We start from the raw sequence: 136,044 nt of genomic DNA, 5'->3' as shown, positions 1-136,044 counted from the left end.
CTCTGGACCACAGTGGAATGTGCACAGGACACCACAAAAATCTCATCATTTATAATCATCCCAGTCAAAGAATTTACTTTCCTCAAAGAAAATTGCTGCATCTTGTTAAGAAGAAAAATTTCTCCAAAGAATATGAAAATGGGAGAACCATCTAAATTGGAATAAGTCAGCCTCTCATATAAAAATTTTGAAAATTTTTCCTTCTTATTCTTGAATTTTTAGTCATTAAGAAGGTTTATTTGTAGAAAACAAATATCAAGGCATGTCATACAGTTCAGCTGGCATTCTCATGGATATATACCCAAAATGATGCTAAGGAATTTGACCAAAACCATTTAATTGTGCCACATTCAGAGGTTCCCTCACTTCTCTTTGGAATAAATAAATGCAACTGAACATTTTACCCTAATAGTGGATAGAAGTATTTTAACTATCTAGATCTAATTTAATTTTTAAGTGACACATTAGAACTTTAACTGTTTATTCAACTTTCTTTCTTTGAGGTTCCAATACATTTTATTTTATATTGTTTTAATGTATTCTAAAGGGTTTTTAAACAGGTCTTATTTGTGGATGAGCCTTTTTTTTAACTCATCATATTTTCATTCATTTCTTAAATACATTAGTTGTGTTTCAACAAAGACAGGTTAATAACAATTAACTGCCTTAATTACATTTTTCCTCTTTTTTGGTGATTTTAATATGCAAAATGAGTTAAATAATAAGCTAACCATGAAACTTAGACCTCAAAATGAGAATACTGTCAATTAGAGGTCACGTAAGATACAGGAACAACAGAGGAACCATTTAAGATGATATAAGTATATACCCAATTATGGGGTTTATTTTTAAAAGGAAGGACCTTGGTAGAAAAAAAAACTAGAAGCTCTCATCAGACCTCAAGTAAATTAGACAACTGTAAAAAGCAGTAATTGGAGCAAAAGTTAAGCATTTTGCTTTCCAAAATATTAATTTCATAGTAAGTGATAACTTCATTGCTCTCTGATTATTGGCAAAGGCAAGATGTGCATGTTCTCCTTTTGAACACTGTATTAATGAAATTGAAGGTTGTGTGCTTTATGCAATGTATGTTCTGCAACATTTTGAAAGCTTAGCTGGGAATCCCTGTGGTGCTGACTGAAGGAAAAAAGGAAGCAAAGTCTTCTCCAGTTTTTAAAAACCAGAAGTATTTTTCAGAAGTCATGTATGAAATAAACTGCTTATGAGAAAATGACTGTAATGCTGCCTCAGTTTTCAGTGATAGAGGGATCTGTTTAAAACACTCTGACATAAAAAATAAATCAGCTTTAACTTCAATTATTAAGTGCTAAAGTAGCATTCTTTGATAGAAAGGGGTGGGTTTCTGGCATTTCAATGATAAATATGTATGAAAAGAGTTGTGTCACCATGGAAACTGAAATCTCACCATATTTTTTTAGACAAGGCAAATAGTATAATAGAAACTAGGGACCTCTAAAAACAATGTTGAAGACCAATCACCATTAGGTTTGTTTTTGTATTCTTAAGTTTTAGCATTCCTTAGTTTTTAGCATTCATTTAAAGTTCTGAGGAATACTTTGGGATTTTCATCAAGTCAGTTTTGAAATTTCAAGCATTTTAATGAATATTTCTAAATAAGCATTCAGGCAACTGTCTACATGGTTGCATTATTAACTAATGTGTTTTACGAACTTTGAACATCCCTCTGAAGAAATCAAATGTATATTTCTTCAGCGTAACACAGCCTCTTTTGTAGGCATTTAGGCAGATACCTTTTATATTTCTCCTTCCTATGAGGAATATAAATTTTGTTTCCTATGAGTGAATTCTGGACTAGAAGTGAAGATTAATATCTGAATCCAGTGATTTTTTCTTAACATCTTTATTGGAGTATAATTGCTTTACATTCTTGTGTTAGCTGACACAAGAGGGAGGGGACATGGGGATATATGTATATGTATAGCTGATTCACCCTGTCACACAGCATCCAGGATATTCTTAAGTGAAACTGGCCATGCAGTTTGTCATCCAGTGATGTTTTTCCTGTGACACGTTTTACAAATACTTTCTGGAGTTTCTGATAGAGTGCCCCCTGGCTCTTTTAGTCGGGACTACCTCCTGCTAGGAGCCAATACATTTCATATTTCCTCTTTCCCTAAAATTACAGAGTTCAATTATTTTTAATGACTTAATGTTAAGTATATGTATATTTAAATGAAGGCTATGGTAAGCAATTCAAATATACCTTCTGATGTATGAGGCAATATTTTTAACAGAAAAGAGCACTGGTTCAAGATATCTCAATGTCTAAACCCAGTTCAATTTTTTAAATAGCAGTTTGGCCTTGGAATAGCCATCTCATCTCTCTGAGCCCTCATTTCCATGTTTATAAAATGGGACTCATTATATATTCACAAGATCATGATTATTTTGAGAATCATTGTTTATTTGAAAAATCTTTAAAAAACAGTGAATTATATTTCAAGTATAAAGTGAAATTAGGTTTTATTGCAGATAAAAAAGCACCTGGGCTAAATCTTGCATATATGATAAAGTAAGTTAAGTTTATAGTTCATAAAGTAAACATAGGCTGTGCTTATGCAACACCAAAATATCTGGCTCGAAAGTGAAAATTCATGTAAGATACATTTTCAAATAAAATTTTACCTGCTTACTTGTTTTCCGTATTTATTTTGTCAGCCATCAGAATTATTAGCGATTATGTAGTTACCAATGAGTAGTTCAGTAGATACCTTCAAAATTAAAATCACTGTGGTAACCTCTTACCACAAGAGACATCATCAACTTTTGTTATGTTTATGTTTACCTAACCAATAACTATGTTACTTCAATGAGCAAGGAGAAATATTTGACATAGCAGGACAATGGATTTTTCAAACACATAAGTGAAATGTATACACACGATAATGAACAACAAAGAATATTCCAATCTTGCAGAGCATGACTCTACCAATGGGTTTCTTCTATAGAGGTTCCCACCTCTTCCACAACATTCTTCTCCTTCTCTAAAATTCCATAGTCCAGGGCTGCTGCAGAGGCAACAACCTTGCCATGGCCCCTAGAGTTGATACCACATACTTGGTGTCATGGCTGGCGTTGCTTTGTAGGAGTTACCTAACTGCTCCTATGAGGATGTAAAACCTCTCCAACTTTGGGTGAGCCCTATAGTCAGGAGGCCCATGGCCTGGCTTTCTGCACACCCCACAGTGCACTGGAATGCTGTCACACTTCCACACTTAAAGGCACATTAAAACACAGACAATACATTGTTTATTATAGCAACTGGGGTTTTTTTTCTGCATAAGGAACTTTTTTTTCTTACATAGAATTCAAAATAATTCTCTTATTATCTTAGTGCCAAGTCTGAGTACTTGAAAAGCCTCAGAGTTTTAACATGGTTAAGGACTAATTAGGTCTGATTCACAATCTCATTCACAATCTCTCAAGGTCTGATTCACAATCTCAGTGACCACTAAAAAAATGTTTATGGGACAGACCGTGACAAGAAACATGCCCATCTCCAAATGGAATAACTAATCTTACTACATTCATTTTTTATTTACTCTTATTTATTTCAATGGGGAGTATATATTTAGTAATTTCCTTTTACTGGACAAATTTATGTTTTTAAGTTCTTTACATCTTTAAATAAGTAACAAAGTGTCTGGCTTCATAGATATTCTTATATATTTTCTGAAAAATGAACATTTATTTTCAAAATAAATTTTCTTCTGTTTTCTAGTATCAGAACCTATTTTAAACAACTCTGTGGATTATGAGGAATACTTGCGAACAAGAACTGCTAGAGCAGCTTTCTATTGAATGAACACTTGAGTTATAAAACTTTGTACCTATAACTCTCCTTTTATATCTTTAAATATTGTCCTTATTTATTATAAAAATTTAAATCTCTGCCACTTTTAATGGCAAAAAATAAGGAGCTGTTTGGGCACATTCATCCATTTTTACTATAATCGACTGGAATATTATGGTCAATGTATACATAGAAGTAAGCATTTAGACAAAACAAAAACAAATCAGAATTATTCCCAAATCCAGATTATTCCCTACACAATGACTAACATCTTGAAATGTCTAATTATCTAAAACTATTTGTTTTACTAATACCATCAAATATTATACAGACACAGCAGTCACTTAGATAGTAAGATTCTACAAAGAGCGTCACTATCCAATATTGCTGCCAGCACTTCTAAAAGTTAATTTCTTACTGACAACAAAGAGGTCTATTTCTGCTTTTTTCCCCTACAAGTACATACTTTAAGGCTTTATTTAAAAGTTACATAAAATCTTTGGAATCTTATTTTCTTGTGGACAAAAAAAGCGCTAACTTTTCTCATCAAGTTTGATCAATGCCATGTTTTCAAGCTAAGTTCTAATGATGATTCTCGTAGTGATTTGGCGGCATGAATTTAAGAAAAGATATTAGGTTTTAACAGATTGAAATATCATAAGGTAAGAAAGGGTTAACAGCCAATGTAAGTTTAAAGAAATTCACATAGACTTATTTACTGACTAATTTTAGGTGATAATTAAGTAGTGTGAGACATAAAATAGCAAGCCTTTTTCAAAAGAGACACTGTTTTAGATATGCTATTGTTAAACTAAAAAGAAATCCTCATGTACATATAACTAATAACCAATAACCTATTTACCACAAAATGCTTTCATCCCTACCTCTTCTATCTAGCTGTGTCTCGTGTGTGAACAATTTATCACGAGGTGAAAAATAAGACAGTGAAAATCTTTTCTTCTAAGAAGAAGAGACACTCAAAATATACTACAACATTTTGATATCTACATATGCCAGCTACCTTTAGACACTAATAGGAGAAAAAGTGACTTGAACTGTGATTATGAAATTATTACCTGTTTATCAGTTATTAGCCACTTCTTTCAAAGTTGCATTTTAAAAATACCATACTATTTATCATGGTTACTGATTATTTAATAAACATAGAATTAAACTACTCAAATAGAGATCTAGCTTTTTATATTGTATTGAAAATACATATATGTATGCAAAGTGAGCTCAAACAGGCTAATATATGGGTAAATAATCTGTGGTGTGAATTTAGGGACAGGAAGTAGGTAAAATTTTTCTGAAATGTCAAAGACACATTTTTATCCCATTTTATTTAACAATTTAATGGCCATTAAAATGCTTTGAAAACAGTGTGAAAATAGTGAGTGGGGTCAGTAAAAATTATGTAAAGAAGGAAAGAAAGCATAAGAATGCTTAGGGCTTGAAGTTGAGAGAAGGGTATAGAAGAGGACTCCGAGGTCCTTAAAAATAAATTTTGCTCATTCCAAGCTCTTCTTAAACTTGACTGTCTCCTTCCTTCTCTTTCAAGAATCCATATATGCCCTTCTTAATATTGCACGTGTTATTTTACCTTCAACAAGCAAGGTTTACCTCAACCTGCATGGAATATACAACCACAGGCATATTCTTTTATATGACTAAGTTGTCAACCAATCATGCTTTGGCATTTTGAGTTGAGAATTAGAAAACAGAAAACTAACCAAAAAGATATTTTTTCTGAGGCCAGATCCACAAGGAACCAGGAGTAGAGGATCAGTATAAAAAAACAATACAAACAAGAAATTTTAATGAAAACTTTTTTTGATTGGAATTGAGCTATAAAACTTCAGCTGTTTGATAGCATCTATTGAATAAAAAGCTCAAAAATTTTTTATTCATTCTTTAAGTTGTATATTTGAAACTTACATGTTTCTTTCCAATTTTTTTTCAGATATCTTTTTCTTCATTTATGAAAATGTCCAGGACACAAACTGCAACTTGTAAATAATTCTGGCTTGGCAAGTCCTCATATGTACTTGCAGATTACATACTGTTCTGATTAGGCACACCAAACATGCTACTCAGTATGTAGATGTGTTTCAGCTCACTATGACAGCTGATGTCTGATTCACTATGCTGACTGCTCAAGGCATTTGTACTAGTTCAATATTCTTATTTATTTATGTCAAAATTTTGCTGTAAACAAAGCAATTGAAATGATGTATCAGATGGCTACTGACAAAGAGTTTTTTAAAAACTACTCACTTGTACTTTAAAGGAAAGAGAAATCACATAAATATGTCAAAGTCCTATGAAAATAAAGTAGCTCCTTTTAAAAGTAAAATAAAGCCAGTGACATTCCATCATTATTTGTTTCCTGTAACATTTTAGTTACCTGCCAGACTGAAAGAACTGTCAATAAGATGGTTTGAAACATGTGCTTCAGAAAAATAATTTCTCCATTAAGAAAAAGTCCTTTAAAGAAAAAAAAGACAAATTCTCCTTTTAAGTTCACCCAAGTCAGAGCTAAATCCAAGTGCCTGTTGCTCTTCCCTACACAAACTTCTGCATGATTTAATCAGAGAAAAATCATTGGGCAGGCAGGATAATATGCTATTTTACCTTAACAACCAGCTGTAAATCACGCCATCAAGTGAAACACTTGTTAAAAGCTTAATGGGCAGAGAAAAAAAAACCTTGCAAATTTCCAAAACAAGAACCTATTCCTGGGTTTTTCTAATAAATTGCACCCACACCCTGATTGGCCACACAGCAAGAAGGCTCAACTTATTGCCTAGGCAATAAACCCAGTTTTCTCAGTGGAGGGAACACACTGTTGAACCATATCTTCCTGGCATTTTTATCTCCGTTCAGGGATTACTACAGTGTATAATTTAATACTGGGAGGGAGTACCTGAATAGTTCTATTCCCGTGGTAGACAAAAAAGGAGAAAAAATCTATATATACACATGAATTAAGAAGTACATCCTTTAAAAATCACCAAAATGAATTTACGTTGTCTTCCAAATGGTTTTCATTGACCTCATGAAACTCATCTAGGATTTAAAATGGAAGTGGGAACAAAAGTTAAGCAAATAACTTTCTAAAATATCACAGGAGAATGAAAGAGAAAGGGATTAAAGAAGGATTAAAAGATAGAGGGAGAAATAATGAAAAAGGAGGAAGAAATGAGAAAAGCATTTGAGGGGGGCGGTTCTAGGTTGTTTTTCCCTCACTCCAAAACATATTAAAAGTAAAGCCTTCTAATTATTAAGATTGCATTGAAGTCTGAACCAATCTAATTCAAACCAATTGCATTCCTTTATAATTCCCTGGTAACTAATAGAATAAACACATTATTTTTACCTAAAGGGCTACTAAGAAAAAAATGTAATGTGACTTTTTAAAGTTTGGAAATTGCTTATAATATTTTTCTTCCATAATATGTTCAACATCAGAATCTCAATAATTTGTCTGAATAAAAGTGACTTGACAAACACACAGAAATATAGTTGTCAACTACCCTGCTTAGGTAGATTTGTGGAAAAAAGATCTCATAAAGATGCAATATCATATTTTTCAAAGAAAGAGCCTGGTTTGTTCCTTCACTTCTAATTTCTATGGTAGAGATTTTCTGCTTCCGTATATTAATGACAATTTATTTTATCATTCCTTTTTTAAAGTTTTGCTTTGAAATGCACAAGTTTGACTATGGACTAAATTCAATGACAAACTGGCTTAGAAAGAGAAAAAGAAAAAAGAAAAAAAAAAGAAAGAAAGAAAAAACAACCACTTAAATAGAATGCTTCTTCATTGTTCTAATTTGGATCATTTTGTTGTTAGTTCTATTGGGTGTGGATGACTAGGTCAATCTATCTGCTTATTAATTAGAATTTTCTGAATTAAATAAAAAATAAAGAAGATCTGCCTGAAACCAGAGATAATAGTTCATAAGTTAAGAACAGAAACATGAAGGAAACATACCTTTAGGGGCATAGTGTCCTCTGATAGATAAAAAACCCTCCTGCATTGAATGCCTATCCTGAAAAGCCATCTTTCTTAAAGATAGTGCTTATTTTATATTCTGCTAAAATGAGCCAATTAATATTCAAAAATAAGTTTTTCCATAATAAGATGCTATTAACATGTCCTTAACTCTCAAAGCTTTTAGAATCTGTATTTCTCTGTGGTGAAACCATACTCTTTGTCTATGATGCTACCAAGCTGCTGTTTATTTGTTTTTCAAAAAATTAGGTCTTTTTCTCAACTACCAGAATAATCCAGTCATATAAGGGTCCAACAGTAGTCACTTAACCGATCTGAACAGTCTCTTCAAATGTAAAATAAAAATTTGGTCTCTAAGACTCCTTCCTGTTTGTCATGCCTATGCTATTATTTCAGCCATCTGAACAGCTCAAACTGATCACCAGCATGTGCTTTTTTTGGGGGGGGGGGGGGGAGGGGGAGGGGGGGGGCTGTCACTAACACAAAGAGACCAAAACTTTGTAAAAATATCTGTTCAATCTAGTCACTCAAGTTGAAAAATGTGCCAACCTTATATTTAATTTCACCATTTTTTTGTTATTAATTGACCAGTAATTCAGTTATAAAATACATTGATATGTCTGAACTGGTGTTGAAAGAAAATATGTACTTAAACTGGTTAATAAATCACAACTGGAGGAAGGGGTATCAGGTAAACTCTTTGGGTAGCAGAATAAAATTTCAATAATGTAAATAGCACATTATCTATTTTCTGCTTCTGTTATAGTATAGTTTCTGATTCTCCAAACTGTTGTCTGACAGGTCTGTGTTCTCCCGGCCAGGTGGTGGTACATTTTTCAGCTTGTCAAATTTCCCCATGCCCTTTTTCATTATACAGCATTGCTCTGTGCTTAGCCACTGTATCCGTGCATGCAGACACACTCTACCTTCAGTGTAACACTAAAATTGATTTGCTAGGCTTTCCTTTGCTTCTTCACATTTCACATCTTCCCATTGAATTTCTTGTGTCAGGAGCACAGCACTATCTTTCTACTTCCATCCTCAGAAATCTGAACACTCTTTGGGTTTTCTGAATATTTAAGTGGTTTTGTGACTGATGTCAGTGTGATTCATTCTATAGTACTGTGTTCAATACAATTTTGTATTAATCTTTGAGAGTAGTCAGTGCTCATTTTCATTTCTGATTCTTTCTGTTTCAATGTTGTTGAATCTTATTGGTCTTTTTGTCTGAATTAATGACAGAAGAATTTTTTGAGTAAAAAACAAAGTTCTTAATTAGTATTTCCCCCAGAAAACATACATTAAAAACAAAAAACCCCTTCATAATATAATATAGATCTGTTTGAATAGTTTATTTTCTATAAAAGGGATATACAAGGAAATGGCAAAAACTAAATACCCCTACACAAATGAGAAAATATGCTTTCTTTTCTTGCAAAAGTGGAAGAAATGAATGTAAAAAGATTCAGGCTTGCAATTATATGATCTAAGTTGGCACCAAATCATGGATGTTCTCTGAAGAATTCAAAGCCTGACCATTTAGTGCTCGTTGATAAGGCATATTTATTGTAGTACATTGTTTTAACTGGTCAAATTTCGAGACTTTTGGAAGCGTAGGTGAAAATTCAAACTTCTTTACTAAAGTATAGCCATTGTGTAATAAAATACCCAAGGTGATTCATTCAGTCAACCTGATATCTACTCATCAAGGAAGAGAACAAGCTGAGAAGGTATTATATCTTTCTCTAGCATAACATGTTAAGTGCAGCATTCCAATCTAAAAGGTAGAATTGTTCCTTTGAGTAAAATAATTAATGAGCCCAGCAAAAGGAAAGCTGTTACGAGAGAGACCTCTAGTGGAAAAAAATGCAAGTGCCTTGGAAAGGGGTTTTATTGTTTATGCTTCATCTGAGAAACGGAACTTGCATACACTATTTTAAGACAGCGTCCACAAGACAGCAAACTAAACTCCTCTTTCATCCTGAGTACGTGCGATTTGTTTAGGCAAATAATGATTTTCCGAACGGAGCCAACAAAGTGCTTGAGGGAGACAACTTCTTAGACATTAGATTTTGGAAAACATGTTACAGGTGTCTAAGAAGAAAGACAAGATTTGTAAAAGAGGGAAACCAGAATTTGGAGGCATTCCATAAGCTAGGAACTATAGCCTTATTTGTTTGTTGAATTATACTTTAATTGTAGGTAATTGTTTTACATATAAAATATCAAAGCAATTTTCTATGGGTGGAGGGTAGAAGCAGGGATTGGGGATTTTCCATTTTTTCATGAACCATAACTTTTAATAATAAAATATTAATTCAATGTTATTTTTTTTTTTTTTTTTTTTTTTTTTAAATATCTCAGGAATTTTTTTTTTTTTTTTTTTTTTTTATAGCTACTTTATTTATTTATTTTATTTTATTTTTGGCTGTGTTGGGTGCTCGGTTCATGCGAGGGCTTTCTCTAGTTGAGGCAAGCGGGGGCCACTCTTCATCGCGGTGCGGGGACCGCTCTTCATCGCGGTGCGCGGGCCTTTCACCATCGCGGCCCCTCCCGTCGCGGGGCACAGGCTCCAGACGCGCAGGCTCAGCAGTTGTGGCTCACGGGCCCAGCTGCTCCGCGGCATGTGGGATCTTCCCAGACCAGGGCTCGAACCCGTGTCCCCTGCATTAGCAGGCAGACTCTCAACCACTGCGCCACCAGGGAAGCCCCAATGTTATTTTTAAAGAGAAACAGCAAAGGCTGGCAAATGCAGTGTAAGAAGGCACCCAAGTACAGGTTATTTAGAGAAAATAGTTGCCTCTGGATTAGAGTGTCTCATTCAACTGGTGCTCCTTAGTTTTAAGATTAGTTTTCCTCTGTCCTTCATACAATTGCATTTAATTCTCCCTCTGATGTATAACTAATTTTAATCACTTATTACAGTTTTCTACTTTAAACAATGGTAATGGTAAATATGATAATTAGGATATGTTTTCTGGCTAGAGATATAGCAGTAAATCCCAGAGAAATCTGGGTCTGCTAACTGTGTTTATGAACTAGGTAATAAGTTCTAATTTAAATTAGGACATCCACTTGAGTTCAGAGAAACACGGTGACCCAGAGCTACATAATTTTTGAAAGTGCTCCAGGCATAAGGAAGAAAGTGAAAGAAGTTGATAATCCAAAGGTGTAGTATTAACTCAGCACTGAAATATGGTCACAATTTTTAAGAAAAGTATTATAGCTGTGGGAACCAGTTGCTTACAGTAACAATTTCTGAAATTTGCTTCTATAATAATGACAACTGTTACATACACTTTTAAAAATTTAACCACAATAGAGCTTTAGGTTTTGTTATTGTTCAGATGTTCATCCAAATTTAGGAAAGGAGTATTTTGTGAGGCTATTTTTTACTTTCAGTGTAGTCCCTAGTTTTCTTATCCATTTTTAATTCTTCCTATTGTCTTTAATAAAACTCTCTTCAATTTCTCCTTAGGACAATGAAATTTTAGAGCCTATTTGCAAGGCAGGTTATTAACAGCCCTTATATTCCTCATACTAATATATCTCAGTTAATGCTGAAGAGGATCTATCTTTCCATTCTTACCAAAGTCTGAACATCCCGTAAAACAGGACATCATAATTCCGAGGAAGCGTGCTTCATGAATCTTTTCAAATTTGGGCTGGCGGCTGGCAGCCAGTTAAATGAGAATTGGTAGTGGGGGGGTAGGGGTTACTGGAGAGTGTCACTCAAATTTTATTTCCCTGACTTTGTTTCCAGTTTAGAATGGCATTTCTTCAGAGAAAAAAATAGCTTCAAATTTTAAAGGCTTTGAATGAGATTTTTTATATTTAAAAATAATTATAATGGCTAACAGAAAGTGTCCGAAGGTAGAAGAACATAAAGCAACATATTTGTCTGTCCTCCTTTCTGGTTCTTTCTTCTTTAAAATAAAGCTATTCACATTCCTAGCTTGCTGTGTGTTCTTCAAATGAAACTGCACATTTCAGTTTATAACTATTTCCCCTAACAATGTTGAACCCTGTCTCTATCGGCATGTACACCTCGTGAATAGTTTCCTTGCACTCTTTCTGATCTTAATAGATCTCACCATTCATGTTCCACAAAAAGACTAATTTCCACAAGCACCGTAGTACGCGAGAAAGAGTGAAAGTGAAAACAAAAGCCTCTGAGTTTGCCAGAATTCTCACTGGAAAAGGAAAAGTCACAATCGGGTCTGGCTAAAGGGGGTAAATGCAAACCATTCTTCACTTACTACCTTATGCCTTGCTTGAGGGCCTCATTCATACACACACACACACACACACACACACACACACACACACACACACACACATACTGGCAACAGGAAAGAACTCTGCAAATACAATTTCATTCTTATTTTAGGTTTGTTGCAGACCCTTGTCTTAATTATTAATTTTTATACACCTACTATTGCCCTTTATGCTTCTCTTTTGGGTGCATACAAGGGGGGAATAAAGAAAGAAAAGAAGGAAGGAAGAGAATCAGAGTCCTTTCTGCCATAAACATGGGCAATATTTTTCATTTCACTTTTTAGTTTGGGGCTGTGTTTTCATACACTTTTTTCAGGCTGCAATAAACTGATTCAGAATTTATCATTTCCCACCATTCAATGTCATCCTCACCCTTATTCCCATTCTAACCGCAGGGACCACCAAGTAGGCACCAGATGTGCTGTTACAGAAAAGCATTCTAGCGAAAAACAAACACCCTTGGAATGGCACTCAGTCGACCCAACTTCTCATTTCTGCAGCGTTGGATTATTGTCACTGCTCTGTCACTAAACAGGTCACCTTAGGAGGTCCCTAACTCCTCTGTGTTTTGGTTTCTCTATCCTCAACATATCCTCAACATATAAAGATATCACTATTTGCCCTATTGCCTATGGAATGTTGATATAAAGGTGAAATGCTTGGAAGAAATACAAATACAAGGTAACATTATGCATCTGAAAATGAAGACAGCAGCTGTCGGATGCTGTTAGAATTCCTCTGCTTAATAGAATTGATGGCTGTACTTGAAATCCTCCAGCTTAAATCCTTTGCCCATTGCTTTGGGACCTTGCTAGAGCCACACAAATGACTGACGCTGAACTGTGGGTGAGACTAAGCCAAACTTTGAAGTGACCTGTGTTTTCTTCCCTTTGCCAATAAAGCAGCTGTGGCCAATTAGTGTTCAACACCATCTTCCAGCTGAGAAGCAATTTCAGGTTCCAGATGCAAACTGCATCAAAGAGGGCTAGAGTGTCTAATCCCTGATTGTTCTAGGCTTTTCATCCTCAAGGAATTTCAGAGGAAAGAAGGACCTAAGAGGTTATCTGGTTCATTCATACAACAGGAATTATTTAAGCACCTACTAAGTAAGCAGAGCTTTCTCTGGTTTGTGAACAAGAACATTTCTGGTAGGAAATATCCTTGAGATGTAAGTTATTATACCCGACATCTTAATCAATTCAAGATTTTTTCACTAGAGTTAAACATTACGCTTACTTTCCCTTTATCATGAGAAATCACAAAGGTCAGTCAGTATAGATTTTCTGGAAGACCATTGTTCCTACATCAAATTTAGGGAAATAGTAAATGGGGGTTGTTCACCTATCTTCTTTAAAAGAACGTGCACATAATATGGGCTTGCTTTCCTCACTAGATATGTTATCTAAAGTATCTCTTCCAACTCTAAAACCTTTGATTTTATTTTTCTTTGTTCATATGGTAAAATTCATAGTAATTTGAAAATAGCACATATCAGCGTGAGCTTCAATTTGTGTTTGCATATTGTTCTGCAGATGTTTGCACACAGAAAAGAATAGAGAAATTACCAGATAGTGATTAACATAACACTGCTGAGGTTGTGCAGGTGTAATTTTAAATTGTGTTATAGTATACTGTACATATATCCACCTCCTTTATTAGACTATGAGTTTTCTGAGGGCAAGGATCATAGGAATCTTCGTAGCTCTAATATCCTGAATTTATTCATTTGTGCATTCATTCTGCATTTATTGAGCACCTGCTACATGCCAGGAATATTGTTAAGTGTAGAAATTTTTATGAAAATGAATACATGATCCTAGCCTTAAAAGAGCTCACAGTCTAATGGAAATAAAATAATATTATATTACATGATTTTAGCAACCGTACAGTTTGAAAAGCACATTTACTTCCATGATATCCTTTGAACCTTAACAACCATTTGAGGTTGGTATAATTAGCTCCATTTTTACAGATGAGGAAAGTGAGTTTCTCAGAGGTTAATTATGTTGCTTCAGGTCACTCAGCTAATCAATGGCAGATCACAGGCTCTAGGCTTCTTACTCCAAATCCTGTGGGTGCTTAACGAATACTAATCCAACAATACAAGATCGTTGTTGGATTATTAGTATTTTTGGATTATTAGTTGTCTTCTTCTTCTGATCAATTGAAAATATTTATAAAACATCTTCCTAAACATCTGTCTTAAATCCATTCCATAAGTAAATTACATGGAATAAAAATGAAACTCCTGATCTGACCAGATGAATTGTGAAAACAGAATCTTTCAAAATAAATAAAAATATTCACATACCCTAAAAAATTTAGTAACACAAATCTGATTCAGTGCATTTCAACTGTCAAAAAAACTGCTTTTGTGCATAAGACATTGCATGCAATAGAAGGATACGTTAGTACTTGCCCTCATGGTTCCAGTTCAAAGAATTACTGTGCCAGAAGTTGTTTCCTCTGTTACCGGTCCAGGAAAATCTGATTCTTGTTAGTATCACTTCCTATACATGGGAAAAGCAGGAGAATAGTGCTTTGATTCAATCCAGTCTATACATAGCACTGTGCCTGCCAGGCTGGATTTGTATTAAAAAGAGAAAAAAGAATATGTTACCCAAAAAGCTTCTGTGTTGCAACCAGAGGGGTGGTGACGCAGTGGGCTAGGGCGACGAAGACATCCTGTGTATACAGGAGAAATATTATAAAGAATCATTTAAGACAATCAGACCATATGACACTCATGTTAATTAGAATAAACAGTAGATCAAATGAGATACAAACTGCATAAGGAAATATTAACTGAGGAATCATTTAAAGAGCGTTAAATGTTCTAAACGTCAATATGACATATCTTGATTGGAATAAACGTAGAAAGTTCTGGGGATCTCATCCTGATTTTGAGTCTATTTTATTCTCAAGTATAGCTAAGCTACACAATAAGCAGTGGCACTTCTGTCCCATATTTGAATCATGAGCTTCCCCTTCTGCTTTTTCTTTTAAATTTCCCCAAACCAAGGTTTGGAATAAAAGAATGTTTAAGATTATTGGCAATACTGTGCCATGGGGATGTTTGAGCATCTCAGACTGAACACTAGCAAGCTGCAGATCACAAAGCAAGTATAATTGTGCTGTTATGTATCCTGTTCATTCATTCATTCATTCATCCACTCATTCACTCATTCATTCTATACATTTTTATTGACCATTTACTCTGGAGTTATAAAAATGATGAAGCATAGTTCTTTCCCAGCAGAAATCCACAGCTTAGTGAGGTAAGAAAGACAAATGCAATTGTCTCTTTCAGTGAAAACATATCAGTTAATATTGAAGATGAGAGTCAAAATGAAGAAGAAGAAGGCCAAGTCACTTGATGAGGGTATAATGCCAAGGTAATGATTAGGTCTTTAAAGAAGGAGGCACTGCATTGTTCATCTTTATCCCCGCGGTGCCTGGAAGCTTTGCTGATACGTGGAAGACAGTGAATGAGTGAATAAACATTGCACTCAAAGAACCCCAGAAGAGTCAGTTTCCTTGGCTCTGGTGAGTAAATAAATGTTAAGCTAAGGGTGAATGAAAGATATACTGCAGGCCTGGTGCTCAAAATATCTAGAAATGGCAAGTTTTCTTGCATGAGTAGCTTGACCTCACACTGCACTGTATTTTTCACCCAACAACTTAATCATTTCATAAGATGGACTAAGTGAGAAAGGAGAATAAGTTGACCATGTGATAGGTAAGTCACACCCTGGTTTCCATAGGGACCTAGCCTACTCTGTACAGTCCATACAGCCTCAGTATAATATCTTGGTTTTAGGGCTCCTAGTGAGTCCTGAGGGTTTTTTTACCCACATACTGAAAACAATCTGTTTTTATGTTCTGCATGTGACATCACTCTGACATATTGTAAATGTGATAGCGTATTTTATGGCACTGGAAAAATAAGCAAGGAAAGGAAATATCCTTCCTCCATGCTTTGGTCAAATATATTTTGCAGTTAACTAAACTTAGCACACATGGGGTTTCCAGAAATGTTCAGAAATGAACTTCCTACTTTGAGTAAAGTTGAGCTAATGAATGCAACTATTCACAGCAAAACTTAGAGATTCCTTGGAAATGTATTATTTCCTGTTTCCAAAGATGTATTAGCTCCTCTACAAAAAAGTCTTTACTATAATTCTAGTTCTAGGTCACTAATATTGAAAGGCTTATGGCTCACTTTCAAGCTCTCAGCATGCAAATAAAGGACTAATATTTGAAGGTTTCGATGGATTTAAAGTTGTTTTTTCCCCCCATATCTAGCAGAATCACAACTATGGGCTTGGTCTCATTTTTATTGAACAGTCATTAGGCAGAGGAGAAGAGAGAATAAAATGGAAGGAGTTAAATTCAAGTAGAGGACATATGGAGAAAAAAGGGATAGGAAGCAAACAGAACCAAAGCATTGAAAATGGGTCAGCCATGAGCTTCCTCTCCAGCAGAAGGTCACTTTGGATCCAAGCTCTTTGCACTTTCCTGATGCTTTCAGAGGCAGGTCTTATACTTGCTATTTGCAAGTGCAACAGGGCAAGAGGCTTATCATGTAGGTTTTTGAAGATTACACAGAAAAAAGTAGTATTTAGTCATTTCTTCAAGTATTATTCAAAATCTCAGGTTATAGCATCTCAGGTTATATGCCTCAAATTATTTCCTGACTTTCAGTCTCCCTGAAAACAGGCAGTTGAAAATATCCATTAGTGTGTATTGCTTAAATAGATTGCCCCAACTTACCCTGTTAATGTAAGTCATCTCAGCAGTAAAGATTAAGTATGAAAATTATTTTTCATTAGGTTTTAATTTGTGACTTATCTTAGATATGTCAATAGGATAAGGCATTTGGTTGATTCGTTTTTAAAAAGTTAAGGAAAAAAGAATATATAATTAAGTTCAACTTGTCCAGTGTTCCTTAAAGATTTAAAAAATCAAGTTCATATGCTGACATGTAAAAAATGACATGAGAGAAAAAAAATTATACTGCCTAGAAAAAAAAGCATAACTGGTTTGCTATCTGTCTTCCAGCTGACCCACACAGAGGAATTTTATTCCATTATTTTGAAGTAAACTGCTACTTGTAAAATTATAAGCATAAGTTTTTTGTTGCTGTTGTTGTTCTAGCATTTACTAGGGATGTTTAAAATAATCTTGAGTTACTTAGGCAGCTATTTATTGATGCATTTTATGCCTTTTGTTAGCTATAATCTCAGTCATTTTAGCACACAGAGCCCTAATCTTCAAGTCTGTCAGTCCCATTTTGCATTACAAATCATTTGTAGTTTTGTAACTGTCATTTCCAAGGACATCTGGAAAAGATGGATTTATGAAAGGTTACCATGCATTCTAAGAAGGCCGAGAATTAGCATGACTTTGTAAAGGTTCTTATAAATTGAGCAGCAGCCATCACTGACAATAAGGTGTTTTCTGCTTTTGTCAAGTATCTTTATTTAAATATTAAGGGAGAGATATGACCTTTGACTTTGGAGATCTCTGTGACATGGCAATGGCCCAGTGTATTAGCTGTCAATGGAGTGCTATGGCCTGACTCTCTCAAGACCCCTATTTGTGGACAATGTTATAATAACCCTTCCATTAGGCATCCCCAAGGCAAATAACCTCAGCTTTAACAGAGTCAGTTTAAAATTCCTTAGAGTAACATTAAGAGACTATCTGGTTTGTGTCAGTTTAAGATCAACTACTCCTTGCATAGGTTCAATTCTGTAAATTTTAAGTAGCCACAGTTATTTAAGAATTATTTCATAGATGCCTGCGGGTAAATATTAGACACATAGAATATAGAAAAAACCCCATCTACTTCTTTGATTTCTTAACCAGCCTCTTTAGAGACTAACTGAATCCAAATGGGCTTGAGGATCTATTTTTTTAAATGACTCTTTCTATCTGTATACATATCTTTTGTTCATGGAAATTTCATAGAGTTGCTGCTTATGGTATGCACAGGATTTGAAGACATCAAATCACAATTGGAAGAGAGAAGATAATATTCATTAGGAAGCAGCATACCTCCCTATGTGTGCACCAGGGCTAAGTAATGGTTACAAGACCAATGGTTTTGCTCAGATGAGATGCTTGCATTTGAATCACAAATTATTATTGCCCTCATTTATAACTACTTATTACTAGGCTCAGACTTTGTGAGGAAATCTGAAGTCAAAAGACACATTTATTCTGTGAAAAATCAAGGTCAAGCTGTCCTAAAATGCTTTAAAAAATCGTAGTTGTCTTCTTAAGTCTTAAAATAAATCATTGAATTTGATGTGAACACTTCAAATACTTGGCCATGAAACAAATTGAGTGTCTCCTCTGAATCCAACTTTTGTGTTTGGGTGTCTGTGACATCGAAAATGTTATTAAGTGTTATTAAAACATTTAATCAAAATTAAAAAATAACAAATTCATTGGTGACTATAGATGGCTTCTCAAGTGCAAACTTCACTGTTTTATATCCTTAGTTAAATACAAATTAATAAATTGGTTTAATTTGGAAATTTTATTTTTAAAACTAAGGGGAAAGTCAACAAATGTTTATAGAGTGCCTACAATGTATACATGACATTGGGATTAAGTATACACATCTTTCAATATTCTTTTTATTCTTACAGTAAAAATGCAGCCAATTTTTAAAATAACAGACTAATTTTAGGGAAATAAATTATATGTTTAGTACTTGCCTTTTGCTTATTGATACCAAAGATGTTAAAGGGTAAATAATTATTGATTGGATTAAGTTTGTCCCACATCAGGTTAACTGCTATAAGGAAAAAAAAAAAGTGAAATGATACCATGAGCTAAAACCCCAGTGCTCATAAACAACATTTAGCTTTTGATTTACAGTGAAATCACAATTCTTCATTTCCTGTTCCCTCTGTCTCTGACATTGCATGAGAGACCATAGGGCAATACATGCCCTACGACATAATATAGGATATAATTTAAAGGGTTCTATTGATGCTGTAAATCACAAGGAGTTCTGCTGAAGCAGTTTATGAATGACAGTAAAACACTAAGACTGGATTATATCATTAGAATTATGTACCATGTGCAGTTATTATTATTTGTAATTGGGGATAAAGTTTTACAAAACACATATATGGGAATGTCATTTTTCTTGGTATTTACAGGCTTCTTTTATGCAAGAAGATGTGTTTTTGGATAAAATAAGAAATCCAGGGTTGTAGAATATCTGTCATTCTGGAGAAAGTATTTGTGTGCTCTGAGAGTAAACCATAATAGTTAGAACATATTCTGACCGGTCATACAAAACCTAATTGCTAGAAGTACAAAAGACTATCTGCATATGTGTTACCAGCAAATTTAATAAGTTTTCTTAGTACACAAAAGGACATAACACCACAGTGACTATGATAGTATGATGTTCTAAAAACTAGCTGAAGAGTGTAAAATATCAACCACCTTGTTAGTGCTCTCTACAAGAAATTTACAATTATGATGGAATTAATTTTCCACTGAACGGACTGGTTTTTGTTGACATATAGCCATTCTGAAACTCTGAAATAATGTATTTCCAGTTTCTTTTCTGGGAAGATAAAATGACAATGGTAGTTCTTCAACTATTCTGGGCGTATCTTTGATGATGAAGAGGAATTCCAGTCTTCTAGCTCGTTTAGTTATATTTTTCTGTTTTGAGTAAACTGTCCTAGTGGATGTGTCTATGCGACTAAGCCAGATGGCCTGGATTGTAGCCAAACAATTCTTCCATCTGTTATTTTAATTTTTTTCTCAAAGAAACTAAGATAACATATAGCAGGATATCACAAGTAATTTCAGAATATTCTAGGTTGGCTCTTCAGATTAATTACCCCAAATGAAGTCAATCTCCCAGGAATATTCTAAAATAAGTTAAGACTTGAGCATCTCCTACTTTTCTCTCTCAGGCATTGAACAGCAATGTCCATCAATCCCAAGCTTACCTCTAGTTTCCCAAGAATCAGATACGGCACTCCAGAATTATCCTCCTGGATTGTCACCTGTCAGAGCCATGTCCTATCATTTTTGTTTGTTGCTGCCATATTTCCCTTTCCACAGAAACAACTTTGTTCTAGTTTTATTCCTGCAGGAGAAGGATAATAATTAGCTGTCTAATAAACTATCTGCATTTATTTGCAAAGGCATCGATTACTATACGGAGAGCATTTTCAAGACACTTTCTGGTAATAACTCTAGAGTTAATTAATTCAAAGATTAAACATGAAGGCAAATCGAATGGGCAGTTGATACTGTGGCAAGCTAGTGTTAGCACTTAATTTGAATTGTTTGGGCATTGAATTCCATTCATCATGAAAAAATACATATATATTTATACACACACCCTATATATACACACACATATACATATAAATATAAATAAATATAAATATGTATATATATGTAATTCATCCCCAAACCTTAGCTCCACTCAGAAGAAAAATTTTTCATAGCCACTGATTTGCAGAGGCATTCAACATTTCAGAAGATGCAAGAAAAACTTATAACACTGTAATATGTCTAAGAGCAAGATTTCAAAAATAAGACTACCTGGGTTACAATTCTTACTAGCTGTGTGACTTTGGTCAAGTTACTTAACTTCTCCATGCCTAAATTTCTTCATAGAGTAATACAGAAGATTTAGTACTTTAATTTATATAGAGTACCCACATCAATGACTAATAAGTGAAAATCATCATATATATGTTTGTCATTAAGAGAGTAAATTGTTGCCTAAGAAAGAGCTTAATTAGCCAATATTCTGAAATACGAACACACATTTTTACAAAGTAAATTCTGGATTATTGAATTATTGACTTTGATTGTTAAATTCTGGATTATTGAATTATTGATTTTGATTGTTATCTATAGTTTCATAAATTTATTCATTCAACAGCTTTTTTAAACACACATGCTATGCACTAAGCTAGATGCTATGAAATACACAAAAAAAGTTTTAAAAGATCCTTTTTCTCAATGAACTTAAATTCTATTATACATTGAATCATAAGATATACATAAATAGTTATAATCCAAGATAGAAAGTGATAAGGCCATAAAGAAGGTAGAGATAATGTGCTATGACAGTTTAGACATGGTAAAAATGACTTCCAGCCAGAAGTCCTATGGAAAGCTTCTTGGAGGAGATGAAATTTGAACTGATTTATGAAGATTAATTAGCATGCAGAGATAAGAGGGATGCCCATTCTGGAGGAGCTTAGGGCACAAGGGCAAGAAAGTGGGAATTTCTGAGTGTGTGAAAGAGAGGATAAGACACTCTATATTATCACTATTGGAAGGAGATACAGAAGCATGTATAAAAGAAAATAATAGGGGGATACTGGCAAGATGGCGGAAGAGTAAGACACAGAGATCACCTTCCTTCCCACAGATACAGTAGAAATACATCCACACGTGGATCTGCTCCTACAGAACACCCACAGAACGCTGGCAGAAGACGTCAGACCTCCCAAAAGGCATGAAAATCCCCACGTACTTGGGTAGGGCAAAAGAAAAAAGAAATAACAGAGACAAAAGAATAGGGACGGTACCTGCACCAGTGGGAGGGAGCCGTGAAGGAGAAAAGGTTTCCACACACTAGGAGCCCCTTCGCGGGTGGACACTGCGGGTGGCGGAGGGGGGGAGCTTCGGAGCCACGGAGGATAGCACAGCAACAGGGGTGCGGAGGGCAAAGCGGAGAGATTCCCGCACAGAGGCTCGGCGCCGAGCAGCACTCACCAGCCTGAGAGGTTTGTCTGCTCAGCCGCCGGGGCGGGCGGGGCTGGGAGCTGAGGCTCGGGCTTCGGTGCTAGCCGGGAAGGAGTCCGGGATAAAGTCTGCAGCTGCCGAAGAGGCAAGAGACTCTTTCTTGCCTCTTTGTTTCACAGCGCGCAAGGAGAGGGGATTCAGAGCGCTGCCTAAACGAACTCCAGAGACGGGCACGAGCCGCAGCTATCAGCGCGGATCCCACAGCCACAGGGGCGCAGAGAGAAAAACGGAGAGATTCCCGCACGGAGGCTCGGCGCCGAGCAGCGCTCACCAGCCCGAGATGCTTGTCTGCTCCCCCGCCGGGGCGGGCGGGGGCTGGGAGCTGAGGCTCGGGCTTCGGTGCTAGCCGGGAGGGAGTCCGGGAAAAAGTCTGCAGCTGCCGAAGAGGCAAGAGACTATTTCTTGCCTCTTTGTTTCACAGCGCGCAAGGAGAGGGGATTCAGAGCGCCGCCTAAACGAGCTCCAGAGACGGGCGCGAGCCGCAGCTAACAGCGCGGACCCCAGAGGTGGGCGTGAGCCGTGGTTGTCAGCGCGGACCCCAGAGACAGGCAGGAGACGCTAAGGCTGCTGCTGCTGCTGCTGCCGCCACCAAGAAGCCTGTGTGCGAGCACAGGTCACTCGCCACACCGCCCCTCCCGGGAGCCTGTGCAGCCGCCACTGCCAGGGTCCCGTGATCCGGGGACAACTTTCCCGGGAGAACGCATGGCGCGACTCGGGCTGGAGCAACGTCACGACGCCTCTGACGCCGCAGGCTCGTCCCGCCTCCTCCGTACCGCTCCCTCCCCACAACCTGAGTGAGCCAGAGCCCCCGAAGCAGCTGCTCCTTTAACCCCGTTCTGTCTGGGCGGGGAACGGACGCCCTCAGGCGACGTACATGCAGAGGCGGGTCCAAATCCAAAGCTGAACGCTGGGAGCTGTACGAACAAAGAGAAAGGGAAATCTCCCCCAGCAGCCTCAAGAGCAGCGGATTAAAACTCCACAAACAACTTGATGTGCCTGCATCTGTTGAATACCTGAATAGACAACGAATCATCCCAAATTCAAGAGGTGGACTTTGGGAGCAGGATATATTAATTTTTCCCCTTTTCCTTTTTTTGTGACTGTATATGTGTATGCTTCTGGGTGAGATTTTGTCTGTATAGCTTTGCTTTCACCATTAGCCCTAGGGTTAGGTCCGTCCATGTTTTTTTTTTTTTTTTTTTACTTAAAAAAAATTATTTTTCCTAATAAATGTTTTCTTAATAATTTTTTCCTTATTTTCTATTTTTAGAAATTAAAAAAAAATTTTTAGTAAGTTTTTTCATATTTTTTATTTTAAAAAATTAAAAAAATTTTTTTCTTAATAGTTTTTTTTCTTATTTTTTACTATAAAAATTAATAAATCTATTTTTAAAAATTAAAAAAAAATTTTTTCTGAATACATTTATTCTTAATAATTTTTTTTCTGATTTTTTATTATAATAGCTTTATTTTATTTTATTTTGTCCTCTTTCTTTCTTTCTTTCTTTCTTTCTATTTTTTTCACCATTTTATTCTGAGCCGAGTGGATGAAAGGCTCTTGGTGCTCCAGCCAGGCATCAGGGCTGTGCCTCTGAGGTGGGAGAACCAACTTCAGAACACTGGTCCACAAGAGACCTCCCAGCTCCACGTAATACCAAATGGTGAAAATCTCTCAGAGATCTCCATCTCAACATCTATTCCCAGCTTCACTCAACGACCAGCAAGCTACAGTGCTGGACACCCTATGCCAAACAACTACCAAGACAGGAACACAGCCCCATCCATTAGCAGAGACGCTGCCTAAAATCATAATAAGGCCACAGACACCCCAAAACACACCACCAGACGTGGACGTGCCCACCAGAAAGAAAAGATCCAACCTCATCCACCAGAACACAGGCACTAGTCCCCTCCACCAGGAAGCCTACACAACCCACAGAACCAACCTTAGCCACTGGGGACAGATACCAAAAACAACGGGAACTACAAACCTGCAGCCTGTGAAAAGGAGACCCCAAACACAGTAAAATAAGCAAAATGAGAAGACAAAAAACCACACAGCAGGTGAAGGACCAGGGTCAAAACACACCAGACCTAACAAATGAAGAGGAAATAGGCAGTCTACCTGAAAAAGAATTCAGAATAATGATAGTAAAGATGATCCAAAATCTTGGAAATAGAATAGACAAAATGCAAGAAACACTTAACAAGGATGTAGAAGAACTAAAGAGGAACCAAGCAGTGATGAAAAACACAATAAATGAAATTAAAAATACTCTAAACGGGATCAATAGCAGAATGACTGAGGCAGAAGAACGGATAAGTGACCTGGAAGATAAAATAGTGGAAATAACTACTGCAGAGCAGAATAAAGAAAAAAGAATGAAAAGAACTAAGGACAGTCTCAGAGACCTCTGGGACAACATTAAACACACCAACATTCGAATTATAGGGGTCCCAGAAGAAGAAGAGAAAAAGAAAGGGACTGAGAAAATATTTGAAGAGATTATAGTTGAAAACTTCCCTAATATGGGAAAGGAAATAGTTAATCAAGTCCTGGAAGCACAGAGACTCCCATCCAGGATAAATCCAAGAAGAAACACGCCAAGACACATATTAATCAAACTATCAAAAATTAAATATAAAGAAAACATTTTAAAAGCAGCAAGGGAAAAACAACAAATAACACACAAGGGAATCCCCATAAGGTTAACAGCTGATCTTTCAGCAGAAACTCTGCAAGCCAGAAGGGAGTGGCAGGATATACTTAAAGTCATGAAGGAGAAAAACCTACAACCATGGTTACTCTACCCAGCAAGGATCTCATTCAGATTTGATGAAGAAATTAAAACCTTTACAGACAAGCAAAAGCTGAGAGAGTTCAGCACCATCAAACCAGCTTTACAACAAATGCTAAAGGAACTTCTCTAGGCAAGAAACACAAGAGAAGGAAAAGACCTACAATAACAAACCCAAAATATTTAAGAAAATGGGAATAGGAACATACATATCGATAATTACCTTAAATGTAAATGGATTAAATGCTCCCACCAAAAGACACAGACTGGCTGAATGGATACAAAAGCAAGATCCATATATATGCTGTCTACAAGAGACCCACTTCAGACCTAGAGACACATACAGACTGAAAGTGAGGGGATGGAAAAAGATATTCCATGCAAATGGAAATCAAAAGAAAGCTGGAGTAGCAATTCTCATATCAGACAAAATAGACTTTAAAATAAAGACTATTACAAGAGACAAAGAAGGACACTATATAATGATCAGGGGATCGATCCAAGAGGAAAGTATAACAATTGTAAATATTTATGCACCCAACATAGGAGCACCTCAATACATAAGGCAAATACTAACAGCCATAAAAGGGGAAATCGACAGCAACACAATCATAGTAGGGGACTTTAACACCCCACTTTCACCAATGGACAGATCATCCAAAATGAAAATAAATAAGGAAACACAAGCTTTAAATGATACATTAAACAAGATGGACTTAATTGATATTTATAGGACATTCCACCCAAAAACAACAGAATACACATTTTTCTCAAGTGCTCATGGAACATTCTCCAGGATAGATCATATCTTGGGTCACAAATCAAGCCTTGGTAAATTTAAGAAAATTGAAATCGTATCAAGTATCTTTTCCGACCACAATGCTATGAGACTAGATATCAATTACAGGAAAAGATCTGTAAAAAATAAAACACATGGAGGCTACACAATACACTACTTAATAACGAAGTGATCACTGAAGAAATCAAAGGGGAAATTAAAAAATACCTAGAAACAAATGACAATGGAGACACGACGACCCAAAACCTATGGGACGCAGCAAAAGCAGTGCTAAGAGGGAAGTTTATAGCAATACAAGCCTACATCAAGAAACAGGAAACATCTCGAATAAACAACCTGACCTTGCACCTAAAGCAATTAGAGAAAGAAGAGCAAAAAAACCCCAAAGCTAGCAGAAGGAAAGAAATCATAAAGATCAGATCAGAAATAAATGAAAAAGAAATGAAGGAAACAATGGCAAAAATCAATGAAACTAAAAGCTGGTTCTTCGAGAAGATAAACAAAATTGATAAACCATTAGCCAGACTCATCAAGAGAAAAAGGGAGAAGACTCAAATTAATAGAATTAGAAATGAAAAAGGAGAAGTAACCACTGACACTGCAGAAATACAAACGATCATGAGAGATTACTACAAGCAACTCTATGCCAATAAAATGGACAAACTGGAAGAAATGGACAGATTCTTAGAAATGCACAACCTACCGAGACTGAACCAGGAAGAAATAGAAAATATGAACAGACCAATCACAAGCACTGAAATTGAAACTGTGATTAAAAACCTTCCAACAAACAAAAGCCCAGGACCAGATGGCTTCACAGGCGAATTCTATCAAACATTTAGAGAAGAACTAACACCTATCCTTCTCAAACTCTTCCAAAATATTGCAGAGGGAGGAAAACTCCCCAACTCATTCTACGAGGCCACCATCACCCTGATACCAAAACCAGACAAAGATGTCACAAAGAAAGAAAACTACAGGCCAATATCACTGATGAACATAGATGCAAAAATCCTCAACAAAATACTAGCAAACAGAATCCAACAGCACATTAAAAGGATCATACACCATGATCAAGTGGGGTTTATTCCAGGAATGCAAGGATTCTTCAATATATGCAAATCAATCAACGTGATACATCATATTAACAAATTGAAGGAGAAAAACCATATGATCATCTCAATAGATGCAGAGAAAGCTTTTGACAAAATTCAACACCCATTTATGTTAAAAGCCCTGCAGAAAGTAGGCATAGAGGGAACTTTAACATAATAAAAGCCAACATAATAAAACCTCAACATAATAAAAGCCATATATGACAAACCCACAGCCAACATTGTCCTCAATGGTGAAAAACTGAAACCATTTCCACTAAGATCAGGAACAAGACAAGGTGGCCCACTCTCACCACTATTATTCAACATAGTTTTGGAAGTGTTAGCCACAGCAATCAGAGAAGAAAAAGAAATAAAAGGAATCCAAATTGGAAAAGAAGAAGTAAAGCTGTCACTGTTTGCAGATGACATGATACTATACATAGAGAATCCTAAAACTGCCACCAGAAAACTACTAGAGCTAATCAATGAATTTGGTAAAGTAGCAGGATACAAAATTAATGCACAGAAATCTCTTGCATTCCTATATACTAATGATGAAAAATCTGAAAGTGAAATTAAGAAAACACTCCCGTTTACCATTGCAACAAAAAGAATAAAATATCTAAGAATAAACCTACCTAAGGAGACAAAAGACCTGTATGCAGAAAATTATAGGACACTGATGAAAGAAATTAAAGATGATACAAATAGATGGAGAGATATACCATGTTCTTGGATTGGAAGAATCAACATTGTGCAAATGACTGTACTACCCAAAGCAATCTACAGATTCAATGCAATCCCTATCAAACTACCACTGGCATTTTTCACAGAACTAGAACAAAAAATTGCACAATTTATATGGAGACACAAAAGACCCCGAATAGCCAAAGCAATCTTGAGAAAGAAAAACGGAGCTGGAGGAATCAGGCTCCCTGACTTCAGACTATATTACAAAGCTACAGTAATCAAGACAGTTTGGTACTGGCACAAAAACAGAAATATAGATCAATGGAACAGGATAGAAAGCCCAGAGATAAACTCATGCACATATGGTCACCTTATCTTTGATAAAGGAGGCAAGAATATACAGTGGAGAAAAGACAGCCTCTTCAATAAGTGGTGCTGGGAAAATTGGACAGGTACATGTAAAAGTATGAAATTAGAACACTCCCTGACACCATACACAAAAATAAACTCAAAATGGATTAAAGACCTAAGTGTAAAATCAGACACTATCAAACTCTTAGAGGAAAACATAGGCAGAACACTCTATGACATAAATCATAGCAAGATCCTTTTTGACCCAGCTCCTAGAGAAATGGAAATAAAAACACAAATAAACAAATGGGACCTAATGAAACTTAAAAGCTTTTGCACAGCAAAGGAAACCATAAACAAGACCAAAAGACAACCATCAGAATGGGAGAAAATATTTGCAAATGAAGCAACTGACAAAGGATTAATCTCCAAGATTTACAAGCAGCTCATGCAGCTCAATAACAAAAAAACAAACAACCCAATCCAAAAATGGGCAGAAGACCTAAATAGACATTTCTCCAAAGAAGATATACAGATGGCCAACAGACACATGAAAGAATGCTCAACATCATTAATCATTAGAGAAATGCAAATCAAAACTACAATGAGGTATCATCTCACACCTTTCAGAATGGCCATCATCAAAAAATCTACAAACAATAAATGCTGGAGAGGGTGTGGAGAAAAGGGAACACTCTTGCACTGTTGGTGGGAATGTAAATTGATACAGCCACTATGGAGAACAGTATGGAGGTTCCTTAAAAAACTAAAAATTGAACTACCATACGACCCAGCAATCCCACTACTGGGCATATATCCTGAGAAAACCATAATTCAAAAAGAGTCATGTACCAAAATGTTCATTGCAGCTCTATTTACCATAGCCAGGACATGGAAGCAACCTAAGTGTCCATCATCGGATGAATGGATAAAGAAGATGTGGCACATATATACAATGGAATATTACTCAGCCATAAAAAGAAATGAAATGGAGGTATTTGTAATGAGGTGGATGGACCTAGAGTCTGTCATACAGAGTGGAGTAAGTCAGAAAGATTAAAACAAATATCATATGCTAACACATATATATGGAATCTAAGGGAAAAAAAAAAAAAGGTCATGAAGAACCTAGTGGCAAGATGGGAATAAAGACAGAGACCTACTAAAGAATGGACTTGAGGATATGGGGAGGGGGAGGGGTGAGATGTTACAGGGTGAGAGAGTGTCATGGACATATATACACTACCAAATGTAAAATAGATAGCTAGTGGGAAGCAGCTGCATAGCACAGGGAGATCAGCTCGGTGATTTGTGACCGCCTGGGTGGGTGGGATGGGGAGGGTGGGAGGGAGGGAGATGCGGGAGGGAGGAGATCTGGGAACGTGTGTATATGTGTAGCTGATTCACTTTGTTATAAAGCAGAAACTAACACACCATTGTGAAGCAATTATACTTCAATAAAGATGGTTAAAAAAAAAAGAAAAAAAAAGAAAATAATAACTTTGAATTATAGTCTTGCAGCTAAAAATGATCAATATTAATGTTGCTCTACATTTTTCTAGTTGTTTCATGTATATAATTTTATTTAAATAATTGAGAATGTACTATATATATATGATTATATACATATATGCATATGTGTATATATGTATGTCATATACATTTATATTATTTATTTTAAGTAACTAAATGAATATTTTAAATGACTGCTCTTACTTTTTCTTAATAAGGATGAACAATTAATTAATCATTCAACTTTATACGAAATGTATGTGCTCATCACATTTTGCTATTGTTAATAAGGTTAGAATAAACAAACTTACATATATATCTTTGCCTGCAATTAACATTGTTTTCTTGTGATATATTTTGAGAAATGAACTTAGTGTCAAAAATGTTAAAGACTTTAAGGTTTCCGATATATAATGCCATGTTGCTGAGTATATACAATTTAAACCCTTTAAGTAGTAATAGAATTTCATCTTAATAATTATTTTCATCTTTCTCAATTTGATAGGCATAACATTGTATTTTATTTATCTTTAAGTTTGCAATTTCAACAAGGATAATGCATTATTAAACTTTATTTATGATGTTTCTCCTTTTTATTTTCTTACACTGGTCTCTTTCCTACTTTTACAAGGCCATTCATTTACCTATGAGAATATGAGAATTGTTACCACAGAAGTAGAAAGAGAAACAAAGGTATTTAATTAGTTTCTAAATCCAAAATAAAATTTTTTGCAGAAGTAAAAATATTTGAAAAGTTAAGTTATTTTTGAAGTCATGTTCTGCTAAATCCAATATCAGGATCATCCCTGGATTTGCTCCTATTGACTTAAAAAATAATTCTTGTTTATCAGTAACATTTTCCTTCTTCACAGGTCTAGTGATAGCAAATTATATTCCCAAAGTTGTAAAAGTTATAGTAGAAAAACTCTGGATTATGTTATTTTCCTCTGTAGAATGTAAATTTTTCTTTTGGCAAAATGTTACATTATTGGAGGTGAATTACAGCTATCAAGACTTGTTTTTAGGCTTTGTTAAAATGAGTATGATTCAGCTTTGCTATTACTCCAAAGGCAGATCCATTACTCTTAGGGCTGATTAAGAGGCAACTTAGTCAGGCATCCTGGCTCCTGGGGCATAAACTTTCTCAAATAAAAGCCTGAGATATTTAGTGAGGACTCTGTGACTGAGTCTGAACTTTAATTTCTTTATATCACTCTTTGCTTTCTGAAGCAAATTGAAAAAATTTCTTCATAGGGTTTGCATACAGTACTTAGGAAGGTCTTGCCTCAATGGGGAATATTTAGCCCTAGATTGAGCACTGCTCCAGACTCCCAAAAACTCATAAAGTAAGACTCAAAAGTATCAAACTTTTCTCCAAGTAACTCAACTACAGTTCAGAACAAACATCCATGTGAGTGAGCCAGGAAGTGGCTCTTTCCCAGATGAACATTGAAATGACTGCAGCCTTGCAGAGGCTCAGAATCAAAGGATACATCTAAGTTATGTCTGGATTCCTGACCCACAGAAACTGTGGCATAATAAATATTGTTTTAAACCATTAAATTTTGGTGTAATTATTTATGTAGCAAACGATAACTAATACAGAAGGAAACTTCCACAACCTGACAAAGGGCATTGATGAAACACATACACCAAACATATTTAATGGTGAAACAATGAATATTTTCTACCCAAAAGATCAGAAACATATAAGGAGTTATGCTCTCACCACTATTGTTCAATTTCTACTGTGGGTTTAGCCAATGAAACAGTCAGGCAAGAAAAAACAATAAAAGGAATCCACATTGAGAAAGGATAAGTAAAACTGTCTTTATTCACAGACAACATGTAGAAAATCTGATGGACTCTACAAAATTCAGGGGTCAGAATGCTCCATTTTGTTAAGAAGCTATTTCTTCCAAAATTGATTTATAGATTCAAAATAATCCCAATCAAAAATTCAGCTGTCTATTTGCAAAATTTGACAAGCTGATTCTAAAATTCATATGGAAAAGTAAAGGATATTGAAAAAGAAGAAAAAAGTTCTTAAACCTACACTATGTGCTTTCAAGACAAGTTATAAAGGTACAGTAATCCAGACAGTGTGGTATTGACATAAATTAGTCAAAGAGGTCGATAGAACAGAATAGATAGTCCAGAAATACACCTACAAATACATGGACAATTGATTTTCAACAAAGGTACAAACACAATTCAATGGAAGAAGAGTAATATTTTCGACAAATGGTAATTGAAAATTGGATATCCATATGCGTAAAATATAAAGACAGAAAAAAACTAAAGTAAACTAAAGTAAAAAAAAAAAAAAAAAAGAGAGACAAATACCCCTCCCCCGCCACATATATGAACAGATTGAACCTCCCTAGATTGATAAAAACAATTTACTAAAAATTTACAGCAAGTTTCATGTTTATTGTTAAAAAATGTAAAAATGTTTTCATTGCCAAAGCATAGTTTTAAAAAGTTAAAACATAACCTTCATATAAACATAAAATAAACTTGTATTAAAATCAATTGCATGACTACCAGACAAAATTCCTTTGCACTGCTATGGACAAGGATCATTTGCTTTTCTCTAATACAAGAATAATTTACATCACAATCAATTTTCTGCCAGTTCAGGTCTACCCCTTCAGAGTTGTAAAATCATTTAGTCATTTAAAAAGTCAATCAAAGTTACAAGCACGGGAAAAGCATCCAGTATTCTCTTTTACATTTTTCCAATTTTGAATACTTTTTTCATGAAAGGGTAATTTTCATTGACACTGCTAAAGTCAAGAAGCCCAAATCATTGTTAATTTAACACTCTACTGTTGATAGAAGTCAATAAACTGATACTTATAAAAGAACTAAAAGATATAAGCATTACAAAGGAAGAAAAAGAATTTCAGAGACTGTCAACATAGAAAATTCAAGAACATCTACAAATGTATTATTATAACTAACAACAACAAAAAAAAACCCAGCAAGATTCTTTTGATTAAATGTCAACATACAAGGATCACTGGCTTAGACTGACCAAGAAAAAAAAGAAATTTGAGTAAAAGACTCAAATTACTAAAATCAGGAATAAAAGAGAGAAGTTCACTACTAATCTTACAAAAATAAAATGGATTATAAAGAAATACTGTGAATACCTGTGTGCTAACAAATTAGAAAACTCAGATGAAATGGACAAGTTCCTAGAAATACAAAAATCTATAGCTTTCCTCTACCCCAAATGTAAGCATAGAAAAATTTTAATGTAAAAAATTTGCATCTTGATGGAAGAAAAAATTTTAAAACAGAGGTATAAACCTAATAAAAAATGTGGAAGATCTTAGAAAAAAATTACAGAACACTGTTAGCCACATGAAACTTGCCATAGAGGGAAAGGCTTGACACAATAAAGGTGTAAATTTCCCTGAGTTAATCTTTAAATTAAATGTAATTTTAATAAAAATATGTACATGATTTGCAAAAATAGACAACTATTTTTCATACTCACATGAAGACAAAAAGACAGTTTTGAAGGAAAGAACTAGGAACCTATTCTATTATTAAGGCTTATTATAAAACTGCAGCAGAAAAGCAGTGTGATACTGGCAAAATTATATTTAACAGAAAAACTAAAAGGATAAGAGAACACAGAAAATTGCCCAAGTATATACCATGACATAGTACAATACAATCATTTTAGAAAGGAGAGATTACTGAACAAATGATATTGAAATAAGTTGGAATAAAAGAAAATTTGATTGCTGCCTTACAATATATACAAGAATAAACTCCAGAAGATTTTGATTCATATGTGTAAAATAAAAATTTTAAACTATCAAAAGGTATTATATGGAATATCTTCAATCAACAAGAGTACAAAAAAATTCCTAGATAAGATATAAGAAATACATCTCAGAAAGAATGATTGAAAAATTTGACTACATCGGAGATTAAAATTTCTTTTTAAAAAGACATATCACCAACAAAGTTAAAAAAAAAAAAGCCACAGACTAGCAAAACATACCTACAAAGGTACAACCAACAAAGAATTGCCACCCAGAATATATTTTAAATCCTTATAATCAATTAAAAATAGTTTCAGACAACAAACAATAAAACAGCCAAAGGAGGCAAAGGATAGAAAGAGAATACTCACAAAAGAAACCCAAATGTTTAAAATATGGCTAAATATGAAATTTTATATATAATAGTTCAAACTTCTAAAATATATACAACTGATTTATTAGTAAAAATAAATACAAAAAAATTTAGATACAACAAAATACAATAAAATACAACAAAGTTTAAATACTCACCAAAGAAACCCAAATTTTTTAAAATATTTTAAAAATTTAGTCCTAGAGTAGTCAGTGAAATGTAAAATAAGGCAAAACAGTAACATTTTATCCCATTAAATTGATAAAAATAAAACAGAAGACAAAACTAAGCATTGCTGAGTTGTGGCCACAGAGAATGATCAAATGCTTCAACTAGGGATACAAAATAATACTCCTACTTTGAAGGATATTACCCCATATTCTAGCTATTAATTGTCTAGATATGTGCCCTAGAGAAAAAGTTCTACATGTATACTAGGAGACACACTTATGAAGCCATTAAAACAATGTAGATTATTCCATGACAAAAAAGATATCCCTAACACAATAAGTGAAAAAAGTAAAATGTAATATGATCTTATTTTTGCAAAAACAAATCTTATACATGTTATGTACACTGAATCACATATTCACACACAGGCACAAACACATATAACAGATAAAATATCAGTAGAAATCTTTCTTTACATAGTGGGAATATGAGTATTCATATCTAAATTTTGTTGTATTTATTTTTACTAATAAATCAGTTGTATATATTTTAGAAGTTTGAACTATTATATATAATTTCATATTTATCTTTTTATATATCATATTGTTCATATTATTTTATATATTTGGGTTATTTAGCTATTAACTCTTTCTTTTACAAATCATAAATACTAGTTTACTTTAAAAAAAATGAAAGAAATAATTTACTAAAAATTATAAGAAATCTGCTTACCATGACTTGGAATAGCGGCATTCACCATACACTCAGGGAATAAGCCACTTCCTTCAGGAATCCTCTCCTGACCCCCGTAAGTCTGGGTTACTGGGTCCTCCTATGTGATCCTGTGTGTAATCGTGGGTATATTGGTTCCTCTCCTCCACCAATGAGTTCCTTAAGGATGGGAACTAAGGAAACATTATCACTGTTAACCACTGATAGAATGTAAAACATAGGACACCGGGCAGGAAATCAAGAGATGTTTGATAAATAGATAAATGAGTGAATGGGAGAAGCTACAGTTTCACAGTGATCCTGTCCATTTTGTGTTCAGAATTACTTGCATTCTGTGACTATCAAGAGAACAACTTTTTAAATGATATAAATTATTTTCACCAATAGGAGAAATAATCTAGGAACGGTAAGGGGGGGGGGGGGATGCAAAAAAGAATTGTGACCAAGTTTTGCTGCATTTGAAAAGGAAAAAGAAGTGTTTCTCTGACATCCTAAATTTCCTCATGCACATATCTCAAGCTTAGAGGGACTTATCATATTGGACACATGTCCCTAAGACAAAGAAATGGGGGTTTCAGTATGAGATCTACTTTATGATGCTTGCAAAGAGCTCAGATGGAGAATCTCTCAATCCCCTGTTCCCGTCTTAAACATCAACACATGGGAGTAGCACCTGCTGCTCTGCAAGTGACCATGTCTCACACACAAGGCCAAGTCTGTCAGAAGATTAGGCAATGGCCCCTTAGTCCTGGTGTATCTATTACTATGTTTTCATTTGCCAGTAACAGAAATTCCCACCTAAACTGGCTGAAATATTAAAGAATTTTTTTAAACCACAGAACTTAAAAAGACATGTGATAAGGTAGGCTTTAGGTGGGAGTCAATGAGTGTTCCCGCCATGTTTCTCTGGAATTCTCAAAGCTCCTTCGTTCCCACATATATCAGCTTTGTTCTTGGGCTGACTTTCCTCCATATGATGGGATGGCCACCAGCATTAACTGGTCCCACATGCTGCTCTGTTCACAAACATGGAGAGACAGCAAGCAAATCACTTTTCGAAGTGATTAAATGAGAGTTTTGAGCTTCCTGAACTTTACTACCAATTATGTTGCCAAGGAAAAGCCATGAGCTGATTGTTGTAAGCCTGAGTTACCTGAACCAACCCCTATTGCAAGAACACATACTCAAAACTCAGGGTGGAATCTGTTCTGCCAAAGTGACATAGCTTCTTCCCAAGGGGGAAGGGCTGGAATGATGATCTATGTCATTTCCATACTGTTGAAGAAAGCCCTGAATGCTTTTGCCAACATTCAAATGTTTTAGAGTAGACTTTTGACGTATTTGCAGTAAATGCCTTCTAATACTCATGAGTCATCTCTATCTGCAAGGTATTTGGCAGAGAAACACATTCAATACTATAAATGACTGACAAGAAATATCCTAGACAACAGTGTGCTAACCACACTACTTTAATTAGTACTGTAAAGGAGAAGTTGTAATAAATAACTTGCTTATATCCTAACGGGTAATAATCTAGTCATGGTAAAATTGGGGAATAAACAGCTTAATATTACCAGACACGTATGGCCATAATTTTAGCCCACTAGCAAATCCAGACTGTCCTATTATGAGATCCATTTGGAAGATTATGCTGTAGCAGGAAGGTATGGAGTTGATACCTGCAGAACTAGAAGACTCTATCTGTCTCTATACCCACATTTCCTAATATATTCTTCCTCTTTCTCTACAATATAGCACATTGGCCTTTCTATTCCTCAGGCAGGCCAAGTTGTTTCCACAGTGAGCCCTTTTCACATTTGCTCTCTCTTCTACCTGGCTTGGTCCTTTGTGCAACTTGTACACTCATAGCTTTGTGATCTTTATTCAAATGCCACCTAACCTATGGTACTCTCCCTGATTATGTGTTCAAAGCATATATCTCTATTCTCATCACAGTCTATAATATTATCATCCTTTATATTCTTCATAGGACTAATAGTACTTCAGAGTGTTATATAATTTTTACTAAATTTTACTGTTTTCTATTTTTTAATTTGTTAATTGCCTATATTCCCTATTTAAATCTAAGTTAAATGCAGGCAGCATCTTGGTCTTATTTACTACAATGTCTCTATATCTGTAATAATGTCCAACAAAGCACAAACACCATTTCTGTGGTGAAAAGTGCAAATAGTTTAGAGTGAGAAGCTGTGATCTGGGTTATGTGATCTAAGGCCTGTCATTCATCATTTTTATGCTGAGATTTTGAATATTTATGATGTATAAATGAACTATTGTATAGGGAATCTCCTTGAAAATTATAAAAATTCTATGCACTTCAAATTCTTTCTGTAATAATCAAGTTTTTTGATGGATGGACAGATGGCTAGATAGACAGACAGAAAGACATGGCTGAATATGTTAACAGAAACTATGATAATAGCATGCCACCAAATAGCTTACCTAAAAATTAAATAAATAAAAATTTGTTAGGAAATAGCAAATAGTTGATAATAGTTGCCATAGCTATTATTTACTGGGTGCTAACTAAACATATGCAGGGGATTGTGCTAAATTCTTTATGCAATTTCTCTCTTTTAATCCTCACTAACAACTTAATATGTTGCCAATTTACACATTGATGCACAGAGAGATTAAGTGAATCCTCGAGGTCACACAGACCTTAAATTGTAGTGCAGGGACTTGAACCAACTTTGTCTGACTACAAACACTGTGGGGCTCTCAAATTATTACAGACATCTCAGATATTACATGCTGTCTCAGCATGTGATCTGAAAGTCTCCAAGAACCTTCACATTTTCTTGTCCACTAAATGAATGTGATCTCTCTGGAAAAATACCTAAAGTGATTGGTGTTACTCAAAAGAGTTGCTGAAAGCAATAAGATCTAGAGTGGAGAATAAAAATTGAAAAGCAAAAGGTCATTCAAAGACTCAACCTTCTTCCTTTCCTTTTATGAGTAATTTAAAAGAAAACAGATAGGCTTTTTTTCATTGAAATGATACATCTTCATCTCCTCCTCTTCTTCATCATTGTCCTCCTTGTCTTCCACTCCCCCTTTCCCCTTCTCTTTTGCCTTCCCTCTTCTTCTTTCTTCCTCCTCTTTACTCTATTTTACTCTTAGCCCCTCCATCCTTCTTTTTCTCTTTTGCCTTTTTCTGAGACCCCACTCATACTCATAGATTTGAACATCAAGTCTACTATGAGCAGTCTCCATCTCCTTGATGCTCTCTTCAGTGATCTACAAAAACCATAGTTATTCCACCATACTCGCTAATAAACTATCCATACTACTTACACCACTCTAAATTGGATGCTTTTAAAGCCCAGTCTACACAAGTATTATGATTTTCCTCATTTTTAAGGTGTAAAATCTTGAACTAATTCTTTTCTGTGTACGTCTTCATCTGCTGACAAATTCCAACTCCTATTCATCCAGTAAACCTTTATTGAAGAAGTAATTGTATTGCAAGCACAATATCAGTTGCTCCTGTAGCTAGACTGGGATCCTACAATCTGGGTAATAGCACATTGGTCTGAAACCAATTGATCTGGGATTCTAACCCTAGGTTTAGTTCTGTGATGGTGACTGGTGACACAACTTCTCCTATCTCAGTTGAATACTGTTTGTCAAGACAATGATGAAGTCTCATCTCCTTCTGACCATAGCTAGGAAAGGTTCTCTGGCTTTAAGGATCCATATAACTAGATTGGGCTCACTTAGAAATTAATCTACCATTTTAAGATCCTTAATTTAATCATATCTGCAAAGTCCCATTTGTCATTAATGTACTCACAAGCTCCAAGAATTGGAATGTGGACTCTGCGGTGGGGGGAGGGGGGGCGCGCGATTTATTCTGCCTGCTACAGGAGTCTTAAAGCTAATGTTTATATCAGGGTGGAGATCTAGTTACTGCTGAGAATCCACCCACAAAATAAATATAAATACTCTACTTCTGTTTTGCTTCATCTGCCTTTCTTGTCTTTAAACAAGAAAGTAAGGACTGTCACTGGCCAAAGGGATTTGAAAACCAAGATTGCCGAAAGTACTATGGGTGAATAAAGAGAATGGAAATGGAGACACCTGGGTCAATAAACCATTAATATAAACATACCATGCATCTTAAATTGCCTTTGACTAAATACATTTATATGCTTCAAAAATTAGAAAAAGTAATAAAAAGATATGCAGTGAAAATATTCCCTCATCTGCTTCCCCTTTAACACAGATATTAGGTTCTTGTACATCCTTCAACAGCTTATTTTTGCATATATACAAATATAAATACATATTCTTATCTTTCTCTTTATTACACTAAAGAGAACATTTCTATGCATGCCATATATATGTATATATATATATATATATATATATATATATATATATATATATATAAGTAAAAAACTGTTTATAGGGACTTTTCATACCAGAACACAGAGTGTTTTTTTCCCTTCATTTCTCATTACAGGGACATAGTATTCCATTTCATGGATGTACCTTAATTCTCATATAGGTGGGCATGTGGTTTAATACCAACACCATTTATAGAATAGTGTCTTCTTTATTGATTCCCAATGCTTCCTTTATATTTAATTCCAATATGTACTTAAGCTTATTTCTGTCCTTTGGACTGTCTGTTTACCCATGTCCCAGACCACAGAGCTGGCAATTGAAAGAACTGACAAAGAGAGACTGGAAGAGATTCATTTCAATGAATGGTCACAGCCTTGAGTGAGCACCATTTCATTATCTGAAGAATCTTACACTTGCACACTTCCCTCACCTATAATTAACAATCACTTAATCATTTATTAATAAAATAGCATGTTAAGCAAGACACTGTATTAAATAATGTGAGATATAGAGAAAGCTAATTTTTGCTTCCAATGCTCATCCATCTACTGAAGAAGGTAATATATGCATGGCTATGAAAAACAGCAATACAAAGATAGATTTTAAGTAGCAGCTAGCTGCTATAGCCATCAAGGACCATGACAATGATAACCGTTGACTGGGGTAGTGAGAAAAACCCTCAAAGTTGGAAAATCTTAAAGTGGCCTTAGATTAAAGAACAGAAGGCCAGACTAGGATGGAAGTTGGAAGAACTATCTTTATTGATTTGAGGACCTAGGTAGAAAAGGTGACTCATCTATTCAATAAAAAAAATTTTTTAAAGAAAAGGTAATTCATCTATATCTGAAACCTACTTTTTATATTTACCAATGAATAAATAGAAATTTAATGTCAGAATAAATAAAGTCTCAGGGATCCCCTCTTCCTGTCCTTAGAAATATTACAATGGGTTTTATACAACTACATTCTGCTTCTAACATAGAGTGATTTTAAAGTCTTGAAGGACTTAGAAACCTACTTGTTCTATGTAATTATATGAAATAAGTATTTTTGGAGAGATAACCATATAACTCAAACACTATTTTTCTCCACAGAAACACACAGCATCACCTTTCACTTGTGTAAGCAAATAAATTATAATCTTGACTACGGTATTGTTTGCAGCAATTTAATTTTTTCTGAACATAGCTCTTATTCTATTATAATGCTTGAATGATTCACATGCAATGTTTCCAATCTACTTTTCTTGGCTTGTGAAACTTTTTAACAAAATGTTAGCATTTGCAGGCACCAGATGTTTTGACATAAGGAGAAGCAAAATGTAAATTTTAATCCATGCTAGGAACAATAGCCTGCAGGCACCTTTTTCTTATTACATGAATTATATACTTAACCACATTGTGGTCAGTCCTATCAAAATCATCACCATCTAGAATGCTGTACTCTTGTCTTATGGTTGCCAACTAATGAAACTGATATATATTTAACATCATGGGTATCCAGTCCTTAACCCATAAACCTTATTGTATTTTACCACTTAACCACCCCACAGCTAGAACTCTGCAGGTGATAATAATAATAACAATTTTTTAGGTGGGTTTCAATATTCCTTTTGGTGGTCAATAAAATCAATGTTTGTAATATATTTAAAAGGTTTATAGCTGCAAATATCACTTATTTTAACAAAAACATTAAAACTTGTTACAACTTTCTTCATCTTTTCCATCTTTTTGACTCAACTCAGAGTAAGGGGTGTGTGTGTGTGTGCGTGTGTGTGTGTGTGTGTGTGTGTGTTTCTAGCAGAAGGGATTTGCTGATAGCTTCAAATGTTGCCTACATGTAGGTTCCAATAAAAAAATAACATAAAAATAGCATATTCTTACATGTGGAGTCTTTCCTAGCATCAAGAGATTAGAAGACTTTTTTATAAGCTCCCACATAGGCAGACATGTATCTGTACCCAAATACACCACATATGTACTTACACATACAATAAACAATCAAGTATAGAACCCATTCAGTCATCCTTTTTTCAGTCTATACAGTGTCAGAAAATCATCCTGACTTACCTTTACCTTATTAGAGTGGTTATTTCTTTCTACACAGAAATTATTGTATTGATCAGTATTTTTGGCATTGATAATTCATTAAGAAAAAAATTTATCTGATATAACATTTTTTAAAAATCAATGAACCTATATTTGAACACAGAATAGCATCTTTTTATAGTCAACTCAGAGCCGTCCTTTTTATTATTTCTGAGGCAGGTGTGTAGAAAAAAATTCACAAACATGGTATTAAATATTAGAAAGTCTTAACATTTAACTGAAATTCTTATTAATTTCATTATCAAGGGATAGTTCTAGTCAATACCAATTAGCAGCTTTAAAATGTTTTACATATTAAAATACAGTATTCTGTTTATCCTAGATTGTCTGGGGACTATCTAGTATATTAAAAGATTTTGCAGAGTTTCTTAGTGATTTCATTGCTACAAGTATGCCTGTTAGCAATTTTGCAACATTTTGATGAACATTTTCCATAAATCAAAATCATAACAGCTTAAGAAGCAGATGGCAGGAGACTATACTTTAAAATGTAACAATTACTTTCATTAATAAGGAAATACTGGATTACTGTTTTCAGCATGGACTATGAAGTAAGCAGTTGTCAGTTGTGAAGTCTCATGGCTGTTAAGTATCCTTTCAGATGATTAACCCACATTCTATATTTTCCAGTGCAATCTATATACAAAGGCAGAACAAAAAGTATATTAAAGCATTTAATGATTCTATGCTTTCATTTTATACATATGCAAAGAAAATTTTGGTACATTTTTTAAAAGTATGTGTACAAGCATTCATTTATGTGTTAGAGAACACCATTGCTCTCTATTTTCTTAGAAAATACGACACATTACTTTGCTATTAAAAATGAAAAATAGCAATAGTTATAAATTCTACAGTCTTATTATACTAACAATGTTTTCTTGATCTAACCAATGCTAGATTAAAATTATAGGAATATTACTTCAGCTATTCATATATATAAAATGTTATTAAAGTCAAAGATTTTTAACTACGTTGTTATTATTAAGATTAAATAGCTGAATTAATTGTAGCCTTGTATGCCATAAGCAACTGCAGTGCCTTTAGATAAGATCCTTGAATTTAGTTAGCTTTTAAACTTCAGTAGCCATGTAGTAAAGAATAACATAATATGTAACTTCCTGATTGCATATAATTTTTTCAGCATATTTTGCATACTTTCTATTTTGTTTGTTATATATAATCACCAGCTTTAAACAATGTACAAATAAAATTTATTTCTGTGGCAAAAGCAAAGTTGAAAATACAGAACTTTTGAAATAAAATGGTAGTGCAGGAATAGGAGAGGTAGAATTGGAAACACAAAAGTCTTTAACTTTATTCTTGAAGCATGTTGGATAAATGTAGGAAAAAAGATATATTACTGAAGATTTCATCAGTAGAAAACACAATAGAAATCATTTGGATATGTAGAAATACATACACAGATCCCTTTACAAGAAAAAGATAAAAAGTTCCCTTTTATGTAAAAAGCAGCAGATAGCAGTATTTCATCATTAAATTGGTTGAATCCAGTGGGAGGTTTTTTTAATCAAAATAATTATTTTCTGATGATCTCCTATATACTAAAATTCTCTATGACTCTCACAGAAAACAAATGTAGCACGGAAAAATTTTAAGAAAACTATTTTTATCATTTTGAATACTTTGTTTACAAATTAGAAATCATACAAATGACAAGATATTGGTGTATACAATGAATAATGATTACAGAAAGGTCATAAGATGCATTAGATCAGCAACACTCTAAATGTGTTAAGTATTTATTAAGTAAATGATATGAAATCTCTGTATATGTAACTTACACTAACTCAAATTGACATCTTGTATTTATCAACAAGCAGGGCACCAGAAGGGCAAAGGATGTAATTCCATGTAGCAGATATAGGCTGTGCCATTATCAAAACTGAAGCAAAATTCAATCCTTCAGGTATTTTCAAGAAACCCAGATGGTTGATCTAGTGTTGATAACATAGCAAAAGATTAATTGATTCCAGTTTTCCTCTACATCTTAGATATTATAAGGTCGGTAACTATCAGCCTAGAGATATTGTAAAAACATTGGAACATTTAGTTATGCCATTTATTTAAATATCAAAATTCCACAATACCAGAGCAGCAAAAAATATTTTCATGATACTTTGAAGTATAAGAAAATTCAAGCATGGCTCAATCTATCAAAACAAAGAAAAAAATAAATTCTTTTTTACCTTGTGTAATCTAACTTCTCCCCTGACAATGAAGGTAAATGAGCATACCAATCAAGAAACTCGTTGTGTCTATTTTTTTTAAAGTAAGAGCTATTAAATATTTTATTTACAGTCATATGAGTGGAAAAGAATGAGTTAAAAAAGGAAGAGAAAGGCTATTTCTCAATGTCCCCAGCTCATCTGGCTATTTATTATTTAGAGCTTTTGTACCCACATCTAGAAAGCTATAGTCACTGACTTCACATCTGTAAACTGAGAAAATATGATCTTTATATATATTCTCCAGTTATGGGGAAAATTCAATAAGAAAGGACACTAAGAAGAAAAAAATATGAAAAGCTACATCTACTCGTAAGAGGCCCTTGTTATTTTAAGATAACTGGGAGTTGGAAAGGTTGTTTAATGTGAGTCCATGAAAAGGAAGCCAATATTTTAGAGAAAAAAGATTGCATGGGACCTTATCTTGAAAAGATAACTAAAAATAATTTTTAAATTGTTTTATTTCATTTTTAACAAAGTTTTTATTATGATAGAAATTATGTAATAATTATTTGAATGAACAAGGCTTGGTTAATTGTGTATTAATAGTTCAGTGGTAGCTGATATTTTCTGTGACAAAATTATTTGGTAAACAATATGCCTCGTTTACTGTTGTAAGTCTCATTTCTGCAAACATATTCTAGGCATCAATTTTCCCAAGGATCACTCTTGATTCTTAGATATTCAAATAATTTGCCTGTGAATTTACATTATTTCTACTTTTATATATATATATATATATATAAAGTTATATATATATATATATATATATATAAAACTTTAAAATGTTATTGTCAGATAGTTACAACATCTATGTATCATAGAGAAACTGACCCATAAATGTATAAGCATATAACAGAGGCATATATATAACAGGGGATGTTAGAAAGGGGCTACTTTATAAGTGAAAAACTTCTTTAGTGAATAGTTTAGTGTTTGGTACACTTTCACTTACCTATGCAACCTTATCATTTCTGGGGCTGGGATAATGTTATTCAGATAACTAGGGCTCCCTCCTCCATCATTACATATGACATTAACTGTACACTTAGCTCTTGATAGATACACAGCTACAATGCTATCAACTGAGTAACAGACCTGATGTGGGAATTCTTCATCTGGGATCCAAGGAGATATTCAGGAGATCCCTCACACCTCTTAACACATACAAATTTGGGGCTGTATATATAAATTCTGTATTTTTCCAGGGAGAAAGTCTATAACTTTCAATAGATTCTCAAGGCCTTAAAAAGTTAAGAACTACTGACTAAAATTAATTTTTTAATCTACTTCAGTTGACTGTGACACAACACTACTCTTCACTCTGTCTTTAAAAATCCATTACCTGTTTTACAATCCCCTGATAGTTATTATAATCTGTAAGTAGTAGCAAATATTATTATCCTTTCCAGATCTCTTTCATCCAGACTCTACCATCCTGTGTCAAGCCATTCACTAGCTAAGATTATGAGAAATGGCTTTCAAGGCTGAGTAGTAGTGTTTTAGCAGAATGGAAAATGATGACAGAGTAAAGAAATCCTCAGTGTAAGTTTTCTCAGAATATGAAGAAATTAGAATAATGTATAAAATGAGAACAGAAATTAGCCTCTATCTAGAATGATGTGTTTTCCATTGACTTCAAGATATATTCCTTCCCTATGATTTGCAATGTTAACTTATCAACTCGGATAATACAGTGGAATTTTGTCATAAAGTATATAATGTTCTCTTGAAAATTCTTGAGGAAATGTATCTTATGGCTCTCTTTCACATGATCTATTTCAGATGAATTTATCTATCTGGCTTTGACAACTATTCCTATAAATTAAGAGTTTTTTCATGTCAAAAAATGAAAATTATTTTAATTCTCCAAACTCTGAGCTAATGCTGTAAGCTAAGCCTGAGATAATAAACATACCATAAAGATTTAATATTTTCCACTTTCATTAGCATTAAAATCTCAAATTTTGTGATGACGTATTTTTCATGTGAGTAATACCTGAAGCACCCTTTCAAAAGTTTATCCCAAAATTAATATTCATGAAAGATTACATGTCAATCACATTAGTAATATACAGTAGCATTTTAATTTTTAGGCTTCTTCCTCTTAGTAAAAAAATCTATTCCTGCTACATCATTTCATCTTGGTTTTCAAGGGCTTTCATAACTTGTTGCCAGTATTTTTCAGGACTTCGAACAGGCGTCTTCTAGGGTGGTCAGATCTTTCTAATGAATGTGTCATGAAGACACTTCCCCAACTTATTCTCGCTTTTATGATTTGGTTGATATTATTCACCTGTATAGCCTCCCCTCCACCAAATGTATGCTTTTTAAAAGAAGTTAAATTCTGCTGTTCCCACATATTTTTGTGATTCTCCAATCTTCATTTTTAGTTTTTCTGACCTCCTGTATTTGCAGCTTATGCTGCACCATGTAGGCTTTAATTTTAAATGTCTTCTATCTTTTGTTGTGGTTTCTCATGCAGTCATTTTAACTCCCTGAGGAGTAAGACCATATCTTGCTCATCTGTTCTATATTTTCACAGAACTTACTGCAGTTTTGAGTATCCCTCCATAAATACTCATTGATCAGATGATCATTCATGTAGGTCTAGCACAGAGTAACATCCTTGGTAAGTCAATTCCCAATGCTTTGAAGAAGCTCAAGAGAGAAAAATTTGAGTGAAGCACCATAGATATAAATAATAAATGCTAACAAGGCTAACAGAGATCGTAGGGTACTCTAAGTACTCACAGGAATAGGACTTTATCCTCCACTCAGAGCTGAATATAATAAGAAAGATTTTCTGTTTTACTAATTATTTTGCCAGTTGGCAATCCAGTTTTCAGCATTTCATCAATTTGGAGCAAAACTGTATCAACTAATTAATTTAAATCCAATTTTGGAAACAGTGATAAGTTTTATTTAACAAATTAACAAATTGTCCTAGTAGGGGGACTTTCGATATTTTATTTGCTGAAACTGATTATCCAATATCTCTTCTTGATAAAGTAAAAAGGATTTGGAGTGTAATTTCAGATGCTGATTAGAAAATCAGAAGAATGAAGGGAAAAAAAGAACATTTATTAACTGCATTGTGTACCTGTTTGGGGGAGCGGTGGGTATGCTTGTGTGAAGCGATAACAATTATAGCCAGTATTCTTGAGGACAGTATTCAATGTGTTCTTTTTCTGAACTGAGCATGTCTCCATAAATATGCAAAGATGCTTTTAGAGTTAGCGTGATTGAACTGACCAAGGGAATTAGAGTCTAATTTTAGAATCCTAAGTTTTTATAAATTTTCTGTATTTTATTGTGGAAAATTCTAATGTTTATTGTAGATTCACTTTTCAATTAGAAGTGGTAGATAATCTATCTTTTAATTAGTTCCCCTATAAGGCTTGAACTTTAGACAACTATCCCCCAGACAGTGGAAAAAAGGCAATGAACAACCAGATCTGTCGATCTTGATTCTTGAAAATTAACGTTGTCAGAGCTGAATAGGAAGGAGACGGAAGTAAGAAAATGTATATTTCAGAAGGTTTATTCTTTGCAGTCTGTTAGTTCCAATAGTACACCACCAAGTCACTACTTTTAAAATATCAGTAGAGAGCTATTTCTTATGTTGTGCCTCTTTCCAGGAAAACAAAATTTAAGTAGATTTGGACTCAGTAGTCAAAGAGAAAAAAAATCTTTTTTGCTCTTAATAATTCTTCAACACTGTGCTTCTTCTTCCTGTGAATTCTGTCGTTTCTAACCAATCAGTTTTTCATGAACAATATATTCCTTTCAGAAAAATTGAGCCAAAGCAATATATGAAACACAGAACTTAATTGCATAGCACCAGCATAGAATTGATTCCCAGTTGATGAATTGAGCCTGTTTATTTTTTATAACTCATCACCATCATCTGAGCTAAAGCTACTTCTCCTACTGCTCTCTTTGGAAACTGCAGGGGAAGTGGCAGATAGCAGAGGATCTGTTCCAAACGGAGATATTGTGTCATCCAGTAGCATGTCATCCAATCTTTGTTCCTCTTTCAAAGCCGCACTAAATGATAAATCTGTGAAGTGTGACAAAGGATCAGAGAAGGCCATAGCTTGATCACAGAGCTCAGGGCTTGTCCCCTGAGACAGAACCAATTGTTGGCAATAGTCTACTGAATTCTGCTCAAGATGGGCCTGTTGTTTGGTGATGTGAGCACCTAAATCAACTGTGCCAAGTGAAGCCAGGGTTGGCAGACCATGAGCACGAGCCTGTATTTCTAGTTCCTGCAATTTCAAACAAGAATAATTAAATAATGACTTTGAAAGTAAAATAAACTCTAGAGAATAAGCCACAAATAGATTTAAAATATAAACAAGCACTCAAAATGAAGAGTAATACATATTATAAATATTCTTTGCAAATAACAGAGTGTGGTATATTTCTAATGCCTGAAAAATAACCCTGAGGAAAATACTCAGATTTTTAAAAAATACTCAGATTGTTTGTTAAAGGAATACATGACATATAATGGTCCCATAGTGGCTCAGGCTACAGTACAACTATTTGGAGATAGTGGAAATCTTCCAGTCATTCTTTCTGATTAATTTCTCTCTATAGGTCCATTTCATGGAAACAGGAGTGTTTTACCTGGCAGTAAGCTTGCTCACATATTAAAGAAAAAATCTTGAGGCTTATGAAAACCTATATTTTGAGATTTTGTGTCACATGAACAGATGAGGAGTGACAATATAAACTGGCAAAATATGCCTTAAGGCAATGAAATCCTTAGCAATGTTACTATAGAAATAAAAGGGGGAGAGGAGAATTTAATGTCCAATATTATCCAGAGAAACAAAGGTTCTGCTTATTATTATTTTTTGACTGGGATAATATTTGTGTGTTTATAAAATTGGTTCTATTTTCTGCATCTTGCAATCAGTTATCATTCATTATATAATTTTAAAGCCAACTTGATCCTAGATTTCTAATCAAAACCTAATTGAATCAATCTAATTCATGAACTTCTAAAAGGCAATAAAATTATCCTTGGGAAGAAAAAATAATTGTTAATGAGAAAAAAATAAATGAGACCAATGAATAAAACTGATGATGGATGTCATATGTAAGCTACATGGTTCATGGCAACGTTCTTATAAAAACCTGAATCCGGAGTAGAAGGCGCCTGTTAGCCTGCTCTAATTTCTTCTGTCTGTGTTCTAATTCTCGAGCTCTCTGTTGTTCTTTTTGTAGCCACTTGATGTACTCCACTGATGCTTTTAGAATGGTTCCTTTGTTCCAGCGCATATCACTGTAGAAAGGAGAGATAACCTTTTCACAATTGTGCATGTCAGCAGAATTCATAAGAACTTACAAAATCTTTCACATTAATATGAAATAATGATTTACATGACTATTATTCACTCTTAGATATTATTGCTTCTGAATAGAAATTTTAATAGAATAGTTAAGAAGCCCTTATATAGTAAAATTAATCCCAGAATGAAAATAAGTGTCAAAAGAAAGTAATAAAGTGACTTTTTGTGGGAGAGCTAAATGCAATATCATGATTCTACATTACAGTTTTTATATTTTTAGTGAAAATTGCTTTTATTATTAACTCCGAGATTAAAATCTATGTGCGGTATTTCTGCATTAATGAATGAGGAAATGTACATTACTGAGGACTTAAGCCTAAATTTTTTAAGATCATTTCAAATGTACCAATCTTTTAACCTACTTTCTATAAGGTTGCTTTTATGCTTCTAGGAAAAAAATAAAATAAAGTCCCTCCTGAATGGTGATCCTGAGTAATTGTGAAACAAATCGGAGTTTGGCAACATCACTTTATGCAATAGAGCAAAACTTTCTAGAATCATTAGGCAAATTTTTCTGCACAAAAAGCATCAACATTTTTTTTTAAAGCTGGATATCTACTTTTAAGTAAGTGTACAATAAGTAAATACAGTTGAACATTGCCAATAATCTTCAGACTGTAGCATAGAAAAAATATTTTATTAAAACTTATTTTTAGACAGGAGAGATGATAAATCTGGAATTACAGAACAGGCTACTGAGTTTAATATCTAAAAACATACATCAATAAATTTAATACTATCTGACAATTCATAATATGTATGGAGAATAGGGCCAAACTGATTGCTAAAAGTTAATCAGAGCTGTTGAAAAATTTGGATGAATTTTCCATTTAGAATCATGAGATTTCTTTTAATACAACAGAAAGTAAACTTGTAGGGAAAATTTTAAAAGATATTACACTGCATGTATTTTTGGTTTAAGTGATCTACACGAAATTCATGGAACTTAATATGTATTTATTAAGTGTTCAGAAGTGGGAAAATGTAGTTTATGAAAAACCTGACTGGCATGTGCCTCATTGGAAGTTCAGGTTAGACGACAATTCCATTAGCTGTAACAAATTAAAGGAAGATACATTATTCTATCACAGGTGAAAATGCTTATTAGGTGAGCATGCTGGAATAAGCCATCTTCTACTGAAAAGCACCAAACCATTGCCACGTCTGTCTCAAGCTTGAAACTGCTTTGTCAGTTCTCTGGGGCCATACAGCTGTTGTTATCTTTCCAAGCACAGTGATTTATCTAGTGGTGGGAAGGGTAGAGGGAAAAGAGGCTACTTTTGTCATTAAACCAAGAAGTTATCTGTCACTTAAAAGTGTAGTGAACTCCTGAGTTAAAACTCTAAGCAGCAACAGGAGCCTAAAGGCCTTAATTTTGTTTTATTTCTTCTCATGGGAAGAAAAACTTGAGGGACAGAAGGAATAGGATGAAAACAATCACCCTAGTCAACTTTGAAGTTTAAGGTACTGTTTATTTAGGTCTAAAATAAACCTTCAAAGTTGTGGTAGATCCATCCACCTCACTACAAATAACTCAATTTCATTTCTTTTTATGGCTGAGTAATATTCCATTGTATATATGTGCCACATCTTCTTTATCCATTCATCTGTTGATGGATACTTAGGTTGCTTCCATGTCCTGGCTACTGTAAATAGAGCTGCAATGAACATTGTGGTACATGACTCTTTTTGAATTATGGTTTTCTCATACAGAATGAAGTCAGTCAGAAAAAGAAAAACAAATACCGTATGCTAACACATATATATGGAATCTAAAAAAAAAAAAATGGTTCTGAAGAACTTCGGGCAGGACAGGAATAAAGACGCAGACGTAGAGAATGGATTTGAGGACACTGGGAGGGGAAGGGTAAGCCGGGATGAAGTGAGAGAGTAGCATTGACATATATACACTACCAAATGTAAAATAGATAGCTAGTGGGAAGCAGCCGCATAGCACAGGGAGATCAGCTCAGTGCTTTGTGCCCACCTAGAGGGGTGGGATAGGGAGGGTGGGAGGGAGACGCAAGAGGGAGGAGATATGGGGACATATGTATATGTATAGTTGATGCACTTTGTTATAAAACAGAGACTAACACACCATTGTAGAGCAATTATACTCCAATAAAGATGTTAAAAAAAAAATTGTGATAGAAAACACACAAGGGGTTTTGCTACAATATCTACTTGATGTCATTTCACTAAATGTTTAAGAGTTCACTCTATTTAAAGCCATTTTAATATATGAGGTTTCTTCTTAAAATATTTCAAGTTTTCCAAATATATTAAAGAGATGTTTACCTCTCTCCCAAGATAATTTCATGCAGTTAGGCATTAAAAAACATTATATATGACATTATACTATAAATACTAACACATACAAAGACATACCTAAGGAGTGAATGTTGATACTGGCTTTTCATTTTCTACAAAATAATTTTCTTTGAAGAACTTATATCTTTGAGAAAGTTAAAAGTTTGAATGTATATAGGGCTAAAGCAGGTAACAGAAATATGTAAGTTGGAGTAAGAATGCTGCCAGGCAAAACTATGGAAAATGTACAATCTGTTGTCATCTTAGGAGTGCACATCCACTTAGAAGCATTAAAAAAATAAAAAAGAAAGAAAACACCATGACAGGTCTGATTCTTCTTGCTTTGATCAACATTTTATAACTTCTGATTTAGAAAGTCTTGTTAGGTATCATTTACTACCTCAACTGCCATTCTTACACAAAAGCCGGAGAAAGTTCTGACTGTAGAAGATAAAAAAATCAATACAAAAAAACCTTAATTTTATATATAAAAAAGTAGAAAGAAAAGAATAATTTGATAGCACAACTAGAATAATTCATACTCTGTTGGCATTTTTATATCTACAAATATGATTTTTTTGTATATATGATTAATTAAAAGCACATATGAAGTAAATCACTACCACACGTCTGTAGAAATGCTTCACTTTTTGTATTTGCTAGTTTTGTTTGGTTTTATTTTTCACTGACAGTTAAGAGACTGTGTGTTTTTCATTTCATTTTCTCAACATATATACCTCAACGATAGCTCTTTACTATATTTTTTCCCTTCTGACCATACTATTTTGACCCAGCAAAGAAGAAAGAAGTACAAATTTCTGAATGTTTTTCATACACAAAAATGGCAACTTCATAGAATTCAATACGCTTCCAGGTATTAGCTTTCATTTGCTAAGCCACGCCCTAAGTTTATTCTAGCCATGAGCTGGAAAGGTCCTCAGAGCCTTTTTATAACCAAAGCTTCAGAGTTCCTGCTACTTGCCCAAGAGCATGCGGTGTTTAGAAGATGAGTCCTAGGTCTCCTCTCTCAGTTCAGTGCTGTATCTGCAAATCTGTGGCTTTCCCACTTTTTCAAATGCATCTGCCATAAGAAATGTGTTTTCTGTTGTGATCCAGTGCGCTCTTTGTACATATAACAGCAACAAACGTTTCATGAGGTATTACTATCCTTCTAACGTGTAATATGTAATATTCTGATATTTTCAGTGCCTACATATAATATAATAGAATTAAAACAATTGATACTTCCCCTTTCTGAAATCTACAAAGAGAAAGTCCCTTAAGAACACTTAAAATGAAGCTTTCCCAATTATGGTCCCTTTCAGATGTGATTCTGTGATAAATTGATTTTCCATATTCTAGATCAGGGGTAGACAAACTATAGCCTGCATCCTGTTTTTGTCAATAAAGTTTCATTGGATGCAGTCGTGCTCTTTCATATACATATTGTCTATGTCTGCTTTCATGCTACAATGGCAGAGTTGAATAATTGTGAGAGACTTTATGCTCACAAAGCTTGAAATAATTACTATCTGGCCCTTTAGAGGATAAGTTTTCCATCCCCTGTTCTAGACAATGAATTAGAACCAGAAAGGAGCCATTTTACAACCAAAGCTTCTATAAAAATGTAGAGTAATAATTATCCCTCACACAAGCTTTATAATTTTTAAGGTATTCTCATACATATTACTTGATTTTATTTTTATAAAAACCCAGCCATATAATTGGTGCTTTACAGGCATGGTGACATCTAAAGATGTTCAGTCAGGCTTCAGTGTCCAATTTTATAGTCTCATCTGTTTTCTGCATATAACCTGGGCCTGGCACTGTGGGTTAGCTCTACCAGTTACAAGGGAAGCTCTCTTAACTGACCTTTACCTAATCACTTTCAGGATTAATTAATGTTCTCCATTCCCTTCGTGATACTCACTGACTGTTGACAGAACAAAGTAGACACTAGGCTACCTTCTAAGACACACAGGTACTTCTGTTATCCTTGTGGTAACATGTACTTACTGACAGGCTGTTAAATGAATGCCCATTGTACTTATTATTGTGATAGTATAATTAAATTATATGTATGTTAACTAATGAAATACAAATGCAAAAGAAGAAAGAGCATTTATAAAAATAGCTATTGTTCTTAGGAAAAGTATATTAAAAGCTTTGGAAAAACTCAAGTAAAATGTCAGTAGAGATGGGTTGCTAAAAAATATGCTGTAACAAATTAGAGTGCAAACATTAAAAAAAAATCCATCTATATTTAGGTGGTCGGCACTTAGGTTTTTGTTTTATCTTTAAGAAATTGAAATAGACTATACATTTTTGTGCAGTTTACGTAAGGAAGAAAAATTGAAACACATTCAAACTAAAAGGTCTTGGTCTTACATCAAATGTTTGGTGAATAAATGTGCATTTATATTTTAAGTGTTAAAAAATGTCTTATCTCCGGGCTTCCCTGGTGGCACAGTGGTTGAGAATCTGCCTGCCAATGCAGGGAACACGGGTTCGAGCCCTGGTCTGGGAAGATCCCACATGCCGCGGAGCGACTAAGCCCGTGAGCCACAATTGCTGAGCCTGCGCGTCTGGAGCCTGTGCTCCGCAACGGGAGAGGCCACGATAGTGAGAGGCCTGCGCACCGCGATGAAGAGTGGCCCCCACTTGCCGCAACTAGAGAAAGCCCTCACACAGAAACGAAGACCCAACACAGCCATAAATAAATAAAATTAAAAAAAAAAAAAAAGTCTTATCTGGAAAATGGATGTTTCCTTCTGCTAACAGAAAGAGTTGCATGCTTAGAGACTTCAAAAGATTTGAAAAATTATTGGTAGGACCTACACCAAGATTGAGCTCTTCAGACTTTCTGTCCAGTGCTCTTTCTGCCATTCTACTGGAGATGCCTTCACTATCTACTATGCCCATAAGAGTAAATATGGCATTCCCTTCTATTATAAATGGATGAGTTGTCCAAGTGAATTAGCACATTTATATTTAGGGAAAGAATACTTTCAAATTTCACAGATCCCACTTTATCAAACATCATCATTTCTGAATAATGGATTTTTGCCAGTATTTGGAGAGTCCAGTTCTCAGTCTGAACAAAACATTTTTTTCTAGTCATTATTAATGCTACAATGTTTTCATGTTTTTAGAGAAACACTTAACATGCTAAATTGATATTTTGTTTTATCAACTATTTCTTGAAATTTACAACCTCAAACATCTTGTTTAACTGACTTTGTGACTGTATGACACCATAACCTAGCTGAAAATTTAATTGCAATAACCGATTATTGACTGGCATCAATCAGCCTGTTTTTACAATTCTATTTTTTCTGCTTGCATATCGCCAGAATTTTGGAACCTCTGAAAATTCAACATTCCAATTTTCATGTACACATAAATCTTAAATTGGAAGGAGTGCCATAATCATAAATTGAGGATGCCAGTCAGTATCATGAAAGCATTTGGTACTACCACTAAATTTGCAAATATTGGTGCCATACAGAAAAATCCACTAAATACTGAGAAGAAATAATTTACTTATTTCCTATAGCTCAATAGGACAAGTGTTAGTAACAACGTTGATGCTTAATAACTATCAGCCTTGAATAGATATTAAAAAGTGAGACCAGCAGTAGGCTTATCTTTACCACAGCTGCTTAGTTTCCTAGTCTTTGGTTCTCCCCTCCCCCTCTCCCTCTCACCCATTTTGCGGGGGGGATTGAAACCATAACATTATTAAGAAATGATTGTTGAACTCACGGATCATTAGACTTTGGAATAAGAGTGCCAAGCTCCTTGATGCGGTAATTAATATTATACCTTCTTCTTCTTTCAACTATTAAAAAAGAAATATTATTGATTATTCTCATTAAAGTACAATTCATTTTTGGTCAGCTGTAAACTTTCTTAACAATCTTTGAAAAACAATGAGCAAAAAAGTTTCATTTAGTGAAAAGGGTACTTCTCAAAAATAAAAAATTCAAACACATTTTATTCTAAAAGTAAAAATAACAATATTAGAATTGTGAGTCTATTATTCACAATTATTTTAAAACATTTTCTCTCAAAAACAACATTTCTATCATTCTTTGAAATGCAATAATATTCACTCATACAGATATATATGTATTTATATACTCTCCTTTCTCATACACTCCACTGAAAGGCTAACACAAAGTTTGGTACATAGTAGGTATGTGTGCCCAAATAGACTATGACCTCTTTGAGGGCAGGGACCATTTCTTTTGTATCTCCAGAGGCCTTGGCATGTAAAAGGTGCTAAATAAATGTACGCTGATTAGACTATAAATATAGTTTTCTAATTTAACAACTTTCAATAATACATAGAGCAGTGATTCTTAAACTCTGGCATGCATCAGACACACCTGGAGGGATAGTTAAAGTAAATTTGTACCCCGCACCTAGAGATTCTGATTTTAGTAGGACTGGGTTGGGACCCAAGAATTTGCATTTCTAGCAAGTTCCCAGGTGATGCCGATGCTGCTTGTCTAGGGACCACACTTTGAGAACTACTGATACAGGTTTTTATTCAGAGACTGTTTTCTCTGTTTGCATTTCTATGCATCCATTGCTTATGGAAATTTTGTGCATCTAGTAAATGTTCAATAAATGTCAAATAAACAAATAAGTAGAGTTTTCTATATTGACCCTTACCTAAGAGCAGTCTTATAGAGCACAGAGTAGTCCTATATTCCCAGTACTCTATATTCCCAGTATCAGGAACCACAACTTATGCATAATATTGTTTAAGTAGATAACATTTTTAAAGCATTTTAGGGAAATGAAGGAAGTAAAATGTCATGAAGAAGAAGAAAACTATATGTCAAAAACATTAAACCATACGTGCTTCAAAAATAAGATCTGCTACTGGAAATAAGGAAAGTCATGAAAAAAATATCAATTGTCTTGGTGAACCTACTCTACAAAACAATTTACCATGAATGAACTCGACCTTCAAAAATAATACATTGGGATTCCTCTGAAATTAGGATATAATTGATTCTTGGGAGAGTTTATTTTCCCTCTTTACCAATCCTGTTTTCCTATGCATGTGATTCAAAAAACTGACGCCAAATAAAAAACTGAAAAGAAAATAAACAAAGATAATGCTGATAGGAATACATTTATATTTTACAGTGAGAATTTATTAGTAAGTCTATGTTCACACATACTCACTCCTATATTATAAAACAGACTTTTAAATATAAGATGGAGAGCAGCTAGGAAGGATGTTCACAGTTTTATCTCAAAATAGGAGACTGGTTTAGTCCTATAATGTTTTTTCAAAATCTATTATTTAGATGCACCTTACGTAAAATATCAGAAATTCCTACCCAGCTCTTCTTAGATTGTGCCCAGTAAAACTTTTAATGGCTAATTATGATGAGAAGTTTGGTTCCTCAATGTTTTCATCTCCAGTACTAGTTGTCTGTAAAGGAGTCAAGTTTTAAGAAATTACTAAACTATTTCATGCTACATGTGATTTCACTCTTTACAAAGTTTTTGATATATTCACTCATTCCTGTCCTTACATCCAAGCAAAAGGGGCCTCTCTTCCCAGACCCCCTACTGATGAGGAGCCCCCTTTGCCTTTTCTTACCATACCCATCCACACGGAGCAAGGCAGCCACAGGACAAAGGGATCCCCCTTCTAAACTACATTCTGGGTAATTTGCAACAGGAATATCTTCCCAAACACCCTGAGCCTGTTCAGGCTGCTTCCCAGGTCCATCCTCTGGAGGGAGGATCAGGACACCAAGGTGCTTACCCTAGTCCCATGATGCAGACAAGGGGCAGCTGTTTGCAGAGATATATATAGAACTTGAATATACAGGATGAGGGTTCCCACTCGTGTTTGAGGCCACTTGCAGCATAGAAATGCAAGTGGCCTCTAGGGGGTAGAGAGAGACGTGGGATGGGCTGCTGGCTAAAGGCTGGCATTGCCCCACCCTGACATTCCTACTCAGAATTCCAAGGATCTGAGAATTCTTATTTCACACCTGGCCTTCCAATCTTTAGGAAGGATAGAACATACTTAAGTTAGCATTTCTAGCTTGAGTTATAGCTTTTAAGTATTTAGACATCTGGTAAGTGGGACTTTATTTGTCCTCCAGCCATGATCCTCACAAATGTTAAGGGATATCCTAGATTCATATTTAAAATGTGATATTAATTTTTTGTAACATTGATATCTCCAAAAAGGAAGATCACTAAGTAAGAGAATCCAAATTAGAAAACACTTTGATAATGGTCATACCAGGCACCTATCATACTTTACATTAAATGACCTGTTATTTAAAGTGCAAACATAGAGGAGAGAAGAAAGGAGCAAGGAAGGTAATAGTTAGCAGACTTAAAACTAAGAGAGAAGCCTTTAGCTCCTTGATGTATTAATTCCTTCTGCCAACAACTAGCTCTGTCTTTCAGGTTCTACTTGTCTCATAAACTGCACCAACACTTATCTGCTCTGCCACTAAGTGATCAGAATCAAATCATTTCCCTCTCCACAATTACTCTAAGGACTGTTATAACCACAGGTCAGCCCTCTCCTCAGTCACACAGTCAACCTACTCTGTGACGTAGGCAGATGCTTCATGAACAGATATATGCAGGTTTCACAGGTACATGTAGAATCAATTTCAACTAACCACATGTAAGGAAATTCCTGGTTTGTTTTAGAACTTTAAAGTTTTTATTTAATTCTATTCTATTCTATTTTTTTCTCATTTTTTGATTTGGCTCCCAGAACAAAAAAGCTTCACACTCAATTAGTCAAGCTCACTTAAGACAGTTAAGCATTTGAGACATGACAAAGCACTCTAAAGCTCAACTTGCCCCTCAACAACTTCCCTGGATGCATTTACCCATCTCATGTGACCCATTATCAGAGTCAAATTGACCCCCAGGAAGGCGTAAGAGGCCCCTTTTTTGGCAGCAGCAGTGGAATTCAGCAGTACAACATAAGAAATACTTTCAGATAACTTATCATTAGGAAGGGAGGAGCAGATTGACACAGAAAGATAAGAACCTGGAGTCACATTTCTTGCTATTTAAATGGTGGACATTTTCTAAAGTCACTTTAATCTCTTTAAACCTTGGAGTCAATGAGTCACAACTGAGTTCAAACATAACTCAATGCTCACATGCAGTCTTCCTGAGAGAGAGAATGATCAAGGAGAGAACTTGAGATGCTGAACTTCATAAAAATGTCTACATTTTCTGAGAGTTCACATTGTTTAAATTTCCCAACATAGCTCTACCAGTGAGCATGTACACTTACTTTTGGTCATCTGACCTCAAAATATTTATGGGGCGACAATAAAACATCACACATTTTAACCTTCTGCATTTCCTCTTGCATTAATTAATTTTGTTTCGGAAAAAGGAAAATATACTCACTGAGGTTGTGGTTGTCCTTTTTTTTGTCTCTCTTTTGCCAAAGCTCGAGTATCAGTTTCTGATCGAAAGGAAGACAATTGAAACAGTACTTATTTCTACCTTACAATCCTTCCAGTCAACATAATTCAGAAATACTAGTGAAAATACAATATTACTTGCTCCAAGTGGTAAAATATATATATATATATTTTGCAAATATTCAGAAATTTGGAACAGAGTGCTCTTTAGTAAGAAGGCAGTGACAAAGCCTACGGGCTTTGAGCAGTAAAACCTGGATTTGTATTCTGGCCCTCCATTTAATAGCCTTGTGGACTGTTACCTAAGTTCTCTGTGTCTCAGGCTTCTTACCTGTAAAACTGATATAATACTTACCTGATAATCACTGTGATGATTAAAATAGGTACAGCACACAGAAAATATTAAACTGCTTAATCATTTTTATTAGTATTGTTCTCAGAATTTTAAGATTATTCAAAATTATTACAACCTAAATTTTTACAACCTTAATTTTTTATAAAAAATTATGATTTCTACATCCCAAGAATTGGAACTAACTACATTTCTCAGATATTTCTATTGGACAACTCCATACTTTCAGTAAGTGACACTTCATGTGCTATGTAGTTGTGAGCATTTGTGATAGTCAGTCTCCAATATGTCCCACGATGATTCTCACTCATGATATTCACACCTTTGTTAGCTCCTTTCCACACTGAATAAAGCTGACCCGTGAAACTAATAGAATTTTGTGGAAATGATTAGTGTGGCTTCCCAGACTACATCATAAAAGACGTTTTCGGCTTCCCACTTTGGTGTCCCTTGAATTGCTAGTTGTCATGTCATGTGGACACCTGAGCAGCCCTGTGGAGAGGTCAACGTGGTAAAGAACCAAGGCCACTTGCCAACAAGCAGCACTGACTTGGAAGACCTGTGAGTGAACCACCTTGGGAGTGCATCCTCTAGCCTGTCAAGTGGCAAATGTCTGTACCTCTGGCCAACATCTTGACTGCAACCTTATGAGAGACTCTGAGCCGAAACCAGTTTTACAAGTCACTCCCAGAATTTCTGAACCATAGGGATTGTATGAGATAATAAATGTTTATTATTTCAAGCTGTTAAATTTTGAGTAATTTGTTATACAGCAATAGACAATAATACAATGTTCTTTGAATTATTCTAGTTTTAAAATAGAAATACATTTATTTAAATTTAGTTAAGGCTACATTCATTAATTTTAGTCTAAATAATTTGAATGCATAGATATTTTTGAGTTATTGGTTAGACTCCAAGAATGGATATATTGCATTTATTAAAAATGTTTATATTAACTGTATAAAAATATTTAAAGACCAGTGTTTGAGCTCCAAACTAAAAACTTGTTACAGAAATTTCGACTGAGTTTTATTTTATTCTTATGGAGAAACTAACACTGGTCTTGTAAGTCATGAAATCCTTATTTTGATCCACTTCTGCTTCTAATCAGCTGTATGACTTTGGGAAAATAACTCCTCTGACTCTTGATTCCCGCATCAACATATTGGAGGAACTTGACAGTGCCCCTATAATTCCTTTGAGTTGTAACAATTTTGAGATTTACTATTGAAAACTGAGGGGTTTTTACCCACGTGACAAAGTTAAATGTGAATCATGAAATCTATAAAACAAGCTAAAAAGGGGAAAATCTAATTTTCCTTAATCTATTAATCTGTTCTTTTGCAACCATGTTAATAAATTGCATCTATTCAATATCAAAATGAACGTATGTTAAGTGAAGAACTTAGTCAAACTGTCATATACATATGAATAGAGGTTATATGTATATTCACCCAATTCCTAAAATAATTAATTAATTCAATTGAACTGTAAGTTATGTTAACTTGCGTTTGGTTGTCATAGAGGAAAAAAAGATGGGTTTACTCTCTAAATGTCTCCCATTTTAACTAACTATTTTAATAATATTTTTAAAATCCTCTTTAACTTGGAAATATATGTCACTCATGTCTTATGTAGTTGATTTTTAAAAAGGATAAAACTATAAAAGCAATGTTACCTGTAATTTCTCTTTTCATTGGTAGACTACTTGGACAAGAAGCACTTGTAAGGCCCATATTAATTGGTGAAATTCCCTGCTCACCGCTATACACATCCAAAATACTTCCAGAAAGCTTTAGAGGAAAAAGGAAGAAAAGATCAATCAAATCTTCGTTGGATATTGATGAAGTATTTAGATGTTCATTTTAAATTTACCACTTTATTAATAGTAATTTGTAATAGATAGCATTTTAATTTTAAACAAAAGTGAGTATGCCTTAACTTTGTAAAATCATTGTGGCACGCTTATGGATAAGCTATGTTGAAAAAAGCTGTTTGTATTTAAGCAAAAGGAGAAATTAGTTCACTCACGAAGAAAAATTTTGATTAATATTTACAAAGTTATGGTAATTTGATCCAGCACATTACCCAGTTATAAATGAAAAAGATTAAAAATATCATTTTTGACAAAAATCAATATACATATTAGCAAAGCTGGAAAGTTCATTGCATATCATAAATTAGGTATAATGGTTGAACATTTTGGAAGCCTTCTTAATACCATCAGTGCTACCAGCAACTCACAGTCAAGAGGTGTTCTACACTGTTAATTAAGTGAAAAACTTTCTTTCCTTCCTGGAAGGCATACTTTTCTCACTGTACACTTAATGTTCTAGATTATTATAAATATCCTAGCTGGTAACCAAAAGTAGTCTAAAACTGCTTTTGCCTCTAGTGGATATAGGGTATGTCTAATTATAGCAACACTGCAATTCTTAAAGTGCTTCTTGGGAACAATTTTTCAGAAAGCTAAGATACTTTATACACAATTTTAAATCATACCAATTTGTTAGTTAAAATGTGCTTATTGATTTGATCTCCCAAGAAAAAAATTTAAATAATATTCGTAACTCAAGTTAATATTCATTATTCCAGAACAAGCTACATTTAAAATATAAGATTTGAATGTTTAAAATATTTCCATTCTAAGTATCTTTATTTCGTTTCTGGGAAGTCAACCAAGAGCTGAATAAGCAGTATCTTTTTTCTTTCCTAAAGAACTAAAAATAATACAAGTAACCAAGCAAAGCCATAACCAGATTATTATGGAGACTCTAACATCTTATTCCCACTTTTTGTAAAACTCCAATTCAAACTAAGGGAAATTTTTTAATACTTATAAAATCAGACTGAAAATAAATGTGAAGAAAGACCAAAATTAGTTTCTGACATAATAATCTATTAAACTATATAATAATATTGTATATTTCTGAGGGAAAAAAATCATTGAAAATACAGTGGAAATCAGGCTAATATTTAAGTGTATGTGCATATCAATAAGGACATTATAGATTGCATATGGTATTCTGATGTATGTTTTCATATATTGGTTCTTCTCATTATTTACTCTATTTGGACTCCTCATCTTTATTTTATATAAATTCATTGTTTTAAAATGTATTTTTGCTTCTTGGACCTTAGAAGGGAGCGCCTTAAGTGGGATATTTAATCCTTCTCAATTTCCTCATCTGAAAAATAGGGACAGAGACAAAGTTGACCAAATTGGATAAATGATGAGTATTAGTATCAGTACAACACAATTAGGAAGAAATCCTAAAAGCAGATATTTCCCTAACATGTGAGTCATTTAGTTATATTGGTAAAATTTAAAAGTTTCCAAGATCTTTTTTGAAAACCCTGTTGGTTATAAGCTGGGGCATCACCAACCTGAATTGTACATATCCACTGTGCCTTTGAGAAACATAATGGACATGCTGAACAAAAAGACAGGCAGTGAGGGAGAAGGAAGGGGGAAAGAACTAGGAAAAGGGCACTTTTCTCTGAACAGTTTGAATTCCGATGGATTTCAATGCAGCAGTAGCAAATAGCAGAAATGTGTGAGAAGAAAAGGAGCCATATTACATATACACTGCAACAATAAAGTGATAGATTCCTAACTATAGCATCTCACTGGGTCCATATTACCTCATCAGACTGTACCCAATGCATTTTTCCTTAGAAATGGGTCTGGAATTCTGAAAATGAATCTAATCCTGCTTAACTGTGGTATATTGCATCCTCTCCTGACCTTGGTTATTGTCTAATTTATGCCCTGAAGCACAATGATTAATATCCTGTTTAATTTTATGCTGTAGGTACTACTCTATTTCATGTAAATGGCTAATCACTTTTTGAATATCATTAAACAATTGGTTTCAATTTCAAAGTATGTAATACATCTCACATAATCTAAAGAGCCTTTTCTCCATTAAAAGATATAAGGGTACAGTGTTAGTGAAAATTTAAAGATTACATAGACATTGGAAAAGGCTTACAAAGCAAAATTATAACTACTTTTTTTAAAGGTGTAAGTTACTTAGGTATTAAGGTCTAAGTCTTAGCTTTATTTTATAGAGTAGTAGGCAACTGGATAGATATTTTATGAAGAAGTATTTATTATTCTGGTTAAAACACAGGTTACTTTTTCAGAAAAGCAAAATCATTGACATAACAATAGGGAAATGTTATTATTAGAAATAAACTCACAAATTTTAAAGACATCTAATAAAGAATTTATTATAAAATATTTTCAACAAGGTAAAACATACTCATCAAGACAATTCTTCTTTCCAGCAGAAAAAAGTGAACTCCTGATCTAAGAAGTTGCTTTGAAGTGAGAAGTGATTGGCAGTGGTTCCTGATGTCCAAGATTCTCTACCCTAGATTTTAGTCACATCTCATTACTAAGATCATAGAGACTTAAGTGGACTGAGAACTGGCCTTTCCACACATACGCTACCTTTCAGAGTAGCCAATATCCCCTAAAGAAAATTAGCTCACAGGTCAATATATCAAAACGTTAGAGAAAAATGACTATTTTAAAAGTTAAACAATATGGAGTGTTAGAAATAACATCAAAAGCAAAAATTTTAGAAATAAAAAGTAAAAGATCACATGAAACCAAGTTTTTAAAATTGACTTAGTGTACATTCTAAACGAAATAAAGATATTTGTAATATCTTTATAATATAAAATAACTTGTAATAATTTATAATATAAAATAATAACAAGAAAGCATAAAATGGCTGAAGTGATGAAGCAGAAATAGGAGCCATGAAAATATAATACTTGAACAAAAGAAAACTATGGAAAAACAGCATAATGCATACACTTAGAAAGAAATAAAGGAATTACCAAATTAAAGTAATCTCTCAGGAGGGTGATGAAAAGAACCAAGAAACAAAACATATGAAAGAAAATCTAATTAGTATGTAGGATAGAATTATTAAACCTACAATACAGACAGGTATTAGGACTCTCAGAGAGAAAGAATAAATAAAACTGGAAGGAAGAAAAAATTTTAAGAAATAATGCAGATGCATTTCCTAGAATTAACACTAAATAAAAGACCAAAAAGTCTTTTATTTTATCTCATCTTATTTTATCATTGTTTTATTTTGATTTAAAAATCAAAGGGCCTATAGAATATCAAAGAAGAAAAACCTACACTCAGACACATTACAGTGAAATTTAAAAGTATACAATGACAAAGAGAAAGATCGAAAAGCCTAAAGAGAAAAAGAGAAGATTATGCTCAAAGGAACAAGAATCTGATTAACATAAAATTTTTCAATAGCAAAATGGATGAAAGAAGAAAGTGAATCAGTATTTTTCAAATGTTTAATGAAAAGGACTTAAAATACAGAGTTTTATATCCAGCCCAAATATCATCCACATATGAGGCCATGATGAAAAATATTCTTAGAGGTATAAAATGCTTAAGAATATTTACCCTCAAAGACTAACACTGAAAACAGTTTTGGATGAAGTAAATATGATATAATAAAATATGTCATAAAAAATAATCAAATATCTTGGTAAAGTGGTTGTAGTTTAAAAAAGAAGAAGGGAATCAAAATCAAAGATAGAATGAAATGTATAACCATATAACTCAGTATTAAAGTCTAGATAATATCAGTATGATTGGATTGGAGTAGTAAAAAAGCCAATGGATGTGAAAGTGGTAAAAAAAAAAAAAGTACTAAAGAAAAACATATTAAAATATAGGACTCAGTTAAATAATAAAATAAGATGAGAGGAACAGATGAAAATATATCAATAAGAATAATCAATGTAAATAGGTCAAACTCCTCAGCTAAAAGGTTGACAGTTTGGTTAAAAAGACAGTATTTAGATCTATATAGCTTACAAGAGACACAGCTACACTGCAAAAGGACACAAAAGATTGAAAGTTAAAAGATGGGAAAAGATATGTCCAGCAAATTATAACCATAGGAAACCAATGAACTACATTAATATCAGAGAAAATAGGCTTTAAAATTAGAAAAATTAGGGCTAGAGAGAGTCACTGTCTAATAATAAAGAATTCAATTATCCAAAAAGGCACAGCAATTATGAGCAGGCTTGTACCTAATAGAATAACCTCAAAATATGAAACAAAATGTTTGTAACTACAAGGAAAAATTAATAAATCCATCAACGTATTGGGAGAGTTCAATACATTTCTCCCTGTTTTTTGAAAAGTCAAGTAGACAAAAATAATCAGTAATGTTCTAGATGTGAACAATAAAAGTAAAGTCTTGGCCTAATACATGTATATAGTTCTACATCTACAAATTAGAGAACACACCGTTTTCCAAGTACATATGGAACGTACATAAATATTGATCATGTACTCAGAAAAAATACTAAAACCACCCCCCCCAAAAAAAACTTCAAACATTTCATAGAGTCCTTGATTTCCTATATATTTAGAAATTCTTAACTGACTCAAGAGTAAAGAGCAAATCATACTGGAATTTAAAAATAAATGAAAGATACTGAAAACACACATTAAGAAACTTCTGGAATATGGCAAAGTAATGCTTTGAAGGAAATTTATACCCTTAAATATGAGAAAAATAGATAAAAATTTGAAATTTGATAAACTAAGTAAACTTCTCAAGAAGTTAGAAGAATAACCAAATAAACCCAAAGCAAGTAGAACAGATAGTAATATAAGATCATAAATCAGTGAAAAACAAAACAATGCAAAAGACAAGTTTTGTTTTGTTTTTTCAGTTAACAAACTTGGCATGCCTCTTACAAGACTGATTAAAAAGAATGAAGTCTAAACAAATGATATCTTAAATGAAAGGAGGATATAACCACGGTACAAGTTGAGATTTATAAGTTTTTTTCCTCAAGGATCAGGAACAAACAAGACTGGGATACCACCCACTTTCTTTCGCCACTTCTTTTTAACATAGTGTTGGAAGTCTTAGCCAGAGCAATTGGTCATGGAAAAGAAAGTCATCCAAATTGGAAAAGAGTAAGTAAAATGATTTTGTTCACAGATGATATGATCCTATATGTAGAAAATCATGAGGCTACACACACACACACACACACACACACACACACACACAAGTATGAAAGCTAATAAATGAATTCAACAAAGTTGCAGGATACAAAATCAACATGCAAAAATATGTTGCATCTTTACACACTAAAAAAGAACAATCTGAAAAGGATATTAAGAAGTCAATTCCATTTACAATAACATCAAACAGAATAAAATATTTGGAAATAAATTTACCCAAGGAGGAAAAGACTTAGACACTGAAAACTAAAAAACATTGCTTAAAGAAATTAAAGAAGATGTAAAGAAATGGAAAGATATCCCATGTTTTTTGATGAGAAGACTTAATATTGTTAAGATGACAGTTCTACCCAGAGCAATCTACAGATGCAATCCAAACCCTATTAAAATCCTAACAGTGGTTTTTGCAGAAATAGAAAAACCCATATTAAAACTCATATGGAATCTCAAGCGACCCTGAATAGCAAAAACAATCTTGAAAGAGAACAAAATTGGAGGACTCAAATTTCCATATTTCAAAGCTCACTACAAAGCAACAATAATCAAAGCAGTGTGGTACTGACATGAAGACAGACATAGAGAGTGGAATAGAGAGCCCAGAAATTATTCCTCAAATATATGGTCAAACGATTTTTGACAAGAGTGCCAAGACCAAGACAGTTTTTTCAACAAACGATCTTGAGAAACTAGATAGCCACATGCAGAAGGTGAGGTTGGATTCTTACACCATAAACAAAAGTTTCTCAAAATGGATCAACAACTTAAACGTAAGAGTTAAGGCTATAACACTCCTAGAAGAAAAGATGAGGGAAAATCTTCATGATATTGGGTTTGGTGATGATTTTTTGGATATGATACCAAAATTACAGGCAACAACCACAACCAAAACAGATAAATTGGACTTCATCAAAATTTAAAACTTCTGTACATCAAAGGACACTATCAAGAGAGTGAAAGGACAACTCACAAAATGGGAGAAATTAACTTGCAAATCACATATCTGTTCAGAGGTTAATATCTAGACTACATAAAATAAACTCCTATGACTCACAAAAACAACAACAAAAACAATCCAATTTAAAAAATAAGCAAAGAACTTGAATAGACGTTTCTCTGAAAAAGATACACAAATGACCAATAAGGACATTGAAAGATACTCAACATCATTAGTCATTAGGGAAATATAAATCAATACCACAACGTTTTACAACTTCACACTCATTAAGATGACTATTATTAAAAGAAAGGAAAACATGTTGGTGAGGCTATGGAAAAAATGTTACCCTTGTGCATTGCCGCTGAGAATGTGAAATGATACAGCCACTGTGGAAAACAGTATGACAGTTCTTCAAAAGTTAAACATATAATTAGCATATGACCAACAATTTCTCACCTCTAGGTATATACCAGTAAGAGTTGAAAGCAGATACTCAAACAGATATTTGCACACCAATGTCCATAGAAGCATTAAAGAGCCAAAGGGTAGAAACAATCCAAATGCCCATCAATAGATGAATGGATAAATAAAACGTGGTATATGCATATAATGGGATATTATTCAGCCATAAAAGGTAATGGAGTACTGATACATGTTACAACATGTATGAATCTTGAAAACATTATGCTAAGTGAAATAAGCCGATAGAAAAGGACAAATATTGTATGATTCCACTTACATGAGGTACCTAGAATAGTCAAATTTATACAGACAGAAAGGAGAATAGAGGTTACTAAGGGCTGGAGGTAAGGGAAAATGGGGAGTTATTGTTGAATGGGTTCAGGGTTTCTGTTTGGAAGAATGAAAAAGCTCTGGGAATGTATAGTGGTAATGGTTGCACAAGATTGTGAATCTATGTTATGCCACTGAATTGTACACTTTAAAATGTTTATAATGGCAATTTTTATGTTATACATGTTTTACCACAATAAAAAAGATAATAACAGAGATTACCTATAATAATTTTCCAATGACTGTGACTGCTTAGGAAAAATACATAAATTTCTAGAAAAGTATTATTTGGTAGAACTTACTACACAAGTAATTAATAGTCTTGAATAGTCATATGATTACTGAAGAAATCAAAACAAGCTTTAAACATATTACACAAGAAAATATCTGGACTAGACAGTTTTATGGGCAAAACTGTCACATTTTCAAGAAACATACCATCTCAATTTTGTACAAACATTTCCAGACAACAGAGACAAGAGAGAATACGTTCCAATTCATTGAGACTGAAACCATATGAAAACATTATGAAAAACAAATATGATAGACCCATTTCATTCATTACTATAAATCTTAAGCAAAATATTATTAGTAATTTGAATTCAAGAGAATATAAACAAGGTAACTTACCATAATCAAGTTGGATTTCCCATAAATATATTTTATGACGTTAAAAAAGAAAAAGAAACTCTATGATCATCTCAATAGATTTAAGAAAAGTATCTGATACAATTCAATCCCATTTATTATAAAATTCTTAGTTTGTGAGAGGACAATAACTTTCAATAATAGAAAAATATAGCTTTGCCTGTGTTTAAAATCAGTGCTTCCCTATGAGAAAATAAAATCTGGGTCCAAAATTATTGTACAAATGTTCATATAACCATTTACTCTCAGGCCAAATACAGTAAAGGGCAGCATAAATGATCTGACCTAAATTCCACATATGTTTTTTCTGACTGTTTTGGCCTCTTCCTTCTCCATGTACTAGGTCCAATCTATTACTCAGTTATGACATTTTTTTCTTTTAAATCATTGGTCAGTTTAAATTTTCTTCCCTATCCTTGTATCTCAAGATCCTCAGGGTCTTCAGCCTAAATTATGTCCCTCCCTCCAGTAGCCCTCCAGCCCTCTCAGTTAGCTTCCAACTGCTCCTCTCAAACCAACTCATGTTTTAAAAAATACAACTTTCTTCTGATCTCTCCCAGCTCAAAAACCTAAAATTTAAACCTCTCCCCTTTAACTCATATATTAAGTTCAAACCCTTGTGTCCAGCTTTCAAAATCTCATTAAATGGTCCCACATTATCTGGTCAACATTATTTCCCACTACTCTCAAGTTCTGAAAGATTTCTCATCACCACATACACATACGTAGACTATGTCACAGCTTGCAAAAATAGATCTCCCATTCCAGCGGGAGGGAAGAGGCAAGAGGATAGAATGTTGCCAAACGGAACCTATGAATCCGCATATGGAGAATTTTTAAAAGATAATAAAATACAAGCAATATCATAATATATATATGCAACGTCATAGATAGTTGAGTATTTATTATATGCCAGATATTCAGATAAGCATGTCTCATAGTAATAACAAATAACAGCTTCTCAGTTAATCTTTATAATAACTTTGTGAGTGAAGTCTCATAGTTCCCATTTTAAATATAAATAATTAAAACTCTGAAAAATTAAGTACTTATCTCAAGATCATACAGTTGTAATAAATAGAAGACTTGAGATTAAAACCTAGGTCCGTATAACACAGAGGCTGGATTCTTTACTACCTATCCTATTGTGGAAGGGCCCTTGCCTTAACACTTTTAACGGTAAGAAGTGTTTTGAAAACTCAAAAAAGTTGGAGGCCATTGGAGAATATTTTTCTCAGTTTTATTCTTTCCCACTGCTATTTTCTGCACCTCAAATGTCTTCAAGCTTTCTTTAAGTATCAAACTACAACCTACTCTCTAAGGCTCAATTTAAGGTCCAAACCATCTCCAACACTCTCCCTACGGCAACCTGGCTTAATTTTTTTCTTCACCAAAACGCTATAGTACGAGGAAACTTGACCACAAATTCAATAATTTAATTCATTTTTATTGTTTTACTCCTCTTCATTTGTATTCACTCAGCAAGACAGAGGGTACTATAGTACCCAGGAACACTCATCATGTTTTTGAAAACTTTTTATGTAAAACCTTGAGAATTTCCTGGAGATACATACATGTGTATTTGTGTATATGCATACATACATATAATATGCATATATGTATTATGTATATTATATATGGGTGTTTGTGTGTGTGTGGTGTGTGTGTGATGTATCTATCTCCCAGATAATCTCATTATAAATGCAAAAAAGGAAATAAAATCATATATATATATATATATATACATATATTTCCAGACAATTTTTCAGTATAGAGACTAAAAGAAGAAAAATTTCTAAACCCATACATAGATGTGTATGTGTGATATCTATATGTCTATATCTATATCAAATATTTAGTGTGAGTTTCATGGGAAAGTGAGGGGATTTTGAGTTGTTTGGATCCTCTATTTTGCTTTTCTCTGAAGACATTTACTGTGAATGCAAAATGGCAAAACTGAGCTTGAGACTATTAGATAGAATAACTGTAGGCATAGAAAGAAGATAAACTTCAGGAATAAAGAGTGAGCACTGTAGGAGAGCATATATCACACAATGTAAGCACACATAAAAACTGGCATTTAAGAGAATATTTTCTTTCCTTTTGTGTATTTATTCATTTAAACATAGTAAACTAGATTTTTCCAGTTTTAGGACATGTACAATTGATCTTCCCCTAACTTTATTTTATTTGCTGAAGCAGGGCTATGAGGTTTGAATGATAAACATTGAAAAGAGAAGTCCCACTGAGTTATTTTTTTTTCGTTCTATTATAAGTGAATAAAAATAATATGTTGGGCGGGAGTGGGAGATTCCTGTCCTTGACCAGCTGGTTCATAAAGCAAATAGAAAAGATAAAATACAAAACAGAGAATGGTAACAAAATAAATGCTTTTGCATCATACACTTTATATATATATAATCTGTTTAGTACTAAATGTAAACGCTGCAACAAATAATTAGTAGAACCTTCACTTTTTGATAAAAAGGTCATAATATAACATAATTTTTAACAATTTTTTAACTAAATAGACTATAAAAATATTTTTACTGTAGCCAAAGCATTAAAAATTATCTTGTAAGTACACAAGCTTGTCAGTACAGCAGATTATATGTTACACTTTTCAATGCTCAACTTCTACATACCTTATTTTATTGACTATTAGTTTATAAAGTTTAAATTCAGTATTTAAGGTGGTTTCATCTCCAAACATTGAAAGAATTCCAAAATGCACTTGCTCACCAGTTTTAACTTTGAAGTGTCTATAACCTTCACAATAGCAATGGTTTTCTCTTTCTCCTTCATCATTTTCTTTTCCTTACACTTGCAAGCAATAACTGGGAGAGCTGTGCAGAAACTTCTAAGGTGAACTTTGGCTCTTCCTTGGACTTTAAGTCTAATCTGCTCTAGATTGTGATTGACAAAAGCTTGCTTGTTGGTGTTATGCAGTCCTTTCAAGTTCCAACCAAGCACAGGGGGTTGTTAATATTTACTCAGTCCTTGTCTCTGAAATAGTCTTGAACTATAACAGTATACTGAGATTGTCAAATGCCACCAGCATCTACAGACACTTGATTGAAAAATACCCATCTATAATAAAAGAAATAAGTTACTGTGCACAACCACATCTCTGAAAGGGAGAGGTGAAACTAAGACTAAAGGGTAGAAATTATAGGGAGACAGATTTAAACTCAGAGGCTAAACAATCCTTTGGCTGGAATGTGACAGAGGATCGGATCAGGCTAAGGTCCCTTCAGATTCCAAGATTCTACAATTCTATGAAATGGCTTCCTTCTGAGGCTGCTAGCACAGCAGATTGGGTAAGATTGTTGCATTTGGTGTCATACAGGATTGGATTCAAACCCCTCTCCTGCCATTCACTAACTATATGAACTTGAGTGAGTTACTGAACTTCTCTAAGCCTCTTTCCTCATTTGTAAAATGATAATCCGTAATAATAGTCTCTATCTCATATGTTTGTTGTGGTGATTAAATTTTCATGAAAAGTGTTTTGCACAATCCTTGTCACATAGCAAGTACCCAAGGCATAGTAGCTATTATTATTGTTGTTATCCTTATTGCTGCTGATTTTAGCCATTAAAAAATTTCCTAAATGGTAATGTATAATGGGAACAATTTTTAAAAATATTGTGTGTGAATTTTAAAATATTTATTTCATATGCATTTGCTGAGCACCTGTGATGTGCTAGGCATTTGTGCTGGGTGCTGAGAATAAAATAATGAACAGGTCACTCTTTTAGGCTTTAGGGACACAGCAGTGAACAAGACAGACAAGATCACCAGCTTCCAGGAGTTTACATTTTAAGGGTGGGAGCACACAATAAATAGGTAAATAAAATAAAAAACAAGATAATCTTTGTAACTCTAATCCTAAGTGTCCCAGGGAATTAAATAAGATATTGATTTAGGAAGTGTGGGATGGGGTCTTTCAAATAGGGTGATTGTGGAAGACCTCTCTGACAAGTTGATATTGACTAAAGATCTGAGGCATAAAGAGATAGTCACGCAAAGATCTGGGACAAAATCATTCCAAGCCCAAAAAAGGAAATTCAATGGTCCTAAAATGATAATATGCATGTCATATTCAAGGAGTAGGAAGAAGGCTATCAAGACCAGAGCCTAAAGTTAAAGGGAAGTGCTGACTATGGTAAAGTGTCCTGGTTATATTCTGAGGATTTCAGGAAGTTAATAGAATGCTCAGCAATCAGAGAAACAGGATCTGATTTTTGCTTTGTGAAGATCATTCTGGCTGCTGTGTGATCAACAGCTGTAAGGGGGAAAGAAGTAGCAGAGAGGTTAGTTCTGAAGTTCAAGTGAGAGATGATGATAGCCTGGAAAAGGGTTTTAGTAGAGGAGCTGATAAGCTGTGAGATTCAGGAAATCTTGGACGCTGAGTAGGAGGGCATACTGATAAATGTGGTTGTGTGGAAGTAAGAGAGAGAAGAAGAATGACTTTTTTTGGGGGGTGTTGGTTCTAGATGGATAAGGACGGGGACAAAAACTTCTTTTCAGTCAGATTAGGTTTGAGATGTCTGTTGGAAGCACAAAAGATGTTAGGGTAGCAGTAAGACATAGGAATCTAGCATTAGGGGAGAGAGCTAGGCTGGAGAAGGGTTGAGATCACCAACAGAATGTATAGATATGTGAGAAAAGAGAACTGAAGTCTAAGCCTGGGAGCACTTTAGCATGTAGATGTCTATTAGAAGAGAAAGAACCAGTAAGGTGGGTGAAAAGCCAAAAAATATGGTGCTACAGAATCCCAGATAATACTTCAAGAAGGAAGGAGTGGTCAACCATGGCTAATGCCACAGGGAAACCAAGCCTGGTGAGAATGGAGAATTTACTATTGGCTTCGGTATTGGTTGGTTTTAAGAGCTCTTTTAGAATTGTAAGGGCAACAGCTGTATTGGAGAGTAGAGAGTGGGAGGTAAGGAAATGGAAGCAGAGAGAGTTTTGAGGGGTAGGGAGTCAGGAAATGGTGTGGTAGCTGGAGAGGAATTGCATTCAAAGGGAGTTGTTTGATTTGGTTTTATTTTGGGGGAATCTTAGTAAAAAGAAGTGTAATGCTGATATTTATAATTCAGTACATCAAAATAGACTGATGATATAGGAGGAGTTGCTATTTAGAGAGGGAAAGTGCTTGAGAAGGTAAGAATTTGTGAGATCTAGGACACAAGTAGTTGGGCTGGCTTCAGATTATGAGCTGGGACAATTCTATTCTAATAAAAGGGATGGCAGAGAAAATCAAAACAGATGCAGGTGGTCTTATAGAATTTGTGACGCAAAGCTAACAAGTAAGTTCTAATCTGATTGCATATATTTTCTTTCTGAAGTGTGTTGTGAAAGAGAAATCAGCTAGAAAATGGAGAATGGATGGGGAATGGTGGAGATTTGAGAAGAGAAGAGAAAGTATAATGTCTTAATTAATGAGAATTTTCACCAAGGAATAGCTGTAGTATTGTCTGGTAGTAATGAAAGCCCCTATGAAATTTTGGTGATGTATTGGAGGTGAGTACTATGAGCAATGTGGTAAAATTTTATCCATTCAGCTACTCAGGTGAAGATGTGGAGTAAGATGAAAAATAAGTTTAATCAGGGTTGGGCTTTTGTTAGGAGAATAAAATGAAGAAAAATGGGTATATGCTAAGAGTGTTTGCAAGAGAAATGGTTATAGTACTTGACCAAGAATAGGTTAAGGAAGAAATTGTCAAAATGTCATGAGTGAGGGGCCGGGGCAGCCCACCCTCCCCCTGCCCCCACTGCCCACGAGGGCCAGCGTGGGCTCCGGGTGAGTGTGGCCATGGAGGGTTCTCGGGAACCAGGGCCCAGAGGTCCACGGGACCCAATCCCAGGCTTTGAAAAGAGCACAGCACAGCTGGCACTGACCTGGAGCACCATGCCACGCTTCCCCCAGTGTCAGCTGGAGGACCCGGAGTACAGCCAGTTGGAGCACAAAGGTGAGCAGGGTGGGGCTGTATGCTGGGCACCACAGGGTGACCCCCAGAGGCTGGTGTTCGGCCCAAACCAAAGGCTGGCCTCAGGCAACCCGTCTGGTGGACTGCAATTTGCCAACACATAACGAAGAAAAGATTGGTTCAAAGAGGGAAAAGGCTGACGGGACCCCCAACCCCCCATGACCACAACCCCGGCCACAGATGGTAGAGCAAATTACGCCCTGGATGGAGGGGCAGACGAACAGCGATCCAGATCACCGAGCTGAGCTCTATGGAGCCCTGGCCTAGTCCTGCCCTTCCTGGAGGTCTCAGATAGAGACGGAGGAAGGAGAAGGGGGCCAGTTATTGCATACGCCCAACTCTACACTGACCACACTGGCCGCTTTCATTTTCCAAGGTGGAGGAAATCCTCGCCATATTAATGGCATGGAAAAAAGAAAGAAGAGGTATCCAACGGCAGAGGAAAGACTCCAATGGACCTGATTCTCTGCACAGAGAATGCTGAAGGTGACCCCCTCCACCCCCAAAAGTAAACAGAACAAAACAGAACAAAACTCATCAGGAAACTCAGTTCGATTGCAGGGTAGAAACTTCATCGACACTACAGAAATCGGTTGCCTTTCTGTACACTCACAACAAACTATCCGAATGAGGAAGGAAGAAGAGAACCCTGTGGACAATGACGGTAACAACACAAAGAAAATACCTAGGAGTCCATCTAACCCACAAGCTACAAGACCCGTAACTCAGAAAACTGGACGACAGACATATCAATGAAAGAAAATGAAAACGATACACACACAACATGGAAAGATAGGTGGTGCTCATGGATTGGAAAAGTCCGTCTTGTGGGAATGATTCCACACCCCCAAGGCAATCCAGAGATGCAATGCCATTCCTCTCAAAATACCCACGGATTTTCTCAGACAAGTACAACCAAGAATTCCAAAATGCGTCTGGAAACACAGAAGAACCTAGAGAGTGTCAATACGCTCTTCGGAAAGAAGCACAGACTTCGGACTTCCCACACCGCCTGATTTCCAACTAGCTCGCCAACCTGCCATCATCCAGACATCATGGTATAGGCACACAAGACATCCACATAGATCCATGGAGGAGAAAGGAGAGCCCAGAAAGAAAGCCACGCTTGTGTATCTATTCGTCTCTGACAAAGGAGGTGAGAAGGTCCCATGGGGACATGATAGCCTATGCAATGAATGGTGTTGGGGAAACAGGACCGCTCCATGCACAAGCATCACAATGGATTCCTTTCTCGTGCCACCTACAACAAGAAACTCACACCAAATCGACTACTGCAACGTAAAACCTGAACCCAGGCCAGGCCTAGAAGAAACACATAGGCACTGTGTTCTTGGACCTCAGTCTTAGAACCATGTTTGTGGATTGGTGTCCTCAGGCAAGGGAAAGAGAAGCACAATAAACCCAGTTGGGGGTCCAGGTGACTGAAAAGGTTTTCAACAGCACAGGCAAAGCGTACGCATGACGAAAGAGGCAGTGGACCGAATGTGAGAAAACACTGATCTGCAAACGTTGTATCTGAGAATGGCGATCATCTGGAAAACAGACCGAGAAGTCGCACAACACAAGCCTTCGAGACACAAAAACCCTAACCTGACGCTTAACCCTAATAATGTGTGTGTGTAATTATTTGCACTGATAGTTATTTTATACTCAATATACCTAGATTATGTATAATAAACATATTCTATATCAAAAAAAAATGTCATGAATGAGAAATAATAGCTATTGAAAACAGTGGTAGAGTCAATTGATTTGGAATCTCCACAAGCTTGAGCAATTGGTGAAGTAAGAACATTAGAGTAGGTGCACTGAAAAACAGAATGTAATGGTCAAAAAGTATGAAATAAAAATGTTATAGGATAGAGAAATACATAATAACAAGATCTAAGATATCATCATGTGAAGGGATGCCTGGATAGGAAGGAGAAAAATACCATTGACACCAAGGAGACTGAGAAACTGAGAGGTTAAGGTATTGATGAAAACACAGCTGATTTCACTGAATGTTTCTTGCACTTCGGGTCTTTTCAGTCCAATTTACAAAATTGTTGCAGTAAGAACTAACTGACACTTGCCTAGCTCTCTTGGTCAAATAGAAATTGAGAGGTAACTTCTGCTTAATTATTCTGAGTCTAGTCACTAATCACTCAATATTCATTTCTGGGTCAGAAATACCTGGGCTAAATTGATCTGTGAAAACCTTGAACTATTCCATTCAATCTGGGGAAATGTGAAGGACCACCACAAGTGGTCCAAGCTACCCCTTAGCAGCTTCCAAGCTTTCCACCAACAGAAGTTAGAACATGATTTTTAATTAAGCCTATATGCAGTGGTCCTGGGATAAATCTACACTCAAGGTTTTCTGCTTAAGTCACAGCAAAAGAACCCCAAAGTGACTAACAGCACAATCAGTAGATTGCCCCTTAGACTTTGCAATTTCTGTGAGAACTAGAGAAAATATGTAAAATACTCAGCAACGTGCCTGTGACATAGTAGGTGAGACATTAAGAAAAATTATTATTATTGATAAATATCCTCACTTTTGAAGTTTACCATTATGGGCGTCTGTTGTTTTAGCCTCTCTAGAATTCATTTACATTTATTTTGGTAACAACTCCTGTTCTCCTGGTTCTCACTCTTAACCTAGATAATTTGTTTTGTGGAGCTGCTTGATTCACAGCTCTAGGGTGGACCCAAGACCCAGAAAAATTGGCTGACAGATAGATATATGACAGAAATTGCTCCACAAGGAATTAGCCCAGAGATTTAACTGGAACTAAGCAGGAAAGGAAGCTCTCCTCTTAAGTTTTTAAGCTTGACTTAATGTATCCACCAGGATGCATTTGGTTATGACAATCAGAAAATCCTGACACAATTAGCTTATAAAATAAAGGAAAAAAATCTTACTTAATGTGTGAAATCCATAGGTAAAGAATTCTCCAGGGGCATATAAGCAGTATTTCTTTGCATTCCGCTTGGATTTTCCTCTCCCTTTGTTTCTTTCGTTTTTCCTCAGTTTATTTACCTTCTGGGCAATAAAATGACTACTTAAGTCACATTGTCTTACAACATCATGGAGAGGCAAAACCTTCTCTTTCTTGGGTCTCCTTTAAAGACTGAAGTAAATTCTAGAAGACCCCAGGAACCTGCTCAACCTGCCAGAATTGCAACACAAGCTCATTCTTAAAACAATCTCTGGCAAGGGAAATGGGGCCACCAGCGTTGGCTTAAATTAATCAGAAACTTCCTCTTCCTTGTGAAGGAGTGGATGTCTGAAAAAAAACTGGGTTAGCAAGGAAGAACTGTGTGCATAGCTAGGAATAAGCTGTGATAGTGTCTGCTCAACAGCTGAGAATAAGGCCAGTACAGAACAAAGGCAAAGTTATGGAGGGATGTCCACATAAAATATTACTTAGGAATTTATGGATGACATGAGCCAACAAATTCCTTTCATACTTAAGCCCCATATAAGCCAGGTTCTATCATCTACAACCAAAAGTTCACTAGCTAAAATGCTTACTCAAAGCATTCCTCTGAATCTAACAGGTCTTTATTTTTATCCACATGAACTATAAATATCCTTCAGAATTTCCTATCTCTGTTCTACCAGCTATTCTTACACATTCTCTTTTTTTCTGACTTCTTGCCTTTTCTTATGTTGTTCTCTTAACTTGTTATACTTTTCTGCCTTCATGTCTACCTCTTAAAATCTTAACCTTCTTTTATAACTATATCTCAAATATCATCTTTTCCTAAAGCATTCCAAAAATATCTCAATTTCGCATGGTTTCTACTTTAGTCAAACTCCAGGGCAACTCTCTGACTAGCATTCAAAAAAAATTATATATATATATATATATATATATATATATATATATATATATATATATATATATATATATATGTCATCTACCAAGATTTAATATAAAATAGCTTTGGCAATAAATATTTTCAATTATTCTCATAATGCAGAAGAAGAAAGTGAAATAAAGAGAAGTGACTTGCACGATACCTAGCTGACAACTTGGGTTAATACCAAGATCCATATTCTTTCCCTCCCTGCCTCTCAGGTGTGCCTCACTGCACCGCCTCACTATCATGTGGCCTCTTGGTATGTGAATTGTGTCTCACTCAACTTTTAGTTTCCTATAGTGCATGTATTGTTCTTTGCATATAACTATTGAATAAATATTTGGTCAATTGAACTGCTTGGGTTTATACCTTGATCTTGATTTATCAATGATTGTTGATTGGTCAACAGCAGATACTTCTTTATATAAGTACAAATAGGCCAGTAGTATCTATCTTTTACATTCTGTATATCAAAAGCAAATTCCCAATAGTCATTGTCACCAGTTTGCATGGAATAAGCAATCTATGCAACCTCTACAAAACAAGTAAGATAATTTGACAAAGAGAATGTTTCAATATACAATTTCAAAGAAATAAGTACCACATACAAGGAAGAGAAGATTGCAGGAAATTAATATCATTTCCTCAAACCCAGAAGTTGAATACTAGTTAAGAAAATAGTAACCTCATGCTGTGGAATTAGATGGGGAAACTTAGCATTAATAACATATTTATCTAGATAATTAGTCAGATTTCCTATAAATATGCTGCTTGAAATCTGAAGAGAGAAGAGGTAGAAAGAACTGTCATTTCATTCTAAAAAACGAATGAACAAACAGGCAAAAAAAAAAAAAAAAAAAAACCCACCAAAAAAACCTTCAAAAAAAAACTAGATTTTAAACCTCATTTGATCTTTGTCTGATAATAGTGGTATTAGTGACTTGTTATAAAGTGGAGGTCCTTTGTATGAGAGAAAAGGAGGAAAGAGATAATTCTCCTTTTTGTAGTCTATTTGGGAATTAATAAAGAAAAGAGGGATGCTTTGTCTAATTTTTTCTTAAAGTTTTAAATTTAAAATGTCCATTGTTAACATTAATACAACTTAGCCCACTGATTTACTGATGAACAGTATCTACACTACACAATATAGTCAGAATTCACTTTCTTTAAATGAAATGTTTAAAATAACAATTAAATCACAGCCTTTCATATTTTTTCTCATGTTTTCTAAAAGGTCTAAAACCATAAACAAACAAACCAACAACAACCCTTCAAACTGTATAGAAAGAGCTTGCACACCCTTTACAGATTCATTTCTAGAGATTAATAAATGAACAATGAGAAGGCAACAGTAATCAAATAGGAGATAAGATATCTCTTCACTGCATATTATTCCAGGAATTTGTGATTTCAGCATAGAAGTCTGTCTACATGCCTTAAAGTAGTGTGAGGCTCTTCTACCTTTCTTCAGTTCATCTTTAACCTTTGGTTATTGGCTCAGAAGTAAAGTTATATTTTTGTTGTTATAATTTTTTTCTTTCCTCTATAAGGTGTAGAGCCTCTGAATCTGATAGCTGTTAGTCATGGTAAAATAGTTAAAATTTAGCCATGAACTTATGAGGGTATTATGATATGTTGTGCTTCAAATGGAAATCTGAAGATTTCACAGAAAATGCTATAGCAGACTAGATATATAATTAGATGGGTGTTTATAGAGATTAGGTAGGTAAATAGATAGATAGATAGACAGATAGATAGAATAGTACACGTCCTATTATCTTCCTCAATAAAATTATGTATCTTTTTTTCTGCACCAATAAATATTTTTTAATATTTATCTATCTTGTACCTGTTTCAAAAGTGCAGAAGAAAACACCACTTACTAATCAAATGAAATTTCTTGTTTTATCATCAGATGCTATTATTGATTTTAATCTCATTGACCTCCTCAGGTCTGGAAACACTTACTGTTCTTTGCATTAGCAGAGGAGAGTCTGTTCCTTCCTCTTTAAAACTTGATTCCATACCGATTATATCCTCAATAACGTCCTCCATCTAGCAAAATATAATACATTTAGAATATTGTGCATAATGATAAAAGTTGCACGTCGGTCTGAATTCAGAGAGAAAAATTTTAGCAATCTTTAAAAGTTTTTTTAGAATATTTAGATTATATGTGTATCAAAACGCAGAATATTTTAGAACTTAAAATGAAGTAATCCTGACACTCTGATCTGTGTTGCTTTTCCTTGCATTAGCTTACGCCAGCTGGTAGGTGATGGCTGGGCAAATCACCCTGGGTTAGTCCTTTGGAAATTAGTATCTGCATAAATAGAGTGGTTATCATGAATACCTTGAGCCAGAGCTCATACACTTAGCTTGTAGAGAGATGACTTCCTACAAACTTTATTTTTCTTTTAAAATGTTTTGATAGCATCTTATAGTTGGATATTCAAATATCAGTGATCAAACTTTAGCCAATTAGTCCACATGGATAGAAACTACATGGAAATGTATTATCCAACTTTCCCTAATGATCACTAATAATAATAATTACAATACTATCAACAACAATAATAATCATGGACACCTTAAATAGTAACAAACACAGATAATGCAGGAAATGTGGCAGGAGCTGTTCTACATGCTTTGCATGAACTGATGAGGAGGATTATAATTTTTGTGACTTTCTGTTTGAATTAAAAAAAAAAAAAAAAAAAAAAAGATAGGTGAGAACAAGAAGGAGAAGACCATACTCAGATAGACTTTTACTTAAGGGTATGACATAGATATTGTTAAACAATGACATAGATAAAGAAGAAATATAGCTATGTGTCTTAAGTTAGGTGTAACCAAAAAGAGAGAGAGAGAAATTTAACCTATCCAATAGAGGATAGAAAAAAAGATGGCAAATAAGGAAACAGAAAGCATAGTAATTTAAAAAACGTGAAAAAAGGTAAGTATTAAATCCTAATGGTAGAGTAATTACAAGAATGTAAATGAGTTAACATAGTGCTCAAGAAATTATCATTCAAATTGGATTTTTCAAAGGTATTGTAATATTTTGTCTATAAGGGACACGTTTAAAATAAAATAATAGAGAAAGCGGAAAATAAAGTGCAAAGGTGTACCACAAAAATGACCAAAAGGAAAACAACAGTAGCAATGTTAATATTAGACCATATAAAATTCAAGATCAAATGTTAAAGGAAAAATAATACTAAGTGACCATGAATACATATGCACCTAAAAAAATCTGTAGCAACAACTGTCAGAAATCTATGAAAAATAAATTCAATTGTAGTTGAATATTTTAGCTCACCACTCTCAAAATCATAAATCTGAATTTAGCCTTCTCTTCACCTATTCTCTAGGCCATGCCTGGGTCCTACCACCTTCTAGTCTATACCACTCCATTTCTGAAATTTTAAATTCAATTATCTCACTCATCAAATGCAATATTCCATTTAGATCCAATCTAGACCCCCTATGGCAGATCAACTGAACAATTTTCATTATTACTCTCTATGCCTTTACCCTATTATCTTTCTGCCCAATCATCCCTAACTCCCCAGGAGTTCTATCTCTCTGCTTCCTGTTAACTCTGAATTCAAAGTAGAATGGTTCTTGCCCACCATCTTACTGAAATTCCTTTTGTTGCTATTTTCTTTGACTGCGTGACTGATAAATTCAATAGATATTTATCAGTCCTTATTTTACTAGACTCAGTCACTACATTTGAGTGTGTGGGTCATTTCCTCCTTCTTTAAACCGGTTCCTTCAGTGGCACCACACTAGTTATCTTTTTACTTTACCTTTACAGTCCTTTCCCTCTGACCACCCCTTAAATGTGGGTGATCTCCTCAATCCCACCCTTGGTTTCCTACTCTTCTCATTGTTTTCATGTTCTTCAGAAGCTTTCTTCCTTATTCAAATTTTCAAGTACTACCCATAGGCTGACAACTCTTAAATCTCTTCCTCCAGTCTAGATTATTCCTCCTCAAGACAAACTTGGATATCTAGCTGTCACCAGCATCTCCACGTGGTGGTCTCACAGATACCTCAGTTCTAACTTGTTCTAATATAAGGCCTCATCATCTCTCACTGCACTATAGAAATAACCTCCCCACTGGTCGCTCCCTCCCTCCAGGCTTCTTCTTCTACATAGTTGACAGAGTGATATTAAAGTCAAATCTGATTATGTCACCCTAGCCCTTACATTTAAGCCTTTCGAGGATTTGAAATTACTTAACATGGAGCACCAGCCTTTCTGTGATTTGTCTATTGCCTGCTTCTCTAGTGTGACCTTTTGTCATCACCTGCCTCTCATTTTCTCCTCACCTCATGCTGTTTCCTATTCTTTGCTCATGCTATCTTACTTGGCTAAATTGCCCCACTAGCCATTTTCCTCTAAGTCTACTTGACATACTTCTGAAGCAGAACAGCACTTCTGCACTTCTACATAATAGTATAATTTCTACATAATAGTATAATTATTTGCTTCCTTTTTTTCTCTTCCCTTCAACTTAGAGTTCTTGTAGAGTACAGAGGATAAGAAAAACAAGACAAGGAATAATTGAAATATAGAATGTGCTGTAAAAATACTATGATAAGAGCAATTTTTATCCACATGATATAGGTGTTACTATGAAAACTCAGAGAATAGACACCTAATCCACACAGAGTACCCCCAGTGAAAGAAGAAACCTGAGATGAATTTTGAAGAGTCAGTCAGAATTATCCAGATAAATGGAGATTGAATGAGTAGTTGGTAAAGAAAGGATATAAGGAAGGAGAACCTGGCCGCTGTGAAAATCACTAGTGAACCATATGGCTGAAGAACAGAGTACCATGCAGATGTGTAATGATAAGTCTGGGTAGGGTAGCAAGTGTTAAGTGTGGAAGAGTCCTGTGTGCCGTGAGTCCAAATTTGAATTTTATCTTCGAAAGACCCATGCTATAAAATGCTTATTCGACTTTATATCTGATTGTCTTGGAGAGCTTTAATCACCTAGTTGCTCCTAATTCCAACCCCCAAATCCTAAATCTATGGATGCTCTCATAGATTTATTCTGTGGTAGCTATGATTTCTGGGGTCTTTGAATTAATGAAATGTTCCGTGATGTCACAGGAGGACAAGCATAGAAGAAAGAAACACCAAAATATGGCAACAGCCACCAAATCCTGAGCAATCCCACTGCCCTTGTGTTAAAAACTTCAAAAAATGTAAGCATCAGAGTGACATCACCAAGATGGCAACATAGGTAGTTCCTGAATTCACTCACCATCATGAGAAGAACAATTAACAATCTATTCAGAAACAAGACACCACTAAGAGAATCCTAGAGCACGGAGGTGAGGCTGAAATACCCCCTGAACCTCAGAGATAAAGGCAGACTGCATCAGAAGGTGAGAGAAGCAGCTTACACGTTGACCACATTGACCCTCCCCTAGGACAGTGCAACACTATGCAGAGAGGTCTTCTCTGAGCCGCTGGTTCCTCCAGAGGGAAAAGAGAACCCAGGGTGGACAACCAATCTCCTTCAACATTGTGGGCTGCTCTGTGGGAGCCCCTACTTTGATCTCGCACTATGGGAATTGCAGAGGAATCTATGCGGCCCAGCCACTGGGAATCTGTGACAGAGAAGCAGGGAGGGAGGGGCTTACAACAATCAACACACAGATCTTGGCAGACAGTTCATATCTGCAGTGCCTGAGTAGTAAACCCAACCAGCGACATCGTTGGTCTGCAGAACCAAATCAGGGGTACACTTTGACCAGGTAACTTGGGGGGAGGGGGCACAGATCTAACTGATTCAGATCCTCAAAGGAGTTTTATCAGCCCTAGAGCCCATTTGTCCACACCCAGGCAAGGTGCTGAGTCATAGCCTCACCCACAGTGAAAAGTACCTTCCAGCCCCATCTGACCAGAAGAGTTAGTGACAACTCCTGGAAGTTGTGTGGCACAGTGGTGCTTGAGTCAAGAGGCAGGTGGACAGGCAGAGCAGATCACCCACAGAGCAAAGCCAGTACCAGTCATGGGGTCTTCCCAAGCTATGCACAGGCAGGAAGATTAATTCATAGCCAATGGTAGCTCTTGGCCTCTCTCAAACTGAGAACCTCCTTGGAAAATTGAGAATAGTCTGGAGGGCTATTCCTCTGGCCCCAGCTGATCAGAAGGGCTAGCAAAAATACCTGAAAGCTTTGCAGCACAGCAGCACTCAAGCTGAGCAAAGGGTAGACAGAACTGATAGTCTGGAGAGCAAAGCCAGCAGCCCTGTTCAGCCAAGGAACTTGGGTGTGGGTCAGCTTGAGTTAAGACAACAAAGAGCTTTACTTGTTTTAGAGAAGCTTCTGCAACTGTGCCTGGGCAGGGAATCTAATTTATAGTCTTGCTCATCATTGAATACAGCCTTCAGCCCATCCAACCAGTAAACCTAACCAGAACACATGGGAAGTCAACAGTCCCACATACAGTGGCACTTGAACAGAGAGTACAGCCATGGCTTCCTCTATCTGCAGAGCAAAATCAGTGGCCTCACCTGACCAGGGAATTCAGTGCATACTCAGGCCTTATTCAGGCCTCCAAACAATGAACTGCACAGGTCCTGGGCCCTGACCTACTTCCCTGCTAGGACAGGGAAGCTAATTCATAGCCCCACCTGCTACATCCAGTCCCAACCATCTAGTAAGCCTGATCAGAGAATTCAGGCAACTGTGGAGCCCATTCTACAGCCTCACTTGAGTAAGAAACAAAGCCAGCAGTCCTATCCAACTGCTCTCAGCTAGTGGCACAACCCCCAATCCCTGTCTTCAGAGTTCTAACAGTTGCCTCACCCAAATATATCATAATATCAGGCCCCACCTGCCCAAAGGCATTAGTGGCAGACACACCCAGAAACCCAAACTGAGCAGACTGGTGAAGAACTGTCTCTGGCAAAGCAAACCTGTAAAGTCTGCAAGAGGAGCCCTATTACTCAAATGCACCGATACCAACATAAGGAATTAAGGATCATAAAAAATCAGGTAAATATGACACCACCAAAGGAAACTAATTAAACTCCAATAACTGACCCTAAAGAAATGGAGATCTATGAACTGTCAGATAAAGAATTCAGAATAATTCTTTTAAGGAAGTTTAGTGACCTACATGAAAACACAGACAGATAACTAAACAAAATTAAGAAATAGAATAATCTATTATTAATAACCCAATATTAAAAAAAGTATAAATTTTAACAGCAATAACCTAAAGTGTGATGGGGAGAAGAAGTAAAAGTGTAAAGAATACAAATTCTATTGAAGTTAAGTTGCTATCAATTTAAAATAGGGTGTTATAAGTTTAAGTTATTTTATGTAAGCCTCATGATAACCACAGGAAAATCTTATAGTATTGTAATTATGCAAAAGAACTCAATAAAGAAGTCAAAGCATATTGATATCAAAAGGCAGAACACAAAAAATGATAGCAGGATAAGAAACAGGGAATGATGGAGCTACAAAATAACCAGAAAACAACTAACAATATTTATTGTAGTGAGCCCTTATCTATCAGTAATTACTTTAAATATTAATGGATTAAATTCTCCAATTCAAAGACATAATATGGATGAATGGATTAAAAAAAGAAGATCCAAAATGTGCTGTCTACAGGAGACTCACTTTCACCTTAAAGACACAAATAGACTGAGAGTGAAGGGATGGAAAAAGACATTTCAAGTAGTGGTAACCAAAAGAAAGCAGGGGTAGACAGCTTATATTGCTTTCATCAGACAAAACAGACTAAACTAAAAATGGTAAAAAGAGACAAAGAAGGTCATTATACAATGATACAGGGGTCAATACATCAAAAAGATGTAACTATTTATGAGTCCAACATCACAGCACCTAAGTATATAAGGCAAAAACTAACAGAGCTAAAGAGAAAAATAAATGGTATAGTTACTATAAACAATAATAGTTGAAGACTTTTTTACCCCACTCTCAACAATGGATAGATCATCCACACAGAGAATCAATAAGGAAACAGTGGATCTGATCAACACTATAGACTTCCTGGACCTAACAGATACATAAAGAACATTCTATCCAGTGACAGCAGAATACACATTATTCTCAAGTACACACGTGACATTTTCTAGGATAGACCATATGTTAGACCACAAAACAAGTCTTAACAAATTCAAGAAGAATGGAATCATACTAAGTGTCTTCTTTAATCACAATGGCATGAAACTAGAAATCAACAACAAGAGGAAACTAGAAAATTCACAAACACATTGAAATTAAACAACACTCTCCTGAACATTCAATGGATCAAAGAGGAAATTAAAAGGGAAATAAAAAAGTTTATTAAGACAAACAAAAATAGAGACATGACATACCAGAACTTATGGGATACAGCAAAAGCAGTTCTAAGAGGGGAGTTCATAGCAATAAATACCTACATTCACAGAAGCAAGAAGGATCCCAAATAGATAACTTAACCCTACACCTTAAGGAAGCAGAAAAAGAACAAACTGAGTCCAAAGTTAGTAGAAGAAAGGAAATAATAAAAATTAGAGCAGAAATAAATGAAATAGAGAACAGAAAAACAATAGAAAAGATTAAGTAAACTAAGAGTTGATTATTTGAAAAGGTAAACAAAATTGATGAAACTTTAGCTAGACTAACTCAGGAAAAAGGGAAAGGACACAAATCAACAAAATTATAAGTGAAAAAGGAGACATTACAACCACAGAAATTCAAAGGATCATAAGGGATAACTATGAAAAACAGTATGCCAACAAACTGGAAAACCTAGAAGAAATGGAAAAATTCTTAGAAACATGCAACTTATCAAGACGGAATCAGGAAGAAGTAGAAAATGTGAATAGACCAATTACTAGTAAGGAGATTGAATCAGTAATCAAAAATCTCCCAATGAGAAAAGCCCAGGACCAAATGGCTTCACTGGTGAATTTTACCAAACATTTCAAGAAGAATTAACACCAATACTTCTCAAACTCTTCCCCAAAAAATCAAAGAGAAGGGAACACTCCCAAACTTACTGTACAAGGCCAGCATTATCTTGATACCAAAATCAGAAAATGACACTACCGAAAAAGAAAACTACAGGCCAATATCCCTGATGAATATAGATGCAAAAATTTTCAATAAGATACTAACAAACTAAATTCAGCAGCACATTAAAAGTATAATTCACCAGTGATCAAGTGTGATTTATCCCTGGGATGCAAGAATGGTTCAACATATGCAAATCAATTGATGTAGTACATTAATAGAATGAAAGAAAAGAATCACATGTTCATCTCAATAGATGCAGGAAAAGCTTTTGACAAAATTTTACATCCATTTATGAAAGAAATTCTTAACAAATTAGGCATAGAAGGATCATAGCTCAACATAATAAAGGCCATATGTGACAAGCCCACAGCTAACATCATACTCAGTGGTGAAAAGACAAAAGTTTTTCTTCTAAGATCAGAAACAAGACAAAGGTGCCTACTCTCACCACTTCTATCCGGCATAATACTGGAAGTCCTAGATAGAGCATCAGGCAAGAAAAAGAAATAAAAAAATATCAAAATTGAAAAGGAAGAAGTAAAATGGTCTCTATTTCCAGATGACATGACTTTATATGCATACAGATATTCTTAAAGACTCAGCCAAAATACTGTTAATCAATGAATTCAGTAAAGTTTCAGATATGAAATTAACATACAAAAATTAGTAGCATTTCTATACACTAACAGCAAAATTTCTGAAAAAGAAATAAAGAAATCAATCCCATTTACAATAGCATCAAAAGCAATTTAAAAAGAGGAATAAATTTATCTAAGAAGATGAAAGATTTCTACGCTGAAAACTACTAGAAGTTGATAAAAGAAATTGAAGAAGACACAAACAAATGGAAAGGCATCCTGTGTTCACAGATTGGAAAAATTTATAATGTTAAAATGTCAATGCTACCATCTATAGATTCAATACAATCCCTATCAAGTTCCAATGGCATTTTTCACAGAAGTTTAAAAAAAAGAAACACTCCTAAAATTTATATGGAAGCATAAAAGACCCCAAATAGCCAAAGAAATCATCAGAAAGAAGAACAAAAAAGGAGATACCACCCTTCCTGGTTTAAAGTTACACTATACAGCTATAGTCATCAAAACAGTAAGGTACTGGCATAAAAACAGACAAATAGACCAATAGGATAGAGTCGAGAGCCCAGAAATAAACCCAAGCATATATGGTCAACTAACACTTGACAAGAGAGGAAAGAATACTCAATGAGAAAAGACATTCTCTTCAATAAATCGTGCTGGAATAATTAGATATTCACATGTAAAAGAATGAAACTGTGCTGATATCTTACACTACTCACAAAAAGTAACACAAAATGGACTAAAAAAACTAAATGTAAGACCTGAAACCATGAAACTCTTAGGAAAAAACAAAGGAACAAAGCTCCTCAACATGGGTCTTGGTAATGATATTTTGGATATGACACCTGAAGTACAAAAAACAAAATAAAAAATAAACGAGACTACATCAAACTAAAAAGCTTCTGCACAGAAAAGAAACCACCAACAAAGTGAAAAGACAATCTGTGGAATGGGAAAAAATGTTTATAAACCATATATCTGATAAGGGGTTAACATCCAAGACATATAAAGAACTCATACAACAACAACAACTACAAAAACGCAATTTAAAAAAATGGTTGAAGGGCCTAAATACATATTTCTCCAAAGAAAATACATGAAAGGCCAACAGGTACATGAAAAGATGCTCAACATCATTAGTTATTAGGGGAAGGCAAATTAAAACCACAATGAAGTATCACCTCATACCTGTTAGAATAGCTATCATCAAAAACATAAGAGATAATAAATGCTGGCATGATGTGGAGAAAAGGGCATACTTTTAAAATATTGTTGAGATTGTAAATTGATACAGCTACTAAAGAAAACAGTATTGAGGATCCTCAAAAAATTAAAACTAGAACTACCATATGATCCAGAAATTCCACTCCTGGGAATACATCCAAAGCTAATAAAAACACTAACTCAAAAAGATATCTGCACCCCCATGTTCATAGCAGCAGTATTTACAAGAGCCAAGACATGGAAGCAACCTGTGTCCATCCATCAATGAATGGCTAAAGAAATTGTGAAATATATAAATAGGAATATTATTTAACCATAAAAAACAAGGAAATCCTACCATTTGCAACAATATGAACAGGACTTGAAGGCATTATGCTAAGTGAAAGAAGTCAGACAGAGAAAGACAAATACTGCATGATCTCACTTATATGTGGAATCTAAAACAAAAACAACAACAAAAAACCTCATAGAAAAAGAGATCAGAGGAGCTTCAAGATGGTGGAAGAGTAAGATGTGGAGATCACCTTCCTCCCCACAAATACATCAGAAATACATCTACATGAGGAACAACTCCTACAGAACACCTACTGAACGCTGGCAGAAGACCTCAGACCTCCCAAAAGGCAAGAAACTCTCCCACGTACCTGGGTAGGGCAAAAGAAAAAAGAAAAAACAGAGACAAAAGAATAGGGACCGGACTTGCACCTCTGGGAGGGAGCTGTGAAGGAGGAAAGGTTGCCACACGCTAGGAAGCCCCTTCGCGGGCGGAGACTGTGGGTGGCGGAGGGGGGAAGCTTCGGAGCCACAGAGGAGAGCGCAGCAACAGGGGTGCGGAGGGCAAAGCGGAGAGATTCCTGCACAGAGGATCGGTGCTGACCAGCACTCACCAGCCCGAGAGGCTTGTCTGCTCACCCGCCGGGGCGGGTGGGGGCTGGGAGCTGAGGCTCCAGCTGCGGAGGTCGGATCCAAGGGAGAGGACAGGAGTTGGCTGCGTGAACACAGCCTGAAGGGGGCCAGTGCGCCACGGCTAGCCGGGAGGGAGTCCGGGAAGAAGTCTGGAGCTGCCAAAGAGACAAGAGTCGTTTTCTTGCCTCTTTGTTTCCTGGTGCGTGAGGAGAGGGGATTAGGAGCACCGCTTAAAGGAGCTCCAGAGACGGGCGCGAGCCGCGGCTATCAGTGCGGACCCCAGAGACGGGCATGAGACGCTAAGGCTGCTGCTGCAGCCACCAAGAAGCCTGTGTGCAAGCACAGGTCACTCTCCACACCTCCCCTCCTGGGAGCCTGTGCAGCCTGCCACTGCCAGGGTCCTGTGATCCAGGGACAACTTCCCCGGGCGAACACACGGCGGCCTCAGGCTGGTGCAATGTCACATCGGCGTCTGCCACTGCAGGCTCGCCCCGCATCCATACCCCTCCCTTCCCCCGGCCTGAGTGAGCCAGAGCCCCCGAATCAGCTGCTCCTTTAACCCCGTCCTGTCTGAGCAAAGAACAGACGCCCTCAGTTGACCTACACTCAGAGGTGTGTCCAAATCCAAAGCTGAACCCTGGGAGCTGTGCGAACAAAGAAGAGAAAAGGGAAATTTCTCCCAGCAGCCTCAAGAGCAACGGATTAAATCTCCACAATCAACTTGATGTACCCTGCATCTGTGGAATACCTGAATAGACAACGAATCATCCCAAATTGAGGAGGGGGACTTTGGGAGCAATGATATATATATATATATATATATATATATATATATATATATATATATATATATATATATATATATTTCCCTTTTCCTCTTTTTGTGAGTGTGTATGTGTATGCTTCTGTGTGTGATTTTGTCTTTATAGCTTTGCTTTTACCATTTGTCCTAGGGTTCTGTCTTGCCATTTTTTTTTTGTTTCAGACAAGCAAAAGCTAAGAGAATTCAGCACCACCAAACCAGCTCTACAACAAATGCTAAAGGAACTTCTCTAAGTGGGAAACACAAGAGAAGAAAAGGACCTACAAAAAGAAACCCAAAACAATTAAGAAAATGGTAATAGGAACATACATATCCATAACTACCATAAACGTGAATGGATTAAATGTTCCAACCAAAAGACACAGGCTTGCTGAATGGAAACAAAAACAAGACCCATATATATGCTGTCTACAAGAGACCCACTTCAGACCTAGGGACACATACAAACTGAAAGTGGGGGGATGGAAAAAGATATTACATGCAAATGGAAACCAAAAGAAAGCTGGAGTAGCAATTCTCATATCAGACAAAATAGACTTTAAAACAAAGACTGTTACAAGAGACAAAGAAGGACACTACATAATGATCAAGGGATCAATCCAAGAAGATAAAACAATTGTAAATATTTATGCCCCCAACAGAGGAGCACCTCAATACATAAGGAAAATACTAACAGCCTTAAAAGGGGAAATCGACAGTAACACAATCATAGTAGGGGATTTTAACACCCCACTTTCACCAATGGACAGATCATCCAAAATGAAAATAAATAAAGAAACACAAGCTTTAAATGATACATTAAACAAGATGGACTTAATTGATATTCATAGGACATTCCATCCAAAAACAACAGAATACACATTTTTCTCAAGTGCTCATGGAACATTCTCCAGGATAGATCATATCTTGGCTCAAAAATCAAGCCTTGGTAAATTTAAGAAAATTGAAATCGTATCAAGTATCTTTTCCGACCACAACCCTATGAGACTAGATATCAATTACAAGAAAAAATCTGTAAGAAATACAAACAAATGGAGGGTAAACAACACACTACTTAATAACCAAGAGATCACTGAAGAAATCAAGAGGAAATCAAAAAATACCTAGAAACAAATGACAATGAATAGAGGGAACTTACCTCAACATAGTAAAGGCCATATATGACAAACGCACAGCTAACATTGTCCTCAACAGTGAAAAACTGAAACCATTTCCACTAAGATCAGGAACAAGACAAGGTTGCCCACTCTCACCACTATTATTCACCATAGTTTGAGAAGTTTTAGCCACAGCAATCAAAGAAGAAAAAGAAATAAAAGGAATCCAGATTGGAAAAGAAGAAGTAAAGATGTTACTGTTTGCAGGTGACATGATACTATACATAGAGAATCCTAAAGATGCTACCAGCAAACTACTAGAGCTAATCAATGAATTTGGTAAAGTAGCAGGATACAAAATTAATGCACAGAAATTTCTTGCATGCCTCTACACTAATGATGAAAAATCTGAAAGAGAAATTAAGGAAACACTCCTATTTACCATTGCAACAAGAAGAATAAAATACCTAGGAATAAACCTACTTACGGAGACAAAAGACCTGTATGCAGAAAACTATAAGACACTGATGCAAGAAATTAAAGATGATACAAAGAGATGGAGAGATATACCATGTTCTTGGATTGGAAGAATCAACATTGTGAAAATGACTATACTACCCAAAGCAATCTACAGATTCAATGCAATCCCTATCAAACTACCACTGGCATTTTTCACAGAACTAGAACAAAAAATTGCACAATTTGTATGGAAACACAAAAGACCCCGAATAGCCAAAGCAATCTTGTGAAAGAAAAACGGAGCTGGAGGAATCAGGCTCCCTGACTTCAGACTATACTACAAAGCTACAGTAATCAAGACAGTATGGTACTGGCACAAAAACAGAAATATAGATCAATGGAACAGGATAGAAAGCCCAGAGATAAACCCACGCATATATGGTCACCTCATCTTTGCAAGAATATACAGTGGAGAAAAGACAGCCTCTTCAATAAGTGGTGCTGGGAAAAATTGACAGCTACATGTAAAAGAATGAAATTAGAACACTCCCTAACACCATACACAAAATAAACTCAAAATGGATTAAAGACCTAAATGTAAGGCCAGACACCATCAAACTCTTAGAGGAAAACATAGGCAGAACACTCTATGACATAAATCACAGCAAGATCCTTTTTGACCCAGCTCCTAGAGAAATGGAAATAAAAACACAAATAAACAAATGGGACCTAATAAAACTTAAAAGCTTTTGCACAGCAAAGGAAACCATAAACAAGACGAAAAGACAACCCTCAGAATGGGAGAAAATATTTGCAAATGAAGCAACTGACAAAGGATTAATCTCCAAAACATACAAGCAACTCATGCAGCTCAATATCAAAAAACTCAATCCAAAAAGGGGCAGAAGACCTAAATAGACATTTCTCTAAAGAAGATATACAGATTGCCAACAAACATATGAAAGGATGCTCAACATCACAAATCATTAGAGAAATGCAAATCAAAACTACAATGAGATATCACCTCACACCGGTCAGAATGGCCATCATCAAGAAATCTACAAACAATAAATGCTGGAGAGGGTGTGGAGAAAAGGGAACCTTCTTGCAATGTTGGTGGGAATGTAAATTGATACAGCCACTATGGAGAACGGTATGGAGGTTCCTTAAAAAACTAAAAATAGAACTACCATATGACCCAGCAATCCCACTACTGGGCATATACCCTGAGAAAACCATAATTCAAAAAGAGACATGTACCAAAATGTTCATTGCAGTTCTATTTACAATAGCCAGGACATGGAAGCAACCTAAGTGTCCATCAACAGATGAATGGATAAAGAAGATGTGGTACATATATACAATGGAATATTACTCAGCCATAAAAAGGAACAAAACTGAGTTATTTGTAGTGAGGTGGATGGACCTAGAGACTGTCATACAGAGTGAAGTAAGTCAGAAAGAGAAAAACAAATACCATATGCTAACACATATATATGGAATCTAAAAAAAAAGAAAAAAAGAAAAAAAAATATTCAGAAGAACCTAGGGGCAAGACGGGAATAAAGATGCAGACCTACTAGAGAATGGACTTGAGGATACGGGGAGGGGGAAGGGTAAGCTGGGACAAAGTGAGAGAGTGGCATGGACATATATACACTACCAAACGTAAAATAGATAGCTATTGGGAAGCAGCCACATAGCACAGGGAGATCAGCTCGGTGCTTTGTGACCACCTAGAGGGGTGGGATAGGGAGGTTGGGAGGGAGGGAGATGCAAGAGGGAAGAGATATGGGGACATATGTATAACTGATTCACTTTGTTATAAAGCAGAAACTAACACACCATTGTAAAGCAATTATACTCCAATAAAGACGTTAAAAAAAAAAAAAAAAAGAGATCAGACTTGTGGCTACCAGAAGTTGGCTGGGGGAGTGGTGAGGAATTGGAGGAAGGTGGTCAAAAGGTACAAACTTCAATACTAAGATAAATAAGTACCCTAGTACTTATATAAGTACTACAACCAGTACTTATATAATATAATGTACTACAATGTGATGACTATATTTAACAATGTCGTATGACATACAGGAAAGTCGTTAAGAGGAAAATTTTTTTCTTTTCTTCTTTCTTTTTTTTTTACTGTATATGATAGATGGATGTTAGCTGAACTTATTGTGGTAATCATGTCACAGTATATGTAAATTAAATCATCATGCTGTATGCCTCAAACATATATAGTGATTATGTCAATTATTTCACAATAAAGCTGAAAAAATAAAATAATGTTAAAATAATTATAAAAATAAAAGATCACAGAAGCTCCCCCCAACCCGCCTGGAAAATGTAAGCATCAAAACAACTCTTCAAGGACTTCCCTGGTGGAGCAGTGATGAAGAATCCGCCTGCCAATGTAGGGGACACAGGTTCGATCCCTGGCCCAGGAAGATCCCACATGCCATGGAGCAACAAAGCTCGTGTGCCACAACTACTGAGCCTGCACTCTAGAGCCCACAAGCCACAACTACTGAGCCCACATACAACAACTACTGAAGCCTGCGTGCCTAGAGCCCGTGCTCCACAACAAGAGAAGCCACCGCAATGAGAAGCCCGCGCACCTCAATGAAGAGTAGCCCCCACTCGCCGCAATGAAGACCCAACACGGCCAAAAGTAAAATGTAAATAAATAAATATATTTATATATATATATTAAAAAAAGACAACTCTTCAACCCATAGAAATGTTGGTGAGAGAGGTTAAGGATTGAGACCACACAACAACTAAGTGGTGGTTCTAACCTCATGGTGTCTGACTCTGAAGACTGCAAACTTTCTGCTTTGTGACAATGACTCTTAGCAGCAATCAAAGAATATTAGGATGTTGAGGTAAGTTCCCTCTATGACTACTTTCTGGAGAGTTTTTATCATAAATTGGTGTTGAATTTTGTCAAAAGCTTTTTCTGCATCTATTGAGATGATCATATGGTTTTTATCCTTCAGTTTGTTAATATGGTGTATCACATTGATTGATTTGTGAATATTGAAGAATCCTTGTATTCCTGGGATAAACCCCACTTGATGGTGGTATGTGATCCTTTTAATGTGCTGTTGGATTCTGTTTGCTAGTAGTTTGTTGAGGATTTTTGCATCTATGTTTATCAGTGATATTGGTGCGTAGTTTTCTTTTTTTGTGACATCTTTGTCTGGTTTTGGTATCAGGGTGATGGTGGCTTTGTAGAATGAGTTTGGGAGTGTTCCTCCCTCTGCTATATTTTGGAAGAGTTTGAGAAGCATAAGTGTTAGCTCTTCTCTAAATGTTTGCTAGAATTTGCCTGTGAAGTCATCTGGTCCTGGGCTTTGTTTGTTGGAAGATTTTTAATCACAGTTCAAATAAACAAGTGGGACCTAATGAAACTTAAAAGCTTTTGCACAGCAAAGGAAACCATAAACAAGATGAAAAGACAACGCTCAGAATGGAAGAAAATATTTGCAAATGAAACAACTGACAAAGGATTAATCTCCAAAATATACAAGGAGCTCATGCAGCTCAATATCAAAAAAACAAACAACCCAGTCCAAAACTGGGCAGAAGATCTAAATAGACATTTCTCTAAAGAAGATATACAGATTGCCAACAAACATATGAAAGGATGCTCAGCATCACAAATCATTAGAGAAATGCAACTCAAAGCTACAATGAGGTATCACCTCACACCGGTCAGAATGGCCATCATCAAAAAATCTACAAACAATAATTGCTGGAGAGGGTGTGGAGAAAAAGGGACCCTCTTGCACTGTTGGTGGGAGTGTAAATTGATACAGTCACTATGGAGAACAGTATGGAGGCTCCTTAAAAAACTAAAAATAGAACTACCATATGACCCAGCAATCCCACTACTGGGCATATACCCTGAGAAAACCATAATTCAAAAAGAGTCATGTACCACAATGTTACGTTCATTGCAGCATTATTCTCAATAGCCGGAACATGGAAGCAACCTAGGTGTCCATCGACAGATGAATGGATAAAGAAGATGTGGCACATATATACAATAGAATATTACTCAGTCATAAAAAGAAACGAAATTGAGTTATTTGTATTGAGGTGGATGGATCTAGAGTCTGTCATACAGAGTGAAGTCAGAAAGAGAAAAACAAATACCATATGCTAACACATATATATGGAATCTAAAAAAAAAAAAAAAAAGGTTCTGATGAACCTAGGGGAAGGACAGGAATAAAGATGCAGACGTAGAGAATGGACTTGAGGACACAGGGAAGGGGAAGGGTAAACTGGGACGAAGTGAGAGAGTAGCATTGACATATTTACACTACCAAATGTAAAACAGATAGCTAGTGGGGAGCAGCTGCATCGCATGGGGAGAACAGCTCAGTGCTTTGTGTCCACCTAAAGGGGTGGGATAGGGAGGGTGGGAGGCAGATGCAAGAGGGAGGGGATATTGGGATATATGTATACATATAGCTGATTCACTTTGTTATACAGCAGAAACTAATGCAACATTGTAAAGCAATTATACTCCAATAAAGATGTTGAAAAAAGAATATTAGGAAATGGCAACAAGTTGGATACCTCTTAGCTACTAAAGATAGCAAGACTGGAATTGATGGCAGTATGTGAAAATGTGTACATGATAAGTCAAATTCAAAGAGAACACACATTAAAACTATAACAGATGGAATAAAATTATGATTGACATTAACGGTTGAGGAGACATATACACAGTTTAAAGAACAATGGTTAAAAAAATAGAAAGTGTTTGTTTGCGGCCAATGTGCATGTTGTCCCTAGACCATTGCACTTAATGAGGCTTTCAACCCTTCCCAGCCATGCAACTCCTTTTGACTGACACCACCTAAAGGTCCATTAAGATCAGGTAAATTTCTCTTATACAAACTTATTATAAAATAAAAGGTAATCTGTGTGCCTAAGGAATAAAAATATTATCTAAGAAAAACTGAGAAGACTTATATATGTTACTTATCCTTTCTCATTTCTTAGAAGACGTATTTCATAAGACACATAATAAGATCATATTCTGGGTTTTGCCTAGAATTGACTGGCATATGCATATCCTTTGGGATTTGTTTTTTCCTTTGGGAATCACTCTTCCACACAAGGAAGTGAACTTGGGAAGAAGGTGGTTGTAAGATAAATTGTATTGAGTGAGTTCTAATATTTACTGTACAGATGATTTTCAACCTACATATATTTTTTATTATCTTCATAGAGTGAATAGAGAACCTAGTTTTACATATTTTTTTGAAAATTCTTTGTATATCCACTACTGAAAAGTTTAAGTAAATATACATGTAGAGATTTATGTTCAGTTTTGGATTTCAACTAGTCCTGTTTTGTGGTTGTATTATATTTTATTAAACAATCTACCAGATCCTTATTCTTTTCTCTTTTCTAGATTAACATAAAATTTGCAAAAGAAAATCTTCCTCTATCATTTGGAATTCAAATAATGATATACTGAGCATTACTCTTTTGTACCTGGAGGCTACAGACTTAGCTAAAAAGCAGTGACCTGAAATCAGTAATAATCACCAGGAATGTAGATTGGGAAATTAAATCTGGTAGATCATAGAACCATGTCTCCATGTAAAAATCAAATGGAAAAAAAGAAAAAGAAAAGAATAGAAAGCTCAGTTACTGATGTAGTTTTTCTACATTGAGATATTAAAGGAACTCTTTTTCCCAGTTCTAGTTTTTTCCCACTTCTACTCATTCTTCAGTATTTTTTGAAGGTTCATTTACAAGCAAGTCACAATAATTATGAACTCCACGAAGCTAGACACTCATCCATTTTGTATCCTCAGCACCTCTAATTTCCTCTTATTTAGTAAATGGTAGGCAAGTATTTGTTGAAAATAGAAATGAATGGATAGATAATCAATAGTAATAAATTCTGATATAATTCTACAAAATATTAAGTGCAAGAAGATTATTAGTCTCATTCTGATAAACATTTCTAGAGCACATGTTTACTGTTATTTATTCTTTTGCTTGTTTTATCTTAATGGGTACTTTAGATAATGTAACTGTTGATAAATATTTTAACTAAAGTTATCAGAAAACCATTACAATTAAAGCTAAATCTTCTTAACATAAATTACTATTAGAACCTGCTTTGACTCACATTGATACAAAACTGAAATGAGTGTTAAAAAATGAATTGTTATATTTTATGCATAACAATTCTTATGGGCATAACTAATTATTACAAATTAATAAATTAAGACATCCTAAATAAATTTGCATATGGAATGTTTACTATAAAAATTTGACTTCAATTTCTTGAGGTATTTTTTTTCCCAAGAAACTGATTATATATTTTCATAAGCAGCCATTAGACATACATGCCATTCCACATTGCCATCTTCTTTCCCAAGAGTTAGCAACTTGGTGAGTGGATTTCCAGTGAGCCCAGTGTCACTCTCGGGAGACGGGTGTCCATGCTGTACCAGAAGTGCACTGCTTGGTGTTGGAGGGTGTGACCGTTTAAGAGTCTGGTGGACGACCTTGTGGTCAAAGGTCATGAAAGGTTTTACTTGCTGTCTCTGAACTTTCTGTAGCTGAGTTCTAGCAGAACTTTCCAGGTGTGCTGGGACCTACCAAATAGAAACCAAACAAATGCAATGTGTAGCATCATCTGGTAAACGAGTTCCACTTTCAGCAATTGGATTATGACAATAAACACTATAACATCTAGTTTCTTTCTAATTTATTGTCTATGCTTCTGTCATAATTTACATAAGATATTAATGGACTATAGTTTTTGAGAAGTCATTTAAACTTACTAAAATATTTTAAATGCTAACCAAGTGTTTAAGAATAGCTCTTAAAATAATATGCAAATGAAACCAACTTGGAATAAATATAAAAGCAGCAAAACTTTTTGAGGGTCTGAAAAAGAATGACTAAAATAATAAAAGGAAAACACAGCTGATTTACTATTATTAGTGATTTTTATATAACATATATCTCTTGTATTCCTTTATATTACATATAAATATTCCATTGGCTATAATCACTCCATTTTTAATTAAAGATTTTAAAAAATTTTCCATGAGGGAGCAGAGACTAGAAATATATATACTAAATATTGTCTGATACTTTATGGGTGGTGAAAATCTAAGTGATTTTTTTCAGTTTTCTGTATTTTCCAGAGTTTCTATACTGAGTTTATTTTAATTTTTTAAAAATCTTAATTTTAAACCCTTCCATATTCTCACTTTATAATAACAATACTTTGGTAGAATCATTATGAATTGACAGAAAGAAGCATTCAGAGAAAAATCTAACCAGTGTCATGTGCCAACTAAGCAACTATCCAGTATATTGAAATCCCTTTTTCAAATCATAGACATAAAATTCTGGGCATCTTCAGTCTAGCTATCATAGTTAATGATATACCATTATTTGTATAAGGACAATTTTAAGTATTTCAAGCTTTCCCTTTAAAAACCTCTGAAAATAGTATTGCCTGCCAGTCCCCTTTATATTTACTGTGCTGCGATGTGACTTCTAATACATTTTCCTCAAGTGGCCTATATATAAACCTATTTAATATTTCCCTCGTGTTAAACAATAGTAAAGATTGCTGTACAGTGCTTATTTTTCCTTTTATTTCAGCTACACAAACTACTCCTTAAATCCCTTAACATGCATTAGCTCAGATAAATAGCCTTTACAAAGTATTTTGCATTTAAATTAGCTGGTTTGGGGTACAATATTGTAGTAGTTACTTTAGTTTAATTCTGTTATGCTGACATTTTTAGCATTATTTTAATTGTACTACCATAAAATAATTTTTCAGTCATATAAAAAAGATTAAGATTGGTAATAAAGATTACACATATTACTAATTAAATTGCTGTGAGCTTTAAAGTTGTAAAACAACATTTCATTAAAATGCCTGTGGTAATTTTTTGGGGGTAGCTATTTAGATTATCCTACAATTTTAAATTAATCCTTCTTAATCCATATACATTTACAAAATATACATTATAAACAGCATTTTCAGATTCACAAATCTGAAGGACTTTCACACAACGTAACTGAATGCTAAAGAACACTGTATATTATTTTAAGAAAAGTATGCTGGATCAGAATTTACAACATTCATTAACTAATTCATTTTTCACTTTTCATCTATGGATGCTAAAAGCATCATTAGAGTACTTATTGCATTTTGTGTTACATCAGGAGTCCAAGGGAAGTCATAAATGTGATCCTAGGGCTCTAGGAATTTACAATATACTTGGGCAATATTAATATCAACTACAGCAAAAATGATGATGATGATAAAAATAATAATATGCAGCAGGTATCAGGCACTGTGCTAAGCATTTTACACACATTGTTTCATTTAATCCTTGTTACAACGTTAGGAGATAGGTATCAATAGTACCCGCATTGCACCATATAACTGAAGCCACTGAGACTTAGAGAGGTTAAATGGTGTGGCTGTTATCACTCTGCTAGTAAGGGATGGAACTGGAATACAGGGCCTGGCTTCCTAAACACTACAAGATATTGGCTCCTGATTGAAATGACTGGAATACAAAGCAAAAGCTCAGTAATGTATACAATGAATTTAAAATGCCACAAGAAGCAGTGGTTTTTAAAAACTAATTGAAAGAGAAAATGGTTATAAATCAGGTGTTGGAAGGAGATGGTCCTGGGATAGGGGACAGAAAGAAGGAAAACTCAAATGTAAAAGATCAAAATGAAAGAAGAAAAGAAGTTGGGAGACAGTCACAAATATTAGTCATGAAAAGGAATTCACATGAATACTTTTCCTTTCTCAAAGCAAAACTACCATCTCATTAGATCACTCTATACAGAGACACAATAAAAAATATGAAATTCTAATTCTGCCTAAATTATTGGTTATTTATAGGGAAATACAAGGGTTTAGCAGGCAAAAGTGAAGACTCTCTTGGATCCTATGTATACAACATCTATAAACTAAGCATGAGAGTCTGAAAGATCAGTGGAGCCAGGGAAGATTAAATGGAATGTAATTAAATTACTCCCCAGTAAACCTCTGTCTTTTCCAAGTATGGACTGATATCAGAACAATGAGACAACTAAATGTAAAACATCAGTGAAACCATGTGCAGTCAATTTTAAAATACTTTTAAATTGCCTGGGATCTGAAGACACAACTATAAAACTATCTATTGGATTGGTTTCACTGAAGGTCTTGGTAGTTGGTGAGATGAAGTAAATGAAACAATATGTTGCCATTGTTCATTTATTCATTTATTTAAGAAATATTTTTGAGTGTCAAGTGTGTGTGCACTGAGTCGTGCACTGAAGGTAAAAGGGAGATAACCACAGTATCTGCCTTCAAAGAACTCGTAGTCTAGTCAGGGAAGAAAAATAAGAGATCTCCAAGGGCAAGGGCTGCATTTATCTTGCTGGCTGCTGGACTGCCATACTTCCTATACATAACCCAGAGAGGGTCACACAGCAGGCACATAAAAATATGTGTTCATATGTGTTCAATGGTGATTTTATGAATGAATCATTAAAGTACAGTGTGTGAATAACTATGGTGACTGCAGAGAGCTTTGGGAACCCACTAGAGTAAGCAGGTAAACCATAATCAGAATACCAAAGTCTTCACCTAGAAGGCTAGAGCAGCTGTAGATTGTGATTTGGTTCTTTGGACTATCAAAGAAATTAAGACCACCCAGATGTAGGGAAGTTTTGCTATTGAGAGTAATAAGTAAGACATATCTCCTAACTCTGAATTATGTCTCAGCATTATCTCTCTGGCATGCTGTTATTGCAAACTAAAAATAATGATGGTCAGCTTAAGTCCAAGGTTTTGTCTATGTGCAGAGATCTGTTTTATTTCATTTAAAAGAATTTATTTACCTATATTCTCCCTCTTTTCCAAAACATTATAAATAAATATTAGGTGTAAATGTGGTGAGAGGTATTTACACCAGAAAATGTAGGCTGAAGATTAATATTGCAATTGAGTACAAAATTTACCCATGAGCATCCTGACAGCCAAGGAAAAAGGAAAATTTTTAAAACATATTAGGTGGAGCCTTGTGAAATTGCAGATATTTGACAATTTTTGATCTACGAATTGTCCCTTCTGTATAGTTCAACCTAATATATATTTCTTAATAAGTAATTAAATCATGCTAGCTCTGAGGAAAGACAAATATTTTTCAGAATAATATCTGAGAATTTATAAACTAGATTTTTTCATGGAAGACTTGAATGATATCTTGAACAAAATTCCAACTTGCAAAATAGGTAGTGAAATTCTTTATACGCCCATATTTAAAAATAAATATTTATTGTCGTAAATTGAGTTAGCCGGGAAACATAATCTGAAACTTGCCTGTAGTATGTTTATTAGGGGGTGCTCTCAGAATCGGCGCTGCAGTAGGGTGAGGGAAACAGGATCAGGTGGAGGCAAGAGTGGTTCAGTCATAAAGGGGATAACGTTGGCTATGCACCATAACATCCACTACATTTATTCTTGATCAAAGGCCCAAAGCATAATATGAATCAGCTCAAGTGAAAGCCCAAACATATAACTTTATAGTAATCTGACTTGACCCTTAGATACCTTAGACAGGACTTACAGCAGGCAGAGCAATGTTTTCCAAACCAATTTATACTTCAGACTCCATATTTAAATACACTAACCTAGAGGATCACCTGGTTAGACCATTAACCCAATATCAATTATCTCAAACTAGGCTTTCGATAGAAATTATGTTGTTTTTTTTCAAAAAGTTCCATTATTTGGAGTTACAAAAATGAAACTTAGCTTAAAACATCCAATTATTTTTTTAAAATATGTTTCAAATGTAGTTAAGTTCTCATACTCTAATAAAGGGATGTGGGTATTTTTAAAAATTAGAAATGCATCTATTGATGAGCTATAAAAAATGCTTAGGGGCTTCCCTGGTGGTGCAGCGGTTGAGAATCTGCCTGCCAATGCAGGGGACACGGGTCCGAGCCCTGGTCTGGGAAGATCCCACATGCCACGGAGCAACTAGGCCCGTGAGCCACAATTACTGAGCCTGCGCATCTGGAGCCTGTGCTCCACAACAAGAGAGGCCACGATAGTGAGAGGCCCGCGCACCGCAATGAAGAGTGGCCCCCGCTTGCCACAACTAGAGAAAACCTTCGCACAGAAACGAAGACGCAACACAGCCAAAAATAAATAAATTTTTAAAAAAATGCTTAGATTCATTAATAAGAGAACCAGAGCAATGTGCTTAATGGGTCAATTGAAGTATTTTTTTTTAAATTAGAAATACGTAAATTCCTGCAAGTACAACAAGCTAATGGGAAGAAATTGGTCAGGAAGCAAAAAGCATTCTGGTTGTAGAAAATATAATCACTGGGGAATCACAATCACAAATACAGAATGTATGTATCTAATTCAAAAAGAGTCATGTACCACAATGTTCATTGAAGCTCTATTTACAATAGCCAGGACATGGAAGCAACCTAAGTGTCCATCAACAGATGAATGGATAAAGAAGATGTGGCACATATATACAATGGAATATTACTCAGCCATAAAAAGGAACAAAATTGAGTTATTTGTAGTGAGGTGGATGGACCTAGAGACTCATACAGAGTGAAGTAAGTCAGAAAGAGTAAAACAAATACCGTATGCTAACACATATATATGGAATCTAAAAAAAAAGAAAAGTTCTGAAGAACCTGGGGTCAGGACAGGAGTAAAGAAGCAGACATAGAGAATGGACTTGAGGACACGGGGAGGGGGAAGGGTAAGCTAGGACGAAGTGAGAGAGTGGCATGGACATATATACACTACCAAATGTAAAATAGATAGCTAGTGGGAAGCAGCTGCACAGCACAGGGAGATCAGCTCCGTGCTCTGTGTCCACCTAGAGGGGTGGGATAGGGAGGGTGGGAGGGAGACGCAACAGAGAGGAGATACAGGGATATATGTATAGCTGATTCACTTTATTATACAGCAGAAACAAACACACCATCGTAAAGCAATTATACTCCAATAAAGATGTTAAAAAAAAATTATGTAACTGTAGGGGTTTTTTTCCTACTCCTATTTTTAGACTAGAATAGATGCAGGAATCCTGACTATTGAGAGCATTGATGGAAATCCATGAGCCAGCAGCCCAATGCCGTAGAAAAAAGTCAGATCTCATTCTCTGACACAACAGAAGATGATTTAGGGTATCTGATACCTGAAGGTTTTTTTTGTTTGTTTTGTTTTTTAATTCCAGAGTTTAGATCAGTCTTGGGAGGTTTCAACTCTGTAAATCAGCAAATATTTAATTAGAAATTAAGGCTAACAAAATGTTATGTGGCCCTATATGCATTTGTATTTAAAATCTCCTGCTAGGTAGAAGAGCTATGGAGTAATGCAGGCCAGGCAAGCAGTGCTGGCTAGAAGGAGGCATTCTTATTTTCACACAGTGGTTTTCAAATTATGCTCCTAAATACATGAATTAATTCTCCCAATTTACGTTTCATTGTTCCACACTGTAGTCTTTTGATTTAGTTCTCATATGGGTTTCTGTCCTATCCAGTAGATAAACAACAAGGAGAGTATTTTGAATGAGGAAATTTTAGAAACAATTGGGTGGGTTGTTGTACAAAAAAACAAAAACAAAAAAAAACAACTTTGAAGGATTTCACCAACCCTGTGATTCTCTGTCTATAATATTGTCTACTTGTATCATATCTTCTTAAATATTGCTACAAATCATATAAATACTTTAAAACATAATTCATATATATGCATATATATGATAGCCTCTTTAAAAAGTTACCTTTTTATAGAGAAACCATAAGATAATTGTAAAAGCCCTCAGCTAATTCTTTTAACATTCACTCAGCAAACATTTAATGAGAGTTTGTTCTTTGTTAAAGCCAGTCCCAAGGGAAAGTCATTCCTCTCCAGAAAGCAGGTCTATGATCCATGTGTCACCATCCACCTGGAGATCACTTATCTAAACTGAGGGCACAGAACCTGGGAGGAGATGAAACACCTTCTGGGTACTGGCCTTTTGAAATTCAAAACTAAAAAGTGGTTGCAAACATCACACAAGCAATCATCTGAATAACAAGACATTTTATCACCATTAATTTGACTAGCCAAACAAATCAATCAGGCAAATATGGGCACCTACCTAATGAGTGTGTTTAGACTATCTGCAAAAACAGAAACAGAAATATTTTCAGCAAGAAAAATATTTATTCTATACATATTTACTATCTAGTGATAGTAAATAAAAATACATGCACTACCACTAAACACACACACACACACACACACACACACATACAGGCAGGTGTATACACACAACCCCATCAAAAAGCAAGACAGACAATCCCATTCACTACAACATGACAACCCTCATTTAATTTTGTTAATTTTGTACTAAGGTTGAAATTAATAAATGAAGTAAAAGCTTGGACTTCACAAGTGAGTAATAGGTAACTATTAATTATGTTCCTAGTAGCTGAGGTATATAAGAAGAAATCTATTTTGGGGGGCTTATGAATCTACAACCTCCTAGATACCTACTCATAAAAGCCACATGACGTTTGTTAATATTCTGTAGCAAAGATTAATAACTCGTTTCTTCAAATCTTACTTTCTTCACAGCAGTCTTTGGATATGATATACCCATAAATCTCATCCTGACTAAACCTAAAATTATACAGTCGAGCTTGTCTGATCAAGAAATAACTACTGAACAAAGTAGGGCCGGGTTCATCAAAAGTTTTACTTAGGTTTCTGAATAACTGTCAGCATATTTCAGCTGATCATTATATAATCCAAAGCTATTTAATGGATAATAATATAAAATGTGATTGTAACATATTCCTTCAGTCCCTATCACTTGAATTTGGATAATTCCAATGGTGTGTCTTTAGAAGACATCCACACTTAAGAGACTTTAAAGAGGCATGAATATTATTAAGCATAGTTTTCCTAATTCAATAGTGTTCTAGCAGTAAAAATGCTTGCACTCCATGAGCACTCATATTATTACTGTAAAGACTAAGCTTCCCTTACAACTCCATCTATCTCCATTTATACTTGCATTGATTTGCTTTGTTTATGTTAGTATCTCAGGAAAATTACCATTTTATATCTTTAAAAGAATTAGAACTAATGCCAGAAATAACTGTGGTTTATTTAGTCTGATCTGTTTTATAAGAGTATGTGTATATAGAAATTTAGAGCCATAAATATCAACTAAGAATCACAGCAGACACTAACCACTTCCCATTGACTTCAAAATTACACAGCAGCCATGTACACACTAAAGTCAACTGGAAATATCATCAATAACCAAAATAAGTTAATATGAAAAATGCAGATAACTTAAGCCATAATACTTTAAAATATATTTGGCATTGCATTCTCAGGCTTAGTATTCATTAATTCTATAAATATTTTTGAGTGCCACTACACATCAGGTTTTATGTGACTGTGATAAGCTCTGGGGATATAATTATGAACAAAATAGACATAACCCAGTCTTCAAAGAGTTCACAGTCTACTAGGAGAAATAGATAATTAAAATATAATTATAACACAATGTGATAAACCCTGTGAAAGTAAAAGGTGCAGAAAGACCTAGATAAAATGGGAACGAGTCACTCAAATGACAGTTTCTGCTATTAATTTCACTGATTCATTCACTTAATAGATATGTGTGTGCCTATATATAGTAGCCAGTTGTGTGGGTAACAATGATGAATAAAGTGAAACATGGTCCCTCTCCCCATGCAGTTTATGGACAGGTGGAAGAGACAGATTTTAATCTAATAATCACACAAATGACTGTAAATTTTCAAGTGAAACAAGTGATAGGCAGGAGAGATACACATGACTATGAGCCTGTAGAAAAAGATTATCTAGACAGAAGTTAGGGACAACTTTCCTAAAGAAGGGATGATAGGGCTGGATCTGGAGGATGAGTAGGAAATAAAGAGAGGAAGAGTAGAAAAAACATTTAGGGAGATAAAGCAGCATATGTGAAGACCCTGGTGGGAAGAAACAAGATGAAAAAAAATGCACTGAAAGGAGATGATAGGACTAGAGCAGAGTGTGGTATGAGGCTGGGGAGGCCAGTAGGGCCAATTCATGCCATCTTTTCGGTATAGAAAGATGTCTTATTTTCTTTACCATAAGAAAGGGGGCAGTAGCAATTCAGTGGGATGAATTTTAGAGAGGTAAAATGAGAGAGTCTAGGAAAGAAAAAAGGGCTGCTTGAACTAGGGTCATGTGATAAGGGTTGCATAGTCACATGGAAACGAACAGACGGATTCAAGAGATGTTTAGAAATGGATTAAGAAATGACACCTGAGGTTTCTGGCTTAAGTGACTAAATAGATAGTGATGGCTTTCACAGAGAAGACTAGGTTTTTTGAGGGGGACAGAGAATTTTAAGTTCAGTTTTGAACACGCTGAGTTTGTGATGTTTTGAAAGTGTCCAAGAAGGTATGTGAAGTAGGCAGCTGCATTTATGGGTATGGAATTCAGAGGTAAGGTATGGACTGTGGATAAAATTTACATAACATCTACACTGAGGTGATAACTGAGATGATCGTTGGAGGATGCACAGAATAGAAGATGAGAGGACCTAGTGCCAAAGATGGTTAACTCCCATGTTCTAACTACACATAGGGAAATCTATTCCGATTCTAAACTTTATTTTTCCCCTTGGTTCCATTGATTTTTTTTCTCACATTTTGCAAAATGCTTATTTGAAGTTTGTGTGTGTTACATTGTCAGGTAAATCCTCATTAATTAAATAGTTAGTTTGCCCTATTTCTAAGATTATGCATTCAACCTTTTGATGTAGATACAGCCCTATTTTCCTAGTCCAATTGCATTACAATTCTATTAGTCCTCCACCTCTTAACTGCAATTCCAAAATCCAAAAAGCTCTGAAAGTAGGAGTTTTCTTTTTGTTTTTTATGTTTGGCACAAACTCAGTTGGTGGTAAAATCAAACCTGAAATGAAGTAAGGTTATTTAAAGTCTTTCTTTATCCTCCTTACAGTAGATATTCATATGTACTGCTGCAGGTATATTAATGCGTTTGATTATGGGATGCTGTCTTGGACTCTGCAGGGTATCAAGGAATATGTACCATATTACCTTTCAAAATTTAAAGTATTGATAATTTTGAAACACATCTAGCCCTAGGTTTTTAAATAATAGATTTTGTACCTTTTCTTGTTTGTTGAGTGAACAGCCTATAGAAAGGACTATGCTATATACTTTGCATATATTATCTTATTTAATCTTACAATATCATACATAAATACTCAATTGGGCCTCCACAATTATTTTCTAAAACTTCAGTACAATATTTAACTGCATTTTGTTTTCAGAGATTATAGTGTATCAAAAATTAAAATTAAAATTAAAATTGAGCATATTCTCTCTTGGAGAAATAATGAGATGAGGAAATGTCCTTTCCAATTCAACAAACCAACTGAATGAATGAAAGATGTATTCTTCCTTTAATAAGAAAGAATTGTCCAGTTGTAACATTATATTTTGATATTATTAGACATATTTATGTTTAGTGCTTATGGCTGTATTTAAGTAAGTTAATACTACAGCTTATATTCTTTTTAGAAGCTTCTCATACAATTAAATTGTTTCCTGTAAATGTAGAAATATACAAGTTAATTATTTAAGCTAGATTCAGTAAAAAGTCTTAACTTCTTTAAAAAATATTTATCTAATGGCATTAAGACTTAAACATTAATATTTATTAATAAGACTTTTATAAAACAAAAGACATTTTGCTTCAGAAATCAACAATTGTGTTTAAATGATGCTTTATACTTCACAGTTACTTTCAACTTAAAACAAAGCTCTCATGTAATGCTTAAATGTACTATTTTTCATCCTCCATATAGTGACTTTTTGATATCATTTTCATTATGAAGTTGTGAATGTTCTTTCAAGGATGCGGAGAATAAAGGAGAAACAAGAATGACTTCTTCAAAAGGTCATATTTCAAATATCTTGGAAAGTCATCAATGTGTTTTTAAAAAAAATTTTTACATGTTCTAAAATAGATCCAAAGCCATAAATAGGAATATCTGTGACAAAAATCCAAACTTCCCTATAACACTTGTCATCTCTTGTATCATTATGCTGCAAATACATTACATTTTAAATTTTTAGTATATCTTAATGGTAAGATTTGGGATAACATCAATATATTGCCGACTTATGCAGACCTTATAAAAGAAATTCATAGGCCACTTAATGCAGGTGAATTTATAACAAATAAATTTATGTATTTTGTAAGAATAAAAGGATCATAAATGTTTATTCCTAAAAAAAGAAAATCTAACAATTCAAATTGGTTTATATTATCTTAGGCTTGAAAACTTTTTATATCCCTTATCTACTTTATGAGTTGATATATGGTCATCAATTAATGAAGTCATTTTTATCATAATAAAATGTCATCATTAGAACTGCAGTATTCTAGTGTAACCATTTTCTAAAAAATATGATTGGGGAATTTTAGGTAGTTAAATATTAAAATAACCTAATTGAAAATGAGACTTTAAAATTATTCATTTTGATTGGCAAACGGCAGAAAATGGCTTTGTTTCATAAGTACATTTTATCACTCAATTTTCGCAGATATTACTAGTATTTCTGGAGAAAAAAAAAAAGTAAAATTTATCTTGTCTTTGTTTTACCTAACTAGTACATATAATTATTTTTGGTTCTCTATGTTTTAAAGGCACCTGTTACTACATTATTTACATAAATCAAACTGCTCAAGTAATTGTGCCCTCATGTATGAAAGGCCTTCAGTTACAAAGTTGTAGTTTTACTTTCCACTTATCCCTGAAGAATAATGTTCCTTTAGAATCAAAAAAATATACTTCTGTTTTAATTTTTTTATGGTTATGGAAAGTATATAGCCGTGAAACATCAGTTTGTTGAGAAGATTGATCACAGGACCTCATGGACTAGTTGAAAGCCCCAGAATGCAAGATAATAGTAGCCACAGTCACAAGTTGAATCAAACACTCCAACGATTTAAGTAAAGACTTTTATCCTCATTTTATAGATGAAAAAACTGAAGCTCAAACAGGTTATCAGACTCACTTACAATCACACAGGCAGAAAAGTGAATTTGACCTATTGTCTTTTGAGTACAAGGAGGGCATTCTTTCAATTGCAAGTTATTTATTATCAACACACAAGGATAGTAAAACTCCAGCCCCTGCAAATAGAAAAAAATATGTCCCACATCTGCATACAAATATGAATCAATTGACTCTACTCTGTAGTGGAAAAACCTTTGGAGTTGCTTCCCCATTATTAGTTGGGTTTGGCTTGATTCACTTTTGATTTTGTCTTATTTTGTGTTTCACTTCATCTATCTTGTAACCACCTTATGGTGCAAGACCTGGGTTTTCCATACAAGTTGGGTAATGCTATAATTGAAATCTACCATCAGAAAATATGAAACCTAGATAAGTGTTTCCTTTCTTTAAGATGCTTTTTCCACTTTAGTCTCTAGATCTATGTATTAAATATACACTATTCTGAAGAGTATTAGCCTCCTTACCCAGGAGAAATTTTATTTCCCTTATATCATTTTACTGTTACCTTTCCCAAAAACCTTTTACTCCTTTTCACAAGGGTGGATGGGAAGGCAGCAGGTGGAAACAGCAGAAGATAATATTAATTTTAGCTTGGCTTATTCTAAATAAATATCATGGCTATTCTATTCAGTATCTTTAAACTTCCTGCTCTCGGGGATAAATTTAAGAAATGAATAACTGCATATAAAAAGTTGGTAAGAATTGAAATAATAAAGAAGTTCTTTGTAAGAGCTTTCTTTTGTGTCGATTACTTTTGAGAAATAAAGAAAAATCAGAGTGCTAGTTAATATTATAGCTTTGGAATATATGGAAAATATTTTTACTGAAACTTCATATATGAGGATACAGGATTCTATTTTCCACACGAATCTGAGCAGACAAACTAAGTAAAATAAAACTTTTTCATTGAAAACAAAAATATATTTGAACATATTTGTTTTAGCCTTTTAAAACTTTTTCCATTTATTTTCAATTATTCTGTGGTAGGTAAAATAATGCCTCCTTCACCAAAGATGTCCACATCTTAATCCCCAGAACATGTGGATATCTGACCTTACACTATAAAAGGAACTCTGTAGGTGTGATTAAATTAAGGATCTTGAGATGGGGAAATTATCCTGGATTATCTGGATGGGTCCAATGTAATCTCAAGGGAGGGTCCTTATAAAAGAGAGACAGGAGTGTCAGAATTAGACAAAGGAGAGAGATATGACTATGGAAGCAGATGACACAGTGATGAGAATTAAGCCAAAGAATGTGGGCAGCCTCTAGAAGCTAGAAAAGGCAAGGAAACAGATTTTCCCTTAGAACCTCCAGAAACAAACTAAACCCTGGTGACACTTTGATTTTAGCTCTGTTTAAATGATTTCAGATGTCTATCCTCTAGAATTGTAAGATAATAAATGTGTATTGTTTTAAATCACTAAATTTGTGGTAATTTTGTTACAGCAGCAATAGGAAACTAATAGGTACTCCGTTTAAATTCTGAGTTCCTCATTCTTGTAGCATTAAGAATCTTGATGATGGCTTCTAGGAAACACCCTGCCTGGAAATTCTGGTGCTATGGGATTTCCTCATCATAGCTGAAGTCATTTGAGGAAAATCCTACGGAGTTCAGTTCCCCAAACCTAATGTCTTTAATTAAGCTCTCAATGTTATTAAAATGCTCCAAAAGCAGAAGTTATAAAGACAAAATGTTATTTCTTTCTTACCCCCTTCCTCCCTTCCTTTCTTCCCTTCTTTCTTCCTCTGTATGATCTGAATAAAGTGTAGGTGAGAACAAATGAAAATAGAAAACTAGGCAGAAGCCAGCTCATAAAGAGGAATATATACAACCATAAGGTTTGTGCTTATAGCCCTGATGTGCCATATAAGACTTTTAGCAGGATAGTAATATGATCAATTAGTATTTCAGAAATACCCCTTAGGCAACAATATGGAAACTGAATTATTGAAAGACCAGGGCACAAAGAGAACAATTAGGAGTTTTTAGTAATATTCCAGGAGAGAAGAATAGAGGGCCCAAGCTAAGGCAATAGTATTTGATATTAAAAAGATAGGTTAAATATTACCCATAATATAGAGGATAAAAATTGTAAAATACGTACAGGATTTCTGATTGATTTATACATGTGGTGAAGGGGAAGATACACATATGATGAAGTGGTGGAGAAGATGGCATTTATCAAAATAAAGAATAAAAGTGGAGGCAAAAGATTAGAAGGAAAGATGATAACTTCAGTATTGGACATAATGAAATCAGAGTGGCTGTGAAACATCCAATGGGGATGCCTAGTAAACAGCTAGATGCGTGGATTTAGAGAAACAGATATGGTGGCCAGCTTAGAACAAATCACTGAATCAGGGTTTTAGTTAAAATCACACAGGACAAAGAATTAGAAGTAAAAAGACAGAATCCAGGTAAAGAACTCTGAGGAATAGCAACATGTAATGGGCAGGAAAGACTAAAGAAATCTCAAGAAAGTATAATGAAAATTAGGACAGAATGATATAACAAAGCCAAAGTAGGATAGAATTTCAAGGAAAAAGTGGTTAACAGAGTCAAATAGCACAGGGATGAGGGAATAGAAAGAGCAGGAGATATTGCTGGCAGATTGGGAAATAACTGGGTCACTGGTGACCCTCAGGAGAATGATCTCAGGGACATAGTGAGAATAGAAGTCAGCCTGTAGGGACAGGAGGGACATTGCAAATTGTAAATGAGGAGACCTCGGGGCTCAGCACTAGGCACTTCTCCTCTCTCTCCACACTCTCCCCAAAGAGGGTCTCATCTGTTCCCCTGGCTTTAAATACCACCAATATGCTAGTGATACCCAAATTTGCAATTCTCTTCCAGAACTCTCTATGAAATGGAAACGGGAATGCAGTAACTTGAGAAGTGAATTGGAGATGACACAGGACTCAGCACTAGACACCTTCTCCTCTTTCTCATGTATGTGGATGATATCGTCTATTCCCTCAGTTATAAATACCAGTTACACACTAACAAAACATAAATCCCAAAGTTTCTCTCTGGGAGGCCGAGGTTTATGTATATTAAATAAATAGATAGATATCTCACAAATATCTCAAAATTTAAAATTTGCATGTCCAACCACTCGTGATAATCCTCCCCAAAGCCTGTTTCTCTTCATTCTTCTCCAAATCAGTTAATGGCATAATTATTCATCCAATTTCTCAACTCAGAAACTGCGCAGTCTTCCTTTTGTCCTTCATTTTCCTTTACCCTCATATATAATCCACCCCATCCATTCGAACTCACAAATGGACCTCAAATAGTCATCTCTATCTCCAACTACCAGAGCTCTAGTACAAGCCACCATCATCCTTTACTGTGAATCCCTCATTACTCATCTCCCAGCCCCCTCCTTTGCTCTCTTCAACCATTCTTCATACACCCTTCAGAATGGACTTTTAAAATCATAAAATGGATTAACCTCTCTCCTGATTAAAACTCTTTCGGTTGCTTCCCATTTCATCTAGAATAAAGTTCAGTTTCCTTATCATGGCCTATGGATAGGTTGTCCCCCACCTCCCTATTCAACTTCATTTTTCATTTGATCCCTTATGATTATGATCCCTCATTTGACCCATTTTTTTGATAAGCTAATTAAGGCTCATGTTAAGCATGTTAATAAAGCAGCACGCAGAGTTAAAAGCAATCGAAGTCTGCTCATGTCTATGCTGGTGTTCTCTTGAAAGTGAAAAAGTATGTTAATAATCATAATGATAATAATGGCATACATTGCTGATAAGTATAGAAAGTTTGCTTTGTGTCAGGCACAGAGCTCGGAGTGCTACCCGCCATGTCTCATATAATCCTCTCAGCAAGCCGTGAGGTGGGCAGCCTTTCTCTGGACTTTCAGGAGAAAGTGGAGATAAAGGATAGGTTGAGGAGCTCTGAAGCAAAGCCTGAGTTCAAAGCCTCACTGGTCTCACTACTGAGTCTTTGTTCCTCATCAGAATTGATTATTAAAATGAAGATGTTTTCCTTTCAAATTAACAAATATTTTTAAATGATAATACCTGGGGCTGAGGAAGGAACAATGCAATAGGCATCCATGTGAGTTGCTGCTGGGGAAGTAAATGTGTACATTTGCATAGCTTAAGGAAATAGTCCTAGATGTGTAAAAGGTTTGAAGCATCAAGATGATCATTGAAACATTATTAACAATGATTCTATAATGTAGAGAACATATACAATTTAAATATATACCCCAGTGGACTCTCTATAGCATTCTTCAAACTGTGAGATTTAATTTATTTCTCTCTTTTACTCAGGTCAAAGGGCTTTACTGCTAAAACCACTTAATCGTAAAATGACTAGAAAGCATAAACTTTGAAAGCAAAGTTAAAGTAAGCTTCCTTTCCCTCTATTAATCACAAAATTTAAAAAATAGAATTATACATCAAGTGACTCTAACACAAGAGAAAATATGACTATTAAGCAAGCTATTTTAAGAAAAGTATCATTATTTTAGTCATTACTAACACTCTGGCTTTAACTTCTATCTAGCCTTACCACTGAACTTTAATAGAAGTACATGAGATAGCACCTAAGTCCTGAACATTTACAAAACATTTCCATGGGAAAAGTTAGAATTTTAGGAGTGTTGAAGAGCAGCACATGAACGTCTTTCAAACAGTAACAGGATATTTCAAAATCTCAACATAAATGTATTAGGATGTTCAACCAGCGTAAACCAGACCTTATAAAAATGTGCTTACAGCAGACAATAACCTCATTATGTTCTCCCCATAAAATCCAACACTATAATGTGAGAATAAATCATTATTTCCATTATTATTTAGTGTTGTTTATGTCTTGCCCAAAGCTGGAGCTCATTTCAAAGTAAACTTCCTAAAGGAACATAAGGATAGATAGATAGGTAGATAGATAGATGATAGATAGATAGATAAATAGACAGATAGATGATAGATAGATAGATAGATAGATAGATAGATAGATAGATAGATAGATATAAAGGGGCTTGCTTTGAAAAAGCAGCTCAAATAATAATGTCAACCAGATTCTTTTGCCTCTCATCAAAGGTTTTGTTTTGTTTTTCTTTCTCTCATAAATTCTTCTTAGAAGGACTACTCTTAGTGGCAAGGTCAACCTTGTCTTACCCCAAGTCACTAATGACTGAATTGGTAACTTGATATCTGAGAAGTCATTCGCTGTCATACGTCTATCACAAACCCTTCAGAAGAGTAAGAGAATGTAATGCCTTACATTAGGACCTGGCCAAGTTAAGGTAGAGTTTCAATTTTATTGAACTCTATATGTGCATGGGGGGAAATGTGATTGTTTTGTAGCCTATAAATATATTGCCAGCGCTAGCAAGTAGCAAGACATCTATCTCACTCTAGAAAGTCAAATGCTGCAATGTGTCACTTTCAAACTTCTCTCACTGGTCCCAGGAAAATATGCACAGATTTCAAATAAAGTTATTTAAAGTAGATTCTGGTATACACATACTCCAAAGTTAAATTTTCCAGTTAGACTGTCTCCAGTCAATCTGACCACTTCAAGCTGACAGGCAAGCCAGTCAAATAAGCAGTCACAGTGGGCCAAAAATCTGTCAAAATGGTTTGCTTAACTGGTGATTACTTTTTGACTGACTTGAGCAGTCAAGTTAATCAAAACAGTCAAACCAGCTTTCCCATGTGTACACGGTCTTAGCTCTTCCTGTGTTAGTAGGTGTGCCCTGTTTACATATTTGAAAGAGTTTTATTAAGTTACATTGTTTAAGAGAAACAAGTCAAAAAAGTTATGACCAACTAGTTTGACAATTAGGGCTCCCCTCAGAGCTGGGCACTGGGGAGAAAAGGCTCATGGGGCCTGCTGAGAGCTCCAGAGGGAGGCAAGGGCAGGGGCAGACAAGGGAAAAGCACCATGGGAGCAGGAAGAAACCATATGCCCAGCTCCTAACATTTCTTGGTTAGAGGACTGAGATGTGTTCTGACAAGGGCTGGTTGTACCTTTTGAAATTAAATAAAAACACTTAGAAAGAATCCAAGGAAGTGTTTGGTGACATAGATATCACTGTTAACAATGGTTTTTGATTCTTGGTGCGAAGAGCCATTTCTGTCAGACAAAAGATAAGCTTTAAGAATCCTCTTAATTTAAAAATGAGGGTGAGGGCTATTTAATTTCTCAGCTTGCACAAATGACAACCTTGAACTGCAGTCTGATGTTTCCAAAGCAGTGTTAGAGGAGCAGTTAGGATTACAGGGTTTGGAATCAGCCCACCTGGCTTCAAAGCTGGGTTCCTCACGGACAAGTTGTATGACTTTGGGCCAGATATTTCCCTCCCCATATGTAAACACTCTTACCTGTTCACTGGGCACAATAATACTACTTAATTTCTAGAATTGTTCTGATTACTACATGACTTAATGTGAGTAAAGCACTTTCAGTTGGGGAAGGTAAGGAGGACTTGCTGTAGAGAGGCATCTGACCAGAAGATGGTCCAGCTCAAGTTCACCATAACTGTGAGAGTATCTTATTCAAAGGAAGGATTTTTATAAAGTACTAGACTTCTTTTTTACTAGGGTTTTATGTTTTAAGTCATGCCCCAATTAATAGTTTTACCATTTAATATCTTTATCATTTCTAATAACGATGTTAATAGGTACATGGCTAGTAAGTATATGTGGACATTGAGCTGGGTGCTTTATCTTTACTTTCTTATTTAATAATCATGGGGGCTTCCCTCGTGGCGCAGTGGTTGAGAGTCTGCCTGCTGGTGCAGGGGACGCGGGTTCGAGCCCTGGTCTGGGAGGATCCCATGTGCCGTAGAATGGCTAGGCCCGTGGGCCACAATTACTGAGCCTGCGCGTCTGGAGCCTGTGCTCCACAGCAGGAGAGGCCGCGATGGTGAGAGGCCCGCGCACCGCGATGAAGAGTGGCCCCCGCTTGCCGTAGCTGGAGAGGGCCCTCGCACAGAAGTGAAGACCCAACACAGCCATAAATAAAAAAAAAAAAAAAAAAAAAAATACTCCTTTCCAAAATGTCTTTAAAAAAAAAAAAATCATGAAACCCAATGAGGTATACCAGGTTTACACATGAAGAAATGAGTTTACACATGAGTTTCAATCAAATTACATGACCTGTCTGGGATCAAACAGCTGGTTATGACAGAGCTGGTTTTGAAACCTAAGCGCCTTGTTTTAAAACCTATGCTCATTCTAATACACCATGTTTCTAAGAACCTATAATGTAATAAATATCTAATTAATAATAACATATTTCTGGTTCTTCCAGCAAAGAAGAGTAGCTGAAATTGCAGGTTTGGGACTTCCTAAAGAGCAACATTTGTCTATTGGGCCTCCAAAGGTATTACTAGTAAATCAGAGGAACCAGGAATATTGAACACTGACCTGGCATATCCAGATCCCATGTTCTTCCCACTCTCTACACTGCCACTTTGGGTTCCAAAAAAGTACAAAATGTCTGGACGACAAAACTCACAGATTCCAAAGGATTTAGAGCTATAGAGGATTTCAAAGACTGGTTAATTAAGAAAATACAGGTAGAATATCTCATTAATTGAAGATGGCTCAAGAATCAATTAATAGCCTGAAAACTAAGCAATTCTTGTGACATCAAAACTATATCATGCCAATTTCTTGGGTGATTTTTCTGCCATTGATAGAGGTAGTAATCTCAGAAAGTAATGTGCAAAAAGTCTAGACTCTGAAGGAGTATGAATGAATGATACCTCTGGGAAGTGCCCAGCCTTCCAGCTAAAACTCAACATAGGGGGTGTAATCCAACATAGAGGATTAACATCTCAGGAGATTTGCCCTAGGTCAGTTCATATCTCTGTGATGCCTTATCCTCTAGATGGAAATAAAAGCAGTGAACTCTCTTAAATGTGCCCTATGGTCTGATTAAAGGTTGAAAAGGTCTCTAAAAATCCACAGCACTCCCAGGGAAAAATGCTAAATATCATTATCGTTATTACACCAAATGCCATAATTTGGTCTCCTCAGATTCCCTTTTTATGTAGATTCCATCAAACTCTGACTTTTGACTTTTTGCCTCTCTAACCAAATCTCCAATGACAAAGCAAAGGGAAATGTTGAGGCAATTAGTGGGAAATGGAAGCAATTAATTCCCTTTTTTAGTGGAGACCTGGCCTCTGTGAACCAGTTTAACCAAAAATAATCAATGACCTTTCTCTGACCAAACTGAAGCAAATCTGCTTGATATTTGTCACTGGTTATCCATCTACTGCTTCAACATTAATGAGTCTCTTCACTTTGCCCCTTTCTTTTATGAAATAGAGCCATCTATTCTGGTCCCTTGTTACCTCTGCAACTGCCATTTTTGCAAATTTAATGTAGTCAAAGACCTCGTTATCCATGTATAAGCCTAGGAACCACTTTTAGCAGAGCTGTGATTTTTGATTTCCCCCAACCCTTCTCCCTTGAACTGTTTCCCCTTCTCTGCTATAAAGATGGGATCTTGTTCAAAATGAATAAAGTAGAACAACAAAGATACAGTTTAAGTTTAAAAGTTCCCCAGAAAAGACTACAGAGTTTACTTAGGTCTAAGACCCTTACAGACCTAGATCCAGGTCACTGCTCCATCACTTACCCACTGGTCACCTTGGAAAAGTTACCTATCCTTCAAAAGCCTCACTTTTCTCAACAATGGCAATAGCGGACTTGCCTCAAGGGCATGTCAGGCTCAAATGAGGTGATAAAGTCTTTAGTACATGATGAGAGCCCAATGGATGTTAACTATTATCAACTGTGGAAGAGAAAAGACTATTTCATGTACGATATCTGATTTTGATACTGGTTAAAACTCCTTCTAAGATGACTGCTACTCAAGCAGAAGTAATTAACATTCACTGTCTCTCTTTTATCCCTCAATAGAGGACTTAATATTTCAGCTTATGCATTTATTTTATAAATTCTTTCCTTCTCCTAGCATATTATAGGATATTTTTGCTTGCTATTTTGTCATTGTTGCTGCTTGTTTTGTCTTTAGACAAATACATCTTAAGCAACTGGTTAAAGGTTGCGTTACATATTTCACTGGGTGTGTTCAGTGGGGCTGAATCTAAATGAATTTAGATACTACTTAGTACACCAGTGTTTCCTATTGAAACAAATAGAAATGAGAATGAACTGGCAATGTATTTTTAGAAAATATGGAAAAGTAGATGTGACCTATGAAGAAAAGGCAAATTATGCAAAGAGTTGCTTCATCCTCTACTTCATTTTGCTCTGAGAGCTCTGTCCTAAGGCAGAGTCCTCCAAGGCTATTTTCATAGGAGAGAATATATGAGACAGTAGCCCCTGGTTATGTTCTATGCTCTAGAAATCTGTCAGAAATGGGAGATCAGGGATCCCATAGGGAGAAGCAGAGAAGTCCTCCCTTTGGGTTGTGACCTTTATTTCCAATCTTAGAGCTCCCATGACCAATCTAAATTTGATATCCTAGGAGCAAATTCAGAACTACTCTTCAAGCATAGGAGACTTTAACACAACCAGACCCCTCTTCCTTCACACTCAGGCCCAGCCCCAGCCCTTCATTCACTCTCCACACTAGGTATTAATTCAACATAAAATATTCAGCTAACACTCGCACATACACACACACAGACTTATTTAAAGTCACATGGCAAGTTAGTAGCAAGCTAAAAATGCTGAACTTCTGACTTCCTATTTTACAGTGTGTTCTATCAGCACTAAACAAAGCAACCACAAAGAAATCACTGAATCACTTGCAAATATTTCCTTGGCCCACTGGTTTGGGAGCTAATCCATGTTCAGCTTAAGTGGTTATTTTTACAGTGGAAAATGACACAGTCCACCACCTTTGATTTTCTTATGAAGTAGGTTCTACAATATTTTTAGTAAAGAACTTGCCTTCTGTTGTTGCCAGAGGTACAACCACTTTGCAAAGTATTATCCAGAGACACATAATTGTCCTTGCTGTATTAAAGCAGATACAGGAGCACTCTATAAACAAAATCTAAAACTTATGACTCTGGTCTTTCATCCCACCAATCTGTGTTCCAAATGGCCAGAGATATCCTGCTAAAACACAATCAGAACAAGCTACTCTTGTTAAATCTGTACAACCCTTAAAAGCATAGCTCTTATGGTCTGCCCCCACCTTAACTCTCCAGCTCTTCTTTATGTTATTCCCCACAATGATTCCAAGCTATAATCAAAGACCCCTGAATGTGCCATGCTTTTCACATCTCTGCTCTGATGGAAAGAGCAAATCATCCATCATGTGAAAAGTGCCTTACATATGTGTAGGACAATCATAATCTATAGAAGAGGAAAAGTGATTGACTAAATGGAGAGAAACATTTGAGAGATGCCTCTTAGCCTAAGACTAATTAAAGAGAAGCCTAAAAGTTTACCAAACCTTAGAGTCTGATGGTAAAAATGCTACTGACAAAACTTCTGTTACGGACATCAATAGCTCAGTAGGTTCAAATCTATTTGAATTTGCACAGGATCAAAGGGAGCAGAGAATGTAAACATCCTAGCTGCTGAGGAATTCCCTGCAGACACTAACTGACAGCATTACCTGTCTATAGAGAGATTTTCAAGGCAAATAGGTACTGGTCTAGATTTTTGGGGGGTGTGGAAAGATGTCTGATAGAATGAGTTTTCACCAATGGAGGAAAAAAAGGGATACAGTGAAATGTCTGATTGAACAGATAACCCTGGCTCAAATGCTTTTCTGGATGGAAATACACCCAAGGAAGCTAAATATCTTTCAGAACTTAATTGTTCATGTGCATATGAACTTTTGTATTGGAAACATGTTCACAATAGAAGGAATAAAGAAAGGAACAAAGGGAGGGATAGAAGGATTCTCTGGCCCAGTGGAAGAAGCTAGAAAGTGAATCACAATCTGTTCCAGTACACAGGCCGAGGAGGAGTGTTTCAGGAAAGGCAAGAAATGATTTGGAAATACTCTTCCATGGTAACTCTTGGAAATAAACGTAAGGGGATATGGGAATTCGTATTAAACCTCAATCTCTTTCCTAGCCTCATTCCCTTCAATTGCCTTTTTTAGTTCTATTTTTGAATTTCGCATGTTCTTTCAAATGTGAAGTGATAAAAAGTAAAACAGCAACCGAATGGGCTTTAAGATCATTAGGCTCAACCTCCTGCTGTATTCTGAGAACAATTACAAAATTAGAACCTAAGGTTTTCTGTCCTTAACCAATCTGTTCTTAAAACTGTCACCTGAGGAAATTCCACAACCTATCTTACTATCTCACTTTTCAATAATACAGATTCCCCCAATTTTCCTAATGTTTAACATAAACTACCTGTAATACATTCCCATACCATTCTTTTTTGCTGATGAGTAATTGACCAAGACATCCATGCTCCAATAGCTACAATTTAATGGAATCACAAAATTATCATCAACTAAGTTCTCACAAGCAAAATAATGTCTGACCAATTTTGGTGTATCTCCAAACACTTACACCCTGACCTACAGATTCCTGAACAGGCTGGTAATTCACAACTCTAGAAAATAAGGGATATTTTTGTATGTTAGTTTATTGATACTCATTTTTCTATAAGAATACTGTTAAGCTCTCCCTTCATAGGTTATGTTTTTGAAAACACTTGTGATTCTTACTGTTTTCCTCATACATCCTCTGCTCTTTGCCTCACTGACTCTTCTTCCTAATCTTAGTAAATATAATCAGTAAAACCTGAGCAAGAACTATATTTTGCACTATACATTTGTTTTGGGTTTTTTTGCCAAATAGTATAAAATTTGCAATCTGCTATTTGTAAACATCGCTTCTCTGGATCTGCTATCACTCCATTGCTTAATCCAATATTTTTTACTATAAGGAGTTAATTAAATTTTCCTCCATGAAGAATCTGGTATGTCTAGTGAATTTCATTTTGTACATTGATTTGTACAAAAATAAAATTGAATTTTATTTATAATTGATTAATAAAGAATTGATGATTATACATCCACTTGTATGTTTATTACTTTATCAGTATCCATCATTATTCCTTTGAATCATATTTCACCAGTTTATTTGAAACTATCATGTAAGAATATTTTATTTCTTTCAGTTTCTCCTTTCCTTATTTCTCCTTTCTAACTATTCAAACCACTATTTTCAAAATTATTTTCCACTTTCACAGTGTTAATTACCACAATTTCTGAAAATGTCACTAATGCTAGACATTTCCATCCGATTTAAATACCTCATAATTATTTTGGCTATCTAAAACTTATAATAAACACTTGTGCCACAGTCATTAAAATTAAGCTGATTTTTAAGGCACTTTTTTCAGTTTGTTTCATTTTTGACATCAGCTCCGACTTCCAGTTCAATAAAATTACTCATACATTGAACTATTCTACTGCTTTGTAATGAAATAGAAATTTTTTTTAAAATAATGATAAACCAAAGAAATAGACAACATGAAAATTATCTCTATTCCATTTGTTTTATAGCTAAGAAGAGTTTTTATTCTCAAAATGGAGATTACAAAGTTTGGCCTATTTAAGGTAGCTTCCACCAAAAAAAGTAAAAGATTTAGTATTAATTCAAAAGTTACTTGAAAGTGTAAAGCTACGCTCAGATTCATCTAAAATAGAAGTGAAGCAGAATTGTCTGAATAATCTTGATAATGAACTCTACATTCTGTTTCACTTTGCTTTGTTGACACAGTCTCTGAACAAGGAAGAACTGTGAAGGTTATTTTAAATTCTCTTAACTTTAAATGAAGTTTCTAGTAAATAAGTTACTAAAAAGCTACCCAAAATGAATTAAAGATTACCTCAGGTTTATTTTCTTCTCAAAATGTGTATTCCCAATGAAACATTTGAAGATGATACTGAAAGCATGGGATTATAATTCATATAAACAAATATATATAAAATATATGTGTTTTTATATACATATATATATAAACAAATATATATATAATCTTCCAGTCCCTACTACAACTCTGCTAATTATTACAGTTGAAAACTATTACTAATAAACTAATTGAAAACTATTATAAAGAAAAGTTATTGCTTTGGGATATTTGACGTCTCCTACACAAATTTTTCAGATTCAAATCTCCATAAAAAAAACAGAATAAATTTTAATGCTGGAAAAATAACATATACTAAAATACTATCTGGTGTTATTTCTGCTATGAATAGTACACATATTTTCTTACCTTTAAAAGCCAATAAAATATATATTGCTAAAATGTAAACAGAAATTAACATTTACTCATAAAATAACATAAAAGATGCAATAAAATGTTAAATCATGTTCCAATTTAGTAAATACCCAGGAATATTAAACTGGAAGAAGAAATTCCTTTGGTTATCATGAAATAAAACAGTGATTTCTACATCTTGATTAAAATAAGACATTAATAGATTGAGTTTTAGATATATTTTACCCAAATTACAGCAAATCATAGCTCAACTACTCTAATATCCTGATATCCAGTGATCATGCAAGATGAATCTATAATTACCAGCAAGCCACACATATCAAAGTAAAATAGGTATTGATTAGACTTGTCTTTCACAGTTTAAAGTACAGAAAATTAACTTGCCAGTTTAGTTACCTACCAGCAATGACTGGATTCTATCAGTGTTATCACCTTTACAAACAGCACCAAATTATAATCCCTCTTCCCATAACATAAGCACCATGCCAAAGGAGACAACCAAAGTAAACGCCCTGATCATGAATAATGAATAGTTTGGGCTGGTTGGAATCCACTTAGTTGAGGAAAGAGAAAAGAGAAGTGGCTCATTAGGGCATTTCCTGAACCTTGGTTGGAATTTCAGTTAAGGAAGAAGAAATGACACAGCAGTTTCACGTAGGGGGACTTCCTTTCTTTATGTGAAATATGCTACCAATTTGAGAAATAGCACTCCAACAAAAGTACTCCACAGTAATGTGACCACAGTAAAAGCTCTAGTTGATCCCATTATTGCCCCATAATCAACATTTCTTCCCAGAATAAACACAAGCAGTAAATGGTTGTTATCAAAATGGACTAAGATCCCACATTTATTGCGACATGTCAAGTCTCACACTTAACGTTTCTTCAAAAAGCTGACCTGCACCGATTTTCAGTTTTTAAGAATTGCAGTTTTGTTAAGAGCGTTAACAGATTTTGAGTTTTTGCTTTAGGCCATTAAATTTCCCATATTTCATATAATCACATTTTCCTTACATATGATTTTGCTCTCAAATTCCAGGATAATTTTCATCTTGTCCAGGAATATTTTATTTTCCCATGTAGTTGGAAGATATATATTTCAACTTACAAGATTTCTAATTTTTATTATTATTTTTATTTTTCATATCCCAGTGTGACATATTTTTAAGGGACATGAGTACTGGTTACTCACTCACTGCCTTTATAAATGAAACATCTAAAGAGGTCTCATTTTATATATTAGTTACCTGCATGAAAGTAAAAATCTAAAGATACAACTTTGTTCCCACACTATAATTTGTGCTGTGAAAATGTGCATTTATTTTATAACAGTTACATCATTACATATAACATAATTACTAAAGTTTCATGCAAAGGTTACATTCAAATTCCTCTCTTTGTGTTTTATAAAATCATGCAATTAAATTGACACTGATGTTTGTCAAGGAGTGACGTTTATGTGAAAATGTCTCAGCACTTTGTGTCTTCTCTGAAGAACTGCAAAACTATTAAGTAAAAATTTTAAAAGCTCTCTCATTATCAATAACTAATTTTTGAGTCACCTTACATTTTCTTATGATGTTATCACACATTTAAATCTCCTAAGGTGATGGGAAGGAGTGAGTACTTAATTTAGAGCAAAGGTGGTTGATTTAAGCTAATTTTAGAAATAAAAAAAACAAGATTAATAAGAAATATTGTTAAGAAAGAGAAACATTTGGGATTTTAACTCATATTAGAAACTACTTCAGATAGAATTATAATTTAAAACACATTTGTGTGATTCAGAAGGTAAGTTTTGAAGCTCTATTATTATAAGCGCATACATTTTGGTTTTTGAAAAGTTGAAAATGCACACGTGGATACACACACCTGAAGCAAAAGGCACTAATGTGTTAACAGTGCTTATATCTTAATGGTGGTCTAGAGGAGCACTTAAGATATTTTAAAAGTTTTGTTTACCTATAGCTTCTATATTTTATATAATAAACATGTTTGTAATTTGTATCAAAATATAGTTTTGATTTTAAAAATTGTTTGTACACCAAAACATTTAAGGGTAGTATACTACTTTGTGTGATGCTGTGATATAATAAGAAATAAACATTTGGTCTTCATCCTTGGTTCCTGGTTCACAGTTCTTAATAGGGGTGAGTAGAGCATCTTTTGTTAATCATATAAGCCCATTTCAACTAGTACATGAGTTTATGTTGAAGAGGTGACTTCATAGGCCCCAAAATAGTTTCCGGATGAGAGCAGGTTGTCAGAGGAAACAGCCACGTGATTAGAGTGTTGTTTTTCTAAATCACAGATTTGATAATTTTATTCTCCTTACTTGTAACCATCAGAAGCTTCCTACTGCCTAAACTGATTCCCATTACTCTAGAATAGCATATAAAAGTCCTCACAACCAAATCTAAGTCTGGATTTTAAGCTTCATCATAAACATCCTTCCTTCCTTCTGCTTAGAATGTCCTGATGCAAGACTCTCCCTTTTTCAAAGTCTAGATTGTGTCTGACCACCTGTCTATAGTCTTTTCTTGAAAGATAAGAATTAAATGCTCTTGTGTGTGTGAACAAATGGAACTTTACATATCTTTCTACTATAAGTATTAATGTCAGTATATTTTAATCCCAAATAAATTTGTAAATTCAATATAATATCCATCAAAATTCTAGTTACAGTCTATTGGTGTTTCTATTATTATTTACTAAGAAGAATAAATGAAAAACATAGCCAAAATATTTTGAAAAAAAATAGTGAAGAAGGACTTGACTAATGAGATACTGGACATACTGTAAAACTACACTAATTAAAACAGCTTACTGCTGGCATACAGTAGACAGAAAACTCAAACATGCATTTTTAGAAATTTAGTATATGTTGAAGGTTGTATTTCACATCAGTAGGAAATAGATATATTTCTCAATAAATACTTTAAGGGCAAATAGCTAACAATTTGTTGGGAGAGAGGAAGAGAGGAAGAGAGAAGTAGACAGAGACCCATACTTCTACTATACCAAAAATTCAATTTCAAAATCTTAAAGATGCAAATATAAAATTTTAAAAATCACCCCCCAAAATGTGACTATTTTGTAATTCATAAAGTAGAGAAAAATATCAAGAAAGTCTAATGTATTTGACCACATACAGATTAAAATCTCTCTAAGAAAAGAAATACTTTTTAATGACTAAAAAAAAACCTGGGAAAATGCTTTTATTCCTTAGCTTTAAATCATATAATATGTAGGTAATCGTTACACTGTATTATAAAGTTTTGATTGTTTGTCTTCTTACCTAAAGATGTACTTATTGCTGGATTGGACCATAACTTTTTCTTCTTTGTATTGGTAATTCTTAGTTTCATGACACTGGAAATTATGTAAAATGCTTAGATTTATTCCAGGCAGGGAGCAAAGGACCTGGGATATTTAGACCCCCTAAAATCCATCAGTCACTGGCTTCAGGCTGTCTCCAAGGGAACATTAACTCCCAAGCATATCCTGCCCAAGTTGCAGCTGGGCAAAGTGGAATCTGTTCTGCTGAGGGCAGCCTTCTGACAAAACTTCCATTGCAGGCGATTGGAAGACAAGCTGTCATTCACTGAGATGGTAAGTGGTATATGGAAGTATAGACAGAACATGGACAGCATATGCTCCAAGTACTTATAATTAGTCCTGTCACACAATAGACATGTATATTAAATACTAAGCCTTATGTTCTTCACAGTAGCTTCTCCATCAAAACCAATACTTTATCTATCTATCTATTATTCATTAATCAGCTTCTACTGAATGTCTACCATGTATCAGGCAGTAGGATACAAAGACAAGCTGTTGTGATCCTTACCCTCAAGGAGATTAAAATCTAATAGAATTTGGAAGATAAATTACCTACGGTTTAAGTTAGCTAAAGGCAGAGAAACAGTAATTTAATAGATTAATATATGAAATAGCAAACAAAAATGATGTAAGGAATAAATGGATTGTTTTCTTACATCTGATTTTGTGAAGGACTGGGATATTAAGATGAGAAATGCCACAAAAGTAGAGGCTGCTTGGTTTCTAAAGTCAAACATATTTGGGGGCACTAAGGTAACAATCAGTAATAGATAATGTCTACGATAAATAATGTTTAAGTTAAAAACATATTAACAGATTATAGAAGAAAACATTTTCTGTTTGCCAAATGGCAGCTAATGCACTTCTGGAAATGGACTCAAAAAACATTCCTACAAGTAAGTAGAAAGGAGACAAGAAGATTGCATACCAGCTCTTCAAAAAAGAAAAACAATGCATTCATTGTAACTTCAGACTGCTTTCATAGACGTCTCAAAGATAAAAGATTATTGGCAAAGAATCCTTTTAATGGCAATTGATTTTATACATATATACCTGGGATATTGAGGGTCATTATGCCCATAAGTATGCCTTTTTTCTTACCAACAAGTAGCCTAGTTTAAGATAATCATTAATTTTTTAAAAACTTCCAACCTGATAAACACTGAAGAAATCTAACTTCTCTTTTCAAAAGCTAAATTCAAGGAAAAGATATAACTCTCCTAAGAAGTTTGCAGAAAAAGTCCAGAATCAATATTACCATAGAAAACAAACAAAAACAGATGTGAGTATATAGAACTGGAGTTTATATGTCCCTCAGGGATAGAAATTATCCTTTTACAGAGAGATTAATGTTATCATTAAGTCATTTGGCAAATAATTCACATTGATTATTCAAAAGTCTGATTTCATTACCAGAAGTGCATAAGTTAGAAAGTGAAGTTCCCTGTTTGTATGTGATTACTCTACACTTTGCCTGAATAGCACTTTAAGATAAACACTAAATATCAAATCTGATCTTAAATTCCAATATCATTTAAGAATTACAGACCATCAAACATACAGGAGTTCATCCCACTAAAATACTAACACTGAAACTTATCTAGATTTCTACTATTTCACTAGCACATTAGCAAGTGTAGTATTTGCAAACTTTCGATGTATCTTTTAAAATTGCATTTAAGTTTTATTCCATCAAAGTTATTATGTCCTTAACAAGAAGTGTACTAGGCATGAGAGCTGTGGAACACGTGTAAAATCAGTATAAATATACAATTGCAATAGTAGTACTTTTTCAGTTCTAAAATGCTCTCATCTACTTCAGTGAACTTCACAAACATCAACTCATCAATCCACAGTGTCAGCAGAAGTGCACGACTTAACATTGCTCCATGAGAAATGGAGAATCAAATGACTTTTGCAAGTTTTTCTGTCCCCAACAAATCAGTTTTGAAGAGCACGAAGTCTCTAGAAACCTTTAAGGCATTAATATAATTTAATTCTTCTATGATGCCAAGGGCTTTAAGAATTCTCTAGAGCTTATGTTTAATCTTGGCATACACCAGAGAATTAAACAAAGAATTGGCTCTTCTAAAAATTATGAACTAGGCAAAATTTGTCTTTAACATGCAATCTCTATGTCTTTTTCCCTTTTGCCAGACAGGTGCCATGATCCCTTATCATCTCCCCACTTTGCCACTATCTAAAACTATTTTTAGGAAACTCTCTAATTAATTCATTATGTACTTTATTCGCCAAGGTATAAATGCCTAATAAGACTTAAAATATTCTCCTTCCCCAAAGCATTTGCATTTGGAAGGTAATAAATCCTTAAGGTAAAGACAGAAGATATATTTAAAATTGGGAAGGGAAAATTATATATAAAATTCCAGAAATCAGAAATATTCCATGGAGGCTACCATCTAACCTATACTCAGACAAGACGATGTATTTATTATCCGTAAAATAAGTAAAAGTATAAAGCTTCTTCCTTTGTAATATTAGGAAGTTCCAAATGAGAAGGCATCTCCCATGATTGACACTGCAGCTCCCTAGAGATTGGGAAAATGATAATTCTTTTGCAGTCTGCCAAAATTGTACAGTTGTTCTCTGCTAGACAGGGGAGGACAGGATATGCTGTGGTAATAAAAAAACCTTCAAAAAATACAGAGTGTTAAAAACAAAACATTATTTTATACTCTATAAGTCCAGTGTGGATTGCGGGGGGGTGGGGGGAGGGAGGCTCTGTTCCACACAGTTACTCAAGAACCCAGGATAATGGAGGCTCCATCTCCATATATGTTTTCAACACCACTGAGGCAGGCAAACAGGATGCAATGAACCATATGCAGGTGCTTAAAGCTTCTGTAGGAAGTGACACTTGTCACTTCTGTTTGTCATTCATTGGCCAAAGCTGTCAATGACCATGTCTACTTCAAAGGAAATTAACCTGCATAATCCTTCCATATGTTGAGAGAACTGAGATGTTTGTCATTAGGATCAATGACTATAAAACTCTCCTAATAGCCTTTAACTTATCAACTTTTCCCAAGGGAATCACTCTTTAGTAAAGTTTAGTTCATCTGTATTGTCACCTAAGAAACAAATTCAGTCCATGCAATAATAAGCTATGAACTTTATTCTGAAACTCATTATAAATACAAATAGGAAGAGAGAGTAGGTACAGGAATAAGGGAGGGAGTAGATTGACAGAGAGATGAAGATGATAATTTTGATTACCATGATTTGGGGAGATAAAAACTAAAATAAAAGAAAAACTCTCTGTATGAGTATATGTGTGTTTATCAGTATTATTATTTTTGTTCTTATGATCTATGCCAAAAATGCTTTCTGGAATCCCAAGGAGGGAATTGCCATCTTTCAAAGAAGTATAAAAATATGAGACACTTCACAAATTCATAGTTCGCTATGAGCAAACATGAAGTTTCCCTGAGGAAACTATAATAATTATAAGAGTATAATAATTTTTAAAGGAATAGAATCTGGAAAGGTAATAAGATCAGAGATAGAGAAAGAATAAGTGTAGAAATGTGTTTCCTATTTCCATTTTGAGGGTTTTTAAAATTCCTTTAGAGGTTTAAAAAAATGCCCATGCACACCAAAGAATCATCAAAGTATACTTCTTGTTTTAATCTATAATTTTTGGTTGACATTTTTAACTATGATAAAACTACACTCTGACAAAGTAAAATAAGAAGAAATAGAAGGGGGAAGAGGGGAGTAAGATTGTCTTGTTCCTCAAGTAAGATAGGAAGTAATATGCAATAATCTACAAAGTCTAGGTGTGACCTATACAAAGAGAGTAGAATAAAGCAAGGTATAAATGTTCTCCTGGGGATAATTCATACTCTTGGTGACAAGAAATGCCAGTGGTATTTAAATTCACTTTGGTCAGCAGGTGCATGATGATGTGGGAATAAAACAAAGGAAAATGAGGCTCATAGGACTTCAATAAAGGTGTCAACAAATGCCAGGAAAATGATGGCACTGGCAGGAATAGTCTTTGTTTAATTGATAATGTTTTAGGAATTAGCCAACATGATCTGTTCTTATTCCCTAATTTTTAAAAAAAAGTATACAGATGGTCCCCAACTTATAATGGTTCAACTTATGATTTTTCGACTTTACAATGGTGCAAAAGCAATACGAATTCAGCAGAAATCATGCATCAGATTTTGAATTTGGATCTTCTCCTGGGCTAGCCATATGCGGTAAGATGCTCCCTCCCCATGCTGGCAGCATCAGTGAGCCGCAGAGCCCAGTCAGCCACATGAGCACAAGGATAAACAATAGATACACTCGCAACCATTCTGTTTTTCACTTTCAGTGCAGTATTCAATAAATAACATGAGATATTCAACACTTTATTATAAAAAAGGCTTTGAGTTAGGTGATCTTGCCTAACTATAGGCTAATGTAAGTGTTCTGAGCACATTTAAGGTAGGCTAGGCTAGACTATGATGTCTGGTAAGTTAGGTGTATTAAATACATTTTCGACTTATGATATTTTCAACATACAATGGGCTTATTGGGACGTAACCCAATCGTAAGTTGAGGAAGACATGTACATACAGAGAGAGAAAGAGAGAAAGAGCATTAATATTTTCTATTAATAAGATTTTTTCACCTCATTTGGGCTCAGAAGAGAGAGGCCAAACTAAATTCACAAATCAGCTTTGGAAATATCTTTTCATTTCAATTTTTACAAGGCACATAAAATAGAAATTACAAATAGAAAGACCTGATATTCTAATATTATTTTTGTTTTACAATTGCATTTTAAGTACTCCATTTTTATTTATTTTCTTTCCCCATATTAGGAATCTATTGTAATGCTTAAATTGCACAGTGTCGTGATGGTCAGCTTTGAGTTCCTGGGTTAATGACATCAAACCTGGCAAGCACAAACGTGCAGCCACATATTCATGACACAGAGCCACTAACATCATGGCCAATGAAAACCATCCTACACTTTCTAAATCACATTCCCATCCCCACCTTTGCCATTTGGGACTTATCTGATATGGGTTAACCCAGATTCGCCAGAATCCATGCATGGTTCTTGCATTTGTAGGAATTGTGATTCTTATGCCAGATATTAAAGAATTAACATTGGATTATTCACTTTCATTTTGTCAGAGTTCAAATGTTAGGATAAATTAAATATACTGCCATGGCTTAGGAAATTTAAAATGGAACACATTCTTTTTAGGTAGAGGTTTCCCTCAAGGGAATGTTAAGACTTAATTTCCCAGGATACTTAGTTAATGTAACTTGAGTATCGTAACTTGAGTATCTATCTCCTGTTGTGACACTGAAATGAGAAGGATCTGTCAAATATACTGAAATATTTCTTGAAACATAAATAACTGGGTGTATCTAGACTAGCATGTAAACATACTAATTACACTGGGTGTAAGCTATGTGAATTGCCTTATCTTTCAATATAACATTTGTATTTATTGCATTTCCCATATGGTAATGCTTCCTTTCATTTTGCTATCAACTAATGAGGGAAAAGTAGAAAAAAATATATATGTATACATATCCAACTAAACTGCTAGAGAAGGTCGGCCAAGTATTACAAAATATAAGCACAACTCTATTCAGATATCAGTTCTAGATTCAAGTAACTTGGGGCATGTGTGTCATGTGCCAGGAGCTGTGCTAGGTGCTTTCACTTGAACATGAAATGCAGTGATTTAAAAGTTTTTTAAAAGGTAACATACTTCAGAAATTATAAAGTTGGCATATTGGAAAATTCAACCAGTTGAAAACTTCCTATGTTAAATAAGAGAAAAAGAGAGCTCGTAAGTGGCAGTGGCCATGCTGGTATATCTGAAAATCTATAACAAGTAATAGTGTGCTCAGAAGTGATTCTTTTCTCATGTGTATGGATCTTGCTAATCATGTAGAAAACTATACTTCATTTTCTGGTTTCAACTCAAAGCAGGCAGAGCTGAGTTTTGAAAAACCCAGGGATTTCAGAGGTTCTATGCTCCCTGTGTTGGATGACAGCTCTGAAACAAAGAATACACACACACACACACACACACGCACATGCACACGCACAAAAATATGGCAGAGCTTCACAATCAGCCAGTTCCTGAAACAAGGGGCAAAAGATGCATCTCTCACACCATATATAGACCTACAACTCTTCACCTTCTGCTGGCAAGCTGATATAAAGCTACAGATCAGTTATTAGAGAAAAACAACAAGTGTGACATGGGAAAAACAATAGTGAAAGTGGTGCCTAGTAAGCTTCATTTTAAAGAAAAGGAAATACAGGTAAAAGTATCAGATGCAATAGTTAGATTTTAGATGTCTATACTATCAAGTCACAGAATATAGGTAGCAAAGTGAAAAATGACATTTTAGCACAATGAGATGAATGCAAACCCACAGGTGCCACTGACAGTTGGTAGAATGGCATTCTTTTCTAGAATAGAGTCACAGAAGAACATGCTTGGCTTTAAAAGAAGTATGATATACATATACATTGTGGAATGATCACCATGATCAAAATAATTAACATATCTATCACCTCACTTAGTTAACTCTTTTTTTAAATGCTGAGAACACTTTTCTACTCTCAGCAAATTTCAAGTATGTAACACCATATTATTAACTATAGTCTAGTTGAAACCAGAACTTTGTAGTTAAAATGGAGAAACTTAAGTTTGTTATTAATTTGTTAATATTTCATCCTTATAGGAATATTAAACCTAATTATGGATGTAATAAGTAATCCAGAATGGCTTTTTATTAAACGAAATTGCCACAAAAAGATTTGGAAGCTAGAACTAAACATTAAAAAGAAAATTATCCATGCCTGAATCCAACAGAATGCAGGACTCATTCAGGAGTCAGGCAGGGATGATGGGGAAAAATGAATAAGTCAATATCTAGGTCAATATGCCTCTTCTCCTTCTAAATTCCATTAATAAATCTCATTAATTCAACATGGAAGTAGCTGAATAAAGCTCAAAATTATAAATTTGAATAACATATTTGGGCTTCTCTTAAACCTAAAGGCTGAAATTTTCCAGAAATAGAAAATAAACTTCCCTTACATTGAGAGAGGGGGCTATAATATGTGATCACAAATATATGTACTTTTGTTGAAAAAACTTGAATCTTTTTACTGGTTAACTCAAACTGCCTTGACTTCTCATGTTTATGCAAAACAGATTTTTTGGAGAAAAAAAAGAAAGGTACTGTAACATCAGAGGAAATCATCAAAGAACTAGTGGCAACATCTTAAGGCTTTTATCAAAGTAGTGAGGGAATGCATTAAAGCAACAATATCTGAAGCTTACATGTGATGGGACTACTAAATTTAATAGTGTATCTTATGAACATATGTGGATATAATGATTTTTTTGTTAGAATACCTCATTCTGAAGGACTTTCTTCTCAGTAAGAGAACATTATTCTCTCAAGACAATTCAGAAAAAAAATCCACCAATATTTCATTAATAATAGATATCTCACACTCTACAAACAGAGGACCAAAGTTTTTGAAAACTATATGCACTATAAGTGAAGGTTATACAAAGGGGAATAAGTTTATGAATGGAAATAGTCATTTAAAACTCCTTCATCAAATTCCTACGAGAAGATGGTGGGCTAAAACATGAATTGTTAAAACTGTCATATTATCAATATGTAAGGGTTTAAGTAAAAATAAGGGGCTCTCACCTAGCAAATCTTGCTGAACAAACTATGATTAAATTTGAGATTTCTATTTACATTTATCAAAATGTGTTAAAAATAAACCATTTCTTATTTTTCAAAGAAAAAGTATCAAAAACAGTATAAAGTTTTACCTGCAAATAATAGTTAAGAACAAAAAGGAAAGGAAACCCATATGAAAATGCATGTTTTAGTATTTAACAGAGTATGACTATTTGAGATGCTTTACCTAAAAAATGTCATGAGAGGTCACCAATGGGTTCACTCATACCCTGACAAATCCAAGGTCAACTTCTTATGCATATTCAGTCTACGCGGGGCTCAAAATGAACTAAACATTACTGAATTCTTTGATTAATGAAGTAGAATATATGGGTGGGAATCGTGACACTATGAAAGAAAACTCTTCTGGGTGCTAAATGTGGCCTTCCTGTGAATGTGAACTGCAAAACCACTAGTATCCAATTTCGGGACCCTCAGCTGCCAAATAATGCTTAGTTATTTTCTCAAAAATAAAAAGGTAATCTACAATCTCTAAAAGTATATCATTTAAATTTATGGCAGAATTAGAATCTAAGTCTTCCAATGTGAACGATGTTAAATTTTACTCAGAAGTTGTAAACTTGGGCCTCTGAACATTAAACAAAGTGACTTGCCCCAAAGAAGACAGGAGTAGGATTCATTAAGTATTCTAAAGTCCTTCTACGCATATTCTCCATCCTGGTCAGAACAAGTCTTATCGGATATCATGCAGTATGATAATGTTACTGTCTTCTAACTGATATTTTAAGGTATTTGTACAACATCTATTTAATGAGAATAGGCATTTGCTCTTAATTAGTACTAATCATGTAGTTCTTTATATTCAAAACAAGAGATTTATTACATGCTCTGAACATAAAATTTAAATTATTTAGAATATTTTTTCCTTTCACAGTGTTATAGTTACCAAGAATAGATAAACTGACCTACACTTACTTTGTTATAAAATCTTATTAGAACGTAAGCTTATTTTCCTCTGGCTACTGTATCAGCAAAATGTCCTTCAAATCCTTTAGTGTTAGTTTTCTCGGTTTTTTTGAGCAACTACTTGGGAAGCATATTTAAGGGTCTAAATGTTAGGTAATAAAATGAATCACTGGTTCCTGGTAAAGAGCCAGATGCTGAATGTTATTCTCTTCTTCAGTATTTTGACTGCCTACACCTGCTGATTCCAGGCAACTGACAGCTTCCCAGTCTCAGGCTCTGAGGCATGATCTGTAGTTCTACCTGGAACCTGCCTGTGTAAGATCTAAAATACTTGATTGGGACAAGCAGCATCCGTGAAGAAGTTTCTCTTTTCCAAATTTGTTTACACTGAGCAGCACTGTCTACTTCAGTGAAAGGGAGACCAAATTCAATTTTTCCAGTTAGGTAAGGAATTGCATGGGCAAAACCTGAGCAAACTAGCACCCCGGATCCAAAGAACCCCAGTGTTGTTGCAGTGCTGCCTAAAAATTGGCACCATGTGATGCTACAAAGTTGGCCAGATCCTTAATCCAACACGACTATAAAAAAGAAAAGAAATAGGCTTATAGTTATTTATGTGAAAAATATCTTTTCCTTGTTTCATACCATAAGTTCAAAGAGGGCAAAAGCTTTTTCAGTTTAATCACCATTGTACCCCACTAC

At 34.9% G+C, this 136,044-nt stretch overlaps 1 protein-coding gene and 1 long non-coding RNA gene across 2 annotated transcripts; both read right to left on the bottom strand.

Moving 5' to 3' along the window:
- Positions 1 to 14,542: 14,542 nt before the first annotated feature.
- On the bottom strand, positions 14,543 to 43,514 carry LOC118901324. Its single transcript, XR_005021330.1, has 6 exons — positions 42,537 to 43,514; positions 41,233 to 41,367; positions 34,250 to 34,422; positions 20,120 to 20,259; positions 14,752 to 14,816; positions 14,543 to 14,641 (listed from the first exon to the last, which is right to left on the bottom strand). It is a non-coding gene; the product is annotated as an uncharacterized LOC118901324 (long non-coding RNA).
- Position 43,515: 1 nt separating this feature from the next.
- Positions 43,516 to 110,137, bottom strand: TFEC (transcription factor EC). The gene is given in 8 exon segments (XM_036864523.1): positions 43,516 to 47,251; positions 48,129 to 48,276; positions 54,419 to 54,494; positions 58,079 to 58,100; positions 58,102 to 58,136; positions 60,129 to 60,243; positions 98,296 to 98,547; positions 110,091 to 110,137. Coding segments are annotated over 7 exon segments (957 nt in total). The 5' UTR covers positions 98,476 to 98,547; positions 110,091 to 110,137; the 3' UTR covers positions 43,516 to 46,870.
- Positions 110,138 to 136,044: the final 25,907 nt, after the last annotated feature.

Source organism: Balaenoptera musculus, chromosome 9 (genome assembly GCF_009873245.2).
Source record: "Balaenoptera musculus isolate JJ_BM4_2016_0621 chromosome 9, mBalMus1.pri.v3, whole genome shotgun sequence".
In the NCBI taxonomy this organism is placed as follows: domain Eukaryota; kingdom Metazoa; phylum Chordata; class Mammalia; order Artiodactyla; family Balaenopteridae; genus Balaenoptera; species Balaenoptera musculus.
The sequence above is the reverse complement of the archived record's forward strand: the minus strand, read 5'-3'. Positions and strand labels throughout refer to the sequence as shown.